Source organism: Tiliqua scincoides, chromosome 4 (assembly GCF_035046505.1).
Source record: "Tiliqua scincoides isolate rTilSci1 chromosome 4, rTilSci1.hap2, whole genome shotgun sequence".
NCBI classification, from domain to species: Eukaryota; Metazoa; Chordata; class Lepidosauria; order Squamata; family Scincidae; genus Tiliqua; species Tiliqua scincoides.
In genome coordinates, this window is record NC_089824.1 from 188,370,177 (window position 1) to 188,484,597 (window position 114,421).

General features: G+C 45.4%; 1 protein-coding gene across 1 annotated transcript; it reads right to left on the reverse strand.

Moving 5' to 3' along the window:
- Window positions 1-15,882: 15,882 nt before the first annotated feature.
- LOC136649153 (adenosine receptor A1-like) lies at window positions 15,883-95,846 on the reverse strand. The gene is made up of 3 exons (XM_066625595.1): window positions 95,764-95,846; window positions 89,142-89,522; window positions 15,883-16,519 (listed from the first exon to the last, which is right to left on the reverse strand). The coding sequence occupies exons 2-3, from the start codon at window positions 89,480-89,482 to the stop codon at window positions 15,883-15,885; spliced, it is 978 nt and encodes a 325-aa protein (XP_066481692.1). The 5' UTR covers window positions 89,483-89,522; window positions 95,764-95,846.
- Window positions 95,847-114,421: the final 18,575 nt, after the last annotated feature.

The window sequence follows — 114,421 nt, forward strand, 5'->3', positions numbered from 1 at the left end:
CAGCGGAAGCCTCTGCAGTGGCTACCTCGCCGCCGCTTGTGCCAGCGCACCCACGCTGACACAAGTGGCGAAGGTAGGCATGGGGGGCGGGGAGGAGGTGGGAGGGGGCGTTTCTGGGGAGGGGGAGGGCAGGTGATGGGCGGCCCCGGGGGCAGGCGGGTGCGCAGGGAGCTGGGGGTGGGGCTGGGACCCGGCAGTTATGCCAGATTTCAATCCCCGTCCCTGCAGAGAACGGAGCAGCCTCAAGCCACTCCGCTCTCCTCGGACTTGCACCACCTCTAGAGGTTCGAGGAGGTCCGAGGAGACCCGTTGCCCCAAGAGCTTCCCCTTGCCCCTGGCTCAGCTGCTGCAGCCAACGAACCAAGCTTGCCTGCTCCAGCGCAGGTTTGGATTGCACCCTTAGAGACGTGACTGGTAACAGACATCTGGCATGTCGGCCTGCACTTTTAGCTGTGTGATACAGAAACAGAGATGGAGTGAAAGGGAAAATGCAGGGTGGATATATCACCCTGCAAAATTTGGATTCTGCCTGCCTCTAGCACCACTGCCTGAACTTAAACTCTAGAACAGTGGTTCTCAAACTTTTAGCACCAGGATTCACTTTTTAGAATGAGAATCTGTAGGGACCCACCTGAAGTGATAACTTGACCAGAAGTGACAGCATCAAGCAGGAAAATTTTTAACAATCCTAGGCTGCAATCCTACCCATACTTACCCAGGAGTAAGTCCCGTTTACTATCACAGTTAAAAACACATACATAGTAGCCTGTTAAAAGTACAGGTGTATAACATTTCCCCAGATGCAGTCACATACCATAGTAACATCAGGTCTAATATACACAATTTTAATTATTATTTTGCATCCTAGGAAAATTAGTTATGACTAAGTACCATTGAAAGGAATGAAACAAAATTCATTCTAAGTTTAGCTATAACAGCAAATTGGACCACTGTTAAAGTCAGTATTTGTCTATATCATTAACACATTACTTTGTACAACAGTTGTCAGCTTACTACTGAAACCAAAAACGGACCCATAAATTCCCTTTTGAGACCTCTATAAATGAAGCAAAACAAGTTTCTCAATAGCTCTTAAACCTAGCTTAACCATTAACAGCCCAATCCTTTGCTTCCCAGCACCCAGGGCTGCAATGGCATCGAAGTGGCAACTGTTGCATCCAGTGGGGCAGGGAAGCAGTGCCACATCTCCTCGGGGTAAGGGAATTTAATTTCCCTTACCCCATGTAGTGGCCACATGGCCCCAATAGGTCTCCTCAGATCTGCGCCTGCTATTGAGCTGTTGCAGGATCGAAGATACCCATGTCAGGTGTCCTGGGCCAGGAGGGGGGTTAGGATATGGCAGCAGAGCCTGCTACCATCTCAATCCCCTTCCCATCCAGCTTCCACCCCCTCCCTCCCCACTGCCCCAGAATGCCTCCCCCCCTTGCCCTAACTTACCGCTCTGCCACCAGACGTTCACCGGAGCTCTAGGTGGCATGCGACCGGCCTCCGCCCCGCACAGCTCACTGGCAGTGAGTGTCACAGTGGGCCAGCACTGGCTCGTTAGGATTGGGCCCTAAAACAGCCCATTGGGCAATTTGCTCCATAAGGGACATTAGAATTGCACCTTAATTTAATTGAAGATTCCATAGTTAGTAGTCGAAGAGAAGAAAAGATCTTTTTTCAATTAAAATATTTCAGATCTTGATCTAAACAACTAGCTCTGTTTGGCGGCTGTTGTGAGCAGATATAATATCTTGGAAGGATCTTAGAGACAATCTGAAGCAGAAAGTGCTCAGCCGACCTGCCAGAACTAGAAGATTGCTCTTTCAGATCTGATAAGCAGACATGTAGTGTGCCAGTGCTCGGTAAAGCCTGCTTAGAGCTGGAGAAAAATGAAGCATCTGCATTAAACCTCTGGAAAAAAAAAGAAAGGAGGCTGTTAGCCTGACCCTGGTGTGCCATATGTATGATTTCATGTGCATGGAGAGGAGTGAGTGCTTGGGAGAGAAAGTGGGAAGCACCAGTGCTTTGTAATGGTGAGCCACAGCCAGGTGTAATCAACCCTCAAGATGGGTGAGGCAGCGTGTCTTTTCTGGATGTACTGGCTCCTTCCATTAATCTCAGCGCTCCCCTGTCTTTCAGTGCTTCCTGGTCAAGAGCAGCCAAACCCTTTACAAAGACGTCTCTGCTCTGGAACAGTGCCTTCTTCGCATTCTCAACTCTGGAGTTGCTAGATGGGATCTGTGGCTTGGCGGTGAAGCTGCTGCTGTGTGTCTTCAAAACCTGAAGCTTTGCAGAGGGCTGAACATGCGACTGAGTTGGCTCTGCAAAGAGCACTGACCTTGTCTCATGTGATGTGGTGGCTGCTGTTTGCTTCTTTCTGGTCCTTCATCCTTCGGTACAGTCACTTCCAGTTCTGAATAAATGTTCCTTTAGCCACGCCAATAAAATAAGTCATGTGGAGGACCTTTTAACTCATCACTGTTCAGCACTACACTCTGCAGTTGAGTATATTGACACCACACTGGGTGTTATCAGTGTATTGATGACATTCCACTTTAGAACAAAGAATGATCTCCCTAAACTGGCTGCATGTAGGTGCAAAACCTGGCAGTAATCCACAGATCAGCTCCAAAAGGCTGAAGGTCACCCAAGTAGTTCCTGCTGCAACTACCCACCCAACTAAGGAACAGCCAACTTAGGCACAGCTAAGTGGTGCCTCCAACCCACAAACTTTTCTGGAAAGAACTGATGACTAGCAAAGATCTTTGCAAAGATCACGGATAGGTCTATAACATGGTGGTCCAACATGTGGCCCATGGGATGCATGCAGTCTGTGAGGTCTCTTTTTGCAGCCCTTGAGTATCCTGCCGCACCCACCCCCTCCTTCAGTCTCAGTGGCTTTTCTGTCTCCCTGCTGCACAGTTCCAGCTTTTCCTTTGGAGAAGAAGCCAGAATGGCACGGCAGGAAGATAGAAAAGCCTGTCACACTCACCACTGCCTCTACTGCTGTCTTCTGCCACCTGGCTCAGAACTTGGAAGTAATCTGCTGTGGTGTCATCATGTTGCTACCCATTACTTCTGCATTTGCGCCCTTGGGGGTTGGGCTGGCATACTGCAGCCCCCTTAGCGATGAATAAGGGGATTGCCCTGATCTACAAGAACTGACAAATTCTCCCAATCAATCTCCAGTCAGCAGTCTCTTGTGTGCTAGTCAAGGCAGCTAATGTGTTTTAGTAAATCCTCCTTTGATGGAGGATAGTCACAGTGGTGGGGAGGGGGAAGGGAAGCAGATGACATAGATAAACCTTTATGAGCATTTGATGGAATAGCATTTTAAACACTAGATTTAACTCAGATATTTGCCTGCCAATTGGGATATTTGAGAGGTATGAATCAGGATTATGGAGCATGTCATTTCTCATCCTTTTTCTTCTCAGGTGTAGCCTGAGTATGAGAAACATGGTTGGATGTACTGCTTTAGTTGAGCGAAGAGTGCTGCTTTTCCCACTCACCAGGGGGTGGGGCTGTTTTGATGTTCATCCTACAGGAGCATCTTGCTTTTCTCAGAAGCTGGCTGATGGAGGGGCAGACTACTCCAAGTAGAGGTAGTGTGGATGGCTAACTTTCAATGTGTATGCATGATTATTCAGAAGTAGCCATTACTGTGTTCTGTGAGGCTTACTCCCAGGTGTGTGGATTGCAGGTCTTGTATCCATTAATGGAAGAGGGTAACCACTCCAAGGGGCTGTGTGTCAAGGGGGAGCAATACTGTTGATGGAAGACAAACATAACCAGGAACTTGAAAAACAGATTTTCAGTAATTCTGTGCATGAAATAAGCCTTCATGCGGTGTTGTCCAGAGGCATCAAAGCCTCCCAGAAAACTGACCTCAGTGTAGGTATTGTTATTAGATATTTGATGTTTAGATTAGATATTAGATATTTGATTTTCTATGTAAACCGCTTTGTGAACTTTTTGTTGAAAAGCGGTATATAAATACTGTTGTTGTTGTTGTATTGTGTGATTAGAGAGACTGCGGATTTAGCAATATGAGATCCTGTGGCTCATGGGTCAAATGGAGATGTTGCATAACAGCATTGCATCTGTTTGTCCCTCACGGGCTTTGGTATTATGCAGTAGTAAAAAAAAGTCCCATGAGTTTCTCTGCTTAGCACCATTCTGGGTAATTTTACAGGTGACGACAAGGATTGGGGCATGCTATTTTCTTTTTGGAGTGACTGGAAACCAAACAGAATGGGATCATATCAGTTCCGTTTCCATGCACTCCCAAATGGGTACAAAAGATGGAACCCTGTTTGTTTTCATGTGTTTTGTTTTTTTTTTTAATTCTTGCTTTTACTTGGCTTTTACTGTTGACTGTGTCATCAGCAGCAGAAGCACCATTGCACAACTGTCTCCTGGTGAGTCCCATCTTGGATCTCCACACTGGCTCAGATGCTGCTGTGTTGTAGGGCAGTGTGAATATTTAAGATGATTTCTTCCAAGGTGGCTGAACTTTGCTGCTGCTGCTGCTGCTGCTGCCGCTAACACAGGCTGCAGTGAAAAGCAACATTTTAAACATCTTCTTTTAAACAGTTACAGGAATGAACAAGGGTTCTGAAATGAATTGGGACCTTTGAGTCCCAAATAACAGTGCAGGATCCAAATAGTATCACTGTAGGAAAGAATAAGTTATGAACAGGATTTTGAAACATTTTTCTTTCCATCTTAATCTTATAGAATGTGCCTCTTTGAATCCTGTTACTGTAGAACAGAAAACATAAAAGGGTCATTTTTATGGACTGGGCATGCTGATCAATCCAGCTTTTTCATTGGGCTTATGGGTGGTCCAAATGTAGATGAAAATAATTTATGTAACATCACTGGAAATGGCCTTTTGTAAGCTGTAACAGATGGATATGTTACAAGTGTTTCCTTCCCGGCCCAAATAGCCATATGTTGTCATAGACAGTACAATTTCACAGCATACTGGGGGCTGTGTTTACTTCTGTCTCTATCGCTAAGGAAATGAAATGAGTAGCTTCTCTGGATCTAAACCAAAAAGGCCCATGTGACCCATGTTCAGGGAAACAAAGGGAAAAATAACTATGCCACTGCCCTATCAGAATAGACAGACATGAGTCTTGACACTTAGGGCGCAATCCTAACCAACTTTCCAGGATCGAGGTAAGGGCAATGTAACTCTAAGGTAAGGGAACAAACATTGCCTGACCTTGAGGAGGCCTCCGTGACTGCCCCCCAACTGTAGGATGCAGCACATGCCCCATTGGCCCATTGGCACAACTATGTCAGTGCTGGAAAGTTGGTTAGGATTGTGCCCTTAGTGGGCAAAGCCAGTTCGCTGCTTCCATGTGTGAGTTCATTCATTCATTCATTCATTCATTCATACTATTCTGATGTCTTGGAGCAATTCACATCTTGCGATGTAATGTTTTTACTCTCCATACTGATGCTTGCTGAGTAGTTGGGAACAGCAATGGGAAAGCACAGATAAACATGTGATTTCCATGAAGGAAGAATTGCAACTGCAATAGAGCTACGTACAAACTTTGCCCTCAGAAATTGCCAAGTTATTCCACTTCAGAAGCTGACGATCATGCTGAATGAGACCCTGCATGGGAGAATGTTCCTGGCATAGAGTTGTCTGTCTTTTATACCAGGTGCTTCCCCATCACCTCTTACCAACATCCCCAGAGTTCATAATGTGTTAAAGCAACCAGGTCCACAGGACTGCTGCCTCATAGTTCTTCACCAGATGGCACCATAACACCAGTTTGCCTCTGAGGTTAGCACTCCTGGCTTCTACTGCAACTCCTCCCCTCTCTGCTACTACCAACAACATATGTTCAAGACGTCATGAGGTGCAAGCTGCCAATGTTTGGAAATGATTAGATTTCCAAACATTGTAGCAGGTCTAGTTAAAAACATTTTTTAAATTTTGAATTACTGCTGTTTGTCCTTTGCCGTTTGACATTTTAACATTCACTTTTTTCTATAAGTTTCATTCCACAAATCACGTTTTGCACATGACTTAATTCTTCATGAATAACAGAACTTGCTGCTGGTCCTTAGACATTCACAAGAGAAGGCGTAAGATTATTTGCATGAAAGCCAGTTCCCAATTTCTGCTGTTCAGGCCTGCTGAATTTCTAACCTAGTGTGCCCAGGGCTGACCCAAGGCTTCAGTGCAATGGAAGCAGGATGCCAAATGCTGCCCCCCTGACCTGGTGATACACCTCCCCATGTTCCTCCCACTCCCTGGACTGGAAAAGGAAGAAGGGGACAGTGCAGAACAGTAAGTGTGGACAAGAGGTGGGCTAGAACATCTCCAATGTTCTACTCAATTCTCCATTCAATTCTCCACCCTGGTTCCACTCCATCTATTCCTTTTCCAGTCCAGGGGTGGGAGGAACACTAGCAACAAGTGAGTGGATGGAGGTGGGTGTGCCACACCAGTCTCCTGCCTGAGGCAACCACCTCAGTTGACCTAATGAAATGGGCGAGCTCATCTAGTACTGGAAGCATCGATGAGTTCAACCAATGCATCTATGTCCCTGGTCCTTTTCAGAGCATGTTCAAGGCAAGCCACAGCACAGCAATGTCTCATTTCCCTGGCAAACCTTCAGTCTGCTTGCGTTGAAGGGAAGCTAGTCTGCACTTAACAGGAAAATGCATTATCAACCAATCTAGCCTGGCCTCTCCTCCCTGCACCGTGTGCTTGGTTCAGAACAGAGCAGGACCAAAACAGAATTAGCCATTGCAGCAAGCTCACTTGCCATGGCATTCCTCTGTCCTCCACCAGACGTGGTCTAGAGTCTAGCACCATAAGCTAGCTGTGTCACCCACTACCCCATGCCTTTCAAAACCAACTTAGAAATTCAGGAAAAGTGTGAAATGTAGTTCTCCTTCGACCATGTGCTATTTAATATGTGCATAACTGAGGTGACAAAATCCTCTCAGTGACTTTAATGTTTAACTTTCCTATTCGGAGTCATTTGTCTGAAGTGTTCTCTAAATGAAAATCACCAAAGTTACACTGTGAGAAGAAATTCTTTTAAAGTTATGTTTTCTGACATAGTAACTAGTGGCTTGCATGTGGGGATAGATAAATGACTTCCAGCATTAAAATGGGCAGGTAAACTTTCTAAATGAATACTTTACCACCTCAGATATGAAACTACCCCACACACTACCATTTCACTGACCTGTCTTTCTACAACTTCAGTTCCTCACATTTTCCCTCAACACTGTCTTCTACTGTGATGCCTGTCAAGACTCCTTTCTCCCTCTTCTGTTCTTCAAACATGCTTCTCAGCCTTTTCTGTGTCACCATCCTACCTCCGCACAACAAAGCCTCTTCAACCATGACTTTTCACTGCCTGCATGTCCAGCATTTTAAAAAGTAAAATGTGGGTTGAGGAAGGAGGGAAAATATTCCCCAAATGCATAAGACTATGAGTATCTTCCTCTGGTACAATATACGTGATACTTTGCAGACAGGAATTCTATATTTTGTAGAACATTGTGTCTTGGCAGGTACACATCAATATCCTAATGCCCCATGATATATCCTTCTCCTCTCCATTGTGGACTTTTTTGAGGGCATCATCGTGTCATATAAAGTGGTAGGCTGAAGCCATGAGTGAAGGTCCTGGCCTCCTTCCCCAAATAGAACAGAATTCCCTCTGGAGTTACTTCCACTAGGCAAAATAAAAATATTCTGGCAGAGCTTTACTGAGAACGTTAGTGAGAACAACATTAAATTTATGGCCTACCCAGGCCCAAGATGTCTGAACACCTCTATGATTCCAAATTGGCATTTATTTAGAAACTATGGGTCAGGTCCTCTGCATTCCACAAACGAGGTTCATAATGAAATTCATGGGTCCTGTATGCTGTCAGGAAGGGATCAAATTGCCCAGGGTGGCTGCTTAATGGAAACAGCTGCTCCTTGGCCTCTCCAGATTATTCTCAAGCAAATATGGCAGGTGTTGTAGTTATACAGGTAGTTGCCATTTTGGAATGGTTTTCTTAAACCAGTGCAGTCACCCAAAATAAACAAAAACACCACTTGCTATTTCCATCTCATCCCTCCACCAAAGTATATTCAAAATGCGGAAATTATCAATTTATTAAGCCATTTCTGCCCAACGTTGCATATATATAACAGGGATCAAAACTGGTTAATCTGGACTTCTATACAGGTACTGTATATTAAAAAGAAGAAAGGCTTCATAGAGAAACAAAGTTTCAGCACTGCATGATATATTCTCACTTCTTTTGTATTTGCATGACACCTGTAGGTACTTCTCAAGGCAGAGTCATTTTAATACTAGTGGAGGGTGCACCATTCTAAGGCCAGGTTGATTATTAAGGGCAGACAAAACATTGTATACAAATCCATGTAAAGGGTACCCTAATGGCTGTTCTTTTACAAGGGCAACTGGGAGCAGAGAAACTGAAGGTTTGTGCTTAACCCTTCGCCTTCCTGCTGTCTCTCTTCTCCCAGCCTCCCACACTGAAAGTGGCTATTCCTGTTAACAAGAGGGCAATGAGGGTGCCATAGTATGTGTTTTTATGTTAAGTATAGATAGACCTTCCAACTATGGAAGGAAATGCTAGAGCAACAAGGAAAATTTCTGGTATTTTGCTTTTGGGGTGATGGAGCACTTTCATCAAACTGTCCACCTCCACCCCAAGATATCTCTCCTGATCTATCACAGAACAGCTCAGAACGCATCTGCGTGTATGGGAAATTTTAATTTTTTGTCCCAATGTGCTTCTCTTTACACTAGCAGTGAAGTACATCTGCCATTTTGCTGCCCATTCCCTCAGTTTAGAGGGATTCTTTTGGAGCCCTTCACAATGCCTTCTGGGCATCACCATCTGGAAAAGTTTGGTGTCATTCACAAACTTGGACACCTCACTCCAGGTCCACAATGTGCATGGGAGGAGCAGGATTGCAGTGGCAGGGCCTACTCCCTAACCTACATGACTTCAGGTGGTCACTAGCACAAATTTATTATTTATTTTTATTTTATTAATTTATATCCCGCCTTTATGCCCAAAGGGCACACAAGGCGGCTTACAACAATTAAAAAATACAACATTAAAAACAATAATTAAAACAATTTACAGATAATTAAAAATCTAATTATTCCTATGTACAAAAAGTGCAGTCTGAGACTGCATGAAAAAGTGTACATATCCACAGTTTCTAAGTGTGTGCAGTTGGATGCTTAAATGTGATGAAATACAGACACAGACACTGTTTAGGAACTGTGGAAAAGAAGTGGTGAAACCAGTTTCTGGGTTTAAAAGAGTTGGAAATCACTCATTCCATTATTCTTGGAAGAAAGAGAATTATCTTGTGTCTGGGTCTCATCACCATTTTTAGGGAAAACATTGCACAAGATGGGGGCGGGGGTTTAAATGTCTTTTCCTGGAAATGAGAACATTCCTGTTTGATTAATATCCCTATCTAGAGTATCAACACATAATTTAGTTCAAAGTCTGCAGCTGAATTACAACAGTGCACTCTCAGCTTTTTCCAACTGTCTGATTTCATTTTATAGAAGAGGACTATGTGGCTCTATAGAACCACACAGCTCAGTTGCAACTGTGGTCCTGCCATAAGGTTGTTGAGGGCTGTAAATTTCATGTGCTTTGATGAACAGAGAGATGCTTAGCAGAGTTGAGGCTGAAAAGATGGATAATGTGGCATTTAGGAAAGCCCCTGCTGCGATGCATCGGGTACTTCACAGGTCAGAGCTATTATTGTGGACTTGCTGCAAATGCAGTCAGACAACTGTGCGTCGCTTGAACTCGTTTCACATGTTGAAGGCCTTCTTTGCCCTCCAATAGCTTGAAACGGTCAGCATGTATGCATCCTATTCCAAAACAATTAAACTGACAAGCAAACCTCGCATTTCCAAATAGAAAGCCCTGCATGAAAATATAACCCTTGCAAGGATTCTGTTTACCCAGCTGCAAAGTAACGCACTTACCCAGCCTCAAGGATGTCTGTTTGGTAACAGTGAGTTTGCCACTCATTCCAGCACATCACAGAGCACATAAAAGTGATCTGAAGACCATTTTACCGTGCCCAATGCAGTGAATTCACACAGGAAAATTGAAATATGATATAGCTCCCCAAGTACGCTGCCCAGTATGTTCTTGGATGTCTTGTGTTTTGAAATCTGGTGACCAATTTATTTGTCTTGGGGCTCAAGCAGCCCATGTAAAAATAAATTCCAGAGAGGCTGGGCACCTTAAAGCTGTGTGTGGCATGCACACATTCATGGGTACATGCGCACACCCATGTGTGTATCCTTTTTTAATTTAACACTTATACGTCTTGGTTGCTGTTTTATACTAATTTAATTATATGTGTTCCTGTCTTTATACCTTTTAATCTATTCCAGTATCGTTTTAATTGGTATTAGTTAATGGTTTTATTAATTAGGTGGTTTTGTAATGTTATTGTTGTACACTGCTTTGGGCCCAATCCTATCCAACTTTCCAGTGCTGATGCAGCCACAATGCAGCCCTGAGATAAGGGAACAAATGTTCCCTTGCTTTGAGGAGGTCTCCATGACTGCCTCCCCACCGCAGGATGCAATGCATGCCCTATTGGTACAGCTGCATCAGTACTGGAAAGTTAGATAAAATTAGAGGATTAGACCCTATCCCCCCTTTCAGTTCTGATTTCTCTGCATGGGACTGCTTGGATTTGCAGATTAGAACAGGGATGGCTAACCTTTCAACTTTAGGGCTCCTGGACCTTTAACAATTGTGTAGACAGAGGCATTTTGGGAGGTGCACAGATGACAAACTGCACCTGCTGGAGTTCCTGCCTCTGTACAATTATTAAAGGTCCAGGAGCCCTAAAGTTGAAAGGTTGGCCACCTCTGATTTAGAACAATGCATCTCCACCCCACCACCACAAACTCCATGCACTATTCACTGTAGGGAAAAGAATGATCAGAGACTGCCTAACCCTTGATGCAAGACAAGAGCATGGAGACCTGCCCAAGCCAGCTCAGAAATTCAAGCTTTTATAGCCCAATCCTCTGCATGTCTACTAAGAAATAAGCCTCATTGAGTTCAGTGGGACTTACTTCCAGGTAAGCAGACATAGAATTGCAGATTTATAGCCCTGCTCACAGGGCATTGTAGCACTGGCACAGGCTCCATTGCATCCTGTGGGCAGCCAGAAACCATGAGAGGGTGGAGAGGCAACTAAAGATTTCTTTTACTTATCTGACTTTGCTCCTGCTCCTTTATGGGTCTACCTGGACCTGTGCCAGCTCTTTTGCTGGTGCAAGACAGTGTAGAGTGTGTCGGGGCCAAAATGGAGCAGAGGATATTGGCAGAGCTTTCACCACCAAAACGCACTCTCCGTCCACTCCCACCATGCCCCTCTGAGGTCCAAATCTCTGCCCCAATCTGCAATCCCCATTCCACCCACCCTGATCTCTGCTTTCCTGGCTGTGGCAGGCAAGGTCCTCCCCACCAGAGAACATGTGCAATCAGTAACAATTGTGCCAGCAGCCTCTCTACACTCACTGGTGGAACTGCTGGCCCTTTGATAGAATGTCACTGCTGGCTGGCTAGTACTTAGGCCTTTAGGATTCAAATTCTGCTGGTGGGCAACCCAGAAAGGATTGGTCTGTTAGTTGCTTTAAATATGTAGCCCTTTTCCAACTTGTTAATTGATACCCACTTTTAGGGATTCAGTGATTTACTGTGGGCTAATCAGATATGTGATGCATCTGTTTGCGAGACCATTTTCAACCTGTCAATATGATCTCATTCATTTCACGTAAGCTTTCTGCACATCAGTTCCTTTGGCCTCTCACTTTAGTCACCTTGACAGCTTGATAGCAGTACAAAAAAGGCATCCTGATACAACTAGGATACCCTGGAGAGACATTTATTAAAGTGTGGCAATTAAATGGGAGGGGTGCTTGGGAACGTGATGCTGTAATATGCATAATATTCAAGTGGGACTACTTTCCACTAGCATGCAGGCTTGAGCAGAATGCAATTACTTGCTAATTGGGCCCACAGTGCCTGCCTACATCTAGTAAACGTTCTTGGCTTCCACTTACTCTCAATTCTCCAGTCTGGCCCTCCATTGCGTAGTGCTGGTGTCCCAAGGATGCTCTAAGTCAGCAGCAGAGACAGGAGTCGAGGGGGGGTGTCCCTCTTTCGTTAGAAGGTTTACTTTCATTCACTTCTTGTCTCTCTTCTGGAACTCAGTACGTCATACTGTTGCAATGGAAGTAACTAAAGGAAAGGAAGTGCGTTTGACTTCAGCTTGATCTCAATTAGACTCTGCCTAAACCTACAAGATTGAATCCGTGCTCTGAAACCTGAGACGTCTATTGGCAGCAATTCAGGACGCACGTGTCAGCTTTCGTTCACATTACCATCCATTTCATTTTGTAGAAATAAGCTCTGTTGGCCTATAGGTCAAGGGAACTAGCCTGCATTAGGTTGCTGTCCTGCTAAAATTGCTCCGTGAAATTGTTGTCAGGGTATAACAATAACCCTTCCTCACAATTGTAGAGGTGAACCTAAAATTTGAATACCCACCCTTAGTGTGATCTATGTTAATTTCAATAAGATTTGCAAACACGCAACACTATTCTATTTATTGCACTTATGCCCCAGCCTTTCTCAAAAGAGCTCAGGGCAGCATGCAGGGTTCACCCCTCCCTTTTGTTCTTGCAACAACCATGTGAGATAGGTTAGGCTGAGAGTGAGCAGAGCACTCAGTAAGCTTCATGGGTGAGCAGGGATTTTAACTGAGGTGTTTGAGGTCTTAGCCAGACTCTGACAGCCAGACTCTCCTATCCTCTGCCACATTATAGCTTGCAGCCCCTCCAACTGAGCATATATTCCTTAGACCTGCACCAGCCATTCTCCTGGCGCAGATCTCAGGAGAGCCAGGGGGTGTGCCAGGTTGCAAAATGGAGGATAGGATCCAGCAAAAGTCATTGCCACTGGCTGCACCCCCTCCTACCCTTGACACACACACACACACCCGGTTCTTCTCCCTCCTTGCCCAGTTCCTCCCCCTGCCCTTCCCCTCCCAACCCATGAACCACCCATTATACCAGCCTACCTGCACCTTATCTATCTGGATTCTGTGGCAGTGTGAATCCACTGCTGCATCTGCCTTTCGGCAGTGGCCTCAAATGGTCCAGCAGTGGCACATTCCTTGTGCTGTCACACAGCCTTTGGCTGTTGTAAAAGGTCCATAGGATTGGGCCATAAGCCCTTGATAAGAAGGAATGATACAGCACTTGCTTAACTCAGCTTCCTCCCACAGTTAAGTAATCTGGAATTAGTTAGGGCCCTGATTATGTCAATTTTGAAGCAACATTATGTGATATGTCACCAGAGAAGTATTGCACCTAGGCATGGGCTCCCATATCATTGAAGATCAATGTTCCAAAGTTTGAGTCTCACATCCAGTTTTACATAGTATTACCGCTGTGATGTGATCAAGTTATACCAGTGAACATTTTGTCAGGGCACCTCCCATGCGATGGGACCTGCAAGTTGCTACATTTTGAGATATAGCTTTGGATTAATCTCTAAGACATGGTGAACCTCAGACCCCATCTTATGGGGCTACAGTCAGAACTGGGGGAAAATATCACGTGAAGTGAAAGTCACACTGTCAGAAGCTAAATACAGAACAAGATGAATGCAAGAAAATTTCACTCACTTCACCAACAGATAGGGCTGGCAGCTGGAACAATTCCACACCATGTAGTCAGTGAATGCAAGAGCAGGTGAGATAATGTTGCATCTTTCGCAAACAGAAGACTGACCTTACCATTAAACACACCAATCAATTAAACAAGACAGAAGCCTTCCTCAGTAGAAGACTTGCTGAATCCATCTTTTCTGGAGATAGCAGTGCTCCCATTAAAGGGCCAGGTTCACAGCTTGGGGTGGCTCACTGGGACCCATCCTTACATCTGCATGCTCAGGTGTCAACCACATTTGTATATAGCATGTTCATATGCTCAAAGCGCAAGAGGAATACTGTTATCCTCATATTGAAGATGGTGAAGAAAGACGCTGAGCCTGAGTGGCTTGTCTACCTACACCCCTCGCCCAAAAGTATAGCTGAAGCAAGGTTCCTTTTCTCACAGTCCTGTGCAGGCTGGCACAGCCTCCGTTGCATGCTATGGGCTGACTGGGGACCAGGCAACAATGAAGAGCCAAGTAAAAGACTTTTTTACATTCCTACTCCTCCACTTCCTTGTCCCCAATGGGCCTACTCAGAACCGCACCAGCTCTTTGGCTGGTGTAAGCCTGAGTGGGCCCAAGGAAGCATGTCACGACCGGGATGGAGCATAGGATATTGATGCTGCCACTGCTGCTAATATCCACCCCAGCCCACCCTCAACATGCCCCTGAACAATCTGGATCACCACCCCAATTCCCCTGGAATGCGTCAGACCAGACCACCCATTGACTTACCTGCTCTGACAGGCGTTCCAGAGGTCATTGGCATGTACCCATGGTCACCAGCCAATTGCAGTGGCAGCCCCAGCCCACACACTGACTCAGTGGCTGCTGTGCCGGGAGCCCAGGCCTTGTACTGACAGAATACGAGTTCCTTCAGTGCAAGGCCCAGATAGGATTTGACTTCTAGCCACTGCACTAAGGGTCAAATATATATATTATATTAAGGATCCAGTCTGAAACAGGGCTAGTTGTCATCTCTTGCTGGTGCTGACTGTCACAAAGCAAGTAAAAGGCACTCTGGCAGTGCACAAAGCTATGCCCTGCTGGATCACCAGTGGGAAGGCTGGCCCCTGCACAGACCTGATTTGTGACTGCTATTCCTTGGGAGAAAGAAGCTCCCATAGCTGCTTCCTTTCAGGGCAACCCCCACCCCCACCATGATTCCAGTTAAGCTAAAAGAACAAGCATGACAGGGTCAATATTGCAGTTAACAATGTACAGTTTGACCCTTAATGTAAGTGTTTTAAGGAGAGGGTGCCATTTTGAATTTTTCATTACATACATCAAAACGTCTGGACTGGCCTGCAAATCCTGCTTGCTGTAGATTGCATCATTGTGGTACCCGGTGGTGAGGAATGGCAGGATTATGGCTGCAGCCCTAAACATGTTTACCAAGGAGTAAACCTCATTGACCGCTATGGGATTTATTTCAGAGTAAACATGCTTAGGACTGCACAGCACAAATCCTTATTCTACTGTAGGAATAATCTGAAATAATGTGTGAAAGTTTACAACAGGTCACAAAAATCCAGACATGCAGTAACCACAAGCACCTAAAATATTGAGCCCGGTGATTGCCCCCTGGATTGCTAAAGAAGTCAGGATGCAATTTTCTCCTTCTAAAAACGCTCCTAGAAATCTTGCTGGCTTCTGAGTGTTGCCAACTTTGTTACAGCCCTCATCTTACCACCACGAACAAATTTCTGTTCATGTTTCCTTCTCCTCTGATACTCCACAGTGAGAGCTGAAACACAAATCCCCATCAATGAAACCACAGATACGTGTTTCCTCTTTATTGGAATGAAAGATACGTCACAGCTTCCTTTTGGGATAATTCCCCTTTAAGTGCGTAAATATGTGTCACTTTAAAAAAAAAATCAAAGAACAGCTCCTAGAATGCTACAGTACTACTAGTAATAAATAATGCCCTGGACTGGCTCTGGGCCTTGCTTGTCCTGCCAGGAGCAGGCCTAACAAATAATAGAGAGAAAGCCAACTTGGCTAGTGAGACAAGGAAAGGCATGATTACACATCATCCCATGTGGCTTGAATGCTCGCAGACAGCTTGGCCTTAGCTGATTCCTAGATGGCAATGTCAGTGTTATCAATATTGTTTGCATTTTTGTGCACATTACAGCAAAAATATTGGTTCCAGATTTGCAGGAATGTGGTCCTGAATTTTTTAATCCTGAAGGCGTAAACGATGGGGTTCATGGCCGAGTTCCCATGCGTCAGAAATATAGCGATGTAGGTGAGGATGCTGTGGGTCTTACAGGAGGGGCAGAAAAAGCTGATGCAGTTACGAGTGTGCAGAGGGAGCCAGCTCACTGCAAACAAGAAAAGAACCAGGGCCAGAGACTTGGCAATTTTCAGCTCCTTCCCATAATATTTCTCTGGGTCCATTGTGCTGGAGGCAACCTTTTTGTTGAGCTGCTTGCGGATGATCTTGAAGACCTCCAGATAGATGATGAACATGAGCAGCAGTGGAGGTAACACCCAGATGAAGAAATTGAAATATACCATGTACTCCATGCTGATGACATTCTCAAACTGACAACTGATGGTGAGCCCCGACTCGCTAGAGTTCATCTCCTGAGTCTTTCTCATTTTATTCAAGTTGTTCCAGCCGAACATGGGGGTCAGCCCTACGAGGAAGGAGACCAGCCAGCAGCAAGCGATAGCCACCCCAGCACGCTTGGGGGTCACCACACTCTTGTAGCTGTGGGAGGAATAAAACAAAACATACCGTGAGACCTTTCTTCAGCACATCTCAGGGAACATTGTGTCTCAATTCAGTGCTTGCTGCACAGCACAAGAGGCAAAGGCAATTTCTGTCCAAAGAAATTCTGCTCACCTACGCTTGCAAAATAGGGATGCATTTTTCAAAATAACCAGACAGCAGCATGCGCTGAACATATCTGATAAAAAGCTGAGATGTGGCTCATAAGGCACAACTTAAAAGGGGGCAAACCAAAGACACAGATGCTGGTACCTCAATCTGAAACAAAGGCTGAAATCCTAAACACATTTTTTAAAAAGTCCTAAAAGAACTCATTGGGACTGACTTTGAACATGGTTAGGATTATGCTGAATCTATCTGTGGACTAACACAACCAGGCTGACCACAAAATACAAGAAGAAAAAGAACTGTGGTGGAAGGAATGGTGCTGGTGCAGCCTAAATAGCCATGGGTTGGATCCAGTATTTTTTCCTGAGCAAATAGCAGTCACAGGGCCAGTGACTGGTCCATCCACACAGCCACCCAAAGCAAATTGTGTTGGTGGCAGGTTGCAAGGGATCTGAGGGGGTGACAGATTCAAGGTGACCTTCACCCTAAGTCTGCCACCACTGCTTCCCTCCAACCTGCTGTCAATCCAAGCTGCGCTGATTTGCTTCATGCTCACTCATGATTTAACCCTTTGCTCCTCCAGGCTCTTCAACTGGATTGAGGGGCCCATGGCTGCTATTTACAAAAAACACAAAACTCCACAAAATATGTGTGGCTCAATGACATATTTAACGTCGTGCCTAGTTTAGGTGGCCTATGGCAACATGGGGATTATATCTGAAATATGGAGATAACAAGAGTGGTCTACTTTACGGAGCTATGGTATGAAATACACTTTAAGCATTTAGGAAAAGGGCTACCAAATATCTCTTATCAAAAACAGAATAACAAAGCTGCAGAATACACTTCTGTCACCATGCATATAGCAGAGCGGATGATATCCTTTTGTGAGAGAGTACTCCAAATACAGGTGCACAGATGATAACAGTGCTCTTAGTAAAACACACAGGGGCGGGGTGTGTGTGTTTGTGTGTGTGTTCTACAGCAAGCAGGCAGCCAAGGTATGGCTTTGTAGGCACGTTGCCTTTTTCTTTTTCCAAAAAATAACGTATTATAAACACTCCTTGTTATACATCCAGGACTGACCCAAGGCCTTCTGATGCCTGAGGTGGCATACTAAATATTGCCCCTCTGTTATCTAGTGATGTGGCAGGCTCTGCTCCTTCCACTCCTTGGACAGGAAAAGGAAGAGCAGGACAGAGCAGAAGACGAAGTGGTGGTAGTTCTCAAATATTTAGCACCGGGACCCACTTTTTAGAATTAGAATCTGTCAGGACCCACCAGAAGTGATGACGTGACTGGAAATGACATCACCAAGCAGGAAAATTGTATCAATCCTAGGCTGCAATCCTACCCACACTTATCCAGGAGTAAGTCCCATTGACTGTTAAAGGCATATACACAATAGCCTGTTCAAAGTACAGTTCTGTAACATTTCCTCAAATGCAGTCATATACCATGGCAGCATCAAGTCTAATATATTAAAAATAAAATATTGAAATGAATGGGGACCCACCTGAAATTGGCTCATGACCCACCTAGTGGGTCCCGACCCACAGTTTGAGAAATACTGCTCTAGCTTACTACTCATCTCTGCTGCCTACTTTCTCTTTTGTTCCTTCCCCCTCTTCTAGTTCCAATTCAGGGAGTGGGAGGAGGAGAGTCGGTGGAGCAGGTAGGCAGACAGAAGTGGGCACCAGCCCCAGCAATCTGCTGTCTGACTCCCCCATCAGCTTCATGGATAGATCATCCCTGCATACATTGCACAAGAGAAAAGAGATCAAAGGAAGAAGCAACCAATATTTTCTGAACTCATACTTCATTTAACTACTTTAGGTCACTGCCAATATTTGTGGGTATATTTATTTTGCTTGAGTCATGCTCAAAAGTGACTGCCATTTTTATAAATATATCTGCCCATCCTTCCAATTGGAGTGCATTCATGTAATTCATGAAACAGAGCCAGGGTGGTGTAGTGGTTAGGAAAGTGGACTTAGACCTGGAAGGTGCAAGTTCAAATCCCCCCTTAGCCATGAAGTTTCCTGGGTGACCTTGTGCCAGTCACTTTCTCTCAGCCTCACCTACCTCACAGGGTTATTGTGAGGATAAAATAAAGCTGTGAGCTGTGTACACCATATAAAAATGTGAAAAATAAAATAGATTGCCACTTGTGTCCACAACAGCATAAAGTGCCACTCTTCAATGGATTTTTTTTTTTTTACTACAGTATTTATTTACAGCTTGGCACTGTAAAACCCCTGGGGGCTGGGGGCTAAGAATAGGCCCTCAGTTTGGCTGTACTTGTCGTAAGAGGCGACTAAACAGCCACCGGGTAGATGGGACTCGTCAGCCTAGGAAGGCAGCTCATCTAAGAGAAGGAAACTCTGACCTCAAACCTCCACTGCCTTGTGGCTACATCCAGTTCTGGAAAAGGCTTCAGGAGTCAACCTCGAGGCAAAATCAGGAGCCGGAGTCCCTTAGGCAGTTCATGGCTGAACACAGTCACGTTCTGGCAACTCCTGCGACGCCGCTGGAACCAACCGTATTGGCTTCTGCCTTTCCATTGGACCATTCCAGCGACATGGAGAGGGGGGATTTGCTGCATGGGTAACAGCCTATCCTCCATACCTTCTTTACCCAGGCCTCGCGCACTGGAGAGGACACTCCAACTTCGCCATACGGCGTCGGCACAACACGGGAAGCAGCAGTTTACCGGTTATAAGTCTTTGCTCGATTGGCGTAGAGCATGACGCCAGGGGCTGCTTCCGACGGTGGGAGAGATCATTGCATCTCATTGGGCAGCTACCGCCCGCCTTAAGCTGGGCAGTCCCCAGCCAGTAAGGTGTTGCCTCGCCACGGTCCGTTAACCTCATGGGGTGCGTGGGGTTTAGGGTGAAAACCGACAAGCGGATCGACAACTCTGCACCATGCAACAGAAAACAGAAAACTACTGCCCTAAAGCTGGGCACCTGGAACGTTAGGACAATGACACCTGGCTTCTCTGATGACCTGCAAGAAATAGACGACGCACGCAAAACAGCTGTCATCGACATGGAGCTGAGCAGACTGCAGATGGACATCGTCGCCCTTCAAGAGACTAGGCTGCCAGATTCCGGATCTGTCAAGGAGAGAAATTTCTCATTTTTCTGGCAGGGAAAACCACCAAACGAAACCAGGGAACATGGCGTTGGCTTTGCGGTCAGAAATACCCTGCTGAAATCCATCATCCCACCTACTGTGGGAAGTGAAAGAATTTTGTCCCTGCAGCTCCAGTCATCAGCAGGACCTATCACTCTCATCAGTGCTTATGCACCGACTCTGTCGTCTCCAGCAGAAGCCAAAGACAAATTCTATGATGACCTGGCCACCACTGTCAAGAAAATCCCTGTAAAAGAGCCATTGTTCATCCTCGGCGATTTCAATGCTAGAGTTGGTGCTGATAACAGTTCATGGCCCACTTGCTTAGGTCAGTTTGGCACTGGGAGGATGAACGAAAATGGCCAACGCCTGCTAGAGTTTTGCTGTCATCACGGTCTCTGTGTCAGCAACACATTCTTCAACACAAAGCCCCAACATAGAGTCTCTTGGAGACATCCAAGATCAAAGCACTGGCACCAGCTCGACCTGATCCTCACCAGACGCTCCAGCCTTCCCAGCATCAAGATCACACGCAGTTATCATGGTGCTACCTGCGACACTGACCACTCCCTGGTGTGCAGCAGAGTGAAACTGCAAACAAAGCGACTGTATCACATGAAAAAGGAAGGAAGACCTCGCATTGATACCAGCAAGACCCGGGATCAGAGAAAAGTGGAGGAATTTGCACAAGCGCTTGAGGAATCTCTTCCAGGCCCGGCCGACGCAAACGCATCCAACAGATGGGAACATTTCAAGAATACCGTTTACAACACCGCCTTGTCCATATTCGGCAAGAAGACCAACAAGGCGGCAGACTGGTTTGAAGCCCACTCTGAGGAGTTGACACCAGTCATTGAGGAAAAGAGGAGAGCTCAAGCAGCATACAAGGCCTGTCCCAGTGAGCGCAACCTGCAGGTCCTCCGAACTGCTCGCAGCAAAGTCCAACAGACTGCCAGGAGATGTGCTAACGACTACTGGCTCCAGCTCTGTTCCGAAATACAGATAGCAGCTGACACGGGCAACATCAAGGGGATGTATGATGGTATCAAGCAGGCCCTAGGTCCAACACAGAAGAAAATTGCCCCTCTGAAGTCTGCCACAGGCGAGGTCATCCAGGATCGGGCGCAGCAGATGGAACGCTGGGTGCAGCACTACTCTGAGCTATATTCCAGAGAAAATGTAGTCACCGAAGAAGCACTGAACAACATTGAGTGCCTGCCTGTGCTGGAAGAGCTTGACAGTGAACCAACCCTAGAAGAACTTCACATGGCCCTGGACTCCCTTGCCTTTGGCAAGGCACCTGGAAAAGACAGCATCCCTGCTGAAGTCCTAAAATGCTGCAAAGAGATCATAGTCACTGAGCTGCATGAAATCCTCTGTCTCTGCTGGAGAGAAGGTGGAGTACCTCAAGACATGAGGGATGCAAACATCATCACGCTGTACAAGAACAAAGGTGACAGGGGTGACTGCAACAACTACCGCGGCATCTCTCTCCTTAGCGTTGTAGGAAAGCTGTTTGCCCGAGTTGTACTAAAGAGGCTCCAGGTACTTGCAGAGAGCGTCTATCCAGAATCGCAGTGTGGATTCCGAGCCAACAGGTCCACCACTGATATGGTATTCTCCCTTAGACAACTGCAGGAGAAATGCAGGGAACAACGACAGCCACTCTTTATAGCCTTCATAGATCTCACAAAGGCTTTTGACCTGGTCAGCAGAGACGGCCTCTTCAAGATTCTCCCCAAGATTGGATGTCCACCCAGGCTCCTCAGCATCATCAGATCTTTCCACAAGGACATGAAGGGCACTGTTGTCTTCGATGGCTCCACATCAGACCCTTTTGACATCCGAAGCGGAGTGAAGCAGGGCTGTGTTCTTGCACCAACCTTGTTTGGGATTTTCTTCGCTGTCCTGCTGAAGCAGGCCTTTGGAACTGCAACAGAAGGCATCTATCTCCGGACCAGATCAGACGGAAAGCTCTTCAACCTCTCCAGACTGAGAGCAAAATCCAAAGTCCAGCTGAAATGTCTGCGTGACTTCCTCTTTGCCGACGATGCAGCTGTCACTACCCACTCTGCCAAAGATCTCCAGCAGCTCATGGATCGTTTTAGCAAGGCCTGCCAAGATTTTGGACTGACAATCAGCCTGAAGAAAACACAGGTCATGGTTCAGGATGTGGACTCACCTCCCTGCATTACAATCTCTGAGCATGAACTGGAGGTTGTCCATGACTTTGTGTACCTTGGCTCAACGATCTCCGACACACATTCTCTCGATACCGAGCTAAACAAGCGCATCGGTAAAGCAGCTACCACGTTTTCCAGACTCACAAAGAGAGTCTGGTCCAACAAGAAGCTGACGGAACATACCAAGATCCAGGTCTACAGAGCTTGCGTCCTGAGTACACTTCTGTACTGCAGCGAGTCATGGACTCTTCGCTCACAACAGGAGAGGAAACTGAGCGCTTTCCACATGCGCTGCCTCCGACGCATCCTCGGCATCACCTGGCAGGACAAAGTTCCAAACAACACAGTCCTGGAACGTGCTGGAATCCCTAGCATGTATTCACTGCTGAAACAGAGACGCCTGCGTTGGCTTGGTCATGTCGTGAGAATGGATGATGGCCGGATCCCAAAGGATCTCCTCTATGGAGAACTCATGCAAGGAAAGCGCCCTACAGGTAGACCACAGCTGCGATACAAGGACATCTGCAAGAGGGATCTGAAGGCCTTAGGGATGGACCTCAACAAGTGGGAAACCCTGGCCTCTGAGCGGCCCGCTTGGAGGCAGGCTGTGCAGCATGGCCTTTCCCAGTTTGAAGAGACACTTGGCCAACAGTCTGAGGCTAAGAGGCAAAGAAGGAAGGCCCATAGCCAGGGAGACAGACCAGGGACAGACTGCACTTGCTCCCGGTGTGGAAGGGATTGTCACTCCCGGATTGGCCTTTTCAGCCACACTAGACGCTGTGCCAGAACCACCTTTCAGAGCGCGATACCATAGTCTTTCGAGACTGAAGGTTGCCAATACTGTAAATAAATACTGTACTTTACAGTTTGTCCTTTTCTCTCTTTTAATTTAATTTTTATCAAATGCATTTTTATTGGACTTTAAGAGCCTGTCCCTTCCTAACAAAAAAGAAATGTGGTCCCAGTACAACCATTACAACATTACATAAGCGAAACCACAACCCCCATCCCCCAGGTCTAAGTCCCTTTGGAGCGAGCAGCTTGTTTTGAAACAAACATAATCAGTCAATTCATTGAGTACCTCTGCAGCTGCCACTTTTCTGATGAGATGGTCCATTTTTAGTGTAACCTCTACAAAGGAATAGCAAAGGGTAATGAAGTTAAGCTATAGCGCTTGAGACTTTTTGCATTGCAGATGACTGAGAAAGTGGCAGGAATGGTGTGGATTGGGAAAGTGGCAAACTGTCCTTCAAATTGCAGACAAGGAAAGTGCAATAGGGAATAAGTGCTAGCATGCACTGTCACAAATGTGCCATAAGGTACGTTTGCAGAACTTAGTGCTGGCCGAGCAGCAGAGCTAGCCCAGCGCCAGCAAGCGCAGGGCTAGTGCTGGGGGATAGCTGGCGCTCTGCTGCTTGCTGAATCACCGGGCAGTGGAGAAGTAGGTGGGGACATGGGAAGAGGCGGGGAGGTGGCTTCCAGGATGGGGGGAGGTGGGCAAAGGACAGGGAGGTTGTATTCTAGGGGAGGGAGCGGGGCAGGCAGAAAGCAGGATCAGTAGAGCTCAGCTCCACTGGATCCTGAGCTCTGTGTCAGGCCACGCGGCCCAACACAGAACTCTTTGATTCTGCGCCAGCCCAAGGGTTGCTGCAGAATCGAGTAACTCCATTGCAGGGTACTTTCCTTACCTGGGGGAAGGGAACAAATGTCCCCCGAGGAGCTGCTGCCGGCTGCCCAGTTGCATGTTGGATGCCGTGGCAGGCATTTTTGGTGCTACAGCAGCACCGTGGCACCGTGGCAGCCCCATACTCTGGGCAGCTCAGGATTGGGCTGTAAGTCATTGAGAAAGGCCACAGAGAGGGAGGCAGGGGCCAAAGGGAGCTTGGCCTCCCACTGTCTTTACTTGGCCTCCATGCAGCGCAATCCTATCTTGTGCTGGAATAGGCAAGCCAGGAGGCTTGTGCTGTATCTAGAGCAAGGTCAGGCTGCAAAGTGGCTCAGCCAAAGGTAAGGGGAAACTCTTCCCCTTACCCCCAGGTAAGCTACTGCAGTCTGTATAGGTCTCCTCAGACTTGCGCCACCTCCTGAGGCAGCACAAGGACAGTGGAGCAGCTTGAAGCTGCTCCGTGCTGCTTGGGTATAGGGGCTAGGATCCGGCATAACAGCTCTGCCTCCTGTTCCTTGTCCACCCACCCCCAGGACCACCCTCTCCCTGCCCTCCCCCTGCCCCAGAACACCTCCCTTCCGCCTCCTCCTTGCCTCCTCTCTGCCCTCCACAGAGCCTTGCGTAGGCCAATCTTGGCCGATGCAAGGCTCACTCCCTCTGTTGGCACGGAGGCTGAATTCAGTCTCTGTAGACTAGTGCGCCTCTGCGTGCCGGTCCAACTGACTCTCGAGGAGGCACAAACGTGCCTTATGCCATGTTTGTGACTCTCCTGGGCTGGCACAAGGGACTGGATTGCGCCCTTAGTGTAATATCTTTAGGTTTCCAAGCATGAATGAGACTGTCTTCGGGTCAAGCTTTGTAAATACGCATAGAACCAAGCACGTATGAGGATCCTAAGGTGGGGAGGAACGAAGAGGTCATCAAATCAAACTCCCTATTGAAAAGTAGACTTTTATGCTAACTAATGCCCCCCAGTTCAGTCTGTACAATTCAAACAACAGAGGTGCTGCCAGCCACATACTACAGGAGGGAGAAGGACAAAACATAATCAGGTCACTGCCAATCTACTCTGAGTGGGAAACCCCTTCTAAACCCAGCATACAACTTTCAGCTCATCTGGAAATTTCACGCTCACCTCAGTGGAAATGTTTTAAGCCAGGCATCGATCCTAAACACAAACAATGCCAGAGACTGCCAAGGACATCCTCCTGCCACTCCCCCAGTCCTGTGCAAAACTAGACAGAAGACTCACACAATTAAGTTTTCATCATGATGCCATATCATTTTCTGAGAAAATTGAATTCCCACAATGCAATGCTCCGGCAAATCTAATGCACCAATAATAGGGCGACAAAGAGCAATTACTCTGTGGCTTTCTTTAGACACTGCTTAGACAAAGGGAATTCTAGCCTGTCCTGCAAAGGCAGAGGAAGACCTCATAGGAGAACACAGCAGGGAGGGCACGTTCCTTGGACAAGAACCCTGGCAGTGCAAACCAATCAGCATAAAAACCGCTTCCTTCAGCTCAAGACCGATTATTTATGGAAGATTAATCAACTCTAAAGCCTGCCAGTGAAAGGCAGGCCAAAGGAATTTTCATTTTATCAAGTGCCAGGCCACAAGCACTGAATACCTAAATGTGTGGAAAGCCAGAGTTCTGCTCTGTGTTGATGTCCACTGTGTAGAGACCTCAAAGCACCTTAAGTGGCTCAAAAACAGAACACCAAGTACAAATTGCAGAGTTAGGCTGCAATCCTATACACCAATTTAGCTTGGAGGAAGACATGTTGACATCAATGGGGCTTACTTCTGAGTAGACATGCCTAGGATTGCACTGTTGGGGCCCAATCCTATCCAAGTTTCTAGTACTGATGCACCATGTCAAAGGGGTGTGAGTTGTATCCAGTAGTGGGGGGGAAGGGGCGCAGTCATGGAGGCCTTCTCAAGGTAAGAGAATGTTTTTTCCCTTACCTTGGGGCTGCATTGTGGCTGCCACTGCATTAGAACTGAAAAGTTGGATTGGGCCCTTAGTTACTGCCACTGAGTACTTCAATAACAGTCTTATAGACCAAACCAATGTAATTAAAGGGTGCATTAGTAGTGGATGTTTTTCCATTCTCTTCCATTCTCTTTTGGATAATTATCAGCAGAGAGGGCTTTTTTTTTTTTTTTTTTTTTTTGCATTATTAATATAGCATATGGAAGTAAGGCTGTACATTTAGTTGTGCCAATGTATTTATGTTGAAGTGAATTCATTGTGTAATATTTGCCATCATAGCCTTAGAGACCTTTCAGAACTCTACAGCTCCATAGCTCAAAAAGTCCATCACTGAAGTGCCCCTTATTTCCAGAATTTAAGCTGGTAGCAATGCCAGTGAATAAACAACAGTTTGATAAGCAAAACACCACCTGGCATTTTACTGAGGTTTTATTTCAGCCCAAACAAGTTTCATCATGGCAAAAACAGGTATTTTGTGTTCCCTCTCTCTGCAAAAAGCCTTCAAGGCCAAAGGGACAATGCTTTGTTAACTGAAGTTTCCTCCTGCTTACAGAGAGGCGGCCCATCCATGAGGCCAACTGAGGCAGCTGCCTTAGGCACCAGATTCTCAGGGGACACCTACCACACTCTGGTTTGGAAGAGGAGGACAGAGTGGAAGAGAAAGCATAATGGTAGGCTACAGCATCTAGCTTGCCAATCTCCTCCATACTTCCTCTTCTGCTCCATCCCCCTCTTCTTTTCCAGCTCAGGGAGTGGGAGGAGTAGAGCCTGGCTCCTCAATAAGTAAGGGGGGCAGCACTTGGCATGCCATCTCAGGTGCTGAAAATTCTTGGGCCAGCCCTGTGAAAGAAGCATCATTTTCCTGTCATCCACTTCCTTATTTGGTAAACAGATTTTGGAAGTGCTTCAAAATATGTTAAAGCAGGTTGACCACAGGTGACATGGAGAGAAAAGAAATTAGAGTCACACCACAGGCAATGGTATCTCTGTCAAGCCCCCTTCAGCAGTCTGTTTTCTTACAGCACTTTTACCCCGTCTTTCTCCCCAGAGAGACCCAAAGCAGCTTACCAAAAGCAAATAAAAAGTCTTCAAAACTTATTTCAGTCCTCAGCCTAAAAATGCAAGTCTACAGACATGGCATGCTCTCCCAGAAAACAGCGGATATGCAGAGGTGAGAGGGCAGGAGAATACTCGAAGCACACTGTGAAGACTCTGGAGTGAGAGAGCAGCGCCCAGGGGTAGCAAGTGACAACCTCTTAAGCATCAGCTGGTAGGCGGAAGAGGCAGAGGGCAATGCCATGCAGTCTGACTCCTCAATGTCCTAGACATGTTCACCTGTCACCTTCCTTACTGTCTTTCAGGAACCAGGCAAAGTGGGTCTTGTTCTGTAAGCTCCTTAATGACATTTCTAATATCGGGTCCTTTGTGTAATGTACTGATTTCCTGCTTTGTTTGGATGTTTATTTGCATGTATGAGTACAGTTATCTGACATTTTGTTCTACTGTCTTAACATTTTTTTTCTGTAGATGTTCTCTGTAAACTGCCTTGAGGCTGACACCAAAGGCAGGATAGAAATGCTTAAATAAAACAAGCAAATAAACACAAACAAATGAGTGGCACTATTTCTAGGGCAATACAGATGGTCAGCTGTATAGGCACACAGCCAATGCCAGAATCCCCAGGAAAGAGGACTCTGCCCAGTTACTTTTTTCCCCCCAGAAATTAAATGTGTGATGCATTGTTTCAGCCTAGTACCGAGCGGATGTGTTCTGCATGGGATGTAGTGTAAGGTACAGGCAAGAGCCATGAGATGATATGAAGCTGGTTTCAGTCCCCAAATGAGGGGTTCAATAATTTTGTCATAAGACTGGAATTTGACAACACAAATGAGCATGGCATGAGAACAATGTATGAGGCAATGCATGGCCAGTTGCCTGGAATGGACAAAAGAGGGTTAATAAATGTTAATGGCCAATGAAACTCCTTGAATGGGAATCTCTTCAAGACCCTGCAGTACATCTACCTGAGAGAAGGGGCTGATTCCCCCCTTGCCTTTTCCCTTTCTGAATTAGTGAAGATGGCAAATGGGCTGTGTGAGTTGGAGATTTGGAGGAGAGAGAGAGAGAGAGAGAGAGAGAGAGAGAGAGAGCACAAGCTGGGATTTGATCTGAGAGAGACCAAAGCCAAGAGGAAGAGCTGGCAGCTTAAGACTGCAGAAGGCACATGTAGCTGATGTTGCTCGCAGGAACGTGATATCTAACTCCATCCAATGCATTTACAAATCACACTTGCATATTTGTAAATAAAGCAAATAATACAAAGCCACCACAAGCCTATAGTGATTTCTCCTCCAAAGGAAGCCCAAAGTCAGATTGGGCTGCAACTCCTGGAACTTTTCTGCTTGGAGAAGTGGGGTGCAAGCATGTAACAATTTAATAGCAGGCAATGGGTCAAACTTTTGTAACCGACAAGAGTTTGGATGTAGGATTTGCTGCCCACTATACACAAAAACCCTTGCGCAGAATCTTACAGGTGGGAAGTTACTTTCATCAATCAAATACTTGGGCTTTCCCATGGGGAGAAGACTGGTCTACTAATTGATCAGTGTTTTCCTCTCATAACAGAGCAACATTGCAAGTAAACCCTTAGATGCAGGCTAATGAGTAGGATGATGGTGGAGTACTTATAGTAAGTACTCAGGAGACAGACTGCGTGGCACCAGGTTTAGAAATGGTGGGAGGAACAAGGGCTGGTTCCAAAAGGGCACCAGAAGGATGCTCGGTCTGCAAAATGTACATATGCTTGGTGGAAACATTTTTGAATGGTGGGGTTCTTCTGCAATGCACAGCAGAGCAGATGACACACAGAAAGACACTGGGCACAGTCCAGCTCAAGGTTGGGTTCACTTAGCAAGATGGTGGCTGGCCAAAGGTTTTTTTTGTAAGGGAGATTATTGGTGAATTGCCTGGTACTTGGATGATTTTCTCAATGGATCCAACTGCTGGAAATCCAACTGCTGGAAAATATGTGATCAATTCTGAGTGTTTGTGGATGATGGTCCTTTCTCCTCCAAATCCCAACTAATGCTACCCTTGACATTTCTCAGTGCTCAGGGAAGTGGGGAGAGCATAAAAGAACTTCCATGCCATCTAGGCTTCTGGTCAAGACACCCCTCTAGTCTTCCAAACTACAATACAGGCCACTAAGAAGCACCCCAGACCACAAAGAGCCTGGACGCTGATGTATTTTGTCACACTATCTTCATAAATAATGCAAACCATCTTATACATGATTAAGGGTGCAATCCTAACCGGCGCTGGAACAGGCAGGCCAGTGAGCCTGCACTGTATCCAGCACAGGTTTGGGCCTGTCCGAGGCTCAGCCCGAGTCAAGAGGAACCTTTCCCCTTACCTCAGGAAGAGCTGCAGCAGCCCCAATGAGTCTACTCGGATCTGTGCCACCTGACAAGGTGGTGCAAATCCAAGCAGCCTGGAACTGCCTAGGGCCACCCAGAAACAGGGCCTGCCTCCCGCTCCCCGCCCACCATCCCCTGGGAATGCCTGCCGCCTTCCTTTCCTCCTCCCTGAAATTCTTCCCTCCTGCCTCCTCCCTGCCCTCCCCACATTCCCTCCAGACCCCTGCGCTGGCCAAGCTTAGCCGACGCAAACTCACCCATCCACAGGGCCTACATCAGCACAGGAGGCTGTCACATGTCTGTGTGCTGGCCTAACTCTCCTTATAAGAACATAAGAACAGCCCCACTGGATCAGGCCATAGGCCCATCTAGTCCAGCTTCCTGTATCTCACAGCGGCCCACCAAATGCCCCAGGGAGCACACCAGATAACAAGAGACCTCACCCTGGTGCCCTCCCTTGCATCTGGCATTCTGACATAACCCATTTCTAAAATCAGGAGGTTGCGCATACACATCATGGCTTGTACCCCATAATGGATTTTTCCTCCAGAAACTTGTCCAATCCCCTTTTAAAGGCGTCTAGGCTAGACGCCAGCACCACATCCTGTGGCAAGGAGTTCCACAGACCGACCACACGCTGAGTAAAGAAATATTTTCTTTTGTCTGTCCTAACCCGCCCAACACTCAATTTTAGTGGATGTCCCCTGGTTCTGGTATTATGTGAGAGTGTAAAGAGCATCTCCCTATCCACTCTGTCCATCCCCTGCATAATTTTGTATGTCTCAATCATGTCCCCCCTCAGGCGTCTCTTTTCTAGGCTGAAGAGGCCCAAACGCCGTAGCCTTTCCTCATAAGGAAGGTGCCCCAGCCCCGTAATCAGCTTAGTTGCTCTCTTTTGCACCTTTTCCATTTCCACTATGTCTTTTTTGAGATGCGGCGACCAGAACTGGACACAATACTCCAGGTGTGGCCTTACCATAGATTTGTACAACGGCATTATAATACTAGCCGTTTTGTTCTCAATACCCTTCCTAATGATCCCAAGCATAGAATTGGCCTTCTTCACTGCCGCTGCACATTGGGTCGACACTTTCATCGACCTGTCCACCACCACCCCAAGATCTCTCTCCTGATCTGTCACAGACAGCTCAGAACCCATCAGGCTATATGTGAAGTTTTGATTTTTTGCCCCAATGTGCATGACTTTACACTTACTGACATTGAAGCGCATCTGCCATTTTGCTGCCCATTCTGCCAGTCTGGAGAGATCCTTCTGGAGCTCCTCACAATCACTTCTGGTCTTCACCACTCGGAAAAGTTTGGTGTCGTCTGCAAACTTAGCCACTTCACTGCTCAACCCTGTCTCCAGGTCATTTATGAAGAGGTTGAAAAGCACCAGTCCCAGAACAGATCCTTGGGGCACACTGCTTTTCACCTCTCTCCATTGTGAAAATTGCCCATTGACACCCACTCTCTGCTTCCTGGCCTCCAACCAGTTCTCAATCCACGAGAGGACCTGTCCTCTAATTCCCTGACTGTGGAGTTTTTTTCAGTAGTCTTTGGTGAGGGACCGTGTCAAACGCCTTCTGAAAGTCCAGATATATAATGTCCATGGGTTCTCCCGCATCCACATGCCTGTTGACCTTTTCAAAGAATTCTATAAGGTTCGTGAGGCAAGACTTACCCTTACAGAAGCCATGCTGACTCTCCCTCAGCAAGGCCTGTTCGTCTATGTGTTTTGAGATCCTATCTTTGATGAGGCATTCCACCATCTTACCCGGTATGGATGTTAGGCTGACCGGCCTATAGTTTCCCGGGTCCCCCCTCTTTCCCTTTTTAAAAATAGGCGTGACATTTGCTATCCTCCAATCTTCTGGCACCATGGCCGTTTTGAGGGACAAGTTGCATACCTTAGTCAAGAGGTCTTCAACTTCATTCTTCAATTCCCTAATAACTCTTGGGTGGATGCCATCAGGGCCCGGTGACTTATTGATCTTTAATTTATCAATGAGGTCTGAAACATCTTCTCTTTTAACCTCTATCTGACTTAACTCCTCGGTCAGGAGGGGCCGTTCGGGCAGCGGTATCTGCCCGAGGTCTTCTGCCGTGAAGACAGATGCAAAGAACTCATTTAATTTCTCTGCCATCTCTAAGTCTCCTTTTATCTCCCCTTTCCCTCCCTCACCATCCAGAGGGCCAACCGCTTCTCTGGCGGGTTTCCTGCTTCTAACATATTTGAAGAAGCTTTTATTATTCCCCTTAATGTTGCTGGCCATGCGTTCCTCATAGTCTCGCTTGGCCTCCAGTATCACCTTCTTACATTTCTTTTGCCACAGTTTATATTCCTTTTTATTCTCCTCATTAGGGCAAGACTTCCATTTACGGAAGGAAGCTTCCTTGCCCTTCACAGCCTCTCTAACTTGGCTGGTTAGCCATGCGGGCACCCTCCTGGATTTAGTGGAACCCTTCTTTCTTTGCAGTATACACCTCTGCTGGGCCTCTATTACTGTTGTTTTAAAGGTGCAAAAGGGCTTTATGTTGGTGCAAAAGGGCTTTATGGCACTTTGTAACAATGTTGGGCCAGTGCAAGAGACTTGCATCGACCCAAGGGCACCTCTGGACTGCCCCATATGAAACAGAAGAGATGCCTCATAAATTAGTAAAATAGAAACATCATTTCTGACCTTGGCAAGAAACAAGAGATACAGTGAGTGACACTCTCTAGTGAGCAATACACTTCTTACTTTCTTAATGGATGTTGCAACAAAGTCCTGGTCTCATCCAATGTGCATCTAGTCTTTGCAGTCTACTCACACTTGAGCTTATTCCAGCTTCTCCATCTGTCCGAGGAGCAGATGCTATTAAGGGAGACATACCCCTCCTCTTGCTGATTCTTATCTCTGAATGCTGCTATAGCAGCAGCCAAACAGGAATCAGCAGTGAGCAGAGTTGGCAACCGCTTCTCCTTTGAGCAGCTATCTCCTTCAGCCAATGTCAGGGCCACTTGGAGAAGGCACAGCAGCCAACTTTCTGCAGATGAATTTAGACACATTCTCCTGTACTTTTAGTGCCATCAGTCTCTCACCAAGAGCCACTTAATTGCCCCTTCCCCATCTCTCACTATTACTTGCTGCTGAAAGCGTGTCTGTGCCTGTTGTAGTGGGTTACCAACCTTTCAACCTTTCAGCCCTTGTTACTGTGTCTTAGCTGTGGTTTGATCATGGCATGGAGATAGATCTTATCATCTGGTAACTGCAGCTGATCATGTGACTGCCAAAGGCACAGCTATAGTGACTGTTTCAAAAGATATAGGTGTCCCTTTACTATGCAACAGCCTGTTTTTGGAAGCAGAGTGTGTCTGTAAAGTGACCATAATTTGCTAACAAGTTGACCAGTTTGCTAACACAGTGGAAAGAATGTTCCTAAATGTGAAAAATATATGCAGTTACTTTGGGCGGCATTCAAAGAAAATTATTCACGACTAAATCCCATTGAAATGAATGGGGCTTATGTTAGTCATGACTAACTAGTCTCATTTATTTCAATGTTGCTTAGCTATGACTGTCTTGGCACACAACACAGTCATTTGTCAGGGACAAGTCCAAGAAAACAAAGACCATCCCTTCTAAATAGGGACAGTAAGAAGCAGTGATGTAACTAGAGGGGGTGTAAAGTGCTAAGTTTTGCAGGGAGCCTCACTGCAGTATGGCATTCGCTTCCATTTTGCTCCCACCGCCTGAAATGGCTCCGAAGGGGAGGGGAAAGGCCACTTGCATGCTGCAGTAAGGCTCTCTCCAAAACTTAGTACTTTGTACCTCCTCTAGCTAAGCCACTGATAAGAAGGCACATGAGGCAGTGCTGACCCAAAATATGTGTTTTGGTGCCTGAAGAGAACATGAAATGCTTTCTCATCACCCTTTCTCGTCACACACCCATTTCCTTCTTTCTTTCAAATCTCTCCTCTTTCCTTCATTTTCTGTTAAATTGTCCCCTTTCCTTTGTATTTGCTTAGGGGAGCAACTGTGAAATTGATGCCATTTAATTCTCTCTCAGTATACCTGTAAGAATATACACCTGCAAATTTATAAGTAAGCAATTGTGATAAATGCTTCCAAATCTGCTGCCTGAGGCAGCCCACTTTATCCTGCTTCATGGGAGGGACTGCCTTTTTGGCAGTAGCATAGCTAGAGGAGGTGCAAAGCACTAAGTTTTGCAAGTCCCTGAACACGCCATGGAAGCAGTCCCTCCCCTTCAGAACTATTCACTTCCATCTTGCTCTCACCACTGGGAATGGCTCCAAAGGGGAGGGGCCCCTTGCATGGCACATTCAGGCGCCTGCAAAACTTAGTGCTTTGCACCCCCTCTAGCTATGCCACTGGTTGCTGGGAGTACGCAGGATACCTAGAACCTGCAGGGGTAAAAGGAAAGGTGTTTGAGCCTTTTCTCTTGATAGTTCTCACCTATAGGCTTGCTGCTGATCTGCCAAGTTAGTATACACTGTACAATACTTGTAAGAATGTATTAAGAGGCAATACATGCAGGCATGCAGTAGATATATATTAACAGATGCATTGGTGCAGCATAAACTTTCATGAACTAAGTCCACTTTGTCAGATGCAATGGAACAGAAAATCAATATGTCTAATAAAAATTGTCTGTCAATTATCTAATTGTCAATATGTCTATTTGAAACATTGGTAGCCAACTTGATAACCTAAGCCAGTGCTTCTCAAACTGTGGGTTGGGACCCATTAGGTGGGTCGTGAGCCAATTTCAGGTGGGTCCCCATTCATTTCAATATTTTATTTTTAATATATTAGACTTGATGCTGCCATGGTATGAGACTGCTTTAGGGGAAATGTTACAAATCTGTACTTTAAATAAGCTAATATGTAGATGCTTTTAACAATGATAGTCAATGGGATTTACTCCTGGGTAAGTGCCAGTAGGATTACAGCCTAGGATTGTTAAAAAAATTTCCCTGCTTGATGATGTCACTTCTGGTCATGACATCACTTCTGGTGGATCCTGACAGATTCTCATTCTAAAAAGTGGGTCCCAGTGCTAAAAGTGTGAAAACCACTGACCTAAGCAAAAGAAAACTCATGTTCAAGAGCCAGCTTCCACACTTGGAGATTGTCTTAAATGATAAGATGAGAACAATAAAAATTGGGGAGTTTGTCACTGTGTGAAGCGTAGAAGTGATTTCACTTGCGGAAGTGCGAAAGAGGGAATGTATTCCTGTAAATCTCCGTGGAGCTGTTGCCATGGAGCTTGTGAAGATCAGAGGCTTGTATGAGGCACGCATTTCCTAAACAAACAGGCAGACTAGCTTCACATGGTCTGAGTCCCAAAGTGCCTTGAAGTTGCAGGCAGCCGAGTCACCTGACTGCATTCACACAATTGTCTTCTCCCCTGCTGATGCCAAGCTATTAGTAGGTATAAACTCCCTTGCAGACTCTCTCCAGGATTTCCCTGCTTTGCTCTACTACTGTTATGGATATTTATCCTGTACTAGATAACCCAAGTCTTCTCTCAAATAATGTCTAAACATTTTGATCAGTGGTGCAGCAGTAAATTGTGAAGGACACGGGTTTGTCATGACATCCCATAACCATGCCCCCATAGCTACAACCTACAACAGAGCAGACAACAACAACAACAATAAAATTAACTTTAAATTTCTTCATCAGAGGGTGTGCTTCACCTACCAGTTATTCCTACTTTGAAACATATCTCCCATTGACAGATCTAACTCATTTCATGTCAAGCTTGTAGAGTGGGCTGCAAGAGTTTAAAACAAATGTATAAATATTGAAACATGAATTTAAAAATATCTCAGGTAAATATAAAAGTAGATTAGTGTTTGCTCAGGAGCACGTCTCACTCTGCTTAATAGGAGTTACTCCCAGGTAAACTTGCAAAGGATTGTAGTCTTAGGGCGCAACCTAACCAACTTTCCAGCACTGACATAGTTGTGCCAATGTGGCATGCACTGCATCCTGCAGTGGGGAGGCAGTCAAGGGGGCTTCCTCAAAATAAGGGCATACTTGTTACCTTACCTTGGGGGCTGCATTGCGGCTAAGTCAGTGCTGGAAAGTTGGTTAGGATTGTGCCCTTAATGTAACTTGAGCTATATACTGACTCTCAGGCAGCCCATGGAAAAGATATTGTCCTAGATATTAATGCATGCAATGCAACCTAAGGAAATGTCTCGATCTGCCTCTGCTGATGCTTCTTCTAGGCCAGGGGTTGGCAACCTTAAACACTCAAAGAGCCATTTGGACCCATTTTCCAGAAGAAAAAAAACCTCGGGAGCCACAAAACCCTTTTGACACCTAAAATGAAGATAACACTGCATATATAGTTTTTTTTTTTTTACCTTTATGCTCTTATAGGTCCCATTTTTATAAAGTAGCCCCCTCTTGTAGCTTTTAGTTAGTTTTGTCATACATTCTTGTCCTGTGTTTTCAGACACCTGGTCCTCTACGGTGTTTTGCCCGATTCCAAGGCCATTCTCTGCCTGGAGAATTATGCCCACTTTAAGCAAATTAGCTTCCCTTTCCCCCAACAAATGGCCCTGGTTCTGCCCTGCAGTCCTGCTGGACCCCACCTCCAGGGTAGCTCCCCTGTTCAACCTGCAGAGGTCCTCTCTCCTGCCAGCAGCCTCCCACCACTACAGCAGACCCTGGATCGTCAGCAGGTCTTGGGCACAGCAGCCGCACTTCAAACTCCAGTGTCTCTAGCAGTCCCTTAGTCACAAAGTCAATCAGAGTATCCAGGGCAGAGTCCAAAGTCAATAAGCCAAGTCACAATCCAAGGTCAGATTCCAAAGTCAGTCAAATCAGTCAGAGTATCCAAGTCAAAGTTCAAAGTCAATAAGCCAGGTCAGATTCCAAAGTCAACCTGCACTCCTTCTACAACTCACAAACCCTTCCTGCCTCAGGTGCTCTTATATCCCTGAGGGCCCTATTGCCTTCAAGTGGCTGCAGCTGTGCAGCACACTCTGCTGGATGCCCAGGCCTTACCCTCAAAGGGGCCACTGCTGACACCACATCTACCTACTCACCAGATCTTCCTAGATTCCAATACAAGTGGGGGGGGGAGCAGATCTCTATACAGACCAGTGCAAAAACAGGGAGAAGGTTGGGGGGTGGAGGGAAGATCTCTATATAGATATCACAGCAAGACCATTGCAAAACCCCTTGTACACAGTACCAACACATGGAAGTTGGGGGGGCAGATCTCCATACATACCAGTGCAAAAACAGGGGAAAGGTGTGGGAGAGGGAAGATCTCTATATAGACATCACAGCAAGACCAGCGCAAAACCCCTTGCACACAGAACCAACAGATGGAAGTTGGGGGGGGGGGCAGATCTCCATACATACCAGTGCAAAAACAGGGGGAAAGGTAAGTCAGTCCCAGTAGAGTCAATGGGGCTTCATCCCAGGGATGCATGGACAGGAGTGCAGCCTGCGAGTGGCTCATCTCCCTGTCTACTCAGAAGTCAGCCCCAGTAGAGTCAACGGGGCTCACTCCCAGGGGAGTATATATACACTGCATATTTAGTTTGCGCTCCCCTCTTGTAGGTCACAGTTACATAATACGCTTCCCTCTTCTAGGTCCCACTAAAAATCAGGTCCAGACCCATAGTTGGAGAACAACTGTTTTAAATTGTGCACAGGTAAACTGCTTGTGAAGGATACTGTCATTCTTTACTGTCATTTACTTCTGTACTTCTGTAAATGCCTTTCCACACAATACTACCTCTGAACAAGACCACTTAGTACTACTTAACACTGTTCACAAAAGTGCTCCTGAACAAACAAGCTAAGAGTTCAAAACTGCATAAAATAAAAGGCATACTAACAGTGATTACTTCCCAACCATGAAATATGCTTTGGTGCTATATATACAGTATGTTACACATACAGTATACAAACATATACAGAATACCATCTGGTGCAGGGGTCTCCAAACCCCTTTCAAGTTTCCAAGTGAAGGAAATGGGGCAGTGAGAGTGTGAGTGAGTGACGGGGGAATGCTGAGTAGGGAGCTTGAAGGCTGTAATCCTGTGCACACTTTCCTGGGAGCAAGCACAATGGGACTTACTTCTGAGGAGACACGCACAGGATTGTGCCCTGAGCTTGGAAGGAGGACAGAGCAGCTGCACTCAATTGCTTGCTTTTGCCTTGGCTCCGTGGGGTCAGGTTCGTTTACGCACCTTCCCCTACACGGGCAGGCGGCTGGCGCTGCGGCTCGGGCGGCAGGGAACGTGCGGCGGCAGCGGCGCGGGCTCTTTGGGCAGGAGCTGCTCCACCAGCCGTTCATGCCCTCTCCTATGGGCGCAGCCGCAGGAGGTGAGGGAGCTGTGCCTGTGTGCTTGGGCTGGTGAGCAGCGGCAGCTTCACGGGAGGGGCGTGCCCCTCCCCCCACGGCTTGGCCCCGCAGGGAGCCGCAGGAGAAGGCTGAAAGAGCCGCTTGTGGCTCCAGAATGGCAGGTTGCCGACCCCAGTTCTAGGCTAAGGAACATTGCTCCTGCTGATGACACCATTGCTCTTGCTGTAGATGTTCTTTTGCATGTGTTTGTGTGTTCTGAGTAGTGAAACATTGATCTCGGATATCCTTAAAGAACCAGAATCATTCATGCTTTGCAGTCACGCATATCCTCTTTTTTGCTTAATGCTAGAGGTGAAGGGCATCATAAGAGTTCCTATCGTGCTTTTCGTGCAAACTTTGGACCATGAAAAGTCAGTTGCAAGCTTCCTTTAAACAATGTTTTGGGATGCTGCAAAAGTGTTGCAGTAAGTTTCTAACCAGATGATGTGGCTTAGTGATAAACAAAATCTCCTACCAATATTGACCCTTTATGGATCATCATTATGAAAAGGATCTTTTCCTGGATCATCATTATGAAAAGGATCTTCTCCCTGATCACCTCTAACTTCTTTCAGTAGAACCTCCCAAAAGGCTACTGATGACTATCTTAACACATGTGGGACTGGACTATGTTCTAATAGGTCTCTTGATGCCCTGTAGGTCTGGTCTTATAAGAAAAAGAGGAACCGCCTTCACAAAGAGTCATGCAAATCCTTCAAGTACAGCAGTGTTTCTCAACCAGTGATATAGGTTCCACCAGAGGTACTTGAGGTGGTGTCTGGTGGTACTTGCAGGACCCCTGGACCCCTGCCATCCAGCAGCAAGACCAGGAATGTGACCCAACAAACAGTGGTAGGAGACTTCGCTTGGCAGGCAGAGCATGCTTTTCCATGCTCAAAAAGCCCTCCTGTCTACCCTCAGCCTCTTACTGGTGTTTGTCATGTCGCATTTGGCCTCCAAACCCAGAAGTAACGGGCAATGATGTCATCACAAGTTACTTCCAGTGGTATTCAAATAGGTGGACCATGTGAAGTGGTACAGCAGAGAACGTTGAGAAACACTGAAGTAGAGGATCTTCAGCTACATTTAAGAACTTTTCTGCCACAATTTATCCGCAGAGTCAAGTAAGAAAAGGGATTTCACGATGACACTAGCTGCTAACTAACTGTGAAAGAGGTCTTCTGCTCTATGAAGAATATAATTATTTATTCAAACATTCATAATCCTCTTTCTCTGAAATCAGAGTGGATTGCAGCAAACAGGCAGAAAATTCCTTCCCGCTAGACACAAAAATCCAGCAGCAAAGCGTCTAATGAAACTGGGTAAAAGTGATGAAGAAATGCATGAGTCGTTTACTGAAACAGATACCTGAGGGATGTACAATATATTGAGGTTAGGAAAAGTGTGACTGGTCTGGGGAATGAAATGGCAAAATTTGTCACCCTCGAAATATGCTGGGGCACACTGTAAATTAAATGTTAAAATATTTATTAAGGAGCTTTTCTTTGCACAGCACACAAAACCTGCGGAATCCATAAACAGAGAGGGGCATTTCAAGGGCTGCTTAAAATGACTGCCAAAAGGAACAAAAGAAAATCAGACCCAGGAGGAAGAGATATGACAAGGCTCTCCACTTCCTCCCACCTGTTTTTTAGAACACATTTATTTAGTCTAGTTTTATCCCATCTTTCCTCCAAGGATATGGTTACCAACCCTTTAGGACTGGCCTGGAGTTTCCAGAAACCAGCATCAAGTCTCCAGGAGATGACTGAAAGTAATACTGGAGATTTCAACAGGGCCTCCTTGATTTACAACAGAATCCTATTGGATCTTACTGGATCTCCCCCCCCCCCAACCCACACACACAATGAAACCTGAATAGTACCCTGGCACCCATACTGTTATTCAGGGGTAGAGCACAAGTTTTGCATGCAGAAGGTCCTTGGTTCCATCTCTAGCATCCCCAGTTGGGAAAGACCCTTGCCCGAAAACCTGGATAGCTGCTGCCAGCATAGCAGTGCTAGATGGAGCAATGGAAAAAGGTTCATGTGGCTCTTTTGTGCCTACTGCTCTGAAAACATACATATACCTGTTGTGTCACAGCTCCTCCCCACTGGGTATCATGTCCGCTTAAGGCTGAGTTTCCCTTATTAAACTCACAAGTGTAGCAAGCAAAAGTCAGAGTCAGGTCCCAGTCCAATAAATGCAGATTGCCAAATCACAGTCCAGAGTCAACATGCCGGGTCACAGTTCAAGCTCAAAGTCCAGGTAAGTCAGTAATCAATGCAAGGTGCCAAATCACAGTCCAGAAATGATATACCAGGTTACAGCCCAAGGTCAGATGCCAGCCAGCCAGCCAGCCAGTTAGTTAGTTAATTAGTTTCCTCTCCTTCACCATTCACTCCTCCTACAACCCACACCACTAGTTCCTCCAGGTGCTGTTTATATGCTCCCAGGTTCACTTTAGCCTCTAGTGGCTGCACACCTCCAGCTACCACCTGGGCTTTAATCCTGCATTTACTTAGAGCAAGGGGCACTGTGGACACCACACCCTATCTCCTCGGTAATATCTTCCGCGATGTCACTACAATACCTCATGTTTAGCAACCAGTATATTTCTGAGTAGCAGATGTGGGGATCTGTAAAAAGTGGGTTTCATTGTTTGGTTATCTCCCAAAGTCACCTGCACAGCAAACAAAATGCTGCACATTGCATGGACAATTCATGTGACCCAGTCTGGCAAGTTTTAGGACAGCATCCTCAGCATGGGTGAAGAAGAACACCAAGAACAACAACCCTATTTAATGAAATGAAGCAGGGCAGTGAGTGCTTGAAGGCAACTCCGAAATGCAGTTCATTGAATTTATCATAATCCCAGAGGCAGCAAAATAGGAGCCAGTGCTGCTGGTGCTGTTGTCACCACCTCTGCAAATCCCTTGAAAAATGCCCTTTGATCTCACTTCTGTATTCCTTTCATATCTTCGCTTTTGATCTTAAAAGTCTCCTGGACAGTCTGCATAGATTCAAGAAGAGGGCTGTGAAAGCTCAGGCAATTAGCCTCAAAGTGCTTAAAAATGAGAGCATTTCATTAAAAAAGGCAGCAAATTAACTTGGAAGGGGTTGTTTACTCACAGATTCATCAAGGCAAACCATGAGCTTACTTTACTCATCACTCTCCATGTTTCCAACACTTGAAAACAGCCACCAGCAGACTCTGTAAATGTCTAATGAAGAAACTTTCATCCTTAAACAAATGCAAGTTTGCTTTGCCCATCATTACTCATGCTATCCCAAGCGTTTCATGGCCATATCTCAGGGCCTGCCTTCTGATGAGGCAATGTGAAAGACTCCTGTCAAGTGGCTTCTGGGGGGGGGGGAACCGATGAGCACCCCCACAACTGTCTGTCACTCCCTCTGGCCTGCTACAGATGGAGGCTTCCTAACTGGTGCCCGGATTGTTCTCCCACTCAAGGAGAGCAAGGTGGAGGAGGAGGATCACGGCAGTGGCAGCCCTCTTCTTCCTCCAGCACCACTGGAGGAAGGACAGGGAAATGCGCTGTATGTCATAATTGGATTTCTCACATTTATATTCAGCCTTTCCTCCAAGGTGGCTTTTGAGATGGTCTGTGTGTCTACGCGCGTGTGCATGTAAGCAAGAGATTATATTTTATCTTCACAGCAACTGTGCAAAGTGGGTTAGGCTAAGACAGGACCAGCTCATCCATGAGGCCAACTGAGGTGACCACCTCAGGTAGCAGACCATCAAGGGACACAAAACTCCACCTGCCCACTCACCTCCATTGCTCCTCCTAGTCCTACTCCCTGAACCCCCTCTTCCTTTTCCTATTCTGAGAGTCAAAACAGCAGACACTGGCATGTTACCAGGTAAGGGCAGGCAGTGTTTGGCATGCTGCTTCAGGTGCCAGGAGCAATTGCACTAAGATTATGCCCAAGATTACCCAGTGAGCTTTCAGAGCTGTGTAGAGAAAACCAGATCTTTTTGGCTCAAGGCCTTACTGTCTCTCAATGTACATAGTGGGAAAAGATGGGCTAGGACTTCTGTAGAAGCTGTTTGCTCTCCTTATTCAGTGGTACCTCCTTAACCCATTGATACACCCCTGGGTTTCTCTGCAATAACTGCACCTGCTCTATTTCCAAAGCAGAGTGGAAGTTCATAAGACACCTTGGAGTTACACATAATCTCTACAGCTGCTCAGTCACAAACATAGCGCAGAAGCATTCAATAAGTAGGGAAACCCTTGAAGCTATGTTGGGTGGTAGCCTGCAAATTCCTTTGAGATATGTCAGGGGCTGGACAAAGAAAGAGGCTGGCTGTTAAACCTCAAGCCTGGGAATCATCTGCTTGGCTGCCTGCTATTTCTGGTGCTCTCAGGCATCTGGGGATGATAGACTGGAGCAGCAGTTTCCAAACTGTGGGTCTGTAGCCCACCAGGGATTCACAATCCACTTTTTGGTGGTTTGTGAAACTGACAGGGCAGATTAGGCTATGCGTATCAAGGGTTAAACAACCTTTATAGCATAGAAATTAATATTGTTATTATTCACTTATATTTCAATACAGGAAAAGATACATGCAGTGTAATTCTATGCATGCATACTCAGAAGTAAAGCTCTACTGAGTTAAATCTAGTCCCTGGTAAGTGTGCACAGGATCGCAGTCATATAGTCACCAAATTCCAGAGGAATAGCCATGTTCATAAGTCACAAGAAATAATGCGATCTTATGGCACATTAAATTGTTCCATTTAATGAAGGGGCTCTTGTCTCTGAAAGCTTATGCCACAAAACTCAGTTTTTGATAGCCACCAAACGTATATGTCCTTTGTCTGCACAAATTGTTCATCAACTGAGACCAAGCAAGAATGTGATTCATCTGTTACATTTGTAGCCCAGCCTTCATTCAGCAAGCTAAGAATGGTATGTTGGTCGCACAACAACCCTGCGAGGTTGGTTTGGCTGAGAGACAACAGCTTGCCAAAGACCACCAAGGGAACTTCATAACTCCCTTTGCATTCACTGGCAAAATACAAGTGCACAAATCAATAAGCAGCCACCCAAAGGAACATAATTGCCAAGACAGCTGGAGATGCGAGATTTGTTTCACCTTTCATGCCAGTGCAAGTCCATCCTGTGATGTGTCCCAAGCTGTTTGCTCTAATAACATTCCACGACTACTGCAGTTTAATAGCTCTTTCTCTGCACCCGTTGCCTTCAATAAATCATGGCAGTTTAAAAATACTTTTATTTATTGTATGCTGAAGTAACTAAAAATGCTAGTCTTTAATGGTGGGAAAGGTCATGATCAAGCAACAAGGAAGATGAATGTGCTCATGGATAAAGAACACTCTCCTGAGCTCAGATGCAAGAGGGGATAAATCTAGAAAGACAAATGAAACAGATGAATAGCTAATGTAGAACATCCAATACTAACTGGGGGCTGAGGATGAACCCTGACAAGCCTTGACTCCAATGAAAACCTGAGGAGACCAGGAAAAGAGAAGCACATTGGAAGCCATAGAGTAGATTTCACATTCTAGCCTTGCAATCACTCAGCAGAAAAAAGATATTATGACTCTCTCCTGCCGTAGGACCCACTCATAATGAGAACAAAGTCATGAAACACACAATATCAGCCCTTCATAGCAGCCACAGGCAGGTGGAGAGGGAGCAGAAGAAGATGGGCTTATGGCAGTGGTTTTCAAACTCTCTTAGAGAGTTTGAGCCACTGAAGTGCTTGCAGGGGCGGAGGGAGGCAGCGGGGGCAGGGGGAGGCAGCAGTGCGATCCCCAGGATCGCGCTGCTCAGGGGGCTGCGGGGATTTGAGTGCACTTACCCAAGCCTCCTGCAGCCCCCCTGGGGTGCAGGGAGCCTGGCACGACCTTCTGCAGGACTCCCCACAGCTGTGAAAGTAAAAGCGGAGCGATCCGCCTCCTCTAAAGCGGAAGTGGGGTGTGATCATACATTCATTCACAGTGTTTGTGTTATCTATTTTTCAGCACTTCTGTAGCGGAGATCAACCACCCAGGAAGGAACAGAAAGAGGCCTCCGTGCAAGTTCAGCTGGGATTTGCAGGTCAAGATTTAACAAAAAAAGTACTGATGTCACTTCACTGTCTTGAACCTGCACTGTGCAAATCACCACTATGAATCATAATTGGTTACTATATCTAACATTGCTATTTTTGTTATGCAGTTGGTGCCTGGGCAAGTTCTGTGGTCACATGCAGAATCTGTTCAGCAAAACCACCTTAGTTCTAACTTTGCCTCAGCGCTGCTCTCCCAGTCCAGTCTCTGATAAGAAATGTGCTGTGCTGTTCAACCACATGCTCCACTATGGGTGGTCAGTGGGCATGATTCAAAATAGGATGAAGTAGTGGTGTGATGTCACCTTCCCCTTGGCGCCCCAGCTCTGGCCATTATGGTCAGCAGTTCCTTCAGTGACAGGAGCACCAACACAGGAAGCATGCAGTGGCGTAGCTAACGATCCTGTAGCCCGGTGCCAAGTTCAAAATGTTGCCCCGGAAGTGATGTCACAACCGGAGGTGATGTCATGCCCGGGCTTTTTACAAAGTGAAAATCGGGAGGAACCCACATCCTCCCCCCAGCAGCTCACCACCCACTTGCTCTGCTACCTCCCTCCAGTAAGTGGCATAGCTAAGACATCTATCCGCTACCCAGGGTCAAAGAAGATTTTTTAGCCCCCCCCCCTGCATGATAAAATCAAATTTAATTAAGTAAATAAATAAAAAGATATTGGTTCCATGCTGTATCGTAATAACATCTCTTTGGCACTCAGAACAATCAGTCTCGTAGGTCAGTTTGGTTAAGCAAATCCACTTTTTGTTCCACAAGACAGTTATGTTTTCATTTTCTGGTTAATTGGCCATAACTTTTGATAGAATACAGATATTCCAGTGCAGTTTGTTTCATTGCATTCTGCATTAAATTACCTTTCCAATGATATATAACATGATGGTATTATTCATACAAACCAAGATTTTCACAATTTTGGTCACTAGAGTCAAGCTCAGCTTGTAGCCCCCCTAAAGCTTGATGCCCGGTGCAACTGCTAACCCCTGCACCCTCTTAGCTACACCACTGGAAGCATGTGGTAAATTAAGGTTTAATTTCCTGCCCTGCAGAAGATGTGAGTAAGCTCAGCTGTTGGGGGGTGGGGTCTATTCATTTTTAAAGAGTGTTCCTGCTGGAAGGCTGTGCTTGATTTCTGCTCTGCATGTTACATGTAGGCTTGGCTCAAGTTATATTAAAAGCTCCCTAAAAGTAGGGGTACTTTCTAGTACTCTGGCACTTGAACTGGCACAAAGATAGCGGGGAAGATACTGCCATTGCTCTGCCACCGGTGTTGATAATTCTAATCCATCTGGAGAAGCAGTTACCCAGCTAAGCCTGTCCCCTTCCAGTCAGTGTGCCTCTGAGCAATTTCAGAACACCCATAAGTGGCAAAAGGGGGAAAGGAGAATTAGTGGTCCCCTGCCTTGAACAAACTTAGAGGGCTGCCAAGGCTTCCACGGCCCCAAGTTGATAGTCTGCCACCACCCCTTCAATATTGTATCCCAAGACCACCAGGCTCCCCCCCTCCACACAAAGGCACAGAAGGAAAAGCCTTTCCTTTGGTACCTTTGAACATTGTTCTTAGGTGATCAGGGATAAACTTGGGTGACCACTAATTTCTCTGAACTCCAAATACACACACACACTAAGGAAAGAGGGTCCTCCCAAAAGGGGCAGCCTGGGGAAAGTAAGAGTTACAAGCATTTTTAAGGCAACAAGAAAAAGTCTAACTTACTAAGGGCACAATTCTAACCCCAGGGCTAGGCGGGCACAAGTAACCTGTGCCGACCCGGGGTGTTGCAAACATGCAATTTCTCCTATAGTAAACTTTAAAACCATCTTGGAATGATTATTGTCCACAGTTGATCATCTCAGTACATGGATGACCCAGTGTGTGTTCAGCAGATGACAGACTGTGTTCCTAGCCTCATGAATTTCAACAAATTCTAAAGATAAGTTGTCCCATGATCAGAACAGACTTTGGTCTAGGTGTAAAACCACGATCATGGGGGTGGGTAAGAATCCATCATGTAGCACAGATATGCCTGAACCACAGCACTGAGACTTGGGTTGAGCCCCAAGTCTCTGCCCCTTTGACTCAAATCAACCACAAGTCATAACGGCGTCCATCATGACCCATCCAGAGCCATTTTTTGAGTCATTTTAATCTGAGTCTTTTGAAAAGTGAGTCTAGCCCTGGAAGCTGGGAGGGAAAAAACAAGCACACACTCAAAACAGGGTAGCAAGCACACACAAAAGCGAGTCTTGACTCAAGTCTATTTGAGTTTTTTCGTTTTTAGGTAAAACCCCCAAGCCCCGAGTCAGTGCCCAAGTTTTTGACATGCGTGACTCGAGTCTGTACAAGTTGCTAAAAACGTGTGTTTTTGTGACTCTAGTCCAAGTCATCTGAGTCTTGGTCCATCCCTGTCATGTAGTGTGAAAAAATGGATGGATTTGTGTTGGCAAAGCCAACTTTATACACAAGGCTGCAATCCTATGCACACTTCACCATGAGTAAACCTTATTGAACACAGTAGGACTTACTTCTCAGTAAGAATGGATAGAATTGCACAGTAAATCCAACAATACATAAAAAGTGAAAACAAACAGCTATAATTGCAGGAGTGGAAAAGTCTGTGAGAAATTGAGAAAGGAGCCTGGATTGGCTGCCCATTCGCTACTACCTGTTAATCGCCTCATGGGAAATGCTCCCCAGTCATCCTGATTAGTTCAGTGGAGTCAAGAATGAAGTTGCAACATCAAAAACCTCTCCCGTTCTGATTATTAGTGAAATGAGCTTAAAGGCTTCCCCTGTTCACTAAGGAGCCATAAAAGTCCCATTTAATCACTCACACAATGTTACTTTACCACTTCCAGCTTAAAGAGGCCTTCACTCATCAACCAAAATCACTGACAGATGAAGACATGGGCAAAGAACGATAAGAACATCTCAACGTGCTATCAAGTGTCTCTCAACGTCTGTCCAATGCCCACATCACAAGCAATGCTGCAAGGAAGAGGCTTTAGATAGCTCTACTTCGAGGAAGTTTATTTTTAGATGATTTTGACAATAGCAACAGCCTCAAACACTCACTAATTTAACAAGTGACTCCTACAAAAACCACAAGTCTGGTTTGAAGTATGTTTTGATGCAGGCCCAACAAAATACTGAGGAAAACAGTTATTAAGATGGTAATATTGATATGAGGCAGGGAACATGGTGTGCCTCTCAAATGCTAGGCTTCAGTTCGGTGATAAAGTCACGGCTCATGGATTAGAAATTGAACTGTACTATGAAGCCGCAGCAGAGGAAGGCCATAGTTGCCTGCCATATTTAGGGGTCAACAAGATTCCCATTACTGCTAATGACTTCCTGTCAGAAATTTAGCTTGTTAGTCGAAGTCAAAGTGCAGTTCAGAACCCTTCACTACTTCTTTGGACCCTCTGCTCTCTTAACTCACAGTCTCCAAAAGTCTCTTGCCAGACCAGTTCCTGCCTTAACATTCAGCAACAAGTCCTCTGATCCCCTCAGCCTTGTGTGGGTTTTTCACAAGGTCCCTTTCTTGGTTTGTCCATCCGTCAGTCTTTTCTTTTTCTTTATCTCAGGCCTCTGCTTCCACGAATCATCTTTTCATTGGTCATAAACTTATCATCCAAATGCCTCTAGTCGCCAATTTTGTCAGTCATCATGCCTCTGGGCCCCTTCTCTCAGCTTCCCTAATTCCTGTCACTCCTTCCTATCATCAGTTAATAACTCCTCCTGACTCTACGATTCATATGATATATTTTTTTAATTCCGGCTAAACTGCCCTTTGCTTCCTCTTCTGAAGCTGTGTTTGCCAGTATTATATTGCTTACAGTTTCAGCCTTGCTGCATCAGGCCAAAGGCCCAAAATGCTAGCTCTTGATGCATTTGTGGGGAGGATTTGTTTTAAAATAAGTTAAAATACACACAAACACACACACAAATCAGTGGTACAAGTAATACAACAGACAAAATAAAACAAAAAGAATTCAGAGCACTATTTTTGAATAAGGCTGCAATCCTATACACACTTACCTAGAAGTAACACCCATTGAACTCAACAAAGCTTACTTCTGAGTAGACATACATAGCCTTGTGTTGCTGGAGAGGCTAAACATAAGCAAGGATAAAAATCAATGAGGCACCAAAGAATATGTGTGTATGGATATGAGTTGGTTACAGACATTACTAAAAAAATCATTTTGTATTTTATAAGTTGAAAAGCAGTTCCAGAGGAGTTTTTACTAGACTTCCCTTTATTTTGATAGAAAATGCATCTTCAAAAGTTGATTAACTGTCCTTGTACATTTGTACAAACTAAGAAATGGAAGAAAATTCTACTTTTTTAAAAAAGGCAAATGTTAACAGATATTAGGTTAACTGATGCTTAAACTCTCAGCAATTAGAATTTAATGTCTGAAGGTCATTCCACATTCAGCTAATTAGAGTCCAAACTTCCCTGTCTGAAGAAGAATTTGATGTATATTCATCAAGCTGGAATTAATAGACAGGATCATTTTCTAGAGATAATCTCTACTTCTGTCTCTTTATTCTCTTATTTAGGCCCATACATCATCCTAATTCTCTCCATTTAGGCCTGAAGTAAGTACATTGAAAAATGATAGCAAGGTTTTATCAAAGCTACAAGTCTGTCTCTTCCATACTACTTGAACATTCATAGCTTTACCTAAGGAATCCTGAGAATTGTAGTCTGATAAAGTGTTGAGAATTCTAGAAATCCCTAACTTTCACTCTTTGTGAAAACAAAGCAATGGCAATTTGTGAAACAGAATGACTCTTAAATCCAGTTCCAGCTTCTGTGTGGATATGCCCCAAGTGTGCTGCTCCTCTTTATTTTGCACCTTTCATAGATTTATACCTTGCATTTAAATTTATAAGCACATTTACCTGATACATTATGGTTCTGACTGCATCCCTCTGAGCCCCATTCATGTTTGGGTGTATCTCAAGTGGACAAGACTCTTGTCAAGTTTTTTTTAATCCAAATCTCCTAGGGGTAAATCATGGTGAGATTATGGATGGCTGCTTGCCTGTTTTGTTGCAGCTCCCTGTAGGCTTCTGGAAGTCTAGAACTGGAAGTCAGCTGAATGTCATCTAGTCTAAGTTATGAAACGATAGAAGCACACCTAACTTGTGGACCAAGTTTAATTCAGTCAAACATCAAAACCTGAAGACTATTATACAATACCATTTTAACAACACCTTTTGTTGAGCAGGCACCCTATCTTTAAACAAACAAACAAAAACCAAACACCTAACCATTTTAAATAGGGTTTGCAGAGCTATTGGGGGCCATAACTCATTATTAAATAATGGCTGGTCCAGCTCACACTTGGGAACCATTGCTGAATACTCAATATTCCAATACTCCAATGTGTCAACCAACTACCACAATTGCCTCAGGTGGGAGATTGCTTCACTGAATGCCAGTATCCAGGAGCAACACTGGGAGAGGGAGCAACACTGGGAGAGGGCCATTGGCCTCCATGTTCCATTTCAGGCCTTCCCAGAAGCATTGGACTGGTCACTATGGAAAATGGGATGGTGGACTAAATGGGTCTTTAGACTGATCCAGCAGAGCTCTTCTTAGGTTCACCCTATTCTCAGAATGGAAAAGATAATCAGATAGAAATAAAGTGTTTTCACATTCTAACTTAAGAACTCTTTTCTTTTGTATGTTCCAAACACGGACAGGTGCATCTTTTTTAAAAAAATGCTTCATTTTATCAAGTTGCTCATTCACTCAAAATGAATGGGGTGATGTTATAATCTGGCTCAGACAACAGCAGAAATGACATCATGTGGTTCACAACCACAAGCTGCAGGTTTTTTGCATCAGCACATGGTAGCTTGGTGTTCTGAGCAGTCATGTGATTCAGGCACCAGACCAGGGGTGCCCAAACCCTGGCCCTGGGGCCACTTGTGGCCCTCAAGGACTCTCAATCTGCCCTGCTGAGATCCCCCAGTCTCCAATGAACTCTGGCCCTCCAGAGACTTGCTGGAGCCCATGCTGGCCCGACGCAACTGCTTTCAGTGTGAGGACGACTGTTCGACCTCTCACCTGAGCTGTGGGACAAGGACACCCTCCACAACGTGTTGTTTCACGTCTGTGATGCAGCAGTGGCAGAGAAGGAAAGGCTGGCCTTGCTTTGCGCAAGGCCTTTTATAGGCCATGAGCTATTGCAAGACCTTCATTCATTCATATAAGTTCCATCTCTAATGTACTCATTTATGTAAATTTAATCTAATTTGAAATGTAAATTAACTTTTTGACATAGTGTCAGAGAGATGATGTGGCCCTCCTGCCAAAAAGTTTGGGATCCCTACACCAGACAAATGGAAGCCTCCAGTTGAGTACTGTGGGTCACTGCTTTCCTCAGTACCTATGACTCATTCCCTAAATGGACACAGGATCAGGAATGTGAATGTGATATATAACAAGTGGAAGCAGGGAATAAAAGTGCAAATATTGTGTCTGATACCTTCTTGAGAAACTCATTTTTAACCCTGTCACACATTTTGATGAATCTGTCTTGGAATTGTTTTCCCCACTGCCAATAAACATTTTTCCATTGAACTGGACTGAATTGCTCAAGGCACTACTACTAGAGCTGCAACTTTGATCTGGTGATTGATGGGATTACTCAGTTTAAAGCCTTTAATTGACCAAAGAAGCATCGTAGAATAATTGAGGAACACATTAAAATTAATAAAATTCTCAGAGAGTTTATCTTTAAGATGGCACTTATAAACCATGAACCATCCTTAAACTGCTTTCTTTTTCAAAGTTTTTTTTTTAGTCATCAGCAAAACCATGCAGGTTTTGATTAATTAAAACTAATTTGATGAATCAATTAATAGTACAATCCTATCACTGCCCTGAGCCAGTACAAGTCCCTTAAAACAAGCCTTAAAGCATGTTCCTGGCTATTAAGGAGCAGGCTGGGCCAACACACAGATGTGTACTAGCCCAGAGGAGCTGGAGTGGCACCAGGACAGCATGAGTTTGTGCCGGCCTAGGCAGAGTGGCACAGAGGGTGAGAGAGGGCAGAAGGAGGGAGGAACAAAGGCGGGGTTTTCAGGGTGGGAGGAGGGTGGTCCGGGGGTGGATCGGGCTTGGGAGGGGCTGGGGCAACCACGGCAGTGCAGGTTGGATCCCAACCCCCGTCCCCGGACCAAGTGACATTACTTGGGCCGCTTAGATTTGTGCACTGAATGAAATCACAGACACAGATCTGGGTATCCCCGCAGGACTGCCTGTGGCGTTGCTTGGAGTAAGGGGCTGCACCGCACCTGCAATGGATACAGTGCAGGCCAGTCAGCCTGCCTGTTCCAGTGCAGGTTAGGATTGCACCCTAAGGTGTCTTTAACTGGGTGACAGCCTTACTCACTAAAAATTGGCAGATTCAGTTGCTCTCTCTTGAGCAGGGTTTCGCTGCCTGTATCACAAGCACTAAGAATGAATACCTATAAAGCCACGGGGAGAACAGAAAGGATTGTATAAATCTGTTTATTGTCATCATTATCGCCTTCCAAAGTGAGGTATATATCCATCACTTCACCTAAAATGGATCTTAATGTCTTGGTCTACAGTCCCCAGCACTATTGCCATTAGTCTGTCTCCAGCCTCTAAGGACGTTTCTTGCCTTCTGTGGGTTTACAGTTGTAATTGTCAATTTGCTACCGAGCATGCGTCGATCCATGCCTCTGGTCCCAAGGAAGTTCCATCCTGCCAACTCTATTTACAAGATTAATTTGTTCTCCCACCTCCCCAGGGTTGCATATGGCTGGATAGAGAAATGTCTCACAAAACCCTTGGGGGCCTCGTCCTTTGATGCCTGGAAGCTCATGTGTCCCTCAAAGCAGCACGGAGTGTGTGCAAAACACTGGATGAAAACATTGGCCTCATGTCAAACTTCTTTTTCCACAGTCCATATAGTACCAGCATCATTCCTAAATCTCTGGTGTCTTCTGGGATTTTCTAAGAGCAGACTTAAATCCCAATTCTCATCATGAAGCTGTCCTAGCATACAGCCATGATTCTTCTGAAAGCAGTTTTTGTGCTTTGGAAAAATGATTCTGCTTGTGAATGAACATGCCCTCCCTATCCTATGAAGGAAAAAAGCTTCCAACATATCCGAGTGCATTGAAGTAATAAGTAATTTGTTTTCCTGAGAATCTTACATCAGTCTGGTCAGATATACTTGTAGTTTAATAGCCTTTGTTGGTGCTTGTGATTGAGCTCCAAAACTAAGTCCCATTATCGTGATTGATTCTGTATCCTTCCTACCTTGCTTCTTCTGTTTAGACAAAACATGTGTCTTTATGTTTTGTTTCAATTTTTTGTTTGTTTCTTGAGAAAACAAAGTATGAATTTTTTTTCGCCCCAAGAAATGAGTGGATGGTTTGAGAGGCACAATATTCAACATGCTCCATTTGCAAGATAATATTGCTCTGCTTTTCTTCCAGCTCAGACCCACACAATTCATGACCCACCAAGCCAAATGCAGCCCACCTTCCATGTATAGCAGCACCAGGGGCTCAATAAATATCCTGTTTTTGCTGCCTGACTAGGTCTTCAAAAACAGAGGGGCTGTCATGCATCTTTCAGGTCACCATATTTGGGAAAAGGAAGGAACTATATTTGATTCAGCAGCCCACAGACTGTGCAAACCTCAGTGGCCCACTGGTTTGCAGTTGGGTTGTGCAATCCCAATTTGGCAGCCACTTTCTATGGAAAGCTGGAAGGAGAAAGCCAAATTACTTTTTCTGCTTATACCTAACTGTAGCAATGATTCATCTGCGTTTACAGGCCAGGGTTCCCACCATTAATCCTCCTTTCCTGCTTATAGCCATGCAGCAGCTTCTTAGTACTTTTACTCTTATTCAGTTTCACTTATATTCATATATTTCACTTATTCAGTTTCACTTATATTCATATATTTCACTTATATTCACTTATATTTCACTTATATTTCACTTTATATTAACCCCGGCTAATTGGGTAAGAGGCACTTTTTCAAGTGGGTGCTCCTTTTTTTAGCAGGGGGAGAGTAACTGGCCCACCTCCCCCCAGCACTGTCTGTTCTAGTGGCTGTTTGCTGGTATTCATTTGCATCTTTTAGATTGTGAGCCCTTTTGGGACAGGGAGCCATTAGTTATTTGATTTTTCTCTGTAAACCGCTTTGTGAACTTTTCATTGAAAAGCGGTATATAAATACTGTTAATAATGTTAATTATTATATTTCACTTATATTCTTCCACTATATATTTCACTTATATTCACTTATATTTCACTTATATATATTTCACTTATATTCACTTATATTCTAAATCCTTTTTCTATCAGTCAGTTCATCCTTTTAAGCCACTATCCACACCTTTCCCACTGGTTGTTATGAGATGTGACTATCCAAGCTTGAAAAACCCAACTTTTTAACAAATGAGATCCCATCTGTTCCAAATTCATTCAGCAAAATTCCAAAGAGAGGGAAGTACTGTGTCCAGATTCTGGCACTGACTCCAGTACCAACTAGGTTGAGGTAGCCACAGAGCAGTGGCTCTTATACATTTAGCTCAGGGACCCACTTTTTAGAATGAGAATCTATCAGGACCCACCGGAAGTGATGTCATGACCAGAAGTGACATCATCAAGCAGGAATTTTAACAATCCTGTGCTGCAATCTTACCCATGCTTACCAGGAGTAAGTCCATTTACTATCATTGTTAAAATATACATAGTAGCCTGTTAAAAGTATAGGTCTGTAACATTTCCCCAAATGCAGTTACATACCATGGTGGCATCAAGTCTAGTATCTTAAAAATAAAATATTGAAATGAATGGGGACCCACCTGAAATTTGCTTGTGACCCACCTAGCTTGTGACCACCCACAGTTTGAGAAATACTGCCCCAGAGCATCCACATAGTCCCACCAAACCCACAGCCTAGTGCAGGGGAGAAGCAATATTTCCAGATACAAATCTTGGAGCCAACAGCTCAGCTGAGCAGGCCAAAGGAGCCCCTGAAGGACAAACTCACCGAATGCCTTGAGGCCAAGCTCAATTTGCTCCACTTGCTGCACCCAGGGAAACTGTCAAGAGATCACAGAGTGTACAAGGCTCCAAGCACGAGAGCAGATCCTTTAAGAGGCAACCCTTCAGAGTCTACACCAGCACATGAGTTCATTCTGGCTCTGATAATTGTTGGAGCATTCTGTGGTCCTGCAGGCCAAATCTGACTGACCTGCTTCCTGCCTTGCCCCCTGCCTCCTGTCCAAGACAGGACTGCTGGCTCCAGTCCACTGACATGAGGGGATGGCTTTGCTAGCCTTTTAGGCTCATCTGGGAATGGAGTCCAGTGCACTAAACTACAGGGTGCTGATACTGCTGCAGGAGCAGCAACCCCCAATCCCCTACTAGGAAAATGCCCAGTGGGCTTGCAGGGGAGCAAGGGCTGCTTCGTCACTCAACGTTATTTGTACATGAACCCAAGGATTTCCTTACTGACCGAATAGCAAAGAAGTTATCTGGCATCAGATGGAGCCTGCTCCTCTATCACCTCATCCCCATGGCTTAGACAGGAAATACACTGTATCACTTGGTCTCACTCCCTGATCTGGCAGCCGTACACCTTTGGTCTACTTGTGCTACATCATCTGTGACACTCACAGCTGGCAAGTGAACAAGACTTTAACAAGATTTGTTTGATCCTACCATTTGGGAATAAATTATAGCACCAAATCCCTGGCATGCTCTGTGTGTATGTCGCAGGGCTATGCTCCTTGGGATCATCGACCTGGCAATGGATATGGACACACACAGACTCTCTTTCTCTCTCTCTCTCTCTCTCTCTCTCTCTCTCTCTCTCTCTCACACACACACACACACACACACACACACACACATGCACGCACGCACGTACGCACGCACGCACGGGGCAGGAGGTGATGAAAACAATTCAGTTTTAATTGAGTGTTAGGGAAAAGAAAGATATTGTAACAGACTAGCACTTAGCTGGCCAACCAGTGCTTTTGTTTTGCTAATAAATCAGGAGACCAGTTAATAATGCCCCAATGGTCTTGAATGGAACCCTCCATTGGGGCCCTGCAGGTCCTCAAGTATATCACAGGAAAGAAAACATTCAGCTGTAAGGTGAGTCTTCCCTTCCTCCCTCTTTGAGTAAGATAAAGGGCAAGTATGAGCTGGAGATTCTGGAAGAGGCTGAGACTGAATATGATCTGAGACACTGCAACGGAAGCTAAGAGAAGGAACTGGAAGCTAGCAGCTTCAGACATGCTTAGAAGACACATGTATGGTAGATGATGCTGCCTGCAGAAGTGGTGTTCCCCATGTAAATTTTTAAATAAAGCAAATATTATAAGGACACTAAAACCTCCAGTGATTTCTCCTCTAAAAGAAGCATGAGCCCAGGCAATGCTATGTCCCTGAAATGTCTCACCATTCAAGGAAGTGCAGCTTGAGCCATAACAATATGAGGCTACTTTCTCTACTGAGTCAGAGCCCAATCCTGTGCTGGCAGCAAGTTCAGGTGAGATAGGAAAATGTCAGATCCCAGGAACTTTCTGGGGCCCCTCCTTTGGCTCCTGGGCCCCCTTTCTGACCCTGGGCCCGGGTACAAATTACACCCTTTACCCCCCTCTCCTAGGCCCTGCCGCGGACCACAGTCGCAAACGTGCCATAAGGCACATTTGCGGGGCTCACCACCAGGCTGCTGCCAGTACTAGCCCAGTGCCAGCTGGTGCTGGGCTAGTGGCGGGCGGTGACCCAGGTTCCACGGCTCGGCGGTCTCCCGGACCGCCGGGCTGTGGAATGGGAGGCAGGACGGGGGCATGGGGGAGGCGTTCCAGGGAGGGGGGAATCCAGCGGGGGTGGGCAGGAGGCGTGCCAGGGGGTGGGCAGGAGGTGTGTCGGGGGAGGGAGAGAGGTGGATCCGTGGGGCTCTGTTCCGCAGGATCCACGGCGCTCATGTAGGGCTGCGTGCCCTACACGAGCGCCTTTACTTTAGCGCCGACCTTAGCGTCCCCTTCTCCCAAGGTGCCTCCCATGATAGCGCGGGAGGTGCAGGATTCGGCGGCAGCCCTCCTCGGAGCCGCCGAGTCTGGGCGCTGCAGGCAGCTCAGGATTGGGCTGTAAGTCCACTGGTCTATCTCATCCAGTATCATCTACTATGATTGGCAATCTCCCTCCCCTATCTCAGCCAGAAGCCTTTCCCACCAGCAGCTACCTTTTTAACGAAACAGTGAAGCTGAGATTTTTCTGCATGCAAAGCAGGTGGCTCTACCATTGACTGATGCTCCATGTTTCACCTACCTTCATTCTCAAAGTGGAAGACCTTGCATAGAAAAGTTATAGAATCTTCTTTTAGAATTGTCAAATTGTGCTTTAAAATGTTGGTGGCTTCTGGGCATAAATGAAATTCCTTTCTTTCAAGGAAGTGGTTTGGAAGGTGGACTTAGACCTGGAAGATCCAGGTTCAAATCCCCCCTCAGCCATGAAGCTTCTTGGGTGACCTTGGGCCAGTCACTTTCTCTCAGCCTCACCTACCTCACAGGGTTGTTGTGAGGACAAAAGGAGGGGAGCAGCTGTGTACACCACTCTGAACTCTTTGGAGGAAGGGCAGCACAAAAACAAACAAACAAATAAATAAACAAACAAACATTTGAAGAGGGAAAATCTCAGGTACATAAGGTGCTTTTGAGCATGTGTTGAGTGTCTTGCCTTGGTAAAGGAACACTTCCTTCATCTGCCCAGAAACTATCAAGTCCTATGGAGTCCTATGCTTTGCTCTCCTGCCTAGGAAAATAGTGGTCTCATGGATGCTACAGTGAGCAGCTGAGAGGTGGTCAAGTACAAAACAGCAGGCATAGCCCTTCACTGACTGAAACATCAGTATACTACACATGATTGAATGGGAGCAGTGGCGTAGCTAAGGGGAGCCAGGGGGTTAATTGCCCCAGGTTCCACTCTGTGGGGAGGGGCCTCAGCCAAGATGGTGGTAGCCAGCGTACATCTTTCTCCTCTGGAGAGGAGACTGCAGCCTGAAGGAGGAAGTGGCAGCTGTGACAGGTACTGTACTTGGGAGCAACTGGGGGGGGGGCTTGGGGAGTGAGAAGGAGGGGGCTGGAGGTGGCGGAGCAAGGAGCAACAAGGGCTAGAGACTGCAGCCGCCACTTGCAAACTGGGGTTTGGTGGGTGATCAGGGGGCTTGGGAAGTCAGCAGGAGAGGGATGGGGGAGGCAGCAGATTGTTTTAAAAAAACTGCAGGTATGACAACACAACTGGAAGTGACATCACTTCAAGGGGTGATGTGGGAGGGTGTCGTTTTCAATTTTACTCTGAGCTACACCACTGAATGGGAGACACTTGTAGGTTAGTCACCTATCAGAAAAAAAACCTGTGTCTGAATCTGAGGGAAATGGAAATGGGTCCTGTATCAGATAGCAGCAGACAGTAGTGCAAAGCATTTATTCCATCTCTGTATAGGGAATGAGCAAGAGTGCTAATGATGAGATTTTTTAAAAACTGTTCTTGGTACAGCATAGAGCAGGGGTGCCCAATATGTCGATCGCGAGCTACCAGTCGATCTCCAGGCGAAATGAGTCAATCGCAGGCTTCTCTCCCGTCCACGCATCCCTGCGAGTGAGCCCCATTGACTCTACTGGGGCTGACATACCTTTCCCCTGTTTTTGCACTGGTATGTATGGAGATCTGCCCCCCCCAACTTCCATCTGTTGGTTCTGTGTGCAAGGCGTCTTGCTGTGATGTCTATACAGAGATCTTCCCTCCCCCACACCTTTCCCCTGCTTTTGCACTGGTATGTATGGAGATCTGCCCCCCCCCCAACTTCCATCTGTTGGTTCTGTGTGCAAGGGGTCTTGCTGTGATGTCTATACAGAGATCTTCCCTCCCCCACACCTTTCCCCTGCTTTTGCACTGGTATGTATGGAGATCTGCCCCCCCCCAACTTCCATCTGTTGGTTCTGTGTGCAAGGGGTCTTGCTGTGATGTCTATACAGAGATCTTCCCTCCCCCACACCTTTCCCCTGCTTTTGCACTGGTATGTATGGAGATCTGCCCCCCCCCCAACTTCCATCTGTTGGTTCTGTGTGCAAGGGGTCTTGCTGTGATGTCTATACAGAGATCTTCCCTCCCCCACACCTTTCCCCTGCTTTTGCACTGGTATGTATGGAGATCTGCCCCCCCCCCCAACTTCCATCTGTTGGTTCTGTGTGCAAGGGGTTTTGCACTGGTCTTGCTGTCATGTCTATACAGAGACCTTCCCTCCCCCACACCTTTCCCCTGCTTTTGCACTGGTATGTATGGAGATCTGCCCCCCCCCAACTTCCATCTGTTGGTTCTGTGTGCAAGGGGTTTTGCATTGGTCTTGCTGTCATGTCTATATAGAGATCTTCCCTCCCCCACACCTTTCCCCTGTTTTTGCACTGGTCTGTATAGAGATCTGCTCCCCCCCCCCCACACACTGTATTGGAATCCAGGAAGATCTGGTGAGGAGGTAGATGTGGTGTCAGCAGTGGCCGCTTTAAGGGTAAGGCCTGGGCATCCAGCAGAGTGTGCTGCACAGCTGCAGCCACTTGAAGGCAATAGGGCCCTCAGGGATATAAGAGCACGTGAGGCAGGAAGGGCTCCACTTATTTATGTGAGTCAGCCTTTTCCTACAGGAAGATCATTAAGTCCAAGTACCATTCCACCATGACTGATGAACATTTGGAAGTGTGCTTGAGGCTGGCTGTCAGCAGCTACTATCTGGACTATGCATCCTTGGCTGATTCACTTCAGTGCAAGTCATCAAAGTAAACTCAAGTAATTACAAAAAATGTTTATAGTTAATTACGTTGTGTTGTGCAATATTGGCTCATGCGGTTATGCAAGGTACACCAACATACATTGTACACATAAATGTTATATGTTATGATGGCGTGAACATTGTAAAAAAACTCTGGTAGATCTCTGGGCCTTGCTGGGTTTCAAAGTAGCTCTCGAGCCAAAAAAGTGTGAGCACCCCTGGCATAGAGCTATGAGAAGCCTGTAAATCTCATTAACATTTGCAACTTCATAAATCTATCACAGCCAAGCACAGACCAATCCAATGCCATGGAGGGGAGAGCTGGGCATTTCAACTGAATAACAAAAGCACAATTTATTCTCCAAGTACAATTGATTCACCATCAGAATGAATTGTGAGAGATTGAAGATTAACCATCACTTACAGTTTCTAAAACTTGATATCTTGCTTCCAGAGGAGATAAATTTAGACAAATTCAATTTAGTTGGGCTTGATGTAGTAAAGAGAAGATTGTGCTCAGTGGTCCCTCCTGAGTCATCATTTCTGAAAGCTGGGGTACAACAGTATTAAAAACGAATTGCAACTGCAAAGTTGACAGAAATTACTCTCATTGTAATTGCAAGCATAAACAGAATATTTAAATGCATTTGGTGCATGGGATAGCTAGAGTGGATGCAGGAATGTTCTTTTCCCTTTCACACAACACTAGAAAGAGGGAACATCCATTAAAACTGAGTGGCAGGAGAATTAGAACAGTCAAAAGAAAATATTTCTTTACCCAATGTGTAATTAATCTGTGGAACTCTTTGCCACTGGATGTGGTGATGATATCTGGTCTAGATACCTTTAAAAGGGTATTGCACAGACATGTGGATAAAAAGTCCATCACAGGTTACAAGCCTTGAGAAGTATCTCTGAATGTGAGATGCAAGGGAGTGGCAACAGCATACAGGAATCTTGTTGTCTTGAGTGCTCCCTGAGGCATCTGGTGGGCCACTGTGAGATACAGGAAGCTGAACTAGACAAGCCTTTGGCCTGATCCAGAAGGGCTCTTCGTATGTTATTATGTGGCTTTGGGTCTCACAGTCTGCAGGGGCCTCAAACTGGTGCAATCCAACATTGGCCAAAAACATGTTTTTTGACAATAGCTCTAGGGCAAGTCTCCACTCAAAGATCCCCTGCTATCTCTTCCATGCTGTTATAGGTTCAAGTCAAGCTGATACTCTGACTAGCACTTATGTTTTCAAACATAAAGTGGGCGAGTGAATCTTGGTGATCGTATTCCCTTTACTGAATCCCCTATCAAGGCTTGTTGGTTTAAATGTAGAAATGATTTTCCTCTCAAATCCCCTTTAAAGGATTGACCCAATTTCTACTCGATTCAAAGTGAACTGAACCAGGCCATAATTCCTCACAGACTCAAGGTTAGGGATTTTGTCCAGACTAGCACTGATGTCACATTTTGTGTTAGTGGTGTCTTTTACTATCCCAAAAGAAATCTTGTATATTTCCTCCTTAAGATCACGCAAGTCCCTTTGGGGAATGTTTGTATCCAATAAGTGGGGTGTGTTAATAAGAATTTAAGAACATAAGAAGAGCACCACTGAATCAGGCCAAAGGCCCATCTAGTTCAGCTTCCTGTATCTCACAGTGATCCACCTGTTTGCTTCAGGGAGCAAACAAGACATCAAAATACAATCTGCGTCCTGGTGCCCACCCCTGCATCTGGCATTCTGAGGCAGCCTACTTCTAAAATCAGAAGCTTGCACATACCTACCATGACTTGTAATCCATGATGGACTTTTCCTCCAGAAATGTGTCCAATCCCCTCTTAAAGGGATCTAGGCAAGATGCCATCACTACTTCCTGTGGCAGGGAGTTCCACAGACTAATTATACACTGGGTAAATAAATATTTTCTTTGGTCTGTCCTAACTCTCTCAACACTCAATTTTAGTGGATGTTCGCTGGTTCTGATATTATGTGAGAGAGAAAAGAGTGTCTCTCTATCCACTTTATCATTCCCTGTATAATTTTGTATGTCTCAATCATGTTCCCCCTCAGGCACCTCTTTTCTAGACTGAAAAGCCCCAAACGCTGTAGCCTTTCCTTGTAAGGGTGATACCTCTGATTAGTAATCATTTTGATTTCTCTCTTCTGCACCTTTTCCATTTCCACGAAATCCTGTTTTGAGATGTGGTGACCAGAACTGACGCAATATTACAGGTGTGGCCTTACCATTGATTTGTACAACGGCATTATAATATTAGCCATCTTATTCTCAATACCTTTTCAAATGATCCCAAGCATAGAATTAACCTTCTTCACTGCTGTTAAACATTGGGTTGATACTTTCATTGAGCTGTCCACCAGCTCCCCAAGATCTCTCTCCATTAGCCTACATCATTAGTTGCCACACAATGTGATGATACATATTGCCCCCTTACTGAAGCTCTGATACTAATTTGGGGGGCGGATGGGGGAGAAGAAATCAGAAATGAAGTCAAAGGAGAAAATGTTGTAATACTGAAGACTTCAGCTACCCTCATATTGACAGGATAAAGAAATGCATGTTTGAACAATAAAAGAAATTTATAAATATGATAATGATTCCATTGGGACCAAGCAACTCGAAGGCAGGCAATTTGCAGAACCCACATAAGGGGCAGCTGCTAAGGGCCTATTGTCAACCCCTGAGGCCATCTCTATGTCCCAGCCTTTGTGTGGTGGTGATGGAGTGACCCTCTTGGCCAAGAGAGCATCTTATGCAACACATAAGTGCTGTCAAGCCACTAGGTAAAAGTGTCCATACAGGCTACTTAACATTTATGTAAGTGAAAGGCTGCCCAGAAAATCAAATATGGTTACATTTAATCTCAGGGAAGGAAACTCCTTAAAAGGAAGTTGAAAGGGAAATAAGTTAGAGGTTATTTCAAAACACTATATTAGCAGCTCTGATAGAATGCGTACCACAGATTAGGGAATATACAAACAAGTCCCAGAAAAGGAGGCCAGTATACGGTTTACGAGCAGAGTCAATGAAGTCATAAGGAAAAAAGCCATCTTTTAAAAAGTGACAGTATTGCCCTAATAAGAAAACTAAAAAGGGACACAACTCCAGCAAAACAAACAAATGACAATAAGGCAAGTCAAGTGAAAAAAAGAGTTTGATGTGCAGCCTGCTAAAAGCATTAAAACAAACAATTAAAATGTATTTAAATACATCAGAAACAGGAGACCAACTGTTGGGTGATGGCTGAACTTTCAGACCAGAAAGATGTAAAAGGCTTACTTGTGAGGTACAAGAAGCTGCATTAATTCTATTCTGCACTCTTTCTCAAACTGTGGGTCGGGACTCACTAGGTGGGTCACGAGCCAATTTCAGATGGATCCCCGTTCATTTCAATATTTTATTTTTAGTATATTAGACTAGATATCAACATGGTATGTGACTGCATTTGGGGAGATTTGTACTTTTAACAGGCTACAATGTATATGCGTTTAATATTGATAGTTAGTGGGGCTTACTCCTGGGTAAGTGTGGATAGTATTGCAACCTAGGATTGTTAAAACCTTTTCCTACTTGATGATGTCACTTCCAGCCATGACATCACTTCCAAGTTAGCAACATCAACTTCCAGTGGGTCCCAACAGATTATTATTCTAAAAAGTGGATCCTGGACTTAGGGCCAAATCGTATCCAATTTTCCAGCACTGGTGCAGCCATGTCAACAGGGCATGCACTGCATCCTGCAGGAGAGGGACAGTCCTGGAGGCCTTCTCCAGATAAGGGAATGTTTGTTCCCTTTCCTCTGGGCTGCATTGTGGCTGCACCAGCACTGGAATGTTGGATAGAATTGGGCTCTAAAAAGTTTGAGAACCACTGCTATACTGTACATTGGTCTTTCCTCTGGAGGATGTGGGGCAAATGCCAATGTACCAGTCTGGTACAAGGGAGGATGAAGAACTCAATCAAATAGAAATAATGAGATAGGAAGTTCTGGGGCTTAATGATAAATTACAAATTAACAAGTCTGAACAGCATATGTCTAGAACTCCTTAAGTAGCTCAAATCTGAATCAGCTGATCTTCAAATCAAAATATGCCACTTGTCACAAAAATCAGCCTCCTTCCCAGAGGACTAGAAGGTAGGCAATGTGTGACACTAGAAGCATACATTACAATGATGCTTCAATGATGAACAAAGGAGAAATTCTCCTTCTCAAAAAAGTAAACAAAATGGGCTTATAAAGGACTGTTTGCCTGTAATGTCAGGGAGCCGCACAGCAAAATACAAGAGAACACCCAGACTTCCTTCTCTTCACAACTACACATTGCTTTCCTCTCTCTTCTTGGCTTGGTTATGCATATTTACTCAAAAGTACGTCTTACTGTGTTCAAAGGGGTATACTCTAAGTTAAGTTTACATAAGATTGCAGCCTTTTTGCCCAATCCTTTTGAAATATAGTGCCGGCAGAAAGTGTGTTCCACCAGCACAGGCTGCCACAGAAGCCTTGAACTGCTTTTGTATTGTACCACAAAGCATTGTACCACAAAGTACTGCTTTGTGGCCGTGCAGAGAGCTGGCATGCCAGTGGGAAGGCCAGAGCCTTCCTGTGTGCGCAGGCAGAGCAACAGAGGCCTATCAGAGCAAGTTAGTCTAGCATGGGGCAGGGGAATGGAACAGGGTAGAGCAGAAGAGGGAGGAAATGGGGCAGGGATTGACGGATCGGGCCCAGGAGGGGGGTGGGATCAGCAGCAGTCACACATGCCAAAGCCCAGGCCCCTTTCCTGGCCTGACCCACCTGCATGGTTCGACATGATAATGAACTTGCACTGGCGATATTGCTGGCACATGTCTGAGTTGTGGGCTGCTGGGGTTTATTCTGGGGCAAGGGTACCTCCAGCAGCCCAAAATCCTCTGCAGGATGCAGCATAGCCTGCACAGATGCCCTTGCATCTCCATGCAGGGATTTAGGTTGGATTGGGCTGTTTATTTTGGAATCAAAAGGGAAGGGGATGATCACCTAGTAGTGAAACGGTGACAGATAATAAGAAACGGATTGCAACCCCCTCCACTTCACACTGCATCAAATTAACTACTACTGAGCTGTGAAAAAACATCCATTTTTCTCTCCACCCAGTCTCTTTATTTATTACAAGCTGTAAGATTGTCTGTTCTCCCTTAGAAGCTCCATGAATGGTGTGAAAAAGAGAGTGGCTTTTTATTTTTGCATCTATCTGACAGCTGTCATTTCCGTTATCACTTTCTCAGCCCCAGAACCCAAGTATGTAGCTTGACAGAATGATCTATATCACTACAAGGAGTCTGGATATCTTTCTTTCTCTTCCCCTCACTAAGTCTAGGATTTCACATTTTTTTAAGGCACTTTTGTACATAAATCAGATCTGGAGCATTCAAGAGATGGTGTCTACACATTTTAAAACAAATTCTTTTGCCTTTAGGAGGTTGCTGTCTGTTTTAGCGGATGGGTGAGAATTTAGGGGAAGGGTGACATTCTGGAAGTTTATTTTTTTCCCTATGATGTAAGACAAATTAACTGTTGCCACTTTTCACTACCCTGCTTTCTCTGCCTGCCCCGCCTCCCCTGGTCAAAAGTTAACTAAGCAGTTGTCCATTGATTGCAAATGAGTTTTTGGAAGGAGGGAGAGCCTCTTATTTCCTCAGTTCTGGAGGCAGAAGAATGTCCTGTTCAATGTTCAAACAAGGGTGTTCTAAGTTTGTGTGGCTCTGAAAACTGGTTTGGGCTGCAGTCTCCTCTTAAGGATGTCTGCTCATGGGTTCAGCCAAGTTTCTCTTGAAACTTTTTTTTTTTTTGCATTTTTCTAAAATAAGATTTGTCATGAATTAAAAAAAAAAAAACCATATGAGGACCCATACAGATCAAGGTATTGTGCACCTTAAATTTTCTTTCATTTCACTGTGAGGGATAGGAAGTGGTCTGTTTGTGAAGCAGTTGTTAGTGCTCTGGTTTAGCATTCTGATTTCTGGTCACAATATTTATGCTTCATCTTTGAGGGCAAAATGGCTTGAGCTGACCCTGCATACATGATACCAGAACTGTTATTAGAACTTCAGTGTTACCTTGACACTAAAATAGCAGTGCAGGAGGATCCAACTAGCAGGGCAGTTTCAGCTGATCTGCTACACAAATCAGCTGCTGATGTGCCACCCCAAATTCTGTTGCCCCTTTTGTTGTTATACACATACAAGTACATGTACACACGCACCAGCAGCCCCCTGTGCAAGCCCTGGTGCCAGGAACATGAATGCATAAGGACACGAATATACACACACACTTCCTCCTTTTTTCTTTAAACTGGCTTGCCTTTAAACTGCATGTGCCCTTTGCTGTCACCACTTCCTCCTCCTTCTGACCAGATCCACCCTGCCTGGCCAGAAGGTGAGGAGAGGGTAGTGCAGATTACGGCAGCAGCGACAACGTCATCCAGCTCCATTGTCACAATGTTTAGCAAATACTGCTGCTGTTCTCTCTCACCAGCTGTGTCTCCCCTCTTTGCTCTGCCTTCCTCAGATACAGTAGCTCAGCTGACCAGAAGAAAGTCAAGTGAATCACTGCCCCACTTTCTTCTTTTGGCTGGCTCTGCCACCTTATTTGTAAACTGGGCAGCGGAGCATGGACAGAGAATTGGTGGAGTCAAGGTGAGGTGGCAGTGGAGGAGATGGATGGGCTCAGGATGCCACCTGTGCTTATCTGTCACTCAAACCTGCCTCACCTTGATTCATCACTGGGTTGGTCCTAACAATTAAGATCAAGAGGGACAGTCTAGCCCAGGGGTGTCAAACCCGATTCACACAGAGGGCCAAAGTTAGCATCCAGGGCTCCTGCTGAGGGCCGGAAGTGACGTCATTACGCAGAAAGTGACATCATTAAGCAGCTAATGGCCAGAAATCAGACCCTGTTTTCATATAGAAACTCATTAACTGCAAATGACAGAAAGGAAAATACGCAAATCTTGGTCATATTTCAAGATTCGGGAAAGCCCAATTTTCATGGGTGCTCCCATTTCAGCTATAACACCTCTGCAGCTGAGAGCCTGAGGGCCGGATAAAAAGCTTCCAGGGGCTGCATTCAGCCCTCAGGCCTTATGTTTGACACCCCTGGTCTAGCCCTTTCCCTTGTGTCATGATCTTGATTGCTGCCCTGAAGTCTCCCTAGTTTTATGAATGTCGTGAGAATGGATGATGGCTGGATCCCAAAGGATCTCCTCTATGGAGAACTCGTGCAAGGAAAGCGCCCTACAGGTAGACCACAGCTGCGATACAAGGACATCTGCAAGAGGGATCTGAAGGCCTTAGGAGTGGACCTCAACAGGTGGGAAACCCTGGCCTCTGAGTGGCCCGCTTGGAGACAGGCTGTGCAGCATGGCCTTTCCCAGTTTGAAGAGACACTTGGCCAACAGTCTGAGGCAAAGAGGCAAAGAAGGAAGGCCCATAGCCAGGGAGACAGACCAGAGACAGACTGCACTTGCTCCCGTTGTGGAAGGGATTGTCACTCCCGAATTGGCCTTTTCAGCCACATTAGACACTGTTCCAGAACCACCATTCAGAGCGCGATACCATAGTCTCTTGAGACTGAAGGTTGCCAACTAAACTAAGCACAGTGTGCCATGGGACAAAAAAGGTTGAAAATTGCTGACCTGAGCATTCCTTCTGATGATGTCACCACTCTTGCTGTAGAAGTCTCAGAGCCCTGCCCCTCCTCTCAACTGCACCCCTGCACTTACTCCTAAGGAAATGTGCAGAGCATTGTTCTCTGAAACACACAGTGAAGCCTTCTCTCAAATTTTCTTCGGTTTATACCCATCATCTTTGAGCATGTAAGATCGAGGCCTAATGCATCATGTGCAGATGGCTACTGTCCAGGATCAATAACCCATTCATAACCATTCATACTAGCTCATATTACCAAAATGGATATTCTCTATTCATGCAACAGAGATGGAGTTAATGGTGATAAAGGATTGTTTCCTGCTGTCAGCAAGCGATACCCAATCTCTTTCTTTTGGCAATGGTATAACTCATCCTGCTTTGTCATGAACAAATATAGCCATATTGCATGAAGCATCTTAAAATGACTTTCCGAAGACACTTACCAGAAAGGGAGGGGGAGCTCTGGACGAATCCTTTATCATTCTCTTCTGGTTTGTTCAGTGTCAACAAGCAATAGAAGCTCTGAAAGGGCATGCACGGCCAACCATATGAGGCTGACAGAGATTTTGGGCAGCAGATTGTCAGAGGGCTCCTTCTGGGTGCCCGCCTCTACCAGCCAATGGCAGCTCCTCAGGAGAAGAAGACATTCATTCCCTTCCCACAGGAAAGGGAAATGGCCCCACAATGGGGCTTCTCGACTCTGTCAGCTATTTAGACGGTGAAGAATTAAGATGCCTTTGTCAGGCGGTGAGGCCCAACATGGGATACTGGATACAGTTGAGCTGAGCTTCACAGGTCCTGCCCCCTCCCACCACACTCCCTCCTCCACCACACCTTCCCTGCCCTCCACCCACCCCAAAACGCCTTCCCCCACGCCCCCACTCCCCTCTCCGTCGCCCGGTGCTTCGGGCGAGCTCTGGGTGGCAGACCACAGGCCTCGGACTGGCGGTGGCCCAGCATGGGCTTGTGCTGGGCCAGTGCTAAAAGTCTTAGATGTGCCTTACAGCACGTTTGTGACAGTGCATGCTGGTGGTGAGCAGGCACACATTCAGCAGGAATGATCCCTCTGTCTGCCTCTGCTGTTTTCTTCCTCCCATTCTTGGATTCCAAAAGGAGGAGTTGGATTCCAAACTTCCCCAGTTTGTTCCCCTCTTCTTTACTGGCATAATGTGAATGCTGGAGCACTTTATCACAGAAGGCATAATGACTAACATTTTGGGCAGAGGTTGAACAGTGATGAAAAATATGGAAGAAGTGTTGGGCTGGGGAAACTGAAGAGGCAAAACAGAGATAGTTGTTAGAAAGGGCATTTGGAAGAGGGGAAGTGATTGATGAATGACTGTTACCCTTCCAGTCACTTATCCACCATATAAATTGCTTAAGTCTGAAGAAGCTCAAACTCAAAGTGGAAACTGTGTTGCTGGTTTTTCACTTGGATTTCTCCAGCCTCAGCTACAGTATATTGTGCAAGACAGTTGCCAAACTCTATGGAAACATCTGTGATCACTGCGTCATAAGGGACTTGTGTGCAAAATATCTTCCATCACCTTTACAAAGACAATGACTTAGCCCTGTTTTTTTTCTGCACCTTTATCTGATGCTATCTTGAAGCTAAAAAGTTAATGTTTATGAAGCAGGAAAAGCATCAATTGGCAGGCCTACCAGGACATGCGCTGGGCCCATTACTGGACATCCTTGCCATTGGCTGATGGGGATAAAGGGAAGAAGGAAGTGTCAGCACAAGAACCATGCAAGTGTTTTCTTCCTGCCTCTGTGCCCACTAGTCAATGGGGGCTTGTACTTGCCAATGACAGCTCTGTTGCCTGTAAGTAAGGAGCAGCGTGGGCAAGGAGAAAGAGCAAGGAGGAAAAGAAAACAAATGGAGGAGAGGGAGGAAGGAGGACAAGCTGGGGGGAAGTTGCACTAGGTCCCTGGGGTGGGGTAATGCTCCAGGGTGTTGTGCACCCTGGCACCAAAAGTACTATGGAGAAATCAAAACTAGTTGAAGACAGGATCCAGCTAAAAAATCTGCAGTAAAAACACCAGATGTCTTCTGTTCTTGGCTTCCTCATGCCTGTTGGAGGGCAAGCTTTGCCTTCTCCACAAAGTGTTATGAAATGCAGCATTTTATGTTCTCGGTTGAAGTGAATAGAAGCCATTTACTTGTATGGGAAAACAGTGAACGGATGTATTTGGCAACACCATTGTGGCAGGGACTAACTCTTTGCTTCCCTGGTGGCTCTAGCCACTGACACCCAAGACCTGTATTCACAGCCTGAACCCTTCATTTGCACAGCCCCATCCTAGTTCTTGGTCACACCAGATTGTGACAGAATATTGGGGAACGGGCTTTTAAATTCTCTATACTCAGTTATAAGGGAGATGTTGTTCCTTTCAGAAGACAATTTTCATAGCAAAAGGGAAAGGAGGAGAGAAGAGGAAAAATGAAAAGCAATGCCAAAAAGTGTCTTGAAAATCTGCCTGTCTTTGATGCTTGGAAGTTCCCCAAATGCTAAATTAAAATTTTGTCATATTTAATAATGACAGAATCTCTGTCACAGTTACAACCAAGACAATTTAGAAGACATTTTTTTCCTGTAAAGAGCATTATTATTATTACTGAAGTTGCTCCATTCCTCTGTCCAACATCCATTACATTCTTCCTTTACTCCATGAAGCAAGCAAGCTCCCGAACAGGGCTGCCACCAGCCTTTATGTTCATGAACCTGGGCCCCCTGTGTCGACCCAACTCAATGACTGGCTTCCACCATAGAAAACCCTCAAATCCATTAGTTTCTATCCCAGCTCTGCAATCTCTCTCTTATTCCAAGATCTCGGAAACAACATTGATTCCCTGTTACCTTCCTGGGACTGCCAAGCTATCAGCTATGATGCTGTTTGGCTAAGACTCTTTCCCATGCCATAGTTTAACTGCAGTGCTGTCTGGAATTTTTCCTTGCCCTCTGCAGTTCTCTTCAGGAAAAAAACAGTGCCTTGCAGCAGACAAAAGGAGAACTTAGTAAGATTTATACACTGACCTGGCCAAGCTTTTTCTACCACATTTGTCAGTGAAGGCACTTTTAGGGCTTTTCCTTGGGCTGCATGGCCTTTGGGAATTTACTTGGTGGCAGGGGTGATCCTGTCTAAATCACACACAATCCCTATCCATAAACTGCAGAGAATTACACCAAGCTCTTCTCTCCTGTTGTTACAATGCCAGCATCCATGTCCTAGGAAATTTATAGTCATGTCTGTCTTAAACTATAAGAAATATACTCATGATGAGATGTCCCAATGATAACTGAGGGTGCAATCCTAACCCCTTATGTCAGTGCTTTCCAGCACTAGCATAGTGGTGCCAATGAGACATGTGCTGCATCCTGCAGTTGCATGTCACTCATGGAGGTCTCCTCAAAGTAAGGGAATGTTTATTCCCTTACCTCAGAGCTGCATTGCCCTTATGTCAGTGCTGGAAAGGGTTAGGATAAGGGGTTAGGACTGCACCCTTAGCTGCTTAAACTACTTCAGCATTTCCATCCAATTTCAGACAAGCTACCTAATATCCTCCTCCATCTTTCTCCAGCTGTGGGGGTTGGAGGGGTGGGCCATAAATGCAAGTTTACAGGCACCTGTATTTTAAATGGACTGATAGCTTGGAAAGGAAATGGCTTTCCAAGTACATTGCAACCATCCTATTTATTTTTTTGTCACCTGTGAACACATGCATTGCATCTGAAACCCATTTGTTCCTGTCGATGCTCCAGTTTTTCCCCATATAGTTGGAAACCCTTGGAGAACGGCATTTTAAAAACGCTGAATTTCTTTTCTGTACACTTCTGTACAGCAGAGTCTTTTTGATCACTAACAGGTATCAAAAGTGAGAAAATTGTCTAACGGAATGGGGAGGGAACATTATACATTCAGCAGGACTGTAGCAGGAGCAGCAGACTCCACCATCCTTCCCTACCTCTGGCATTGCTTTCCTGCAGATATTCTCCCTCACCCCCATAGTCCCCCGAAATGAAAGATACATGTAATAACAGCAAATGGTCACCTCGGTTACTTCCAAACCTGTGATCACGTAGCCAGAAACACTATAATTTGTTGGCCACATCCTTTCTCTTTCCCTCTATGTCTCCAAGCTGCAAGCATTTTAGTTTGTTGGTTTCAATGGCTATGTGTAGGTGTGCTGGAAAGCATAGTAAAATTGTAATTTAAGAAACTGATGAGGCATTGTAGAGGTGAAACTATCAAGAATGCATGCTTTGCATACAAGACAATGTGTTGCATGACTTGGGGAAGGCAGATGCTAGACACATCATAGTATAGGGTTGAATCCAAGCCTATCCATGTCCACAAGGCACCTTGGGCTGTTGTCTCATCAGATAAGTGAGAGGGAGTGTTTGCCTGCACTAGCTGGAGAGATGTATAGCAATATCTGAAGCAAACTTGTAAATGGTAATACTGCACATTAACTGAAGCAGGAGAGCATCCCCAAGTAAGTTGCCCCAGTGAGACACAGGGCCAATTCATAGTGACCTAGCAGGCACATGGTGTCGCTTCAGGGCTGTATGATTACAGAATGCATGGGGGTGTGTGTGTGGATATTTCTTTCCCATGGAAATATTCTTTCCTCCAGGTGAGGCAGTGGACAGATGGAAAGAAAGCATGCAGTTGGTTTCCCACATGTGCTTTTTACATTCACCTGGCACCAAAGAAGCAGGAGAAGAAGCCACAGGGAAGCAGTTTCTGCGTCACCACAAAGAGTGTGTGAATTGGGCTTTGGTTTTCCTTAGTTTTGTTTTGAGTATGGTCAGCCCATCATCTGAATCAAAGGGGAGAAGAGAGGAAGTTCCATTAGATTGGTCTGGTTGGACAGACAGGGGAGAGGACCATTATAGGATCAATGGGGGGGCCGCCTGCTATCTACAAAGGCTATATGTTTGTATGTATGGGTGCAAAAACTAAACATTTGCCAAAAACAATAGTTTAACAGTGCAGAACAATGAAGGGGAAGGGATGGGCCAATGGCCAGGAAGAGAGAAAGTGTATGAGCCAGCTCTTGCCAAAGACATCACCCCCTACCCATCCTTTGTCCTTATTTGCTGATGCAGGGTTACTGTGTCGTGTTTTGTTTTGTAATCTTGTTTAACTCTGGATATTTTCAGTCTTCTTATCACACTGCACAGGCCTTTTGGAAACCTTGGTAAGCTTTAGGACTCACTGACATTTTGGAATAGCTCAGCACAATAATACGGAACATTGACTTGCTTATAATCAGATTTGCGTTTGCTGTCTCTTATTTTCAAGGGATATGGATATTACAGATAGAAGGGAACACTGTGGCTGTCCCAAAAAGTGGCATCTCAGCATCTCACTTTGATAGCTTAAAAAGGCCTCGCTAGCTTAAAAAGTCACATAGAAAGGTTCAAGATCCTCATCCAAAAGGCAGATGATTCCTGAATTCTCAACTATTTGTGCTGCTGATTCATCAGTATGTCATTATTTGATGACTCAGTAATAACCTGTGAATGGCTGAACTGTATTGATTTGTGATGACGTCTGATGATACAAAAGCCTATGAGTTTGTTTCACACATATAAGTCAACACAAGTGGATGGGCCATAGTTCAGGATTAGAGTGCATGATTTGTATACCTAAGGTCCCTGATACAAACCTTGGCATCCCCAGGTAGGGCTGGGAGAGATCCTTCTTGAAATGCTGGACATCCAGTGGGCTGCTTCAAATGTTCATTTGAAGTCATATTTATTGAATTATGAACAAGCATGATGTAAATTCAGCCTTAAGGTTGCTAGATTACCAAAGGCTGCCAGAACTGGCTGCCTTGTTGAGACATTTGGTCATTGTGTGTGTGTGTGTGTGTGTGTGTGTACATATATATGTATATTTTTTCTAATTTCAGGATTGGAACTCAAAACAAATTTATTTTATTTATAAAATGAAATAAATTCATTTGTAAAATAAAATAATAAACTATTTATATAAATCACTTTTCCACATCAGTCCACAAAGCAAACAATGTCCTTTAGCTTCTCTGGTTTAAAGATAAGTACACTGTTTTCCAGTGACTGGAAGACTCAACATTCTCTCAAGGTTTGATTCAGATAACAGTGATGACCTTTCTATTAGAAGGGTGAGGGTTATGGTGTGGAGACAACGGCATAAAGAGGCTATGCCTTGTTGAACAGGACAAGAAGATGCATGTCTGATCAGTGGCGGACCTTCCATTCATTTCATGGGGCAAATGGCCCAGGCACGGAGTCTCACACACCTTTAGGACCCTGCGGAAACCTTTCTGAGGCTCCCAATGGGGTCGGAAACTGTGCTTCCAGTTTTCCAGAAGCACAGTTTAAAGTATTGGGGAAGCCTCAGGAAGCTTCTCCGGTGCAGCCTGGGGTCGCACAAGGCTTTTAAGCTTCAGGTAGGTGGATGGGGTGGATTTGAGTGCGGGAGGGGCAGCAACATCTCGTGGGAGACACCATCGCAGACCTTTGCCTCGGGGCGCAGGGCTGGGAAGGTCCGCCACTGTGTCTGATGCCAAAATAGATGTGAGGGTGGCAGCTCTGTGTGTTTAAGGACAAAGCTGTCCCAGTTAGAAAGAAGGGAAGATTCAGTTTTAAGACCAAAAGACGTGTGCCAATGAGTAGAAATGAACACTTTACCCATCGACAGAGTAAATTTGTGCCAGACAGGGAAAATGCCCCCAAAGAAGTAGTTCCCACCAGCACCAGCAACCACCACCCATTCCTGAACTCTGCAGTAGTTTGAGGGAAAGCTCCTTTTCACATATTAGCTCTTTCTTATTATCCTGGTGGCATGGAAGATAAGTGTCAGGACTTGAAGCAGAGTTTCAAATTTCCCTTCATCCACAAGGCTGATTTGGTTGCCTTGGCCAGTTTTGATCTCTCACTCTAAACTACTTCATAAGGTTGTTGTTGACTTGAACACCTTGCAAGAAAGTTGGAATGTAAATGAAACTAATATGGAAGCTGTCCAGTCCTGGACCCAAAGATATAATAACATCAGTTTCATACAAACTTTAGTGCTTTCTACTTCCTACTGATCCAAACTGTATACTTCCCCTTGGTGGGGGTCCTCTTCATTCCTTTTCCTAGCAAATTCAAATAGCATCTATATAATTCCGTTATCCCCAATATACGATTCAGTTCTCAGGAGAGTGAAATCAGACATGTCATTAACCAGCTCTTGACTATGTCTGTCTCCCCTGCCACATTTAGGGGCAGGATGACCCTCAGTAACCCAGCCCACTTGGAGCTAGAATTCTTTTCTAGGAAGTTATGGTTTTGAGGGTGGCAGAAACAATATAGGAAACCTGATTCAGCCTCAGGGGCATGACATAGGGCAGTGTTTCTCAAACTGTGGGACCCACTAGGTGGGTTGCAAGCCAATTTCAGGTGGGTCTCCATTCATTTCAATATTTTATTTTTAATATATTAGACTTGATGCTACCATGGCATGTGACTGCATTGAGGAAATGTCACAGATCTGAACTTTTAACAGGCTACTCTGTATAGGCTCTTAGCAATGATAGTCAATGGGACTTACTCTGGGGTTAGTGTGGGTAGGATTGCAGCCAAGGATTGTTAAAAAATTTCCTGCTTGATGATGTCACTTCTGGTCATGACACCACTTCCGGTGGGTCCTGACAGATTCTCATTCTGAAAAGTGGATCCCGGTGCTAAATGTTTAAGAACCACTGACATAAGGCATTCTGGGTTCTTTTTCCAAGGACCACTGTTTGAAACAGTGTTGCCTGATGACGCTCTGGTAATTGGCAAGAAGAGAGATGAAGCACCTGCATGAGATTACGTAAATTAAACATACCCTAAATTACTTTATTTGCATGATTAGCACACAGATTTGCATTTCATGCAAATTGTGCTACTTGGGTCACCAACTCTAAGTAGGCTGAGGCTGGAAGCCGATAATAGTCTTTAAGAGAGAGTTTGGAAGGTAGCTGATAGAGGTGGCACTATCAGCTGCCCATGGGACATACACTCATTCTTTTGTCCCACTGCTGCCTCCAGTACTAAAACTTACAAAATTTATTAACCATGCAAGCAACCATGAAATGAAGGCAACCACCATGCACAGCAATGTCTCTTTTGTGCAATCGTCACTTCTCTTTTAAGAGTAAATGAAATCCCAAACCCAGGTTCAGGCTACAAGGGACAGTACTATTTTATATTGTTTTAAAACAGTACTGTCCATTGTAACCTGAACCTGGGTTTGGGATTTATTTGCTGACGGTATTTTTGTGATTTTGAGGGTGCCATTTGTTCCTGCTCTGATCTGTACAGTATCTCTCTCCAGGTTTCTTTATGCCAAAACTGGAAAGGGTATTTCAAAACTGTTTTCTTTCCACAGCACAGTCCCATGGCACCCTCTGGCAGTCATTTTTCTCCAACCAGAAATGCAGTTTTGGATCTGCTCCTTGGCTTCCTTTCAGACAATAAGACCCCCTGAAGCTGCCCTGCAGGGATGACAGGATTTAGCCAGAGAGGTCAGGGAGCTTACATTTCCTGCTGTTTACATCCTAGACATGCAGGAAAACAAGTTCCTGGTGGGTTCCTGACTGATGCTCCAACTCCTTCATCTCCAATCTCTTTGAATTTAGAATTGTGCTTGTGCTTGGTTAGCAGCACAGCATCCATACAGGAACATCATGCACATCCATGAGAGGGTCTCCTTCAGTACATGAAGTAGCTACTTGTATAGTAGCTAAAGAACATCTCCATTCATAAGCCTTTCATAACCTTTAAAGCTACATAAGAACTCTATATGTATGTATATATGAGAACTGTAGGCTACAGAAATACCTCCCAATGCCCTTTAGCTCTTTATCTGAACATAAAGCCCTGCTACATAGGTTAAGGAAGGGCTAGAGACTCCTCCTATCCAGCTTGGAGTTGAAAACAGAAAATCAGCCTGAGGACTATCTTAACTGCAGCTTTTCAATGGTTCAACAGAGAGGGGGGGCCATAAGTTGGTCATTGCAGTTGCGCGATCTCTCTCTCTCTCTCTCTCATTCACTGTCTCTCAGGAGAAGGCTCACAACTGCTGGAGCCAGCAGCTGCTCACCAGCTGTGTTCTACAAGCTGCAAAATACCAAGCAAAGGCCATCCAGCTTTGGGTGGCTTTACTCAGCTTCCGTCTTCATTTACATCAAACAAAAACCAGCTGGAGTCAGTAATTTCTCTTCCTCCCATTCTTTGTGATGGTTGCGTTTATTTGGTATGGGTTAGCTGTTGAAAGGCTGATAGCCCCCCCACATTGTTCTCCTTTCCATTTTGACGGGTTTCCCAATTCTGTTCTATTCTTCTGCCTGGAAGAACTCAAGCAAAGGGTAGTCTCCAAAAGAATCCAAAACAAAACAGACACAGATTGGGAAGGAAAGTCAGGTAGACAAACAAACTTATTCTTTTTTGCTGTGCTGGTGTCCCAGATGCAGCATCATGTCTGAATTAAAAAAGGGAAAAGGAAGCGAAAGTTTTATTGGTTTTAGAAAGGTTTATTGGTCAATTTCTCTTTCATCAAAAAGCTAGGAGACCAAAATATGTTCACTTTGTCAAGGCAAAGGATGCATTTACTTACACATGTAATATAATTTAAAGTATAATGCTAAGGAGAGAGGGATTGTCACTCCCGGATTGGCCTTTTCAGTCACACTAGACGCTGTGCCAGAACCACCTTTCAGAGCGCGATACCATAGTCTTTCGAGACTGAAGGTTGCCAATATATATATAAAGTATAATGTCATATAATTTACTTATACATGTAATATATTTATATACGTATATCATCAATATCGGAGCTGACCTGACAGTGCCACTGACGCTGCTGATGGCTGCCCCTATTGCCTTCCTCTCCATTCAACTGTTGTAGTGCATGAATTTCCATCTGACTGTCTGCATACAAGGCCAGTGGTCCTTGTTTTTGTTTCCTGATGCCGAAGAGATTAAAGGGGCGTGTTGGCTAGCACCACAGGAGATAGCATCCAGCACAAGTTGATCACACCTGGTGCCACCCCTCCCACTTCCTACAAACCCCTGGCCCTGCCCCCCAACTCCATTATGATCTTCCCACTCCCCACCTTAACGGCATCACTGAAGCTCCTCTTTGCTGCCACCATGCATGGGTCCTCCACACCATCTGCGGCAGTGGCCCAGAAGAGCACAACTCCACGCACTTCTGGATCGCCTCTTACAACACCATAAAGCATGTACTGCTGCCAGAATACTAGTTGTGTTGGCTGTAGCACCCAATAGGATTGGGCTGTTAAGTAATATTAAAAATCAGCATTAAACAGAACTATCAGTGCAATCCTGTAATCACAACTGAACAGTAAGTACAAAATATGTAATGAGCAAGCAGAAGAACAACTAAAAAGCTAAGATTAGAACGAATATCAGTAAATATATTGTGCAGCAGGCAGTAGTCCTCCTATGGCATTCACACTGCTACGGGCCCCTTTTGGTTGCTGCGCAGCAGCTCAGCAGCATTTTGGGATGCTGTGTTGATGTCATATGTCATTGCCTGAGTTCTGGGAATGCGGAGCTTCAAACTGTGCAACTTAAAGAGAACAGCAGCTGCAGGATGACTGCAGTGGCTGCTGGTGTGGGAGCAGCTGGCAGGGCACTCAGGGCTAGTCCACCCATGACTGAGGCATTTGCCTCAGGCAGAAGACTGATAGGGGTCACTCACTTCCATTGCTCTCCCTCCTTCTCCTCCTCCTCCCACTCACTGGAGTGGAAAAGGAAAGGGGGGGCAGAGAAGAAGAGGAAGTGTAGAGGAGAGGAGAGTGGTCTCTGATGCTTTAGCCATAGCCCATCCCTGTCATCTCCTCCACACTTCCTGTTCTGCTCTGTCCTTCCTTTTCCAATCCAGGGAGTGGGAAGAGTTGAGGCTGGTACGTTACCAGGAAAGGGAGGGCAGCACTGCATATGCCATCTCAGGAGGTCCCCAGGAGGTCTTGAGCTGACCATGAGGGCAGCAGAGCCAGCTGGGAGAGTTGCTTTAGGGTGCTCTTATTCTCGTCACACTAGTTAACGCTCTATCTGGTTTTGCCCCAAATCCTATTTGTTTAAAGAGCTAAGGCGAGAGTTGTCCAAAAATTGCAGATGCCTGTGAGACATCTGAATAAAAAGAGATCATTGCAGGAGCTCATTCATTATCTCTGACGCATGCTAGAAGGATGCATCTTCTGAATAAATTAGCCCTGTGAAGTTTCTTGAGCTCCTTAAAATGCTGGCTCTGCATATACAAGAGCAGAGAAGGATTGTCGTTTCTCTGCCACCTGCAACCAAAGCACATTTTCCTCTCTTGAGTAGATGGCACTTCTCTGCTGTTGCTCTGCATGTCTGAGCTTCTTGTGTCAAGATTAAAGCAAGGATAGAAATAAGCAGGCCATTGGCTATCAACATCGCCGCCTGAGAGCAGCAGATAAGGTATGTGCTACAACCAGCCTGCTCCCTCTCACAAACACACCATGAAAGGGCATTCTATAGCAGCCAAGGCATTGTGAGTAGGACCACTCCATTTGATGTCTGGGGGCTTTGACAGCAAGTGGTGGAGCTAAAAGCAAAGCAGCAAATGCACTCGAGAATTGGGGCTTCCCCCTGACCATTCATTAGCTCAGTGCCCAATGTCGATAGCTGCTAGCGCAGATAGACCAGTGGGATCATGGTGACTAGCACAACAGCACTCCCACCACCCCCTGTGCTAAACAGCAGTGCTTGTTTGCCTTGCCCTTTGTCTTTACCACATACTGTTTGGCAGTACTACCGATTGGGGAAGTAGCTGCCAGGAATCACCCTGTTGCTTGAGCACCTGCAGCCCCTTACCCATAAAATGATCTCCATCCACCATCTGGCTGGTGTGATGTCTATATCCATCTCTGCAGACAATGGGGTATCATTTCCATATTGTACTTGATTAAAGATCATCATGTACAGGGGGGAAAAAAATCATATATTGTACTCTGTGTTCATGCGTGCACATCCACCCCCACCCCACTGTAAAAACACCCTCCTGTTGAGTCATGGAACACCAAGCAGTGCTCAGCCAGCAAAGCTCCAGAAGCCAGCTAGTCACCAATGCCTTTGGCTGTGCAGAAACCTGTTTGAGTATGAGTCACAGTCCCTTGGGCTATCGCTCAGCGGGGCTCAGTAGCTTCAGCAACCAGACACACAGGAAAAGCATCAATCGCCTTTGCTGCCAGAATACCTTCTGTGCCAGGAGCAGCTAAGTAAGCATGAAGGCAGGCTACTACAGGTGGCGCTTGCTTCTTTGTGGCTGATAAGCAGACCAAAGGAGCCAATGCGACACTGCTTGTCCTTTGCGTGACCTAATCAGACAGCAGAGTCTGTTGTGGAAAATGCCCTTCATACTCCTAAACCTGGTCATAGACACGATCATGCTTTTAAGTCTCCATGGCTGTAGCAAAGGCTGGGGACCATCTGTCTCTCTTCCTGGGAGAATCAGCCACTTCTGGCTGCTGCACAGTCTCACAGTAAGCTCTTAGCACATAAGCCGTATGCACAGGGGCAGACAATGGGTGCGTCCCTGCCGCTGCATTGGGCTTGCTACTTCCTTTATGCTGTCAATCAAGGCTCCTGCAAGGCTTCAACAAATCAACATGTTTGGGCGACGCTTCTGCAGAAGGGTGGTGATGCGCCCAGAGGAGAATGTCTCAGCATAAATTTCTGCAATGCTGTTCACACATTTCAGAGTCTGATCACAGCTGGGACCTTGGTGTGCTGCTGCTGCTGCCTTCCCGCCTGGATTGCAGGAGCCTGTGCCAGCGGCCCTTCCTGGTACTTCTCCACTGGTTCCCAGCCACCAGCTGAGGCACAGGGGCACAGTATGCGATGTTCCTTACCTGCCCTCTCCCTCTCACTGCTACATTTCTGGAGATCTGGTTGAGGGAGCCCACTGCTGCCCATTTCCACTAACCACTCCTCCTGCCCCCATTCATCTCTTGATGCTTGTCACAGCAGCAGAGAAGTGCTAACTATGATGCCTAGTTTAAAAACCCTGTATGCAACTTGCTGACAATGCCTTGACTGCAGGTTTGTACATTCTGGGATTTATTGGGGGGGATGGACACAAGAGCAGGCAAGACCACATTCTCTAATCTTTTAATCTTAGAAAGGATTATTCCCCATTGAGAATCAGTCTCTCCCCAGTATCAGGAATCGAGCATTTCAAAACCAGGTCTCTAGCATGATCCTGTTATGCAGGGGGGAGGGAAGCCAGGCTTTTTGTTCTAGACTCCATCCTTTAGGGCAGCATTTCTCAATGTGTGCTCCTCGGAGCCTTAGGGGCTCCCTAAGACTCCTTCAGGGCACACACACTGAGAAAGCACGCACTGAGAAATGCTTGTTTAGGAAATTAAAAAAAAATTCAGTAAAATGCTTGTTTCCATCCCACATAACCTCTCACAAAAGCTCTTGGGGATCCGCAATAATTTTTAGGACTGTAAAGGGCTCTGGAGACCAAATGGTTTGAGAAATGTTGGTTTTTAAGAGCGTACTACTGTTTTGGGGGATAGGGCCAGCCGTAGGAGCTGTGAGACCCAATGAAAAACATTTTTGCAGGAAGGGCACTTCTAAGGGGAGGGCCCTGCTCACCAGGATGCATGGCAATGGCACTGACAAGGCACCCAGCAGTGGTGTCACCGCCTACTGCTCTCAGGGAGGGGGTGATTTCAAGCCAATCGGACCCATGAGTAGGTCGGAGTGAGGGATGTCTAGTGGCAATGTTTGCTTGCAACACACTCCTCATGATGCCTTAGCATGGAAGATTCCATGCCATCGCATCAGCTACAGAGCGAGGTGTTGGCTGCGGCTGTGGGCACTCTGCTCACTGCCCCCCATGTAGGGACTCTCTAGGCCAGTGATTTTCAACCTTTTTCATCTCATGGCACATTGGCAAGGCACTAAAATGGTCAAGGCACACCATCAGTTTTTGGACAATTGACAAGGCACACTGTGCTGTCACATCCCCCAATGGACCTACTAATAAATGACCCTCTCCCAAATTTCCACAGCACACCTGGGGACCAGTCGCGGCACACCAGTGTGGCATGGCACAGTGGTTGAAAATGGTTGCACAGGGCCCAATTTGGCCAAATGTTCCTTGTTGGGAACATCCTATCTTCCAGAGGGAGCAGAGTAGGGACCCCTCATATTGGTGGCCTTTGTACAGTAAAAGAGTTGAAAAAGAAGCTAAATAGAAAAAGAAACTTCTGAGCCCGGCTTCTTTGCCATGATAAATGTGTTTGCATTACACAAAGCAACTCATACCTCGCACTAGGGGCAAGGAATCGCTTTGCACCCCAAGAACGATACAATAGAATTTAATAGGTCCAAAGCCAACAGCGTTGTGTAGAGTCATTCAATTAGATATCTAGGAACTAGAGGGAGAAATAGGAATGGATGACCCTACCACATGCTTCTAGCTGTCTTCCTGCAAGGCAGAGAGAATATTTATCATATGGATACCAGCTGAGCACTTAATTATTCCTTTGCTGCTACTGCCAAAAGCACAGCCGAGGCACCCAGATGACAAACAGCTTCTCTAACTCTTTCTCATTGGTTCATACAACAATGCATCTTCATCTTTCTGGGCCCAGCTTCCAGCAGTGCAGACCCAACACAGCTGTGTGCCTATAGGTCATTCAGCAGCCACCCAGTACCAACGCCAACACTCACAGAATCAAACAACACGCTACACAATTGAGGTGAACATGCTTGAGTTTAAATGGCAGCCAGGGGGAGGGAGACATCAGCAGCATGACCACAGTGCAAGGGAGGGGCTTTCACCCTTTGTTCCTGCCACAGCTGCTAAAACTGGATCAGTCCCCCCTCCAGTGGCTACCATTTCCTCTGAGAGTGAAGCTCCCTATGATGCCAATGGGGTCTTCCCGCTTAAAGAAAACAGCAGCCCCCAGAGGCCCAATCAGGATTGGGATCATGACAGGGATAAAAGGTTAAAGCCTCCACATGCCCCACACTACATGTCCAATCTCAATTCCAATTTGATCTCCTGTGGCTACTACTTTAGTTGTAGAAATCAAGCATGTCAGCTACAAACATGTTTGTAAAATGTAGTTGGACCTTCAGAGCTCATGTTGGAAGAAAGATAACAGATCTTCTTCCAGAGACTGGAAAGTGAGATAACAGAAGTAATACTGCACATGTTGCTCACACACATATATCCCTCTATGTACACAGTATCCCTCTACACAGTACCAGCAAAACCCTGTAAAAAAGAGAGGCCAGCAGGACAAAAGAGATGTCTGCATGGGAAATAATTCCACTTTTGACTCCCTTCATCTCAAAGCCTGGCAGCTGAGAAGACTGGTGGGAGGATGGCTGCAAATGTGAAGGGCAGCCCAATCCTATCCTGTGCTAGGCCAGCTGGCCTGCAGTGTATCCAGCGCAGGGTTGGGGTATGCTGAGGTGCAACTCTGGGCAAGGGGAACTGACTCCCCTTCCCCCAGGTAAAACAGCAGTGGCCCAAATGGGGCTACTAGGATCTGTGTCCCTAAAGAGGTGGTGCAATCCAAGCAACCTGGCACTAGGCTGGGCTGCCTGGAAAAGGAGTTAGGATCCATCCTAAGTGCTTGATCCTGGCTCCACCCCCTCCTGGACCCAGTTCACCCACAGACCCACCCGCCCACCCTTCCACCCCAGAACGCCCCTGCAACACCTCCCCCTGCCTTCCCCAGACTCCCACACCGACGGTCCACCACCAGCACATACTTACCCTCTGCTGGTGCTGCAGGGGCTACATTCAGTCTCTGGAGGCCAGTGCAATTCCCCTGCGCTGGACTCCCACCTCTCCCGGTGGCACAGAAGCACTTCACAGCACTTTTGTGACACCAGGAGGCCGGCACAGGGGACTTGCGCCAGCCTAGGACACTCTTTGGATTTGACCCTAAGATACATATCCATTCTATCTGAGCTACAGAGTCCATTTGTTCCTCATGTATATCTATACACACTGCTCAAGTGAAGTATCCTGACACTGAACATCACCTGATACAGGCTTGCCTTTCCTGAATACCAGGACACAGTCCACTAAGAAGTTCTCTTATGGAAGCCCCATTGGAACAAATCAGAGCTATGATAGGACCCAGCAGATTGGGTCCTCAGTGACCAGAAGGAAAAGGTTTATTTTTCAAGTGGTCTTTTTTCACTTATAGTCTTTAGCTTGGTACGGACCGCAGAGTGACAGCTATTTAAGGAGGGTCTGTGAGCATTTCTTCTGCTCCCAACCAGCATCCATGAAAGGTCCTCTCTGGAATGGCCTCTTTCATTGAGATCTCAGATGCCCCAAGATTAAAGGTCTTCCTTCTGGGTCCAGTGTCCATGCCCATTTGAATCACCAGGCTGCTTCTGCAATCCTTCTAGCCCAGGCCATTAAGCTGCTTTCCCTTTCACAGGATGTTAATTTCTCTCTCATTCCTGGAGAGGGAAATTGCAAAAATCCCAAGTGTGCCTCAGGCTCACCACAACCCAAATGCAATTTTTAGCAACTTTACTTTTCTATTTTAGTGTGAGATTGGATGGTGTTAAAGCAAAGTGCTAACTGTGTGGGTGGAAGCACAGTGCAGCTAACCACTTTCCACTCCGCAGCCACCTGGTTCAGTGTGCAGCCCCTCAGTCTCCGACCCCCCATAGTCAGCAACTCTCTTGCCAGTCACAGAGGATGCTGCTCACATCCCACCCTAAGACAAGCCAACGGTCAGCCATTTTGCATCTGTGGGACCTTTAAGCACAGGCTGAGATGCCTCTCCTTGTTATGTTGATGCAAAGTGCACAGGCTAGGATTAAGTTAATGTACAAATTCAGCACAGTTATTTTAGTTTATCTGAATGCAAATAATTAATAATCATGTGGTTTGTGAAGCACCTAAAGAAGCAGGTGCTGTACAATCAATATAAAGAACTTCCAGCCACCAAGATTCCATTGCTACCAACACTGGTGCTTCACCACTGCAGGCTCCATATTGGCAACCACAGAAATAAGATGGGTCACAGAGGAAGGCAACTCATAAGAATGTATGGAGAGCCCTACTTCAGCAGATCAAAGGCCCATCTAGTCTAGCGTCCCATTTGCTACATAGCCAATCAGATGCCTCTGGGGAGCCCTTTGTAGACAAAGCCACTCTTGCTTCTTAGCAAGTCATATGCTCAGAGTACTGGCATACCGGGGAGGTTGGGGGGCAAATGCCCAGGGTGGAACCGGGGGGGGGGGGAGCGGCCATGACCCTTCTCCCAGTTGCTTTTTTTTCTTTTTTCAGATCCATTTTCAGAACTGTTTTTGAAGCCTCCCTAGTCTCCAAACCGAAAAATGGCACTTCAGCCAGGTTTGAAATTATTCAGAGTCCAATCCTATCAAATTTTCCAGTGTGGGTGCAGCCGTGCAAATGGGGTATGCACTGTGTCCTATGGTGGGGACGCAGTCACAGATGCCTCCTCAATGTAAGGGAATGTTTGTTCCCTTTCCTCGGGGCTGCATTGCGGCTGCACCAGTGCTGGAAAGTTGGATAGGATTGGGCCCTCAGAGACATACTGCCTCTGAACCTGGAGGTAGTGCATGACTTGTAGCCACTGCTAGACTTGCCCCCCATGAACTCATCTAATCCTTTGTTTAAATCCATCCAAGCTAGTGGCGATCACCACATCTTGTAATAGTGAAGTTCACTGATTAATTGTGCACTTCACAAAAGAAGAACCTCCTTTTATCTGTCTAAAATCTGCCAATCTGTTTCTCCAGTCATACAGAATTATGTCATTCAAGCCTCTTAGAGTACCTCAGATGACACAAGATCCTTTTGTTTTCTAGAAGCACATGCCCCAAATAATTTGGAGGCAGTCTTCTTCAACCATACAGGGAGAGGTTGCACTTTTCCAACCTACACACAAAGACAAGTTGTCTTCTCTCTCCCGTGAACCTCCATGAGAAGTTGCTCTGTCCAAGACTCCAGTTCTCTCTGTACTGTTCATAGGCTGCGCTTCCAGGTCAGATATTGCTGAGCTTTCCAGCAATGAATATTTGATTCACCCTCTTTGCTCCCCCCCTCTCCCCCCAATGTAGCTGCAGAGTACTGTATTTTCAAGCATTTCCAATATACCTTGATAGATTTTTCAAAGTTACTGTAGTAATTATCTCCTACCAGCACTACAGTTTTTTCAAAATGTCCTGTACATTCAGAAAAGCTGTAGAGTTAGTTAGAAATAATAACCCTGCATCATAGGATCACACATACTATAAATTTGAGTTGCCAGCTTTATAACTGACTTTGATCCCATGCCTTTAACACTTGAATGGCACGTCGTCCTTTGGCAGAGGAAGCTTTTCCACAGAAAAAAAGACTGGTTAAAAAAGGGGGGTGGCAACTCTCCTGTTAATTACATAGATAAGTTCATACTCTTGTACTCCAAGTTAATTAATGCAGAATAACTGCCACTTCTCAATTCACATAAATACTGTAATTACTATTCATTTGAATCACCATGTACCTATAAACATGCACTGAAAGGATACAGAGGAAATCCAATTTTGTATGCTATTCTTTAAGCTAGTGCATGTGTATATTTGCTACAAGATGAAGAGCAATCGGGGGAGAGATTATTGGAATAAGGAAAACAGTGGTGAGGGGTGATTAAGCCATTTCTGCCCAACAGGGATCAAATATGTACACCTGTGAGCAGGGCAAAAATGGGTTAATCTCCTCCCCAGTGCCACCAATCCAATTTTATGTTGGATTGTCCTCTGCATTGGCTTTTAATTTTTTTTTTTTAAGTGGGAGATTTGTTTCTGCACTTTTGCAAGTGCCTGCTACTATTGGAATGGCAATTGTCCACCATCTGGATATATACACCATGCTACATAGAATGGTTATCCGTTTAAAAGTACCTCTGAGAGGGGCTAAGGTATGTTAAAGGATAGTTGACTCTTAAGAAACCTTGAAGTGCTCCTCCTTCATGTCTCAGTGTCCCCAAAGTCATACTTTCATCATCATTCTCATGTAAAGAGAAACATTCCCTTGACCTGAAACTTCCAGGAACAGGACATAGTTTAAGATTAAGAAAATAATATGTTCTACACTCCAACCCAAGGAAGGAGCAGACCACAAGTTAGACATCTCATCATTCCTTTGGATACTGCAATAAAGCAGTGTTTCTCAAACTGTGGGTCGGGACTCACTAGGTGGGTTGTGAGCCAATTTCAGGTGCACCCCCATTCATTTCAATACTCAATTTTTAATAGACTTGATGCTACCATAATATGTGACTGCATTTGGGGAAATTTTACACATCTGTACTTTTAACAGGCTACTATGCAGGGCTTTTTTGTAATGGAACGCACCGGAATGGCACCTTTTTTTTAGGTGGGGAGGTGCTCCATTGGGCTATAGGAAACTCTCTCCATTGGGCTATAGGAAAGCCTATACAGTAGTTAAAGTGTTCAGAACAAATATATAAGGTCTTCAGCCCAGCTGGTGGCCATCAGTGCCTCAAATATAAAGGTTGGTTGCTAGTTGCCAAAAGGGGGGCCAGTTGAGGCTGCAAAACTCCTCAAAGTTCAGTCCCAGGCAGGCTCTTTTTTTAACTTTTTTTTTTTTAAGTCCCACGTAGGACTTAACCCACAGCCTCCAGCAGGGGGCTCACTCCAGGAGCTTAACTGTGGGTTAAGTTCTAACTGGAACTTAAAAAAAAAAAGGTCAAAAAAGAGCCTGCCTGGGACTGAACTTTGAGGAGTTTTGCAGCCTCAACTGGCCCCCCTTTTGGCAACTAGCAACCAACCTTTATATTTTGCAGCCATGGAGCACCTTCCCACCTTAAAAAAAATAATAAAAAAAAAATTATTCCTCAGTGGGATTTGAACCCCAGGCCTGCGGCTCCACAGATCTATAATTTAACCACTGAGCCACCAGAGGTCTTAGGATCAAAGTGTTTGGAACTAACACTTGAGGCACTGATGGCCACCAGCTGGGCTGAAGACCTTATATATTTGTTCTGAACACTTTAACTACTGTATAGGCTTTCCTATAGCCCAATGGAGAGAGTTTCCTATAGCCCAATGGAGCACCTCCCCACCTAAAAAAAAATGGGGTGATTCACTCCAGCTGTGGCAGGAGTGCTTTTGCTACCAGGGAGCTCACACGGGATGGACGTGTGTGTGTGTGTGTGCGTGTGTGTGCGTGTGCGCGTGCACATGTATAAAAAATGGTTTATAAATAAATAAATAAATAAATAAAAAGTTGTGAGTTCCTGCACCTATTTTTTTACAAAAAAAGCACTGCTACTATGTATATGTTTTCAACAATGATAGTCAGTGGGACTTACTCTTGGGTAAGAGTGGGTAGTATTGCAGCCTAGAATTGTAAAAATTTTCCTGCTTGATGATGTCACTTCTGGTCATGACAGCATTTCCAGTGGGACCTGACAAATTCTCATTCTAAAAAGTGGGTCCCAGTGCTAAAAGTTTGAGACCCACTGCCTTAAAGGATAATATGTATATAATGTATATTTTTAAGTCTGGAATTCCATGCTAGAATGCCCAGCCTTAAAATGTAGGACAGAACAAATGGGGACAAATTCCACAGCCAGAATCAAACCAGCAATAGGAAGGGCCCCAAGACCAGAAGCAGTGGTGCCAGATGATTGCATGAGACATCTGCAATATCAACACAAAACATATGTGGGCTTGAGCAGCGATTCTCAAACGTTTAGCACAGTAGTACTCAAACTTTTCCGGCCAGTGGCTCCCTTGACCCCCGTGGCTGTTGGCCATGACTCCCCATCATGTTCCTGAGGGCTGGAAGTGACAACATTAAACAGGAAGTGACCAGAAATATCAACTATATTAATATTAATTATATTAATGATATCTTTAATTAAATGCAGATCTTAAAAATATATTATTAATACACAGCAATATACATGCTTTATAAATGATCAGCTGCTGATCACTGTTGGAGACAGGATGCTGGAGTAGGTAGATTTTGTCTGGTCTAGGAAGACTCATTTTTTTAAACTTTGTAAGCATACCAATAGAATTGTTTTATCAAATGAACTTTGTGAACAACCAGTCTGACCAACATTACACACACACACACCCCATGGACCCTAATTCAACTAGTCATTTCTCCCATTCTCCTTGGATAGGCTTGAACCCTTTATTAATTAAATTAAATTATATTCTTCAAGCAGCTGGTTGAAAATAGCTGGTTATTTATATGTGTGTATAAGGGTTTGGTTAGGAAGCTGGTTTGTCTCCTATACTAGGAGATGCACAACTCAAGGCTATGCATGTCTACTCAGAAGTAAGTCCCATTAGAGTCAATGGGGCTTACTCCCAGGAAAATGTGGATAGGATTGGGCTGGCAATCACTTCATCAATGGTTGATAAGTATTCCCTTCAAATAGCAAGATTCATCACTTTAAAAATACAGCCTTTCCTCTTCAGTCAAACAACAAGATTAATACATCACTTTAAAAACTATAACCTTTTTCTGCTCCTGGCCAAGTAAAGTGTGTGCTTGTCTCTCCCCTCCCCCTTTGCCAACTGCATGGAAGCAACTTTAAGACCCCTGGTGACTGGTAAAATAGAAAGCATTTTATTTGGGGAGGGGTAGGAAAGCCTGAAGGTTTGGAGATTGAATGGGGGGAGTGGAAGAGGGAGGGGGTTGAGAAGAGAGATTTCACTTTGATGAGAAGCGATCCCAAGCTGGGAACTAGGAACCAACCAGACAAGGATCAAGGAGAGTTTCTTTCTGATGGTCAGCAAGGACAAGGACTGCAAGTTGAGCATGCTCAGTACTTGCCAGATGGGGGCTGGAGTGGAAGAGCTTTGCAAACAACATGCAGCAAACACAGAAGGCGGCAGCCTCGGAGTGGAGGGAGAAGAGGGCGGGGCGGCAGCAGCCACTCTCGCAGCTGATGGAGAGGGAGAGGGAGAGCTGATGGAGACGCGGAGATGGGCAGAAGACGGGCTCGTATTCTGCGCTGCTGTGTGACTATTGCTGCGAGAGGACATCCCACGCCTCCCCTTTCAGTTCCTGGTGCCTCCCTAAAGAGCCGCGCCACACAGTTTGAATAACACTGGTTTAGCACCAGGACCCTGCTTTTTCGAATGGGAATCTGTCAGGGCCCACTGGAAGTGGTCATCATCAGAAGTGACTTCATCAAGCAGGAAAATTTTTAACAATCTAGGTTGCAATCCTACCTACACTTATGCAGGAATAGGTCCCATTTACTATCATTGTTAAAAGCATATACATAGTAGCCTGTTAAAAGTACAGATGTGTAACATTTCCCCCAATGCAGTCACATACCAGGGTAGCATCAAGTGTAATGTATTAAATATAAAATACTGAAATGAATGGGGACGCACCTGAAATTGGCTTGTGACCCACCTGGTGGGTCCCAACCCACAGTTTAAGAAACACTGGGCTAGAGTGTATATTCAAGTTCATGAAGTCTTTCTCCTGAACTCCATCCTGCATTAACAGCATTCACACTCGAAACAGAGGAAGTGTGCATCTAAACATCAGTTGCAGGGTAGTGCCTTTTTCTCCCAGGCTTCTCAGAGGCAATTGGTGAGCCACTATAAGAAAAAGACACTGGCCTGGATAGGCCTTGAGCCTGATCCAGCAGGGTTCTTTGAATGTTCTTCTGTTGACAAATAAGAGGACAATAGCTGAATGCTGCTTTTTAGTATCCTCCATTAGAACAATCTCAGCTGCTCACATTTCTCAATTTTTACAGAAATGATTTGTGCTTTACAAAGCTTTTCATCATAACTACGAGAACTCGTACATTAATGAGAACTATCATTTTGATTAAAAAAAACAGCCCCTGAGACTCTGGGAATCCTGGGAAAGGTACCAGATTCCATAGCGAAACATCCATTTCTTGCGGTGCACTGTGAATTTGGATATACAAATACCTAATCCCACCCTGCTGCCCATGATAACTTTGTGGTTCTTACCGCATAGGGATCTTCACTCTGAGGTAGCGATCCACAGCAATGGCCAACAGTGCCAGGATAGAGCTCTCAGTGAGGATGAGGACAGGACATGCTAACATCAGGCAACTGTAAAAATGTATCCGTGGTCCAACGTTGATGATGATGGCAAGTGGGATTGCAAGAGCCCCGACGGCTACATCTGCAATGGCCAGTGAGACAATAAAGTAGAAAGTGGCATCCCGCAGGGCCTGATTTACTTTGACAGCCCAGATCACCAGGATATTCCCAGGTATAGACACAAGGGCAATCAGCACCTCTATGGTGATATAGACAGCCTGCAAGTCCGAGATGTTATGCAGCATGGTGGTGTGGTGTGCACACACTTCAGGATCCTTCAGCTACCTAAAACCAAAAAAGGATTCACAGGTTTTAAGGAGAGAAGAAGCCACTGAGGTATCTAAATCCAATCAACTTCCCAAATAGCCCAATTCCCCTTTTCTGCACAACAATTTTAACATCAATGCCCAATGGAAAGCTAAATGGGCAGTCGAACGCCCAGAAACGGGTAGACATATAGACGACCCTACACTTAAGGTGCCAGGTTTCAACTGACCTTGCCAGCATTGGAAAACTTTAAATAGAATCCGTACCCTACATGGTGTTTGTCAGGATTCAATATTTAAATGGGGGCTAGTATCTACCCCTCAGTGTGATTGTGGGTTCTCCTACCAAACCATGTACCACACTGTGTCTGGCTGCAAACTGAGAGCGTATAATGGCCCATGGTCTGACTTTTTCTTTGAAGGTAACTCTGCCCTTGAATGGCTGCATGAACTGGACATTGACATTTGATCTAGTCTAACTGATATATAAGTCCATGTATTATATGCCATACGCTAAATAAAATAAATCCCCTTTTCTATATTTGTAAGTCCTGTGGAATACAAGCTTTTCTAGTAATCCTCATTTTTCCCTCAGTAATGTCTGAGGAATGTCAATACTAGGGTATTTGTGTCCTGGGCAATTGTGTCCCAGTCAAATGTGTTCTAGTCATTGCAATTTTCAGGGCTTTTTGCATCTTGGTTCTTTGCATCCCACTATAACTGAGCAACAAACTATAACTGGGCAACAAACCTCATGTTATATATGCTAAGCCTCTTATCTCAACCCAATCCCTAACCTTACCTTTGCATTTTTAAAATAAATGAATACATCAAACACAGTGTTTCCCAAACTGTGGGTTGGGCCCACCAGTGGGTCGCGAGCTGATTTTTGGTGAGTCACAAAAAGTTTCTGAAATATTTAAAAACACACACACACACACACACACACAAAATCTGCAAGCACCTTTGCCTGACTGGCACAAGAAAATTGCAGGAGTGGGTAATACAGATGGAAAGACTGCTCTCGTGGCTGGAATGCTAACCTGTGATATGAGGTCATCTTCATACCCCCAAATTAAAATGTCACATTTTCTGATTGGTAAGAATTTATTTCCAATAAGTAATGTCTCTAGCAGATTTGGCAGCACAGGACCCTGATGATTAATTAATAACACAGGCTTACAAAATTGAGGGTCAGAAAAGTTTTTCCCAAACTTTATGGTGGTTTGATATGAATTTGGGGTGCTGATTCCAAAAATGGCATCCGTTTTGCCCTATCACTTCTAGTTTTAGACATACAGTATAGCCTCATTAGTGAATGATTCAAGCAGCTTCCTCATGAGGAAGCCATGGTGTAGGCTTCCTCATGAAGAAGCTGCTTGAACCATTCACCAAAGAGGCTATGCCCTGTCTCCAAAATTAGACGTGATAGGGCAAAACGGATGCCATTTTTGGAATCAGCACCCCAAATATACCCAGGAATTCGTGTAACATTTAAAGAAGCAAAAAGTGTGTTAGCCAGTGTGATTAATTAATTATTATTAGTAAACAAAAATATTATTTCTTTCTATTTTTGACTAGTAAAACTAGGTGAGTCCCAACAGAGTGTTGTTTTAAAAAGTGGGTTCCAGTGCTAAAAAGTTTGGGAACCACTGATCTAACATAATACATATATTAGGACACAAATGACTGGGATGCAAAAAACCAGGTGCAAATGTCCAGGGATGCCAATGACCAGGAAGCATTTGGCCGGGACACAGTTGTCTAGGATGTAATGGTCCAGTCATTGCAAAACACTACAAATTATTTCTCAGTTCTAGCAAAGGCTCAGTAGTTCTTCCCATGCCACTGGTCAAACCTCTGAATTTGAACTGCCAGCTGTAGTAAGCTGTCTGATGCTGGCCCAGTTGTAGGGCAGAAGGACTGGACAGAAGTCCTTGGTCCAGTTACCAAGGATTTAGTTCAATGGCAGTTGCTCAGTGGGAGGGAGCGGTCTCAGGGTCAATCCCTGATATCTCCAGGTAGTGTTGGGAAAGACCCCTGTCTGAAATGCTGGAGAATCACTGCCAATCCATGTTAGGCAATGCCGAGCTAGGTGGACCAATGAAAGACGGACTCATGATAAGGTAGGTGTCCTTGTGTTCTGAATGAGACTGCTGCACAGAACACAAGAGGAACTGCCCCCTACTCATCCTTCTGTAGGTAGAGTTTAAGATGCAGTTGTTCCCACCTGTCATGCTCAGCAACCAGTTAGCTTTCAAATAACATCCAAAAGAGCAGCTCTGAAAATTGTGGACCAACCTGGTCATACTACAGCCCTGTAAAGTTCTTTAGGAAAGTAGATAATCTCAAATCCATTCATAGCCATGTGATGCTTTCTTAAATGAAAATATCTTGCATCAATTCTGTAGGATTATCTGGCTTTTGCAAACTAAAGATGTTCCAAAACTGGAAAGTGGCCACAGGAACACCTTTCAATATGCCTCCATTATTTACAGGAGGTCACTGTCAGAAGACAGATGAGAAAGTGATCTCTCTAGAGCAGTGTTTCTCAACCAGTGGTACAGGTACCATCAGTGGTACTTGAGGTGGTGTCTGGTGGTACTCGCAGGACCCCTGGACTCCTGCAGCCTGGCAGTGAGACCAGGAATATGATGCAACAAACAGTGGTAGGAGGCCTAACTCAGCGGGCAGAGCTTCAAAACATGCTTTTCCATGCTCATAAAAAGCCCTCCCATCCACTCAAACCATTAGATTACTGGTGTTTGGGTTGTCGCATCTGGCCTCTAAACCCAGAAGTAACTGGTGATGATGTCATCACCAGTTACTTCTGGTGGTACTTCAAATAGGTGGATCACGTGAAGCGGTACAGCAAAACACAAACCTTGAGAAACACTGCTCTAGAGCATGATCTCAGGTCCATATTGAAAACAGACATATGTTTCAACTTATACCTTCCCAGGTAAATCAGGTGTTGCCACTGAAACAGATATACTAAGGATGCTTTTTAAAAAAAATGTTAGTTTATGCAAATGCAGTAGTTTCCTTGCAGTAGTTTCCTTTCCACTGCTTGCAAGCACTTAGCTAGGTAGTATATGTTTCTACATATGTTTTGAGTTCCAGCTGTTCTACAATAAGTACAACCAGTTTCATTGTGAGATTAAAACTCTTGAGAATTTAAAAAAAAAGAAAAGAAATGAAATGGCTGTGGTCAGTTTATTAACACACATCCTTCACAAATCAGTAGTGTACAAGCTATTTCAGAGCAAATTAGTACAGAGAAGTGGACAGAAAAGAATCATCAGAACGTACACTTCTGAGAGAGACAATATTCAGACAATACTCCCTGGTTTGAGAAGGGTGGGTTACGTATACATAAAGAATCCCTGTTTTTGTCTGTGATATGTCGGAGGACTTAAGGAACGTATGGAATCAGCTCTCTTGTCCTGTATGTAAGTATCCAGACACTTCAGCAAGGGAAGGAAGTGTTTTCAAGATGAATTTGGGCACATACAGACCACATATGTTTCTCAGAAGGATTCTTCTAGGACAGCATCACACTGAACAAGCTGGCCCTGACCACCCTAGCTCAGCAGTTCTAAGACACCCAAATACAAGGGCCATGTCAGGCCATGTCACCTTGGAAAGGCTTCTTTGCTGTTGCCACTAGAGAAAGAGGCGGCAACTCATTTGTTACAGTAAAAAGACTGGTCCTGACATTAGATTCATCCTGAAACAAGGACTGCAGGAAAAAGAAAAAAAACAATCTGAAAAAGCAGTCATTTTTCATGGAGAATGGAAGGAATTGACAGGAGTATTTTTATTTGAACAATCTTTCTCTCTCTCCCTCTCTGCCAAATTCATCTATTTGCTGAGATGGCAGGTGAATGAATATCTTCAAATCCTGAAAAATTTGAGTTTTTCCTATCAAAGAGCCGTTTCCTCTTTCTCTACAACCCCATTACATGGTAAAACAATGTATTTATATTCTGTGCCCCAAAAAGCAGATCTCCTTGCTATAGTCTCAGAATCCCCATTTGGTGTTTCTGCATTTTTTCAGGGCTAACCTGTGCAACCTGTTTTTCAGGGCTAACCTGCACATGGATGCTATCTGCAGGAGTCCCAAGGTTGCAGGCCAGTTGTTGCCACTTCAGACACATCACCCTGATTGTGTGGTGCCAGGCATCACGTCCCCATTATAAGAGTCCCTGCTCCTTACCCACACAAAACATGTTGAGCATGACTCTGCATCAAATCTGTCAACCCTCTCACTTGCACTTGGAAGTCAGTTCCATCACACTCAATGGAATTTATTTCCAAGCAAAGTGCTCAGGACTGAGTAGAAATACCAAGCAGATCAATACCATTTAATGGTGCAAATGAGCATTTCACATTTGCCTCAGATTGAAAATAGCTATATTATAGAACAAGTTCTCCGTATCTTCAATGCAGCTAGTTTGCCAGCTCTTAGTCTCTGGTAATTGATCTCCTCCACCATTGTTTGCACTACTTACTGTAAAATACAGCAATATGATATAGACTTGCGTACGTGCATGCATTAAATGATAGGATGAGTGAAAATCTAGGATCCATCAGCCAATTTGATCATGTGATCTAAACAATCACTTCCTTCTTTCTTAGTGAGAAAGTGGAAGACCTTGGAGTCTTCCACATTCCTATGAGTGCATCTTAGCCAATGGAGTGATGTTTCTGCCAGTGATCTTTCAGGGTAACAGCGCAATGCCCTCTTTGCACTTAACCAATAGGGTGAATAACCAGGCTGCTTGTTGTCACTGAATAAAAATAACGTCTAGCTAGATGTGAGGACAAGGGAACTTATACCACCCAAATAAACAATTTTAAAAAAGATTGGCAGACCTGGTTGTGTGTGTGTGTGTGTGTGGGGGGGGGGGTGTTGGATTTGTGAACTTTGTCATAAACCACATAACAAACAATATTCAATAGGCACCCATGTGACACTTGTACAATCACATTTCACGCATCAACCACAACAGCAATCTAGGGAAATACCACATTTCCCTAGCTACACAATATTGTGATTTGAGTGCTTGGAAAATGTGACCCCCCTGCAGTACGAATTCCAAGACAGAGTACCAGAGTGTAAATGCTGGAAACAAACACACAAAAACACCTTGGGGGAAGATATGCAAATGATGTACAACAAATGGGATGCAAATCTAAGATATATTTGTGCAAACAAAACAGTTTTGTTGCAAAGTGGAACTGGTACTGCCTGCAGTTCCCAAGCTCATTTAGGACATTCCACCACAGTTTCTGTTTATTTTTGCATTTCCCAGGGCCTCAAATTGTTTGTGCTCTGGAAAAGCTGAAACAACCCCTCAGAAGTGTGACAAACAGCACTGCAACAGACAGGTGTACAGCTGGGTGTGGTGATGCCATGAAAACTAACTCAGGTCTCTTCCCCCTCCCATCCAGAGCACTTTTGGAATTTTTTTTTTTTCCTCCTTCAGGGAGATCTCCCACTCCCCCTTTTCTGTTCCACTTGCTGTGTGCCGTGACAAAGCTATCAGTGCCGGATCAGGGCACTTAACGCCACCAAGGCAGTCAGGGGAAGCCTTGCCCATTGTTCCCGAGAAAGAATTGTTCCTACACAGTTGGAGGGCCTGACCAAAGCTCAGTCAACAAGCAAGCCGTGCGCCTCTTGAGATGCTACCACACTTCATGAATGTTCCTCTCATGGTTTCCTTCAGTGCTTCCCTCTCAGGTGGGCTCCCTCCATTCTGGGAACATGACAGTGTGGCATGTGGAGGCCCCCACATTTCATGGGGCTCTGAGCAAGTGCACCAACTGCATATTGCAGGTGGGAAATGAGAAGCTTCCTTGGAAAGCCTGCCCATTTCCTGACCTCCAGCCCTGCTTTCTCCTGACATTCACCCTGCTGTCCTCTCATTTGTACCCCGCCCCCAAGTGCCTTGGTTTGGCTATGATCTCCTTGCCTGGACATTTCTGACTCTCTCACCTGACTACACCCCCCCCCCATTCCAAAGATGCGGCCAATTTTGGAGGAAGTCTTCTCCAGCTGAGACCTGATTTCAGCCTCAAAGGCAGGCAGCCCCCCCCCGTCACTTCCCAGCTGGACGATATTTGAATGTGCCCCCCCCCTCTCTCTCTCAGTGCCACCAGACGACATTCCAGGACTTCCACCTCCACCAGCGTCCCCCCGGGAGCAGGAGCGTGCCAGATTCAGACAAGCAGGGGAGTGCCAGATTGAGACTCACTTTGCCAGGCGCTCCTGTCTTCTCCTCCAAGCGAGCCCTTCTCGACCAGGCTGGGGCAGCGCAGGTCCCATTCTGCTCCGGGGGGCTCAGCAGCAGCAGCTCCCTGCCTCCCGCGACATACTGGAGATCAGACCTGCACCCCCCGCTGCAAGGAGCGCAGTGAACGCTCCACGCTGATGCAGGCAGCGCTCATCCCGGAGCCGGCTCAGGCCATCACATGGTCCGCCACACTGCACCGTGCGCGGTGCCCGAACCTTTTAAAGGGGTAGCGCCCCTTTCGTTCTCCGAGCCGCAACACCGCGTGCCCCACTGAAGAAGAGGGACTCTTCCTCGCGTGCCAACGCCAGGCAGCTCCGTGCCCTGGGCCAGGCTGAAGATCTCAAGCAGACGGGCTCCCCTGGGAAGCCAACCCCAGCAGCCTGCAAAGCCCTGCGTGTGCGAGAGCAGGCTGCAGCGAGGAAAAGGCACTCTGCACATGTTTAGCGGTGCCCTGTGCCAGGCTGAAGATCTCAAGCAGACGGGCTCCCCTGGGAAGCCAACCCCAGCAGCCTGCAAAGCCCTACGTGTGCGAGAGCAGGCTGCAGCGAGGAAAAGGCACTCTGCACATGTTCAACGGTGCTTTTATTGATTGCCATCTCACACATTCCAACATCAGCCAGGTGTCGAAAATCGATTTCAGAGCTGGGTCATGGCAAAAGTATGGCACCAGTGAGAAGACTCGGTGCCTCCTACCTGCCTGCATTTGCAAGCTGTCATCTATGTGTGGGGTAGATGAGAAAGATATGACAAGGTCAGGATCAGTGTTTAAGCCATTTCTGCCCAACGTTGCACGTATACAACAAGGATCAAATGGGCACACCTGTGGGTTGGGCAGAAACGGGTTAAACCAGATTCTAGTCTTCACCTGAGCCAGAACTAGAGCAGCACCAGAGAGAGAGAGAGAGAGAGAGAGAGAGAGAGATCAGTGCCAGAAAAATGATTATTTTGATCAGAGAACAAAGAAACAGACCAGCAGCACCAGAATCAGGTCAGCGCACAGTCAGGGCTGTGTTTTTAGGTGAAACATCACTCATTTGTAGCAAGGAACGAAGACATCTTTCCTGCAGGGAGGACTGCTCTGACAGAGTCATCACAGATTCCCAATCACTCAAATCAAAATCTGCTGCTTGGCGTACATGCAGACACCCTCCGGTGGTGATCACATCAACTGTGGAGGTTTTAGAAACTCATGGCTATTGCCATGTGACATTCCATGGCATGAATGGCAGTGGTACCTATTATGTGGGGCATCATGAGCAGCACAGCTTATCCCATCATTTGGGAACTAAAAAAAAAACCCACCTCTAAAAAAATTATTTCAAGACCAAGCAGATGGTGCCCCAGAGCAGCAGGAGTGTTTATGAACCTTTGTAAAAAGTGAGGATCATCTGGTGAGCTCTCTACCACAGATTCACCCTGTCGTTTAATAATACTCAGTACACAACTCAAGTTCAAACAACTACTGAAACAACTGGACAGTTAGGGTCAGCGAGCCCCTTTGACCACCTGCGGTGCTGGGTAGGAGGGTTCAACTGGTGGGAGATACTAGTCCTCCCATCCCAAGGGAGTGAAGTGATTTCACAGCTCCTGGGAGGCTCACACCTGTATCCCTGGTTCAGGACACAGAGAGAACCAACCACTACACCGTCTCATCTTGCTGTAACCTGGGTGCTTTTCGGCTTCTTCCATTTCTTTCAGTCTCTTTTTTCTCTCCTTTAGTACAAAACACCTGATTCTTTAGCCCCTATTCCCCCTGGGGAAACCCATTGATTTCCCTCTGTTCTTCTCTCCTTCTCTTCCCTTTGCTTATGCCATTACATGCCTCCTTCTCCTTTTAAGGATTTGCCCTTTCTACTTAGAAACTGCTTACATTTAGAGCTCAGTATAGTGACTGTGTTTTAGTTTTGATTCTCCCTCCCCATTTTTATAACATCACCCCTATAATAAAAGTTATCTGTTGTTGCACTTTTGACCTCACCACCCTCCTCTTTTCACGCCATTCCACCGAGTTGCATCACTGGCCACTGCACAAGATCCCTGTACATGCAACAGATTTCTCCCGCATGCACATTTCACACACATCTTAAAAGTATGCTTGGTAGCAATACGGTCATAACCAATGTCCTGAAGGAGGAGTTCACCTTCTGGGGCAGCACACTAGCTGCATCAGGCCAGTTAGGACAGATCAACAAGACGAGGACCTCCTACTTAAATATAATGGGCCCTCAAGGACTCCTTAGTGCATGAAACTTATGGCAAACTGCTTTAAAGGACTCTGGCTAGTCCTTGCCTCCTGAGTTACTAGCAGATGCTGCTCAAGATCCTTCAACTTACATCATCAGTACCTGCCTGCCAAGGCTTCAGGCCCATCCTATAAAAAGAACAATTTCCCTGCCCTTTCTGCATCCTATTCTGCTCCTGGCTACTGCTCACTCTGTCCTTGCTCTGCCCTGCCTAACATGCCTCCCTAAATGCTGGCCTGTACTTTGGTTTCTATCCTTTCTCTGTATTTTTATGACTGCCATAAGTAGGGAGGCACAGGGAAAGCACTTGGGCAATCTTCACAGGCGTAGAGCTCACCTGATGCAGGAACTCTGTTGGAGCAAGTTGTGCACTCAGCTCTTTTAAATCAGGCAACTCTTTATTGCCTTATGGCCCAATTCCCACTCCCTCCCCAGCAACACTTTCTAGCTGTCACAAATGGCTTTCTGAAAGTGCGCGGAGTCACGTGCTTCTGGAATCTACCAGCTAAGGTAAGTTGGCAGGGGGAGGATGAAACAAGAGTAGAACAGGGGCAGGGGGAGGGCAGAACTGGACAGCAACGGGATGGGAGGAGGGCAGATCAGGGCAGTTCAGCAGCAGCCATATCCAAACCCCCTTCCCAGTTCTGATTCTGCAGAGTGGGTCCATGGGCACCTGCACCAGCAATTTCGCTAGGGCAGGTCCGAGTAGCTAGCACAAGTCTGCACCTTGGAGGCTTGCCCTGGGTAACAAATGTAAGGGTAAGGAGGAGACCTCTAGCACCGCTCCCCCCACATAATGCAACACAATGCATTTTGACTGCATCAGTGCGGGGAAGCGTAGGATTGGGTTGTTAGTCTTCCAGGTACCACATTGTACCTTATGAACCCGTGCACAAGGCAGGGAGATTGTTTCACCCTGAGTCTTACTTATTGCTCAACCAGTTTCCAGCAGCTTTTTGGTGGCACATTTAAATGCGGATTTTGTTGTGAGCTAAAGCAACCTCACAATCACACTTCAGAATGCATCGAAGCGCAGTGATCCAACCAACCCTTAAGAAGCCAGGTAGGTCAAGTTAACCGGCCCACAGTTTTTTTTTAGGTTGAATTGAGTTCATACCAAAAGACAAATCTTTAACAGTAACAGGTCAACCAGTACATGGGATTATGATGCTCATGATGGAAGAAAATGTCAAAATATGATTTATGAAGATACAACAGAGCCTAATGCAAATTAAATCCTGTTAGCTAGAGAAACCAAAGCCCAAAGGAAATGAATGAAAGATCAGGTTTAAATGGACATCTGATGCCTCTATACAGAACATCATTCTTCATACAAATTAGTTTTTATGGCCATAAGAAAATTCATAAGTGACACAATGGTAATTGGAGATGAATTGTTAGTCATCATGACTGGATGATAGCAGTGGACAAACAATTAAAAATATCTTTGCCAAGTTTCATTTTATGTACTGCATCAATTTCAGGGACTTGCAATATTTTGCACAGTCCGCTATTGATATTTATGTAGGATTTGGAAGATGGCACAGTTCACATGTCATCATGTGATCTGTTCTTCTGCCTCATAGAGTGTAGTAGTTCTTAAGAGTAGTTCTTAAGAAAACCAATTAAAGATGCAGTTTCTTTGTCCTCCTTTGTTCTACCAGAAAGGTAACTGGTTGAATGGATAAGGGGAATACAACATATACAGTATACTTCAACTTTAGCAAGAATTCTATGACATTTTCATAAGTATATTCTGTGTTCTGGTACGGAATTAACTTCCACTAGAAACTGGCTGGGAAAGTCACAGTCAAAAAATAACTAATACACTGCTTAGGAGGGAGGTTTCTATGGGAATCAGTTCTGGAGTCACAGCCCAATCCTATGCATGTCTACTCAGAAGTAAGTCCCATTAGAGTCAATTGGGCTTACTCCCAGGAAAGTGTGGATAGGATTGGGCTATCAATCCTCTACCACATTTTTTCTTAACATTTATGAGTTACATAAAGGAATAGGGAGTATGGCTATCTGAGTAGACAATGACAACAAGAAGCCTGAGACAAAAAAATCAGCACAGACAGAAAGCCAAAGAAATGATGGGGGTGGCTCTGTGACTTGCTATGTCATTCCCAATTGGGAATAGTCAATTGGAGTTTGGGATTTTGGTTCCATCTATTTTGGAAGTGGGCATTCTGGTTCCTTTTTTGGAAAGCCATTAATAGCCTGGAACAGGGACTGGAATATTTGGACTTTATGTAGTTTGCTATATCACTCTCAATTAATCCCGTGGACCTGGTGATTTTGGCTGTTGAGCCTATTTTGGAAGTTGGTTATCTGGTCCCTTTTTCTGGAAACTATTTATTGCCCAGGTCATGTTCATGAGCAGAGATTTTCAACCTTTTTCATCTCATGGTACACTTGACGAGGCACTAAAATTGTCCAGGCACACCATCAGTTTTTTATAATAGACAAGGCACACCACATTGCAGGTGGGAGGTTAACCCAATGGTCCTACTAATAAATGATCCCCCCAAAAAAAATCCTGTGGCACACCAGTGCATCATTCATGGCATACTTGTTGAAAATCGCTGTTCTAGAGCATGAACTTTGTGGGGGTTCTGTGACTTGTTTTAATATCCCCACCTAGTCCATTGTTGTGCACGTTTGGGTTGTTTGATGCCTGAAGACCAGTCATTCAAAGCTGTTGAATGTTAAAAATGGGTTTTGGCTGGGAAGTTGTTAATATTTCAATACTGCATGGGCATCCCTGGAACAGTTTCAGGTCTAAAATATTGTTTGCAAGTGTTTTTAACACATCCCACTGCTTCTTGCATCCATTTCATTTATAAATTACCTGCTCCGGCCCATTCCACTTCCTTCCAGATTTTACATCATTCTTGAATTCTTTGCCAGTTTCAAAAGCTTTTTTAGTAGATCCTGGTGATGGCTGACAATTGATTTTGCAGGAAACAAGTCAATAAACCAAAGCACTTAAAAAGTGACAGCTATAAGACCCATGAGAGCTTTTGCAGAATTGCAGCCTGAATGGAGGGAGGATGTCTGTATCAGGAAGATTTTGGAATAATGTGGAAGGCTTGGCAGGAAGTTGGCAACTGTGCCATCAACATGAGTAAGACTGCCCAGTCACTGCTACTGAAGAAGGGGGACCAGAGCTAAAGTCAAGTGGAGACAAGTCACAGCCTATACAAGGAAGCACAGAAGAGGGAGTGGGGCATATAAATGTTGGTTAAGCACACTCTATTCGCCTAAAGTTTGATCCAGGTTAGTGTTTGCCTAAGAGGCTGCCTTTCAGTAATCACATTTACAAGTTCTATGGCCTTTTTCATTATTCTTGCTTTTCATTATTTTTTATTCCTGTAGAAACTTTCATTCTTCACTCTCATAGTCTGGTAGGGAGATCCCTATTCATCCCCAGCACCGGCACTGGAAAATTGGATAGGATTCGGCCCTCAGTCAGCAAAAAATAATAATAAAAGCTTGCTGTCCCAAGGAGTTTACAACCTAAATTTTGATTTGGAATGGGGAGAGGAAGGTAGGGAAGAGAGGGAGAGAAAGAATTACTAAGAACTGAATGTGACAGAAGTAGTTTAATTGCTGGCTTCTCTCATTTTTTCCTACTTCTGTTGTGCCCCATCTAATATTAGATTTTAAGCTTCTTGGGGCAGAGACCTGGGTTTTGTTCACATTATCCTGTAATATGCCATATATATTGATGGCATCATAAAGCAAAATTGTGTAGTGTCCTGCCAGTTTCCCAGACTGAAATGCAATTAATCCCCAGCTTTCTCATTTCCTTTTGTTCACTGGATGTGTGGGTGTACTTAATACACGTGTATATAATTTTAGGTCAGTGTGAATGAAATAAAATGGATGATAAAGGGGAGAGAGGAGCCATCATTATATTAGTGGTGGTTTTGTTATAGAATTATCTATATAATTGGGGCCTTGGTGAGAAATTGGTGCCCTATCCATCACAAATGCCCTCATACGGACAGCACTGCCTCAAAGAACTTCAGCATATAGAGTGAAAGCCCATAGGCAAGAAAAACAAATAGATGGCGTAAACACAAGGTAACAGTAAGAGATTATTTTCAATAGCAGGCTACACACCGCACAGCAGCTGCCTGACTTTTTGTAGGTTTTTGATGTCACAGTGGCAGAGGAGAACTGAAGGGCAATCAGGAAGCCTTGCTGGAGTGGGTGAATGCCTGACTCAGTCCACTTGAAGCCTCTGCTACAAGTGTGTGTGTGTAACTAAAAAATAACAACTGCCATGTTTTGGTCCCTTCTATGGCTACATCAGCACAGACATCACTTCCTATACCTTGAGGCAGTGGTATTCAAACTGGGGTGTCGTGACACCCCAGCCTGATGGTCCTGGTCCCTTTCCCCTTAAGGGGCGGGGGCAGCCAGGAGGCAGGGAGGAGGCAGCGGTGCGATCCACAGGATCGTGCTGTTCAGGGGGGCTGCAGGGGCTTGGTTTACTTGCCCAAGCCCCCTGCAGCCCCCTGGGGGTGTGGGGAGCCCTGCATGACCTTCAGCAGGGTTCCCCGGGTCAGGGAAGGTGACAGCGGAGCAATTGTGCCCCGCTCTGCAAAACGGGAAGCGGAGCGCGATCGCCCCACTCTCACTTTCCCTGACCCAGGGAGCCCTGCAGGCTCCATCCATTAGATGGATCGATGGACATAAAAAAAAAAATTTTTGTAGGTTGCTTATTGATACATTTTGTAATCTGTATTTGTACATATACATTGTATATGTATTTTTTCTCTTTTTTCATTTTCTTTTGGTTTTGTTTTCATTGTTGTCATTGTTTTGTTTTCTTTCATTTTATATTCACCAATAAAGGGGAAAAAAATTAGTAACTAAGTATCAGGATGAACCCTGTTCATAGTTGCTTTCTTTGCAGAGTAGTACCTGCAGAGTCAGTTTGTTCTTTAAATTCCTGAAGTTCATGAGGATAATAGGAAAGTGCTTTGCACTCCACAGCAAAAGATGTATTTGCCACAAGTTAGATAAAATTGTGTGGTGAAGAGGTTGGTCTTTGAATGCCGTCTCATCCATCACATGGCGAACTGACCTTAAGGGAGAAAGGCCTGTTCTCCAAAACCCAGAAGGAATGATAGGTATGAAATGAATTGATAGTATGAGGGAAGAGATCTGCCCTTGTATGCATTGCACACACCCAGCTCCCTCCCAGTACGCGCATGTCAGCTCTGATGCTCCTGTCTGGAAACTTCCTTAGTCTATAATTGAAAGGCTTAATTAAACTGTGCACTATGCCAGTTGAAACAGGTATTTGGGAAGGAGCTGGGTGATTTGATATCATTTGAAAAAATTAATTACCACCTACAGACTTTACAGGATGCTGCGCGCACGCACGCACACACAAAACAAGCAAGGCACAAAGAAAAGGTTTCTGTGAGGCAAAGATGCCAAGCTGCACCAGAGCCAGGAGGAGAACAGAGCAAGCTCATCCATTCAAATGCAGATGATGGATGTTGCTTGTTATTTCATACAGAAAGGTTAAATGCTTGTCAGGGGTGCTGACCTAACTCTCCCTAGTAAAACTCTGCCTGCTTTCTGTTCTATTTGTTTGCAACCTGCCTATACTATCCTGCTTTCTACCCCACCCCACTCCGCATGAAGAGATTAGTCATCATTCATGGGAAACCGTACCTGGGTCTTGCTCCTTCTGCAGCTCCTGCCAAGAGGCATTCATACCCAGGCCTGGTGCCAGCACACAGTACCCCAGAGCAGCTGCTAGGCCCCATCACCCCAGCATGGACCACTGCTGATACCTGTGTGTAGGCATCCCTTTTTTAAAGCAAAATATTTTGGTATTGTTTTTCTCATGGGGCAACTGCTGCTTTGTTTCCCATAATACCTCAGAAGCAGCATGGTTCCAGGGCATTGTGGGAAACCAACATGATACCCAAAGGAGCATGCTAGCAACAAAACACACCAAAGGTTCCCTAGCGCTGCTACTGAAGTACCTCTGCCTCACAAAGCTCAGGAGCATGGGCCCACCACTATGAAAGGGTTCATCACACAGCACTTTTTTGAGGATCCTCACAAACCCAGAGTTGGCCCTGTTCTTATTAAAAGGGTTAAGGAAATGGAAGGTGTGATTCTGCAGGATTCCACAGAAATGCAGGATTCTGATGTGTTTTACAGATGCTTGAGAGACAGAAACCAAAAAGGCACATTGCTTTTCAGCCTGGAGACATAACAAAGATGGGAAATGCAATGCAACTGTTAAACTGTACTGCATGTCAGGAAAAGATTCCATCTCTGTTGTAACACTGATGGCCCAATCCAAACGAAGCTGTACGACAGCAGAACAACAGTTGCACTGTCATAAAATGCAGTAAAGCAGTGCGTATGGCTTCAAGCCATTCTGAAACCACTGCCTCAAACAGTGGTAGTGACAACCCAAGGCCACAACTGGCTACCGCCAGGATTGAAGGTAACCCAGTGCAGGGGGGTGAGTAGTAAGAGGAACAGGATGGGGAGGGAGGAATGGGAGAGTGTCTGGGCAGGAAAGGGGCAGGCGGGAGGCAGCAACTTGCACTAGTACCCTAGCCCCAAGGTTCTCAAACTCCTTGGGGAACAAGATAAGTACATGCAAAGCAGGGGCTAAGGCAGCAAAGGATAGGGACAGGGCTTCCCTGTCTGGGGTGTCTCAACAATCTGATTTGGGAAGCCCTGTCCTACCCCATTCCTTCTTTTGTTCCCTCTCCTTTACTCTCTTCACTCTCTTCCTTACTCTCTTCCTACAAAAGGACACGGGTGGCATACATCAGAGGAGACCCACTGGGACAGTGAACACAAGGCTGAGAGAACAAAAGTTGCCTTACCTTTGGGGGACCTCCGTCACTGCCCTCCTGCAGTTGGGCAGCTGCATTGGTGGAGGGGAGGGGGATTTTAGTTAGGATTGGGCTGCAAGACTGCTGCATAGAAATCCAGATATCCACCATGTGTCTGCCACTGAAGGGGAAAGTAGAACATAAAAGTGACCCTGAAAGCAGCTGGTCACAATGTCCAAGTCTCCGCTGAGCTAATGCAAAGCAGGTGAGCTTCCAAGGGGCCGGATGGTGCAGCATTTCAGCCTGGGCTGTTCTTGGCACCAGCAGTAGCCTGGCATTGCCCTTCCCATAATCAGCAACTCATTCTATTGGGGCAGGTTCACTCCGATTAGCCTACAGCAAAACATTCCTCCTCTCACGACTTGCAACCCTTGCACAGTGGCCTTTGGAGCACTGAGTCAGTTAAATGCGTTCATTGGGAAACTCCTGAAAAGTCATCAGTTTCTACCTGAAATTCATTCATATCGACTCCTTCAAATTTGCTGGAACACTTTTTAACAGAGTCTTTAAAATCTCAGTCATCACTGGAAAGAGTTCATATTATTAATTTTATCAACCTGGGAATGACTCCAAGAGTAATTCCTAATATCATTTATAACAAATTTAATGTTTGGTGCAGGGCAAGAGCGGGCCAAACATTTCCACCCAAAGCGTCAGCATGTTGCAGTTTATAGAATAAAATAAGATCAATTCCCTGAGCCAGAGAACTTCAGGACATATTCCCCCCCCACATGCTTTTAAAGACACAGAAAAAATGCAGAAACCAACCATATGATCTGGTGACCTTGGGGCTTGAAAGCAATAAGTGTTGCGAGTTCTCCAGACTTCAGCCGGAGAGGGGACAGATTTCCCTGGGAACAGAGGTAAGGGTGACGCAACCTTTTAGAAAGAAAAATATCACCCTGTGATTTGCTGATAATTAGGAAAGATATATAAGGAAAGTACTTTCTTTTCCTATGCTCATAGTAGAATAGTCAGATACATTTTGAAGTCATGAGTAGAGGTGTTTGAAAATGGTGTTATTTTATTTAATGGTGTTATTTATTTTAATGGTGTTACTTATTTTAGAAGTAAGCCCATTGTGTTCAGAAAGACTTAGGTTGTAATTTATCTTACTTACTGGAAACAAACATACCTCTAGCCATGAGGCACTTGAGGGTTAATGTGTTACAGTGGCTAGAATGTTGGACTATAACTAGGGAGGCCTGAGTTCAAATTAAGAATATAAGAAGAGCCTTGCAGGATCAGGCCAAGGGTTGATCTAGTCCATATATCTATATCAGGGGTGTCCAAAGTTTTTGGCAGGAGGGCCACATTGTCTCTCTGACACTGTGTCGGGGGCCAGGGGAAAAAAGAATAAATTTACATTTAAAATTTGAATAAATTTACATAGGTTTACATAAATGAATATATTAAAGATGAACTTATATGAATGAATGAAGGTCTTGCAATAGCTCAAGGCCTATAAAAGGCCAGGCACAAAGCAAGGCTGGCCTTTCCTTCTCTGCCACTGCAGCATCACAGACGTGAAACAGCAAGCAGTGGAGGGAGCCCTTGTCCCATAGCTCATGCGAGAGGTCAAACATTGTGTCGGGCCAGCGCAGGCTCCAGCAACAGTTGCCCTCATGCTGAGAGCAGTTGCTCTGGGCCAGTGTGGGCTCCAACAAATCTCTGGAGGGCCAGAGGCTCATTGGAGACTGGGGCTCCCTGAGGGCCGCATTGAGAGGCCTCGAGGGCCGCAAGTGGCCCCAGGGCCAGGGTTTGGGCACCTCTGATCTATATCTATATCTTGCAGCGGCCACCAAATACTGCTGGGAGCACACAGACAAAAAGATACTTGTATCTTGCTACCACTCTGTTGCATCTGGTATTCAGAGATAGGCAATCTCTAAATCCTGGAGGTTGCATATAGTCATCATGGCCTGTACCTGTTATGGACCTCCTCCTCCTCCTCCATAAATCTGTCCACTAAAATGAATCCAGGCCAGGCGCCATCACAATATCCTGTGGTAAGGAGTTTCACAGATTAAATATGCAATTCTCACTTATACATAAAGAATGCAGTCTCAGGGAACATTGAGACTCAAATTCCAAGCATAATTCCACGCTTGCTTGGAATAAGACTAAGGAATCAGATTTGCTTGGAACAAAACTAAGGGCCCAATCCCATCCAACTTTCCAGTGTCAATGCAGCCATGCCAATGGGGAGAGTCACAGAGGCCTCCTCAAAGGAACATTTGTTCCCTTACCTCAGGGTTGTATTGGCACTGCAGAGTCAGATGGGATTGGGCTCTTAATTTTGAGGAAATAGGTTTAGAATTGCATTGCTTGACTGCAATCCTAAAAAGATTTTAGGATTTGATTGTAAACTCTGCTTACATTGATGTAAGTCAGTGGGACTTCTGAGGAAACCATGAGTAGGATTAGGCTAGTATGGTTTTAATTTTCTTCATCTTTGATCCCAGGTGAAAGATAATAGTATCCCACAATAGGGCAAAAGAGGGAATAATATATGGGAAAAAGAACACCCCACAGGTCTGCTTAATTTTTAAGGAGCAAAGAGCGACTTACTGAGTCATTTACTGACATTCTTCCTGAGTGCTCTGATCTCACAACTGCGAAGGCCAGAAGCGTCACCGAGGTCATTTAACCTAATCCAGCTGCCAGATATAGGAACGCTGATGTAAAATACTAGGCAGACAGTGACACTTGCAGGTCCCAGGTCTGAGGCTGCATTTCTGGACACAAGAATGTACAGTGGCAACATTTCCCTGGAGTACTGAGAGTTTTTTTGAAAATCTAAGAATGAGAGTCGTCGTAGCATTAACTGCATGTTTTATAGTACAGTACACCAAAAGGAACTGAGAGTTGCTGGTGTGATTCGTTGGCGAGACGTGAGCAGGAGCAGATACGAGGCTGACACTGACCTGTTTTTCCCAGGGACATTTAAAAGGCGGTTCTGTCTGGAAGCGACACTGGGCATGAATGAAGTTGGCAACTTCCGTCAAGTGCAGGGAAGAAAGAGATGTTTTTGTCTCCAGCAAATGCTGTGGGTGCTATACAATGAAAAAGGAGAAGATGGGGTGCTTTCCTGCCAGCTAGTCTCCTGCTTCTCTGATAAAGGCTGACATTTTTGGAAATTTCTCATGATTGATGCATTCAGTGTTAGTGAACTAAGTCTTTCTTCTCCAGATGTAAAGTGTCTCTCTGTCTCCCCGCCCCCCCCCCCACCCTGCAGTAATTGGGTCTTGGCCTTATCTGGTCACTGACTCCACTAACACTCATCCGTTGTCTACCTGTTCTTTTTCAGCCTCAGGATAAATGGCCAACTGTACAAACTGATATAATGAGGGCCACTGGTGTTGCCATAGAAACATTACCTTTTATTTCCTCATATTTTAAGTCTGTACAGGGGCATGAAATAATCAGCTGAGTGGCACATAATTCACCTCAACTTCCCCCAAGTACGTTGGAGCCTAAAGAGGCTGCAGCCCTGTGCACACCTAACTAGGAGCAAGCCTTGCTGAACGCCATGGGACTTACTTCTGAATAAACATGCACAGGATCAGGCTACACAATGGAAACCCCCATTCCATAGCTCAGCCTGCAATGGGAAGACACATAGAAGAGTCAAAACACGAATCTTAAAGCAGGGTATGAAGAGAATCTTAATATAAACCCCATACTGCTCAATGGAGCTTACTTTCTAGTAGATATGCTTAGAAGCAGGGTCAGTCCAAGATTTCCTGGAGCCTAAGGGCCCAATCCAATCCAACTTTACAGTGCCAATGCAGCCCTGAAGTAAGGGAACAAACATAAGGGAACAAACAAAGGAGGCATCCGTGATTCCCTCCCCGCTGCAGGATGCAGCACATGCCCCATTGGCATGGCTGCATCGGTGCTTGAAAATTGGATAGGATTCGGCCCTAAGCCAGCACACTGAACCCCAGCCCACATTTATCCAGTGACATCCCAGACTCCTCTATACTTCTCTCATTCTGTAGGTTTGGAAAAAAAAAAGAGAAACAGAGTGGAAGAGGAAGTATGGAGCAGAGGCAAGTGGAGGGCTAATTCCTCCCTGACACTAGCCCATTACTTTCCTCACTTCCTCTTCCACTCCTTTCCTGTCCTCAGATCCATGGTGCAGGAATAGCGGCAAAGGTGGGCAGTAGCTGCCCTAAGCATCTCAGGCAGTGGTTCTCAAACATTTTCAGACTTCGGCTCCCCTGATCCCTGTGGCCATTGGTCACGTTTCCCCATTTGTTTGTTTGTTTGTTTGTTTGATTTATACTCCGCCTTTGAGTTTCCCTCCCAGTCTGGAACCTGCTAGGAGGACAACACACACCTCCCTCCTGACTGGGAGGGAGGCCAGAAGCTAGAGGGGGCTCTGTGCTGATCAAATGCAGCACCCCTGCCCAGCCATCCTCCTCTCCTCCTGCTGCAGAGAAGACCCAGCCAGTAAGCAAGGTCCCACACTGAGTGAGCTTGCCAGTCGGATCATCTCTGGCCTTGGGCTCCCCTAGGCCTGGAGAAGGCTTGGCTGGCAAGCATGAGCCTTCTTTGTACCAGGAGGGAAGCTTCCCTCCCAGTATGGAGGAGGCTCCTGCTCACCTTCTCGCCAGCCAAGCCTTCTCCAAATGGCTGCCAACCAATCTCTCTCTCCAGGGATAAGCCTGATGCCAGTGAGGCTCCACCACTCCCTCTCCACCATGTTTCACACTCCCCCCACCTCAGACTGCCCCACCAACCTCATTCACTCATGCTTCCCATAAAAGCAGCAAGTAGGGAGGCCAGCATAGGCTGCTGAGCTGAGCTGCTATGTTCACTTCTCTCCCCGAGATGCCTCACAATGCCCCTGGGGGTTTCCCCACCTGCCCAGACCTTAGCTATGCACAGATTGAAAACCTTAGATCTAAGGCAACCACTCAGTTGATACTGAGTTGATCTCATCGATGCAGGAGCCCTGCTTAGGACTGCAAACTTCACCTCTCTGACATCCAAGTGTTTGGGTCTGACTTTACACAGAATGTATCAGGAGACTTTGCCCTTCTCAAAACATTCTAGGTGGACCTTAGAGGGGGAAGGGAATGGAAACTATTTCAGTTTAAATCCTTACCTTCCGCAGAAGAGGGGGTTTGAATGAAATTGCCTGGACTAAACTGAGCACTAATTTCCAAACTCATTCTCAAAACACCTTGAGAGCAGTTTTGTTTGCTAAGAAAAACTGTTTCCATCAGTAGTTTTTTTTTGTTTTTTTTCCACAGACACAATTAACCAAATGGATCAAAAGTGACCAGCTGTGACCCTGGCATTGCTCACGAGGATCCTGGGGAGCATGTAGCCAGTAAACAGGGCCGTGGGAATTGCTGACCGCCTGAACTCTATCTGAGCTGGAGCAGACTAAAGGGCTATTAAAACAGCCTGATTCTGAGGAGTATGCTAGAACATGGTCATGTTTCTACGGAACACTTGTTGCTCTCCCAAAGAAAGTACAGATGGACAGGTGTATGTAACAAGTAACTGATGTAATCTAACTCAGCGGCACTTCCTGTGTATCTTACCTCAAATCCCCTGAAAGGGAGAATTGGGCCAAGGCCTCTGAGAGAGGGGGTGCAGAGGGGTGTATTGTACCTGGGCCCAGGGTCAAAAAGGGGGAGCCAAAGGGAGCCACAAAAACGGGTGCCCAGAAGCCAAATTCACATTTGAAGGGAGAAGGAAAGGGTCTCAAAAGAAACTTTGTATCCCCTGATAAAATTCCTCTCAGTGGCTCTGAATTTGGCATTTCAATTGGGCATTGGACCATGACATTCCCACCCTCTGTCCCTAATATTTGAATCACTATTAAAGTGAAGCCACAGAATTCCAAGTCTTTTGTCATATTTCTAAAAGCAAACACTTAAAAATCACCATACTAATACTAAACTGTCAAGCTGAGTGTGGTGATGACACTGCAGAGGCCGCATGACAGAGTGTTCGCATGAGTCGGCTCTGAATTTAAGGCATGAGAACTGTTGGTGGGGAGGAAGACACTAACTGTGGTTGATTTCAATGGGCTGCTGGTGCACTCTTGTGATGCAGCATGGAATAGCAAGAGTGAGTGGTGAAGGAGCCAGCTTTAGCTTCAGGAGCCTGAAAGCAGCGCAATATGGCACAGAAGGCGATGACTCCCTTACATCAAGGGGAGGGCCTAGGTGTTAAGTTTAAGGTCCTGAAATAATTCATTAAATCTAGGTTGTGTTTGCTGCCAGGTACACACCTTGGAGGCACCTGCTCAGCTTTTAAGTGTGAAGCAGATGCAGGTCTCACTTCCAGCGTAGGAGAATTGCTCAGAGAAAACATTCACACCTCTGTCCTAACAAGAACAAGATCTAGCCGATATGATATGTGCCACAAACCCAATTTATGTTCAAATTAGATGTTAAATAACGTTCTGAACCCTGAGCTTCAATACAGGCAAAACCAAGCTGCTTTGGGATGTTTGTGGGGATTATTGCGTCATTCAACCAGGTGCCTTTCTGAAAATGTCACTTTACTATTTATTCACTTACTCCCTTTCTCAGTGCCTAAACCAGTGTTTCTCAAACTGTGGGTCGGGATCCACTAGGTGGGTTGTGAGCCAATTTCAGGTGGGTCCCCATTCATTTCAATATTTTATTTTTAATGTATTAGACTTGATGCTACCATGGTATGTGACTGCATTTGGGGAAATGTTACAGACCTGTACTTTGAACAAGCTACTATGTATTTTCTTTTAACAATGATAGTAAATGGGACTTACTCCTGGGTAAGTGTGGGTAGGATTGCAGCCTAGGATTGTTAAAATTTTCCTGCTTGGTGATGTCACTTCCGGTCATGACATCACTTCTGGTGGGTCCTGACAGATTCTTATTCTAAAAAGTGGATCCTGGTGCTAAAAGTATGAGAAACACTGGCCTGAACTGTTTTTCTTCAGAAATCAAAGTAGTTTGCAAAAGTATTTAACACATTTTTGCCCGGCCCATAGGGGTACACATTTGGTCCCTGTTATGTATATGTAATGTTGGGCAGAAATGGTTTAAAACAACATCTAAACAAAATATAATTAAAGCAATTTTTAACTATTTAAAACTGCAGCAGTGAAAAATCAACAAGAATGAATCAGCATGAGTCATCATAATTCAGGAAGTCTGCAAAGCTTTACAAAATAGCAAGGATGTGCAAATCCACCATGGCTAGACACAAGTTGAGTCCCGAGTCGCTGTCCCCTTTGACTCGACTCATGAATGAGTCATAATGGGAGGTCATAGGGACTTGTCCAGAGCATTTTTGGGACTGTATTTGACTTGAGTTCCGAGTCTTTTTGATACACGTGAGGTGCAGCTCTGTGGAAAAAACAGCTCCTGGCAGGTAGGTAGGGGTGTGTGTGTGTGTGTGTGTGTGTGTGTGTGTGTGTGTGTGTGTGTGTGTGTGTGTGTGTGTGTGTGTGTGTGTGAGAGAGAGAGAGAGAGAGAGAGAGAGAGAGAGAGAGATTCTCATTTAATACTCCCCTGATGTCCCCATCCCATCTGTAAATAAGGTGGGAGGGGCTGGGACGGACTGCGTGAGAGCAAGGACAGAGCAGCAAGCAGGAGCAGGGTCACACGCAGCAGCTGGGAGGCTTACTAGTACAACCCCTTTGCAGCTCTACTCAGAAGTAGTCCCAGTGTGGCCTGTCATTTAGTGAGCCCACCAGAGTTATGCCAAGAGTTTCTCTTGGATGGCTAGGAACTGCACCCCCCCACCTTCTCCCCTCACTTGTCCAGGGACAAAATCTTTGTCCAGAGATCATTGGATCCTTCAGAGATGGACAAGAGAGCCCGCTCCCGCCTCCCTCCCTCCTGCTTGATGCAAAACTAAAACATTAATCCTTCCCTGCCTCCCAGCTGGAACTTCGTTGCTGCTCACCCAGACTGAATGATGGTCCCGTGAGGTATTTCACACCAAGAAAAAATTAAGCAAGTGCACCCACACACAGACAGATTCAAGTCTGCATGCATGGGGACACATTTCCGAGTCAGTGGCCTCAGACTCGAGTCAGTGCCAGTGTCATTGTCATGTCCGACTCAAGTGTACATGAGTCAGCAAAAAACACGTTTTGTGACTTGGATTCAAGTCACCCGATTCAGTTCTCATCCCTGGCAAACAGGAGAGTGTTTCTTTGTAAAAAACAGAAAGGAGAAGCCCACAAAATCTCTTCAGGAAGGATATTCTGTAATTTTGGGGCCACCATAGAAAAGATCCCATCTCTAGTGCCCTCCAAACAGATTGGTAGGCTTCAGGGGCTGAGAAGGTGGTCCTTGGATAACTTGCTCCCAGATTATTAAGGATTATTTTACTTGAGGTCAACACTTTAAATGAACCCCAGGAACTGATATCCAGTGAAAATGTTGCAGAATAAGTGTTATGTGCACCAATCTAATTGTCCCCACCAGTAAACTAGAGATGCCATTCTGGACCAGCTGAAATTTCCAAGACATTTTCAAGGGACTTCCCATGTACAGTCGATTACAGTAGTCTAGTCTGAACGTGATCATTGCTTAGATAACTGTGGTTAGGTCTGACTTTTCTGGGTAGGGTTCCAGCTGGCAAAAGAGCTGAAGCTTGTTAAAGGCACTTCTAGCAAGAACCACTACCCCAAAATTCAAGAACAGTGCTGGATAACCAAGTGTACTTCTGAGCTATGCACTTGCACTTTCAGGGGGATGTGACCCTGTCTCACATTCCTTACCCTGGAGAATCAATACTTTCTACCATCACACTTCCATCTCATGAACTCAACTTCAGTTTGTTTTCCCTCATTTGCTCCAAAACTACTTCTAAGCAGTTTATTAATTGCTTTTAATTTTTGTAAGATGCCTTGAGTCTTTTACACAGAAAAAACAGGGTATAAATAATCAATAATAACAATAACTAGAGCTGGCAATGCTCAGCAGAAATCAGTGTGGCTGTGCCTTGGGATCTGTATTTCCCACAATACTCTCAGTTTTAGAAGCCATTGACATGGTAACCCATTTTTACCCAGCCCACGGGTGTACACATTTGGTCCCTGTTGCATATATGGAGCATTGGGCAGAATTGGCTTTAAACGTAATTCAGTATACCACATATTCAATATTCCCACATTTGATGGAAAAGAAATTATTAAAGATGGTCCTTTCAACAGTTAGTGGTAGTTCTTGTTTACTAACCTGAGAGATCTCACATGCTCTTTTCTTCCTTCAGCATATTCAAAAATGCCCACTGCCACTAGCAGCACAGACTTTGATTTTTTCCATAACATACAATGCATCAACATCATTTTCGAGCATAGGCTACCATATGAGTACTATACAGACATCATCTTCCCTATAGAGAAGAAGAGAGTGTTGGTTGAGATGCACAAGAAAAGACAAAGCCAAGAGGTATGGCTCAGCAGTTCATCATGTTCCCACTAGAAGGTGCTATACAGAGTAAATGGACAATCTGCCT

What these genes read in the sequence shown, in the direction of transcription:
- LOC136649153 (XM_066625595.1), bottom strand. Translation starts at nt 89,482, where the DNA reads ATGCTGCATAACATCTCGGACTTGCAGGCTGTCTATATCACCATAGAG. An exon ending in AGAGTGAAGATCCCTATGCG is followed by an intron (nt 16,520 to 89,141) that starts GTAAGAACCACA and finishes TTCCTCCCACAG; the next exon opens with CTACAAGAGTGTGGTGACCC.